The sequence below is a fragment of the Patiria miniata genome, unplaced genomic scaffold (assembly GCF_015706575.1).
Source record: "Patiria miniata isolate m_02_andy unplaced genomic scaffold, ASM1570657v1 HiC_scaffold_5, whole genome shotgun sequence".
Lineage (NCBI taxonomy): Eukaryota > Metazoa > Echinodermata > Asteroidea > Valvatida > Asterinidae > Patiria > Patiria miniata.
Window position 1 is genome coordinate 3,699,840 of NW_024037072.1, and position 101,976 is coordinate 3,801,815.

The 101,976-nt window shown below is 39.2% G+C and overlaps 7 protein-coding genes across 11 annotated transcripts; 4 read left to right on the top strand and 3 right to left on the bottom strand.

The window, feature by feature from the left end:
• The first annotated feature begins 283 nt into the window (after positions 1–283).
• Positions 284–5,443, top strand: LOC119740520. Its single transcript, XM_038215861.1, has 4 exons — positions 284–433; positions 2,058–2,157; positions 3,178–3,264; positions 3,889–5,443. The coding sequence occupies exons 1-4, from the start codon at positions 338–340 to the stop codon at positions 4,110–4,112; spliced, it is 507 nt and encodes a 168-aa protein (XP_038071789.1). The 5' UTR covers positions 284–337; the 3' UTR covers positions 4,113–5,443.
• A 1,286-nt stretch (positions 5,444–6,729) lies between these two features.
• LOC119741787 (rab-like protein 2A) lies at positions 6,730–19,146 on the top strand. The gene is made up of 8 exons (XM_038217683.1): positions 6,730–6,870; positions 13,117–13,146; positions 13,573–13,652; positions 14,887–14,966; positions 16,779–16,890; positions 17,416–17,513; positions 17,848–17,931; positions 18,746–19,146. Exons 1-8 carry the CDS (start codon positions 6,764–6,766, stop codon positions 18,869–18,871), a joined length of 717 nt encoding a protein of 238 aa, XP_038073611.1. The 5' UTR covers positions 6,730–6,763; the 3' UTR covers positions 18,872–19,146.
• A 6,966-nt stretch (positions 19,147–26,112) lies between these two features.
• Positions 26,113–30,778, top strand: LOC119741132 (proteasome subunit beta type-2-like). The gene is made up of 6 exons (XM_038216823.1): positions 26,113–26,284; positions 27,229–27,351; positions 27,636–27,706; positions 28,100–28,262; positions 28,701–28,750; positions 29,301–30,778. Exons 1-6 carry the CDS (start codon positions 26,194–26,196, stop codon positions 29,400–29,402), a joined length of 600 nt encoding a protein of 199 aa, XP_038072751.1. The 5' UTR covers positions 26,113–26,193; the 3' UTR covers positions 29,403–30,778.
• A 259-nt stretch (positions 30,779–31,037) lies between these two features.
• On the top strand, positions 31,038–40,117 carry LOC119741131 (26S proteasome non-ATPase regulatory subunit 13-like). Its single transcript, XM_038216822.1, has 10 exons — positions 31,038–31,202; positions 32,399–32,477; positions 32,596–32,686; positions 33,775–33,905; positions 34,594–34,765; positions 36,104–36,183; positions 37,032–37,157; positions 37,969–38,112; positions 39,187–39,303; positions 39,921–40,117. Exons 1-10 carry the CDS (start codon positions 31,069–31,071, stop codon positions 40,020–40,022), a joined length of 1,176 nt encoding a protein of 391 aa, XP_038072750.1. The 5' UTR covers positions 31,038–31,068; the 3' UTR covers positions 40,023–40,117.
• Positions 40,118–42,379: 2,262 nt separating this feature from the next.
• LOC119741828 (putative neutral sphingomyelinase) lies at positions 42,380–49,478 on the bottom strand. 3 transcript variants are annotated; one of them, XM_038217736.1, is made up of 7 exons: positions 49,271–49,396; positions 48,293–48,389; positions 47,358–47,434; positions 46,718–46,901; positions 45,435–45,665; positions 44,464–44,698; positions 42,380–43,339 (listed from the first exon to the last, which is right to left on the bottom strand). In XM_038217736.1, the coding sequence occupies exons 1-7, from the start codon at positions 49,306–49,308 to the stop codon at positions 42,978–42,980; spliced, it is 1,224 nt and encodes a 407-aa protein (XP_038073664.1). In that variant the 5' UTR covers positions 49,309–49,396; the 3' UTR covers positions 42,380–42,977. The 3 variants fall into 3 exon arrangements, with proteins under 3 accessions (XP_038073664.1, XP_038073666.1, XP_038073665.1); XM_038217738.1 differs by lacking the exons at positions 47,358–47,434; positions 49,271–49,396 and adding an exon at positions 49,461–49,478; XM_038217737.1 differs by lacking the exon at positions 48,293–48,389 and having other exon boundaries at positions 49,271–49,351.
• A 6,992-nt stretch (positions 49,479–56,470) lies between these two features.
• On the bottom strand, positions 56,471–70,758 carry LOC119742177 (G-protein coupled receptor 22-like). 2 transcript variants are annotated; one of them, XM_038218216.1, is made up of 2 exons: positions 70,443–70,758; positions 56,471–58,345 (listed from the first exon to the last, which is right to left on the bottom strand). In XM_038218216.1, exon 2 carries the CDS (start codon positions 58,027–58,029, stop codon positions 56,593–56,595), a length of 1,437 nt encoding a protein of 478 aa, XP_038074144.1. In that variant the 5' UTR covers positions 58,030–58,345; positions 70,443–70,758; the 3' UTR covers positions 56,471–56,592. The 2 variants fall into 2 exon arrangements, with proteins under 2 accessions (XP_038074144.1, XP_038074145.1); XM_038218217.1 differs by lacking the exon at positions 70,443–70,758 and adding an exon at positions 66,502–66,725.
• Positions 70,759–75,513: 4,755 nt separating this feature from the next.
• On the bottom strand, positions 75,514–100,541 carry LOC119740936 (carnitine O-palmitoyltransferase 1, liver isoform-like). Of its 2 annotated transcripts, XM_038216430.1 has the most exons (19): positions 100,450–100,541; positions 97,446–97,631; positions 95,218–95,357; positions 93,884–94,055; positions 93,471–93,572; positions 92,112–92,327; positions 90,100–90,407; positions 89,239–89,319; positions 88,257–88,380; positions 86,312–86,392; positions 83,641–83,667; positions 83,063–83,196; positions 82,430–82,580; positions 81,481–81,645; positions 80,549–80,683; positions 79,198–79,350; positions 78,249–78,362; positions 77,121–77,213; positions 75,514–75,942 (listed from the first exon to the last, which is right to left on the bottom strand). In XM_038216430.1, exons 2-19 carry the CDS (start codon positions 97,584–97,586, stop codon positions 75,877–75,879), a joined length of 2,403 nt encoding a protein of 800 aa, XP_038072358.1. In that variant the 5' UTR covers positions 97,587–97,631; positions 100,450–100,541; the 3' UTR covers positions 75,514–75,876. The 2 variants fall into 2 exon arrangements, with proteins under 2 accessions (XP_038072358.1, XP_038072359.1); XM_038216431.1 differs by lacking the exon at positions 86,312–86,392 and having other exon boundaries at positions 75,783–75,942.
• Positions 100,542–101,976: the final 1,435 nt, after the last annotated feature.

The window sequence follows — 101,976 nt, forward strand, 5'->3', positions numbered from 1 at the left end:
TTTAAATGTTGCGGTAAGTTATTCCAAGCCTGGGCACCCCTGAAGTTAAAAGTTCTTCTTCCATTTTCTGTTCTATGGAGTGGAAGAGCCACATTGCCAACAGTGCTATTCCTAGCTCGATGTTAGTCAACTTCGAAAATACAACTCTAATATAGCTTTAAAAGCTATATTATTTTACGGCTCTAACTGCCGGCCGGTTTGTCGTAACTTACCACTTGACTGGTCATGATGGCAAGCCGAAACCACACAGTGATCCGAGGCGTCACTATTCGGTTGGAATCAAGTGGAATAAGTCGTGCTGCATTTCGATTACATAGAGATTTGTCCATTCTTCATCATGTTGAAATTGGCTCTGTACTCTCTGGTTCTTCTAAGTGGTTCGGCAAACGGAAACTGGGAAGACGGTCGTAATGATTCTTCCCACGAAGGCTTGGTAAGGCCTCTATTTAATTTTTTTTTAAACCACTTCCTCCCCCCCCCTTTTTAATCTCATCATTTTACTTATTGTTTTAAAAGCAAGAACATTTGCATTTACTGTAAACGTGCCTAGCAGAATTAACGAGAGAAAATCCTTGCTCAGTGTGAAGATAGGACTGGTACCAAATGCCCTGTGAAATTATTCCGCCTGAAATGGTATCATTCGGAAGAAAACAATCATTCAAGGCGGTTTAAGAAAATGCCCCCGCTGGCATATATTACGTGATTTAAGTTAGCAAAGGAATCCAGCTATACTAACCCCCAAATTGTGTATAATTTGTCTCTTTCTTTTCAAAAATGTTTAGTATCCACTGAAACTTCAACAAGTTAAGTAGGTGTCATGCCCCCTTCTTAAGATTTTGAGCAATTCTGTTGCTTAAAAGATGCACAAAAAACAAATGTTTTTATATACCTTTATGTTAATCATTACTTGCACAATGCCGTAAAAATTGGTCCTCCAATTATTCTACACAAAACCCCAAGCGTCTGAGGTTTTGTGCACAAACCTTATCAGTCAGCCTATTGGGATTATGGAGCCAAGGGCGGATCCAAAACACAATTTGGGGGGGAGGGGCCAAAAAAAATTTGGTTCCCCAAAAAAGTGTGTCAAAAAAATTACGGCGTGGGGTTCGGGGCCCGTTTAAAGGTAGAGTCCATCATTTGCAGCCATCCGAAAAGTAACTGGCGTAATTATTGTTGAAAAACTAACTTGGTTGAAAGATAGTAAGGAGACTAAACTACCTGTGAAATTATTCTTTCTGGGAAGCTGTCATTTTGAAGTAATCAACGAAAGAAGGCATTTCCAACGGTGATTCTTAAGAAGCACCGTAGGAAAATTTAAATTAGTAGTTCGTTTTGTTATTCAGCGCAGCGCGCACAAGTATTCGAACGACGCACACGCGCGCGCGGTTGTTATAATTCGTCGGATCAGTGCGCGACGTCGCGTATAGTTGCAATTCAAAACAATTCAAAACATGATTCAGCAACTTTTGATTTGAAATTGAGATCTTAGAATGCTGTTTTTCTCGGAATGTACAGCTGAAGCTTAGCTGAAACTTCATCAGGTTAGTTGCTCAGTATCCTTCATTAGATTTTGAACTCTATTGTTGCTTCAAACGAACAAAATGCACAAATTACAAATGATGGACTCTACCTTTAAGGGCCCCGAAATTTGTTTGGATTCTAGATGCTCTGTGGTGCGATCTGAGGCAATTTCTGACCACTTTAACCAATGTTTTTTTGAGGAAAAGATGGTGGTGTACTCATTGCCTGCCTTTATTGCGATGTCACATAAAAAATATAAAAAAGTTGGTTTCGTTTTTTTTTTTGGGGGGGGGGGATGGCCCCCTTTGGCCCCCCCCCCGGATCCGCCCTTATATGGAGCTATAAAATCGACCGGACCAACGTTTACGAGAGTGTGTTCCTAATGTTAAGATCGCAACATAGTTATTTTCGGGACGTTTTCAATCTTTTTTTGTTCAAATAGTTCTTTTGGGGGTTCATGGTTAAATCTAATTGTTTTTAACTGGGTTGACGCGGGGATGTGTTTTTCTTTTCTTTTTATGTTTTGTTCATAACAGGGATTTTATGCGATGAATTTGGAATGTAACGACAAGCAATCAGCGTGCTCAAAATGCTTCAAGGGACGTGTCAGCGAAGGTCCATTCAAAGTCATTGAACGTAAGACAACTATATAATTTGGAATATTATTGTTTCCCCCTTAGCAGCCAAAGCGTATAGTGTAGAGGGTTACACTTCTGTGTTCCGACTGCACACTCCTATTCCTAACCCTAACCCTAACCGGGTCCGGGAGTATTACAATATCTTAATGCGTTTGTTCAACTGGTGTAAATCGAGGACACACGCGTGCAACATCATCGGTGAATCGAGGACAGGAACCAAATCGAGGACGACCTCGATTAGAAAACGTGTACAAAACCAATGAGAGCTGTTGCGAAAAAGTACAAACAAAGGAAAAGGGGAGAGGAACAAAAGAAAATCCTCGATTAACACCATAAACTAACGTATGTATGCGGGTTGTCGGAACATAGGGATGTTGGAACATAGCAGTCCCCGAGTTGAGTGCATTTCTGTTTATAAATATAATCGGCAAGAGGTTGCTGCCACTTCTTTTTCACATAAGTCGTTCAGAAAAAAATACGTCTTAGGCCTATGTCACTTAGGACAAAGATGCATATGCTTTTCAAAAAAAACATTTTTTTCTTCTAACGAATTTTCAATTTGTATGTTTTGTTTTAACGAAAAAATCTACTTTAGTCCGATTTCGGGCATCTGCAACCCTCTGAAAAAGGACTTTTATTTTGCGCACAAAATAGTGAACCGGTCCTGCGAGAGCCGAATTATTATCTGGCAGCCAATAATCGAATTTTGTGAAGAAATACTTAACGTCAGTGGTTTTTATCGTTCGATATCTCATTCAAAAGTGAACAATCCTTTTGAAGGTAAGAAATGGAATTGTAAAAATAAAATTAATTTTTCGAGGTGAAACTCGAAAATAGCATGGGGAACCATTTTTAAGATATTCAACAAAAGATTGGTGGGTCACTTTCCATTCCTGTTTTGGGGATTTTGTTTTGTTTTGTTTCGTGTGCATGCATGGTGCGGGTTTTCCCCACAGACTATTTTTGGACACTTTGTACTGTTATCCTTTAAAATTTATATTTCTCTCTCTTTCTACAGATGTGTTTGAATACACTAAGGATCCTTACAAGATCGAATTGAACACGGAAGTTGTAAATAACGACGTGCAGGCTACTTTCATCCAAGGTAAAAAGTCTCTTCAAAATTGTAACCCCGCGCCAACCCTGCGTCAACCTTTGAGATTGATTTCGCCTCGGATTGAACTCAACCATGCTCCAGGGTTGAGATTTTCAATTCGGGTGGAAACTCTCGTCAGGGTTCAAGACAGAAGTAAACTAGGAGGTTGTAGGAACAACCACACGGTGTTGGGCCATTGATTACCGCAAACTTTGCCTCACACATCAACTGAGCGAAGTAAGCTCGCTTCGCACAAAACAAGTGTGAAACGATGCGGGGTTCAAGTTGAACGCAGGGTTGAAAAATCAATAACTCAACCTGGGCGGCACTGGGTTCGCCCATTTGGGAATGAAGTGACGTCACGATTTAGTAAAGTCGACTCCGATTGGCAGGCGCCCGGCTTGCATATATCTGCATGTTTAGACATATCAAACGTTATACAGAAGACTTGGCTCCGTGGATAACGGGTGATACTAAGCCCAGGGTATATGACCACCGATTTCGTTTCTTTTTCAAATCGATTTTTGTTTTGGACATTGCTTATAATTATTAAAGTTAGTGCATGCTTTTGTTATTACAAGACATTGAGCGACAATGATATATATTTGTTTATTTGTCTTTTGTTTTCTTCAGAGGATCCCTCGGAGAAATTTCATTTTTGCATTGAAATGACCGAGGATAAAGCTGTACCCTCGGGAGGGCTGTATCACGGGAAAGTGAACTTGTGTTTGGAGAACGACTTTTCTGGATTATCGGTCCCGGCTGAGTGCCCCACACCGGTCGCTGCGACCCGAGCCGAGGCTTCCGCGAACGATATGAAACCCATTGGACAACAAGTGCTTTACTGCATGCAGTAATAGAGCCGGAAAGTTGGCCCCGGGTGGCGCGCTTCCGGACCCTTCGAGTAGGAAAATTAGCGTGTAAAAGTCGGAGTTTTCAAAATTATTTTGGGTACATTGATTTCTTAAGAAAATCAACGTCGGAAAAGGCCTTTGTAAAAGTTGTTACTTGCATCTCAATTTATGGAAACTGAAAAATCGCATGACGTGAAAGAGAAATGTCGTGCCACTAAATAGACCTCTCACATCCGAAAATCTATTCGTATATACAAAGATTGAAATTTACGAAATACTTTTGCGGCGGTCATTGGGTAAAAACCGAAACTTAAATAGGAGACTAAAATGTTTTTTGGGGACACACATTTGTTTGTTTAATAAACTTGAAGGACTCATTATCATTCACAAACAAATCTAAAATGATCGTTGATAAGAACTGTATTCAAGCAAGCCCGACTATATCTAAAATCCATCGGATATAGGTAGGTAAATGTTCCCGTTGTTATCATTTTCGTTCTCACGCAAGTACGCGATGTGAAACAAGCGTGATCGAACAAGCAGACCTGGGTACGAAAATCCGGATGTGAAAGGTCGCAAGCAAAATTCGTTTTTACCCATTTCCAACTGATTTCTCATCATTTTTTTCATCAACATGAAGGGTTAACGTTACGGTTAGAAATGTGCCCATAGAAGGGTCGCGGAGGCTAGGGGTCCGGAAGCTCAAAGACAAAATGGTCTACTTTCAGGCTCTGTTTTATTGATTGCTGCAGTCAATTTGGTATTTATTACTTACAATTTTGAGGGGCAACAAGTGTAATTAGGAGTTTACCGATCCAGGGATGAAGTCGAGTCTATTCACAAGTCACAAGAAACAATAACAAATTTAGGAATGAATAACAACAAATGAGTGTCTATGGTCAAAGCGCATTGAATATCTTGTGATTTGAATTTGGACTGCATGACTTGACTTGCAGGGACCTACTTGCAGGGACTTTGTGATGGAGATAGGATAAAGTTTACGTTAGCACCACTTTTGTGAGTTTTACGGAGTGAGGTTCTTAAAAGAACCGAGGAGAAACTCAATATTTCGGACAGTGATACTACGTCCTTCGTCAGGAACTTGACTATACCCCTGAAACTTGTATTTTTTTTCTCAATCACAAATTGTGTATGGGTTTAAATTTTCCACCTCTGTTTTCCTTATGCACGATAATGTCAGTGCCTTTTCGATTATTTATTCTAAAGCACTTGGAATATTAAGTATCCGGATCCCGAAGCTTAATTTCTACGTGATTTAATGATGGTTGTGACTATGCCTGTTTAAATGATTAAAACAAGACCATTCCCCAATACGTTCTCTGTGTTCATAAAAGAGTAATTTCAGGTCATGAATCTTCGCGTCCATTTTTACCATAGGAAATTTCGACCGAATCGGACTTGTAATTTTTCACGGTATATTGTCAGTGTCTGTTGTTGCCAGGTGAAGTATAGTTGCGTCATAATTTTACGTCCAATCTTTCTCAACATTTAATCATCCCTTTTCATTGAATGCTTGATTATATTTTGAAGGCTCACATTGCAGGTTTGAAAATAAACTTAAAGCCCAATAATCATGCGTTGTTTGATATCACAGCTCACATAGACGAATTGATTTACTCTTTACCCTGGCACCGCACACGAAAACAGACACCCGAATGTAAAGCATTGCTAGGCACCAGAGTTTTCCGAATCTAACTTCTAATGTGCAAGATTTCTGTGCGAATGTCCAATAGTACCAAGGGCGGATCCAGAACACAATTTTTTGGGGGGCCAAAAAAAAAATTTGGTCCCCCCAAAAAGTGGGTCTAAAAAATTACGGCGTGGGGTTCGGAGCCCGCTTAAGGGCCCCGAATTTTTTTTTGGATATTAGATGCTCTGTGGTGCGATCTGAGGCAATTTCTGACCATTTTAACCCATGATTTTTTGAGGAAAAGATGGTGATGTACTCATTGCCTGCCTTTATTGCGATGTCACATAAAAAAAAAATTGGTTTCGTTTTTTTTTTTTTTGGGGGGGGGGTGTCATGGCCCCCTTTGCCCCCCCCCCCTCCCCCTGGATCCGCCCTTGAATAGTACCAGGGTGAGCTATCTAGGTAGCAGTGGAGCGTACGCCATGGGAACAAGGTTTTTAATGGAGCTCAGTGTACTTGGCATAGAAGGAACCTTGTATAGTAGAGAAACTGTATAGTAGAAAAACAATATAAGAAATGATACAAATACGAGCGACGTACGTCACGTGTTGTGCGATCAGAAAAAAAGTGTCGATTACATTACCATAAGAATCAGACACGAATTCAGAATAAGCATACCAAGCGAGAAACTATAGTCTTCGGCTTTGCTGCTAGAGTGAAAATCGTCAATCGCTAATTTTTCTCGCATCAAAATGGTGCTGAAAATAAGCAGTAAAACACAGATGTGATAAATTGGCAACATTTTATATGTGCAGAGTTGTTTTCTCCCTTATCGGTCCTAATTATGTCCCGTTTATTTAATTGTAGTTTTGCTTTCCATACATTTTCTATAGCTCGTATCAGTCGTTGGTACCTTTCGTTTTGTGCGATTTTTTAACCTACTCGTGGTTACCAATGAAATTGTCTCCCGGCATGCCTTGCTCACATACTTTGTTTTTCCAAGATGGCGGCGAGCACAAGTGACGCTGTCTTGCCCGAAACGGACGGAAAAACAAATGAAAACACCGTGAAGATTATCTGTCTCGGGGATTCAGCTGTCGGGAAATCAAAGTAAGTGCATTTTGAATGATTTGGCATATGTCGGTTTCAGATAAATCTGTGTTAAAGAGGACAAACCATTATTCTGCGGCAGTTAGTTACGCGACCGTCAAGCGCTTATGTCAAGTGAAGTGTCATTTGAAATGCACACTGTCTGTGACCAGGTCCAGGTGACTCTCTGTCGATGTTGTGCGCTTTCTTGCTATTTGCGCTAACTTAAGAATGAGCGCGTATTCTTAAAAACGAGCGCGCATTCTTAAGAATGAGCACGCAATCTGTAAGATAAGCACTCATTCTTAACATAAATTATAACAATGCTTAAGATTGCGTGGGAATTACTTGCGCAATTTATGAATTTTGCGCAATCTTAGCAAACACTGCATGGCATAATTATGTTTAATCAGGCACTGTCATCAGGTAAACGTATTAGAGGTTAAAGGGGAAATAATCATATATTACGAGAAAAGAAAATGATCTACATGTATGCTTCTGTACCCATTGAAATACGATAATTTGAATTCAATTAAGATAGTGGATATTTTGCCGGAGGTAATGACGGCAAACTAACGTTTACTAAAGGTTTGCCGGCGGCAATCCATATCAACAGTGGGCACTGTACTCTTTAAGATAGGGCTGAATTATAAGATGTATTAAATTCCCACCAAGAGTTGTGTAGCACGTTTGGTGTAGTGGTTAAGCAAAAGCTCTAGTGAGCGGGATGACTCGGGTTCGATCCCGATCCCCGCCACATTTTAAAGTTTTTTTTTCCCATCCCCAAATAAATAAGCATATTCTTCTTTTATTATTTTAAGGCCAAAAAAAAGAATAGTTCTGCTTCCGGTTACCCGACCGACCCTATTTTTAGGCTGCGACCCTAAAAATTTTATCGGCAATTCCAAAAAAAAAAAAAAAAAAAAAGATTGAATAAATAAAAATAAAAACCTTATGTCTTGTCTGTCTTCACAAAATACCTCTCAACAACCCTTTTGCATCAAAAAATGCTTGTATTTATTGTTTTCTTACTTACATTCGCTATTTTTTCAAAAGAAACCTCCGTTATTTTTACAAAATCGCTGCGCGATTCAACTACTTCGCAATTCGATGTCTATAATCACGTGCGTAATAAGCGCAATGCGGCGACGACTGGTTCCCGCCGCGCCGCGCAGGAGCCAATTATGAAAATGCGGTAACTAGTCTGTGCACGGCTATGCAATGTTAGCGCTAGCATGGCTATGCAGGCGCAGGCACGTGCTCTGTCAACTGGTCGGAATCGACATCGTAAAAATGCTGAGAAAGACATCGTAAAAATGCCAAGAAAACACCGATGGAGAAAGAACATTTTTGCAAGTTAATTCACAGATTTGATCTAGCTTGTCTGTGTATGTATTTTCCGTGTTCAAGAGTTCATTTTGAGATCGCACTACTCGTATTTGGAGTGATACAATGCAGCGTGTTTCCTGAAATGTTCGACCCGTTGGCCGCGGGCCACACATGTACAAATGTACATGTACAGTGCATCACACACTTCGGAGTTTTGGCCAGCTCCCGTTCTTGACTAGCGTTGTGCCTATGGTGCGAACGACCTGAATTTCCCACAATTTTTTTTACGAATTATCGAACTTAAATATATTGACAATAATTAAGGTAGGTTTTATTCACTTTTTGTGGCCATTTTGTGTATAGCTTTCGTAGTGCAATAGAAATAGTTCAGGCTAAAACTTCGCATATAATTGAATACCCCATTCAATATGCATAAAAAAAATTGGCAAAAAAAAAAAAATTCCGACCGACCGACCCTATTTTTGAAAGACATGTAATCGGAAGCAGAACTATTTTTTTTTTTGGCCTAACATGTCTCAAACATTTATTGCAGAGTATTACATTTTCTTTTTCAGATTTGTGGCTCTGGAGGATTTTTTTTAAAAGGGAAATAAAGTCCGAAATTATAAAATGGTCTGAATCCCATCTTGTGAATACGAGGTAACAACGATAATTTTGGCATGGAGCCAGACTAAAACTTGTCACCGGAAAATGTTTAAGTAAAAAAAAAAACAGTAACTGCGCATGTTCAGTGCATATCCGGCAAACTAACGTTTACTAAAGGTTTGCCGTCTCCGGCAAAATATCCACTGCCTTCAATTAAACCATTAAACTAGCTGTATTTATTGCTTATTTCTGTCTAGCCCCATAAATGTGGCCAATTTACAGAACTACCTCCGTAAATAAAGGCCACACTTCCACCATATACAAAAACATGTCAAACTTTGTCAAATTTTGATTTTCACATATTTTAGGCTTAGTTTGTAATTTATTTTTGCTTTAGAAGCATACTCACCCTCTTTATAGGCTAATCAGAAAGTGCTGCCTTTTTCAGATGTCTAATTTGTGTGAAATTTCATGTTGAAATTTTGATACGCAAATGTGTGCAAACAAATCTGGAAATTTCACGAAATATAGACATCTGAAAAAGGCAGCACTTTCTGATTAGCCTATAAAGAGGGTGAATTTTTTTTTAAATGTGTGACGTCATCATGATGTCATCAAAAATGCAATTTTTGAAAACACATACAAGGGAAAGTCCAAATGTCATGAAACTTGGTGGAAAGCTAAATAATGGTATTAGTTTACAAAATCTGACTGTCAACATGACGTCATCTGTTGATTTTTTATTATTTTTTTAATATTTGAAAGTTCATTCCGCATCCAAAATTTAACACTTCCTTTCATTGGATTGACTTCAAGCTTAGTTCATACCAATAATACAATGCAAAAATGTGCATCGACAAGTCTTATCAAGATGAGTCATCGTAGGGCATGTGACATCATCATATGCTAAATGCGAAGTGATGTCAACATGACGCCATCAAATTTTTAAAAATATTTCATAGGCCTAACTGTTGGCTATACTAACTCAATATAACTTCCTATGAACTTTGAACATAAAAGAAAAATATAATTTACAAGACTGCACATTGGCAAAAAAGCATAAAGTTGTACAAAAATTATAAGCAGGAGAGGCCCTATGTTCTATTTTAAAACAGACATAGACCTCTATTTTTTTTTTTAGTCATGATTTAACAACCCTGGTTAGGCATAATCAATACATTCACTGATAAATTTGTGTAATTTGTATATTTTTCTGAAGTTTCTTCACTTCATGGTGCATTCTATCCTGTCTAAACTAAATTGATTTTCCTTTTTTCAAATTGTTTAAATATAAAAAAAGTAAAAAAATTGGGTTGGACTTGGTCAGGCTACCTGAAATGCATTGTTACTTTTGCCTCAATTGAAACTGTAACTAAAAACAAACATGTTGTTGTTCAGACACTCTAAAATGCAGGCAATTTCAAATTTGGATGATCAAGTTTGCTCAAAATTAAGGAAAAAGTGACGCATTCGTTGTGCATATGTTCTCTGTATGGGGGTGTCCAAGTGAAACAAAAATTTCCAAGCCAGCCCAAAGTAAAATACACATCGCTTATAGTTACATGTGTACATAGGAAACTTAACATTAAACTATCATGCAATTGATACCATATGGTCAAAATTCTAGAACAACGTTATAACAATAAATACAGTAACTTGAAAAAAGGCCTTGTCATTGCAAACATGTTGATTGTAATAATTTATGCACTGAAAATGCAGTATCTGTACATGTACGTATGTACCAGTTTTTATGTTATTACTTTTATTATCCCTCAGTATGGGAGACATTTCTGCAACTGCATTTTCGAATGGAGTATTAGTGTCAAGTACATTTTTCACTTTGCATGTTGAAACAAAATTTGTAGTGGATGATGAACATAGTCCTTGAATTTGTGCTCACAAAAACAAATAATTTTCATTTTTTTTATGTCACATAATGTGTGATTAAATTAAATTCTGATTTAATTTTGTGGAAATGAAAGGAGAATTTGGCGAGAATTTGAGGTTTAATTTTTGGTTTTGATAATTTGACCGTAAATTCTACAAATACATGTTTAAAAACACTTTTTTTGCAATGTGTACAAAATTGTTCTTTTTTAGTGATGGCATTTTTTATAGATGCTTTGTAAAGTCATTTAAAGTCATTCTTAGCTATTGACGCCCTAAATTAAATCAAGGTATTGTCTTTACACAATTTTACTTTGTCATTGTTTTAAATCAACACATATATGTATCCAGAATTAAAAAGATATTTTATGAAAATCCTGAACGTGACAAGAACACTGACAAATTTCATACAGAGGTCACCCGAATGTCAAGATGAGAAAAAGAGTATAATTGTCATGTTGGTTGAATACGGTATAATTGAGAACTCCTAGAATACAGACAGCCTTGAAACAGCCTGACAAGATGACAACCATTTTCCGTCGGTTTCCTAGCAACCATTGCAGACATTTGAAGTGGGTTGAATTGAATTACGTTAGCCGGTCCTGGATGGAAGACCAATGCAATTGCGGTGATGTATTATTTGATCGTGAAACCTCTATGTGAACAACAATCCTATCGCTAGTAGTGCTGCAGCTGAACCGCCGAACCGAGCTAAAATTCGCCGAACATTGCACTTCTGAACTGAATTGTTTAGGGTTTTTGGCGCAGCGAATTTTCATTTGCACAATCCAAATAATTTCACTTAGGTCTACATGTAATATAGACTTTAACCCTAACCTTGCTGAATCCAACAGGATCTAATACCTGATGGAACCTGTTGGATCGTGCAGTAAACCCCTTGTGTACATTCCTGATGCAAAATGTTGGATTCAGCAGCCAACTGAACCGCATTATAACGCCATGTTTGACTCCATTGCATTCAGCAGACAACTGAAAATAAGGCACAGTGGATTGAACAGGAAACTCTGGTTGGACTCTGTTGGATTTAGCAGGGTAGTCCTGAGGAGTTACTGGGGGATAATATGTTACATGTAGACCTAATATTTTAGGTTGACAGCACAGACTTAAAATGAAAGAGTAATCATGTAGGGCACACACAAAGTACAACAGCAACAAAATCAGTGACTGAGCGACCACGGGTGACGTATACAGTCGATTCTTGTTAGTACAAGCTCTGTTAATACAAAATTCTGGTTATAACAAACATAAAGCCTTGGTCCCGACTGTGCATTTATGTGCACAATGAATGGGACTGATGTTCCTCTTAATACAAAATTCTGAGTTATTAACAAACAATTTGGCTAGGTCCGGCCGAGTTTATAAATAGCGAGACTCAACTGTACATAGCTTTGACAAAAGTCTTTGTCCAGTTTCTTGACACTACTTGGTAAAGTTGGGAACATATTTTTTTAACACAGTTTTATGGTTACAAATTGTTCACGAAGTGAGGGAAAAAAAGACAACAGACAATTTGTGATGGCACTAGAGCTACAAGTACTGTGTTACACCGCTATTCTGCACATGATCATTCAACAAACATTTATGTGTACAGATGTACCATTAACTTGGCTGAAGAAGGAATAATTAATCCCTAACCTCTCCAACTCCATCAAAATCCATCCCCACTTTTTGGTGGAGTTTGGGGGACTTGGTCCTGGAGGCCTGGTTCAAATGACTAACTATTGATGGAGTATGATGGACTTGGGCCTGGAGGCCTAAAGCAAAGCATGCATTGGAAGCAGTGTGATTGATGGATTATGACAGACTTGGTCCAGTACTTACTAAAAGACAGTAGGGAGTTTGGGTTAAGATAAGAAAGTTGCAGTTGAAATTAAAGTTATTGTTTTTAACTGTCTGATAAAATCACAATCAATCTGTAATTCCGTTTTTAAATATATTTCAAAACTCTTGCCATGTGTGTTGTTTTGAATTGAAATGTAATCCCTTGTGCATATACATGTATGTACATATAATTAACATTTTGAGTTGACACGACACACACGCGCGCGTGCCCTCTACAATTCGTTGGATCTGTGTGCGACATCGCGTAGCTGCATTCGGCTCAGTAAGAACATGTCTCGGACGCTGAATTCGGGCCCAATTCAAAACATGATTCAGCAACTTTTGATTTGCAATCGAGATCCTAGAATGTTGTTTTTCTCGAAAAATACAGCTACAGCTGAGTTGAAACTTCATCAGGGTACATGTAATTGTTTATCACCCTTCTTTAGATTTTTATGAACGTTTGTTGCTTCAAACGAACAAAGTGCACAAATTACAAATGATGGACTACCGGTATATACCTTTAACAAAAGTATTTTCAGGTTTTTTTTTTTCTTTTCTCATTTCATTCTCAAATTTATTTTGTTTTCTTTTTCTTTACAGGCTGGTGGAAAGGTTCCTCATGGACGGATAGTATCCTTGAAATTGTTAAGACCAAATTTGTTTTATTAATTTGATGGGTGGATTACCAGTGTAAATAAAATATTCATTTGTGGTTAAAGTACACGCAGGGTAAATTGCACAATGAGTGACTAGCTTATTGGCTTTTAGAGTTGACTGATCTTTTTGTTGCAAGCATTACTCCCTGTAATGCCTGAGCACTCTACGGTTTTATGATTCATCGGGGAATAAATACAACAACATTTAATACAAAAAAGTATGGTTGCTGATTGGCAAGAGTTGAGCTGAAATGTTCTTTTCCTTCTTTGGTATTTCATCTCTCTTTCTTTGTTTAATTCTTTGTGGCAGATTACTTCACGTTATAAATGTAACCATGTCTAGACATATTTACAACCTTTTAGACGTTAGGAAGATCTTTCCTTGACTTTCTTCTTGCAGCAAACCACAGCAGTTATCTACATATGCCCTTACTCTTTTCAGATACAACACGAAGGTCGGAGGTCAGGAGGTCACAGTGGGTAGGTTGTTTAATTTGTTGAGTCGTCGGGTTGTCAAAAAGCCATTGTCAAAAAAGCTGATTTCAAAAACAAGATTTATATAAATTGAAAAAGACTATTTTTTGCCCTTGTTTATTTTTACAAACTCTAAACTTCAAATTAGTTTTTGTGTTCATTTCTTTCAGTATTTGAATTTTCTTTATGCAAGGTTTAGATAGGGGTGGGATTTGTCAGGATTTTGGAATTTTTTTTGTGGGCATTTTTCCTGATTTCAGGATTTTTAAAGGATTTTTCTGATTTCAGGATTTTAAAAAATCCCTTTTGAAATCTGGAATTCCTGAGGTTTTACTGTAAAGGTGTTTTACCCTAAATGTGGTTTACCCAGAAAGGTTTAAAAAGCAACAGATGAAAGTATCAGATGACTTAAGCCACTTTTTGATGCACCAGGTAACAAGGATCTGTGTATTGTAAGGGTTTTAAGGATTCTGTAAAGAGAGTCAACGTTCAAGTACCTTTTCTTGACACGCACACCTGTGGCTCTTCAAATCCCATTAGCAATACACAATAGATAGTTGTTATGTACCTTAATTTACTGAGTCCCATCTGTACGTTCTGAATGCAATGTGATTAGGCTTCTGCTTCTGCTTGAATACTGTACAGGACTGTTGGACTGTCTGGGTAAAGTGGGCAAATGTGGCATGCAAGCTTAACTTTTGAAGTGGGCACAGCTAACTAAATTTCTAATCTTGATGCCATCCAAAGCTGACTTGAAGACATCCAGGTCTAGGCTTAAAGAGTTGGTTTTGTTAATGATGGAGCTGTGGCCCTCCCACTAAGAACTGAGCCCTTTTTTGTGACTTCTTTTCTTATCTTCGTTTGCGGCTTAAACAAAATAAGCGATATGTCACTATACAATTGTATTTGTAGTAAATGCTGGCATGCTGCACACAGAAGTAATGTCTTATTTTGATGCATCTTTGTTTTTTTTTATTTGAGTGTGTATTCCCATGCCAAAATGGGATAATATTAATGCCCTCAATAAAAAAAATTCCCTTTCAGTGACTGACAAAAAAATGTATTATGTACTTAAATAAAACAAGACAAATGGGTTGTCTTTAAATCACATTTTTTGTTTGGTCTTGCAGGCTAGATTATATTAAGATCCACTTTTTCAGCAGATGCCATATTTTATTATGGAAGTATGCTGGATTTAATTAACCCCTTTTTTCTCACTGTCTTTTTGTATAATTGCCAGACTTCTGGGATACTGCAGGACAGGAGAGATTCAGCAGTATGCATCCCTCTTACTACCATCAGGCTCATGCATGCATAATGGTAAGTCTATTTGAATATTTGTAACGATAAATATTCATGGCAGTTTTAAGACCCGCCTTCTTTATCTTTAAGCTCTTTACCCTTTACATTTCATGGGACTCGAGGCTCCTGGAAAATAAACATACAAAGAACGAGTCATGAGGATTCCGGAAGAAAATCACAGCAAAGTGACTAAAGAAAGTCCTGTGAGCAATTCAGTAGTGACTCATGTTACATCGGGGGGGAGGGGGGGGGGTGTTCTACCGTCAACTCTGTGCTTTTATTCTATAAAGTCAGAGCATTGAGGGTAGATTTCCTCACAGAAGATCCCTTGACAAAAAAAGCCAACAAAACAATTTTCTGTTGGTTTGGCAATAAGTTTTATATTGGTAAATTACATTACAAGTAAAGGACGTAGCACAAATGTCAACACCCTGCATTTGAAAGTTTTTTTCATACTGTGCAATGTGCATTGATGAAAAAAAAAATCTTTTTAGTGCCCTTACATCATTAGGGTGTAAAAGTCATAGCTACCATTTCAATTATTCAAAAATAAGCAGTCATAAAATCTCTAGAGATATATATTTCGATAAATCATGTTACGGTAACTTACGCTTAACTATCCTGGTTACAAGTTTAACATAATAGAAACTAAAAAGAAATATATTAAAAACTCTTTCCGCATCAAATATGAACCTTTCTCTCTGCCTTGAAAACAAAAACTCACAATAACAAGGTGCCAAAATGACTTCCTAAAATACACTATACCATATTCTAGCTCACTGCCACATTACTCAAATGAAAGGGTTTTTTTTCCCTTAATTTGATACCACATTTGAGGTTGTTGTACTTGCTGTTTTTAGGATTTTCAAAATTTTCAAAATTTTCAGCCATGTCCACTTATTTTTTAATACATCCGCAGTGATGTGGGCAGCCATATCAGGTTACAAAAGTTTTTCAGAACTATTTTGGGCTCTTGCACTGGTAGTTAATTCCACAGTCCAGGGCCCAATTTCATGGCGCTGCTTAGCACAAAAATTTGCTTAGCACAAAAATAGTCTGGCTTATAAAAGCAGGTAACCAGCCAAAACTCCACGTGATGGTTATTGCTCGTGATCAGTATTCAGCTGTTGTTTGCTTAGCATGAAAATCACATGGAGTTTTGGCTGGTAACCTGCTTTTATAAACCAGACTTTTTTTGTGCTAAGCAAATTTTTGTGCTTAGCAGGGCCGTGAAATTGGCCCCAGGGCAGTTAACGTAAGTGGTGATTATGTTAAGCTGGTAAAGTAGCTGAGCCTATTGAGGTGGAGTCTCAATTTTACAAAAGTCAAAGGTTCACCTTGGAATATAAAAGACCGTGTTTGGCGAACCGTTACTTTTTTCCCTACCTTAATTCTTCATTACTAGATGAGGTTTATTACCCGAGTCATCACTTATGCATCATTGATGATTTTTTTTTTTTTTTATGTGCGTTGTCTTGCAACGCTGACCTGGCCGGCTGGTTTAAATCGAAAAAAGCTTGTGAATAAGCCTTTTTACTAATGACGTCACACTTTGTTTACGTGTGTGCTTTCCTATGGTGCTCAGTGGACCGTGGGCCCCCGCTGGCTCCAAGTGTGACGCCCTTAGTACAGAGGCTTATTCTTCCCACAATTTTCGGATTGCACCAAGTATTTGTATTTGTTCCTAGGCTAGGTACTGTGTAGTTTTATAAGGGCATCATCAATTTATTCTCATGAAATGGTCACAGAGTCCATGAAATAATGTACCTCAGTACGATTTGTATTTTGATACACAGTCAAAACTGTTTGAATTTGTTTGTGTTTTGGAAGGTGTTTGATGTTACAAGGAAGGTGACGTACAAGAATTTACCTCAGTGGTATAAAGAGCTTAGAAGTTACAGACCGGAGATACCTTGTTTATTAGCAGCTAACAAGATAGATGGTGAGTACGGAGAGAGAAAAAGACACAACTTATTAGGCATGTACAGGATGAGTAAAAAAAACCGAAACCTAAATGTCGGGACCATTGTTTTAGTGAAGTTCTGCATGTAGCACTTTCAAAATCTATGAAAGCCCAATTCATAAGCTTTCTTTTAGTACAAGAATCATTCAAACCACTCATGTAATTTTCAAGTTACGGAACTTTAAACACAACCTTCATTTTAAATTTCTGTCCAAGGATCACAAAAAGGTAAGTGTTCTTTCAGCAAAATGAAAACAAATCACGAAGGGATGTGTGTAAACTGGCTTTTTGGCCAAACACAGAGGTGCTTACCACGTTGGAGCTGCAAAGAAATATACGGAGCACAGAAATGTTCTGCTGAGTAGGCTGTTGATTCAACCTGTTAAAGGCATGCTGCTGATGACTGGCACTTAAATAACACGGAGCTACAAAGCAGTATTTCTGGTAATGAGTTTCGTGAAATCAGGCCCTAATATCTCTTGCCTTTTTCGTCTTATCTTGCAGTTGACTACAACATCACCCATAAGAACTTCAACTTTGCCAAGAAGTACAATTTACCCTTTTACTTTGTCTCAGCAGCTGATGGCGCAAATGTAGTCAAGGTAACGAATGCATGCATCTCTCAAAATAAATATCAAATTAAAACAGCATCAGATTACACTAGGGAAATGGGGAGTATGTTCACAATGCAATCTATACTTTAAAAAAATGAATTTATTTACTGAAGTATTTGTAAGAAGTACATTATTGCTCAATTTATTCAATTTATATTCTGTTTTTGTAAAAAAAAAAATTAGATTTTTGTGGTACTGTATACATTACTTTGTTTCAGTAGCCTTTTTTGTTCAATCTTTTCCTAAGTGTCAAGTTTTGTCGTATTATCAGTTTCTGTTTTCCATAACTTTTTAATATTTGAACTCAACATCTTACCCCCAGCTTTTTCGAGAAGCAATCAAATCTGCAGCAGCTTATAAGGCCAACCCCACTGACTTCATGGATGAAGTTATGCAAGAGTTAGAGGTACTTCTTATAATCGACTTTTCACTCATTTTGCAATTTTACCTACGGCAATTGCATGTGCTAGTCAGGAACTGCATGCGTGTGTGCCAGTTAAAGCTTGCATATGGCTGTCATGTGTGAAATTGGTTGGGAATTGGAATTTGTGCGCGCCTGTCAAAGATTGACCGAGCTAATCAAATAATAAGAACATCATATGTGATGCGATCAAGCTAAGTGAGTCGTTTGTCGGGAATTTTTATTTAGAGATACAGGCCAAAATAGGGCCACTTCATCACATCACTTCATCACATCTCTTAGTGTTCCAACTTCCATAATTTTTGAACTAAAGAAGGTACCAGCATGCGGTTTTCACAGCAGTAAGGCTGAGATTGTGCTCTTTTCAAATCTATAATAAAAAAAAAAATTTGACCAGGGTCGACAAACGACTCATGTAGCTTGATGGCATCACATATTGTAATCATTTTACATGTTTTAGAGGTACATGTACCAGTGGATGGCTAGCTCGCCTAGCTGATATTCAAAATTTTTGAAGATGCAAATTTGCATGATTAAAGAATTATCACTGCTCAAATTAATTCAGTCAACAAAATACTTTCTTGATATTGAGGGGATGATCAAATAGTCGGTGTATTTGGCACAGCCCTACATAAAATTTATAAACACCAAATGTTGGCTTTTTATAGTGAGTGGGCATCGTTCACGGAAAATGTAGAAATTCACCACGTAAAAAGAATTTAATGTTTTTCCCCTTTTTGGTACTGTACTGTACAATACAAATTGTGACTGTTTTTCCCTTTTTGTATACACACAATAGAATTTTGACGATCTTAAGTTGTCACCAGACGGCAGCCTTGACTTGGTCAACAACTCAGAGGATAAAGAAAGCGAGAAAGAGACTAGCCCGGCCTCAACACCAGAGGGCGCCCCCGAATCGTCATGACAACAGCCAAACTGTTTAGGCAAGGGGTAATTATTTTACAGTGGGTATTTAAGCGGCACACGGCCAGACAGTTGGATTGGTGTAGCAACTGTAAAATCAGCGGGATGGATAGCCATAATTAATTTGATTCCCAAGGTGACACAGTGTTGCCATGGCAACGGGTCAGAGGTCACAGTTGAGGACTGTGGCACAAGAGGGCATCTCGAGGCTCGACCTTGGATGTTGGATGTAGGGAGACCTGGTACTTGTATATGCAAGCCGAGGCAATATTGTCAGAAAAGTTTAATTCTCCAGAAATTACATTTAAAGGGAAGATACAACATTTGCAAACATCTCAAAATGAAATGATCAAATTATCACAAAATACCTTACTGGATTGTAAGGGAATGACAGTCTAAAACATCCTGTAAAATCGTGGCTTCTGGTGGGCTAACATTTTCAAGAAAAATTGTATTTTTCCAACACTGGTCGGCATGGTCAATGAAATTGATTACACACCCGTGAAGGGGTACAAGCCTGCTAGACTGATTCTCTGAACCTACAATTCCCCCAAAGTCTATAAATTCTCCTTTCATCTTAAGTGGGGTCAGGGAACCAGACTACAAAAAAATGTATGATTTTCTTGGTTTTTCCAGCATCTACAAGCCCAAAACGTGAAACAAGTCATTTTAACAATATTTGCTACTACATACTAATCCTCCAAATCCATTTATTTCTGAAAATTGAAGCAAAAGCAAATGTTGTACATTCCCTTTAAGTGTTCAAAATTTGAATCAGCCACGTGTTAGGCTATAGGACCAGATATTCATGCACTTTTGCTGTACGTGTACAATTTTTGATTTGCCCATTCTCTGCACTTGCGTCAAGTGTAGACACTGTAGTCAATGCACACGTTCACACATACATGTAATGTCTTGTGCACTGCATTGTATTCAAACATTTGATGCACCGTCTTTCGGCCCATTCTGTGTACAAATAATCATTCTAGACATTTGTTCAGCAGCTGTCTACATGTATTTCTTATTGTGTGCAGTGTACAGTTTTGTAAACACTGTCTTGCCCAGAGTGTTAACTATTGCCAATTCTGCGCACTGCACTTTGCCATGCACTCTGTTCCCATTCTATTCGCTGTCAGTCCATTCTGTATGGTATTTCCAGTTATATGCACGGCAGTTGAGCACTCTCTATTTAAAACTTCAAATTTAACTTCAGGTCTGATTCAGTCAAAGGTACTTTACCTGTTATGCGTGGATCCACACATTCAGATTGTGGTATCAACACAAAGTTTCTGATAAATTCCTTAATTACTGAACTTTTTTTGTTCAGACCCATAGTGTATAAAATTACTCTTCTTTGTAGACACAGACATTGCCTGTTGACACACACAGCTATGGAGACGAAGTGTTGGTATTATAAATAATACCAATACGTGATCGTTGACCTAATTAGTGTGATTGTTTTGTCAACACCCTTTCTTGTGTTCCTAGTTTGGTGTACACTTTGATTTCTGCAATTGTTGTTTGGGATTTGTCTTTGTATTTGCCGTGTGTGAAATAAGAAGAATCTGTTTAATAGAAAGCAATCTTGCTCTTTAATGATAAATTCACAGTCCATCATTCTCACAGAACCTAGGGCCAAAAATGTTTGAGCTGCTAATTAGAAAAGATTATTAAGCGCATTCACCAGTTGAGCTAAAAATCAGCGGAGAACCACTGACAAGCAGTGTGAGTAGCATGACATTTTCACTGGTAACCCGTGTGTGCTTAGCAAAACTTTTCCATCCTCAGCACATTCGAGTGCTTAGCAGCGTCAGGAAGTAAACCCATGATTGCCCACATTGTCCATGAAATGTGAAATTGTTGGCTGCCTTGAAAAACAGGTCCACAAAAATTGGATGAAGAACGCAAAATATTGCAAGATTTGTTTGATTTTTTTCTCAAGGCGCTATTTGCCCTTTCACTTAAAAATAAACATGGTCTAGAACTGTCCCATACAGGATATTAATATTTGTTTTCTTGGATGCATATTTGTTGATGCTTTTGGCTCTTGTCTCCGATAGACGGGCAGTAATTTTAACGAGTGAAAGGGGGCCTAAATTTTTCCAAATCAAAAGCATGTTGGCGTATTGCCAAGTGGTTTAATGACCTGCCAAATGTATTATTCTAGTTATGGTCAGATATATAGGTTCACTGTTTTCAGTGTGATGTCTGAATGTCTGAACATTAGAATGGGAGTTTGTAAAGGAATTATTAGTAAATATCTTTAACAAAACAATCTTAACATTGTCATGATCATTTGATGATGCCAAAAGAATCTGTTGCTCAAATATTCTATGCTCAAATTTTGATAAACTATAATTGCTTTATGAGTGCGATTTTGTCCAGAAATCGGTGCCTAAGATTTTATATCTGTAAATAAGAAAATTGTAAGAGAGAGGAACATTTGTTTGCGTGCCCAGAAGTTTGTAAGTAGTCGAGTATTTAAGTTATATATAGACTGTATATTTAAAAGAAGAAAGGAAAAGACGTGCACATATGTAAAACATGTTGATAGTGGAGCAGTGTGTTGACGTGGGTGTGTTTTAACTAAGGGAATACGTTTTCCCAAGTTGCCATCAGTTTTATGCATAATCAGTTTATTACTTGTTTTCGAGTCCCGCCCGAGTTAATTTTTCGTACAATCACTTGGGACAACACTGAGTATACAGTGTTTATAGGATACATCAGTGAAGGGCAAAACCCAATGTTGAGTTTACATCACCCCAACGTAAAAATTCCATCTTATGAATGGCTTTTTTTTATTCGAAGGACAAGAGTAAATTGATTAGTGAAAAGATGTAACTCTGGAGATACATGTAAGTATTTTTTCCCCCTTAATGAACCTAGGGAAAGTGGTTACTTCTGACATTCATATCCATTAATGTCAACACTTTAGTACAGTGTATACATGTTTGTTTTTAATGAACGTGAATACGTGATGCGTGTAGTTCTTTTAGTTGAGATTCGGTTTGGTCAACTCACCTGAGAATGTGAAAGTAAATGTGTGTGTTAGGTTCCTTCAGAATCGGATATTCACCTTGAAACAAATGCCTTATTAGGGTCAATTATCAGTTTGAAAGCGAATGGAAAAAATAATTGAAAACATTGAAAACAGTAAAAATTAAAACCATTTCAGGAGAAGTTGGTTTAAGTTATACAGAGGGGTTAACATAGATGTACAAATTGATAAGCCATCTAATGCCACTGTGTGGAATACATGTAATTTGTTATACTCCATTAATTTGTCTGATGAAAAAGTCTGTACCAAAGTTGTCATCAAGTCAGTCAAAAGTCCCATAAGAAAATCACAAGTTACCAGTATGTAGTCAAGGGCTGTCTCATTTTGGAATAATTTAGCATTCATTTGGTTATTCAAAACTGCACTTGACCGAATATTCGAAACTCGCCGATCCATGCTAGCTGCAGCTGCCTTCCAAGCTGGTCAAAAGTTGAATACAAAGCACGCTGGTTTGAATTTGCATGCGGGGACGGATATTGTGGGCCACTGGAGTGTCATGCAGTAAGTACTGCATAACTGTCCAGGGACTTTACCCAGCTAAAAGAATGGGACCAATAAATAGGTGTTGACCAAAAAGTTACTGTCGACAAAAAAGTGGCGTCTGACATAAAAATGCAACTTTGCAATTAAAATGATACCACAGTTGTGTGTGCCGCCGCATCGTACATATTCTTTTATATTTTTGAGTATTCAAACCAGCAAAAAGCTATTTGAATATTCGGTTGGTGATAGAATTTTGGAATATCCGGTGTATTCGAGACAGGCCTAATCTAGTCCAAAGTCAAGGCACAAAGCTATGCAAAATGAATTGTGATGAAGGCATTCCTTTATTATGTAAATCCCCTGTTACATGTAACCAGACTTGAATAGACTTGTGATTTACTTGTGATGGACTTTACTACAACACTGGTCACTGGTACATAAAGCTTATTTGGAATTGAACACATGAATCTGCATGCATGTAGAAGGTACAAATCACTAATTTAAGGTTCTTGATTGAACTTACCGTACTTACAAAGGAGAAAACAGCATGTAGGATAGCAGAAAACGGCACCATCTCTCATGTCAGAAAAACTGTGTGTGAATAAGAGCAAAGATTTTGAAAGGTTGTAAAAAAAAAAGACAATGTCAATTGTGTGCTTACTTATATTCTAAATGGTAAACATTGCCATTTCTGAACAAAATAATTCCATCGTCATTGACCAGTCTCAATATAATTTCACAAGGGATTTTTATTTTAAGGGAAAACAATTGTAAATGTTTTAGTCATTTTATTGTACCTTATCTTAATACCTTACCTTATCTTAGTCATCTTAATCACCTTATGAAATGTCTGACTGCTGGAAGAGTAACTCTGAATTTGTTTCCATAAATGTCTTCAGAAACCCCTCAAAGCTAAAAGCATTCAGATGTTAGGCGGGCATGCAACTTTTCCTTGGTCAGCTGATTTCCCTTTTATTTAAATTCTCTTGTATTCCATTAAAAACTGTTTCTTGTAAAGCTAGGAGTTTGCTCCCTTTTTCGTGTGAATTCCCAGTTGCGTGCCTGACTGTGGATGATTTGGAAATTCTTTTGGTGCAACTTGTGTCATAATTGTAGTATTGAATTGTCAGTGAAACTCCAGTGTTATATTTGTGGAGGTTAAATTCATTCATTTGTTTATCCAGTTATTCTTGGAGTATTCCTCGCAGTAGTCTGTCTAAGTGCTTCATTGGATGTTTTAGTCATCACTTTCTTGTGGCCACTTCGAAAAGTATGATTGTCCTCATAGAAACATTGTGAATCTGCACTCGATTGATATTAGTACTAAATTTAAATAAGATTTATTAACAGTAAATACTCTTATCTAGTCCCAGTTGTTTTCCTGCCAACTCTTGCTGCATTTGTTTTTGTTTCAAAAACACCTTTTATGCATCCTGTATTGAAGTTAAGGCAGAAAGTAATTTGGAGGTTATACAAAGAGTAGTGTGCCATCTGTGATTAATAGTATCCAAAAAATGTTTTGTTATAGTGGTTTGGTTTAAGTCTATGGTACATGTATGTATTGTACAACACCCAATGTGACCTTTGCAAAGTTTGGTTTAAATGAGGCTATACGTTTTTGTTACGGTTTTTGAGTGGATTCTCGTGTAAAGTCCTTTTCCCATTTATCGTCTTGCCTACCCATGTTGAAATCAAAACGGGTCCACCTCAAGCTGGGCTGGGCCCCATGGAACATGGGTAGTCCAGGCATACTGTTCATAGCATTTTGTTGATAGGTCGGCTATAGGTTTTGGATTTTCTACTTGGGTAGAGCCTCTGAACCCTGGGGCAGATAAGGGTGGGATTTTACCCGTGTAGAAACCGTGTTATATTCTTGCTAGTTTCTGAAATCTCTTTGTTCAACCCAGGTTCAACACAGAGATTTTTGATGATATGAAAGGCTTAGCAAACAAGCAAGGAAAGATGTCTGGATATTTTTGGGGGTACAATTTCTATTAAATTATTAAGGTTACCCACTAATGTAAGAGAGAGTGCAATTGTACATGTATGTATTAAATATTTTGTACTGCATTTGCTTTCAGCCTACTCGTCCGCAATACAACATGAATGTATTTTTGTCCCAAAGGAATATGTTTTTAATTCAACAATTTATCAATGTTGTACTAAGCTAACCTTGAAATCAAATATGCTTATCATAATATTTTAAGTTTTGTTCACAGTTTATTTTCCGTCCAGAGATTAAGTTCAGATTAGTCTGCTTCAGCATTTGCTCTTTTTTTATTGAATTGTTTGTTTGCTATTGTGGGTTTTTAATTTTTAAGAACAATGTGTGTTGGTTCCAAACAATTTGAATGCTAAATTCATCAGTGTGTGCTTGTACAACCAAACATAGATGATGTCACATGGTTTAGATCGGTGTACTCTTTTGACTTTAGACAGAAAGTGGCAGGCAAATATGCAATGTTAAAACAAATCACTCGCTGCTATGCTTTATTTGCATCACCTGATATGCTCGACCAGTAAGGAATGGATTTCTCATTTTGTGTCATTTGTTAATGTTTTGCCTGCCACAGAATGATTAACATCCTAAAGGGGCCTTTTAATTCTAAACAAAAATTTGTAACACATTTTTATTTATTAGTGATGATTCTCTGTTCTGAATTCAATGTGTGTCACTATCAGAGGTCGTTTTTAGGATAGTCTGGCTCTTGGTCTGATTTGAAAATAAGACCAGTATCTGTATATGATTGAGGTAGGGAGCCAGGCTACGAGACAAATCCAAAACCACTTTTTAACATTCTTAAAACCTTGATTTAATAAGTGAAATAAAGTAAAGAAATGTAGACAGTAAAATGTTGTTTCCTTGTATGGCCATATTTTTGTCTGTTGAACTTAGATTTTGCCCTTATTTCTGCCTCTAGATGGGGTAGGGCCTATATGAAATTTGTGACCTAAAAATAATTTACTTGGACTAAACTTTGGTTTGATATTTATGCCCAAGACGGAATCGGGGTGCGTTCTACCTTTATTAAGGAATGAACAACTTATCATGCTTGTGGGTTTTCTCCTTTTTTACACACAAACAGCATTGTATTTTCTAATGACAGCTAAATAACACACATTTAAATGCAGAAGACGAATATGATCTTAGTTTTCCTGAGCTTAATTTCAGAAAGGAAAAAGTGGACAGTGAGATTAAGTCTTATAAAAGTCTGTCTTAGAAAAATGTTTGTAAAAAAAGGGTTAGTTTGCTCAACATAGATTAGGCCTAGTACTAACATCATTGAAAACAAAATAACATCAAATAAAAAACGAAGGAAAAAGTCCGATTCAAAGCGTCTTTAGAAAGATCCTTTTCCGTGCAATGTTTTTTTGTCCCGCCCTATCTTATTTCAAAGCTTGTTTTGTTGATGCCCTATCTTATTTCAAGGCTTGTTTTGTTGATGCGGCGATCTGCCGAAGTTGTCCGTTTTTTTTTTTTTTTTACAAGTTTCGTCTGCTACAGAAAAAAAATCCTTCATAAAATTTCTGCGCGTCTTAATAATTAAAGTCACTGAATAAGCTGAAAGCAAATTTCATGAGGGTAAAATACTTACCATATGGCACCAAAAAGTAAAGCAGAAAATTTGCTCTCTGATGACAAAATTATGAAGAGCGCGCCCGGATTTATCGGCCACGAACTTTGTTCACCGTTTACCGGCCGTTGAGGGCACCAGACAGTAATGATTGTGCTGTTTTTCATGCGATGTTCTAACTTTTCATCGTAAGTTTATCTTAGCAAAATGGAGTTTTTGATCGGCATACAAGGTGATGGATTCGTCTTAGTCGCCTCGGACATGACGGCTGGACGCAGTGTATTTCTTTTCAAGCATGGTGAGAATTTATATTCAGAGAAAACTGTAAAATTCTACAGGTCACGAATTACTTTTTGCAAATAATTTTTACTGACATGATTGTGTATGCGTCTATTTCCGACACCAATTTGTTGTGTGTTATTTGATCAGCATGTTGACATTACCTATTGAACTAGGAGGCTCTAGTCAAGCCCCATAGGTAGGCATATCAACGTCAATGCGAACATACACTCATAATCAATATTAAAGAGACAATGTTCAATGATTGACCGAGAATACAAAATTAAATTAAATCGATTTTGGTGCAGCCTAGCCATGCTAGCCGCTGTATATTTCACCCATACCCAAAGACTACTTCTTGACATAGTTCAATTTGCAAAAAGTATACAGGTTGATTCGATCCTGATGGTGCAAAAAAATATGAAAAAAAAATCCCCTTTCCGTACTGAGCAACCAGGCATGCAACTTTTCCTCGGATCTGCTGATTTCCTCGTTTTTTACTTCTCATGAATGCAATTACAAATTGAAAAATACTGTACTACAAAGTCTTGTGTGGTTTGGAATTTCCTCGTTTTTTTCTAAATTCCCAGTTGCATGCCTGAGCAACATGCAGAAGTTACATGCACATCGGAGATCGGCTGTGTTTGACTTATTGAGCATGGCTCCTGAGTCCTGGCTAGACTTTTTCCCGGCCCCCCCTAAAAATATTGGAGTCAGAAGGACAATGGTATGGAGACAGGGAACCAGACTAGCTCCTGGCTAGCATCACACGGACCAATCACAGCGCGCTTTGATTGGTCGCCTCAAGCGCATCTCAATCACTCGGGGGCCGGGGCAACACTGAGTACACAGTGTTTGTAAAATTCGTCGGTGAAGGGCTACACCGTAATTTACATCACCCTGATGCAAATTCCATCTTATGAATTGTTTTATAATGTTTCCCTTTCCTGATGCCATTTTCAGATCAGGAAAAGATGTACAAAATGAGTGATAAACTGCTAATGCTTTGTGCGGGAGAGTCGGGTGACACAGTGCAGTTTGCAGAGTATATTCAGAAGAACATTCAGCTCTACAAAATGAGAAATGGTAAGAAATAGGAAACAAATTTTACCCAGAGGTAAACACCTTTTTTAAAAATGGTATATTCTTTGTGTTGTTGCATCATCTAAAGTGCAAGCTGATAAAAGGAAAATCTGAGATGTCATTGACATTGACACTGTGATTTTGATGTCATTTGCGTTTTTCTACGCACTTTTCTTTGATTTTTTTGGGGAAAGGTAATTTGTGTTTTGTAATTTTCGTATTTTATATTTGTCATTAAAATGATTTAACTGTTAAACCACTGTTTCTCTTGATTCTACTGTAATTAGGATATGAACTGTCCCCACATGCAGCAGCAAACTTCACAAGGAAAAACCTGGCAGATTTTCTCCGAAGCAGAGTAAGCAAGCATTGTATATCTGTCATTTTATTTAAAAATAAAAAAAATTAAAAATCACAAGACACATCATATGTTTAATACATTTCTAAAACATATGAAGGCTTGGAAATAAGGTTTCATCTATCATTAAGTCAATAATCACCTTTTTGTCATTTTGTGATAATCACATCAACCCATTGTTATAAGAACATAGGCAAAATGAAATATACAAACACAATATAGATCCTGTTGGAGTTTGGTCAATTTTCATTGTTTACATTTTTCCTGTCTCAACAGGCATTGTTTGTTGTCCATTTTGTTAGTTTTTATGTGCGCAAACTGGTTGATCAGTTTCTCTGTATAATCACAAATAACGTAATCACTACAATGTTAACATCTTGATTTGTATCATAGACACCCTATGCAGTCAACATGTTACTGGCAGGCCATGATGACCAAGATGGCCCGGCCCTGTACTTCATGGACTACCTAGCCTCACTTAACAAGGTCCCGTACGGAGCACATGGCTACGGGGCAATGTTCACACTCAGTATCATGGACAGACTCTACAGGAGAGGTAGGGTACCAGACCAGGGTCAGGAATGGGTGGGCCCAGTCAAAAAAATATGGGGGGGGCATCATGGCTTGCCCTTTGTGAATTTGGGGAATTTGTTGTTCGTAGGAGTGAGATATGAAATAAACAGCTGTGCAGTAGGGCCTGCCTAAAACCAAGCAACAAAATTAGTACACAATTTCATGTTGCTGCTTAGAAGAAAGTATTGCTTAACAAAACACGCTTGCTTAGTGCAGTTTCCTGAGATCCAGTCACGAGTAAGGTGCATCTTAAGGTGATGTTTTAGCTGGTACAATGTTTTTGCTTAGTGAGACACAGTGTGGACTTGAACGTACGCATGCTGATTAAACGTGTTTGTATTGAGGCTAGATTTTTGTATACTTTCACTCTACCTTGCATGCAGTGTTAAACATTTGTTTACTTACTTTTTTATTTAAACAGATATTAATCGAGAGGAGGCACTAGACATCCTGAAGAAATGTTTAGCAGAGGTATGTGTAATAGTTTATCTCATTGAAATATACAAATATGTCAGCTTTGAAGCTGACAAGCGTCAAAGCTTTGAAGCTCCCTCTTGGAATTACAAAGCTTTGAAATAGTCTCATTGAAATATGTCCGCTTTGAAGCACTCGGCCTGTTAGATGTGGAATAGGCAGGCATTTCATCTCCAGTCTTCATGTTTTTGGTTTGTTAAAGCTATAAAAAAAATGTAACTGTGGACAGTTATAGTGAGACCTAAGATTTTGAGGAAATAATGTAGTAAGCAGATGCCACTTTTTTGGTTGTGGACAAAGTCTGTCGAGTGCATTTTTAAAGTATTTTCTAACAAATTGGAAATGTTTCTCAGTCCCAGATCCATGTCTTTTCAACATTTTTGCAATGACTGACCTTCATTGAGACATAAAAATGTGATGAAAAAAGGGGCGTCAGGGTACAACACTGTTTCCCATTTTGAACCTGAATAATATACTGTTTGTAGATGTTTGTCCATTGTCACATTGTGAAGTTACTTTATATTTTGCAATTTTCTGCTTTGAATAGGTCCAGAAGCGTTTTTTGATCAATCTGCCCGCATTCCAAGTCAAAGTGGTCGACAAAGACGGAATTCACGATCTACCAGTCATCACAGCCAAGTCGCTTTGAAGAATGCACCTTAATCAGTGGAAATCTAATTCAGTTTTGTTGTCTATGTTAGAATTTATTGCACTGGGTGTCTGTGTTATGGTCTTTGCAGTCCCAGACCCTTTGAAATCCACTGCTAGGTTTTGTAGGATTTTACGAGATTTTGTAGGATTTTACTCCCTAGCATGACTTACTAGGAACCGTACCCATTCTGGCAAATTTCAACACCATATGGGAAACTGCACACACATATTTCTGACTTTGATTCTGGAGGTGTGCCAACCCTATGTGAAAGACTGTCAGTTTAGGGGTACTGTACCCATCCTGACAGATTCCAACAAATGTTGCCATTAGGGCTTGATGGGTTGAGTTCTGTTAGGGTTAAGGAAGGTAGAGCCCAGCCACCTCCCATAGTTTTAAATGGATTTGGATTCCTCTTGAAAGTACAAAGAATAAACTGTGTTGTTTAGCAGAGTTTCAGTCACAATTTTGAGGGAGCAAGGATTAAAACATGTCATGTAGAAAGTGTCAAGTTAATGATAGAGAAATCTGTTCAACATTGCGGTTGCCCCTTGCATGATGCTTGCAAGTGGAAATTGCACTGGGTAGGGGACACATGTATTGTTACCTATGTGAAAAGTCCATTGGTCCATGTGAATGATCCATTGAGTCTTGACCTGAAAGAACAGTTTTTACTCTGCTGCACAGTGCAAGCACATGAACCATATTAATTCACATGCGCTTTGAATTCTACATAAATTTACACCAATTTGAAGACTCCGTGTGTTTGCACATGCCTTTCAAGAACTAGAGTTGGACCATCATGAATCCAAAAGTATGCTTAAATCTGTTAACTTCATTGCTAATAGGACCCCCCCCCCCCCTCAGACAATGACCCCTTGGAATAAATTTTACAAAAAAATAATGGGATAGCATTATATGTGTGGTTTCCATTTAGATAAATGTATGTCCTTGGAGACTCCAAGTCATAAACTCTCAGAGGAAATTTTTATTTCAGATAAAAAAAAAAAAAATAGGAAAAAAAATGTGCTCAAAGTCTCATCTTTTTTTCATTATAAGATTTAAACAGTACAGAGGAAATATTCAAGTCATAACATTTTCAATAAATCAATTCTTGTCTTTCCCTGAACTTTTTAAATGTCACTGTTAACCATTTGAAGGAAGAATATTGCAACTAAAAAGGCACAAGTGTGCATCTATGTCATTTTGCCAATAATTGTAATTATTTTCTTTTTTTAAACTGGAGGCGTTGGTAGTTTTTGTTGCATTTCAAATCTATTGTCTATGTACACCAAAGTGAGAGAAAAAAATGTTACATTGTCTTAAAAATGTGTTTCAGACGAAATAAAGAAGTGACCCTTTCTTTGCATTAACTATATGGGTCTTTGTATACTTTATGATTTGTCCTTTTTCAGGAAAAACATTGAGATTTTATTTGGGTTAAAAATATCCTTTAAAGAGTAGTGATCTTTCTTGGGGCTTAATCCCCCAGAGAAAATACTAAATATTATGTTAATGAAGTATCATCCGCAGGTTCATGTAGTAAATAAATACACGCCTGGAATACTGAGACGAGTTCGAAACAAAGCCGGAGTTTGAGAAAAGCATTCTAAATCTAACAGCGAGTTTAAATAGCGCCCTCAAGAGGTCATTTACCATTGTGTGCATGTGTGCAGATATTTGTGTGAAAGACTCGTCAAAAATGAAGGACGTTTCGGGTTTTCTCACAGAACAGCAGCGAAAAAGCAGCCCAGAAATTTCGGCAGAATGGACGGAAATGGAAGAGATGTATAACAAAAAGTAAGTTTGTAAAAATTGCAGTTCATTTGACCCGGGATCATTGTTTTTCGAAGTAGGTGTTCAAGTGAAGAATGAGTCAGCATTGGCCATTGCCCATTGCATTATTTTGCCCAGTTTTCGGACAACTGATGACAATAGGAAGAACAAAGAAAATAAATACCATACTAGTACTACTACTAGTTATTTGCCAGTTAACACATCAATGTCTACCTCACCTTGTGATTTCAGCTAAGACAAATCCAGAAAGCTCTGGAAATGTGAAGACGTTTTCGGAAAAATGTGTTTTTAGAGCACATATTGGAATTTCGGATGCACACATCAGCTCGGCATACAGCAGATGGTCTTGGCGGCCATTTGTGGCATTGCTTATTGATGTATGCGTCGCGCGTGACGTGATGACATCGACACACGTCACAACCTGAAACCCAATGAAAGTGCAATACGTCATCATTAATGTTTAATTTTTCATGAATATTTAGTTTATTAAATATTAACTTATACTTTAAATACATCAGTATAGTCCCTTCCTGGCAACGATCATTTGACTAGTGTATCGGATAAGGCTGGTGTGATTAAATAACAAGATTGCGGGTTCGAATCCCGGTGGAGTAATTAACTGGTAAATAAAGAGGATTGGAGGAGGGTAGAGAGTGAGAGTTGAGGAGGGAAAATAGATGAAAGAACCATAGAAAGTAACTTTTTGGCGCTTGGAAATGATTTTAAAAAAAGTGACGTACGTGTACGGTAGACTTTCCGAACAAAGATACTTTCAGTATTTTCTGTTTAAAAAAAGATTTAAAGGGCGGTTGTGGAATGTAACACCCTGTATTTAGTTTAATAGAACAATTTTTTTTTTTTTTACTTTTGGTACTCGCCTAACTTTCTGCTTCTGCTGAGCATGCGTGGTACTGCAACATTCTCAGCTATATCATAATGGATGCAAGTTGCAGGCCATGTTGGTGCAGTGTCCAAGTTGGTTTGGTAGACTGTCGCTGATTGGTTGACATGGTTGATGAAAAGTTCTATTTAGAAGCCAATCTCTGATTGGTTAGAATAGCAAGGGGGAGAAGGAGGGATTAAGTAAAATAGTGGGAACAGTAGGAACGACAGTTTAGGAGGATATTGATGGTTGGATGATAGTTTAAATTGGCATTCGTAAAAGGTAAGCCATGTTTGTTATACTTTCTTCTGTGCAGGCTTTGGCACCAGTTGACACTGAAACTTCTCAAGTTCATCAAGGATCCAGCATTCGCTGAAGGAGATGGATTATTACAGGTATTTACAAAGAACCATAATAAACAGAAGGGGGTTGTCCCTCACAGCAGACTTGTCTTTTCTAACATGCTGTCAAAAAGTAGTCATTAATATACAGTTTCTTCTTTTTTCCTTTCAGCTTTATGAGAATTTCTTGAGCGACTTTGAGCATCGGATTAACCCACTGTCTCTGACAGAGATGGCCATTATCATCGTCAAACAGATCAAAGGTAACTAAATCGCCAAAAAAAATTAAATTTCAGAAAAATTACTTTCTGCATTGAATTCCATATCATTGTTTTACGTTCTTCAGTTGGTGAAAGTAGACTGTCAAGCCCAAAAGAACAACCTGTTAGTAGTCCTCTTAGCCTTACCCCTCCTAAATCCTTTTTAGAATCTTCTGGGAGATTTTGGAGGACCCAAGAACTATTACTTCGTAACTTGGAGGTGTGTGCTTTTGTACAATAGGGATACACATGAGTAAAGCTCTTGTTCATTCACTGTTAATGAAATAACATAAATCAAAACTCGCCTCAATGGCTGCTGAATAGAGTACCGAAGTGTGACCTCATTTTGAACCGGGACGTGTAGTGCAAATGGATGGAGTACGCGCACATGTTTAGTTCATGGGCTGAATCACGCGCTAATGTCTTTTACACACACAATTGTGCGCCTGATGTATGCACTTCGTTACTCTATGCAGTTGAACTGTAGGGTTCAATAATCCTTGATAGCTTGTGCTCAATGAATGTGCAATTAGTTTCGTACTACTTGGAGGATTTTTGAGGATTAAAAAAAAAATCCCCCCCCAACAATTTTACTTAACAGCTTCTGAAACTGTTACCTTTTAATGGATATTTAGCCTTACCCATTGTTCAACCCATAGACATATAATAGAACCTAGACACGACATTATCTGCTTTTACTATGTAAATTCTGTGAGCAAAACGAGCTGCGTCATGCAGCCTGGCGCGATACGCGAAATATCGTGTGGCTTCGATTTACGCGCATACTTCATAGTCGTATTCCACGTATTCCATGTTCAAGCCAGCGCCAATGCACTTGTGCGCCACTTAGTTTTTCCCTTGGGCGTACGGGACCAAACAATTTCAAATAACGCGCGCAGTGCATGAGACCACTCACTTGCGTGACGCGTCACACCTGTGGTGAGTGTTAGCGTAATACGCACAGCATTTTGCTCACAGGCGCAATAGCAAATGTCGTGTCTAGGTTTTATTATATGTCTATGGTTCAACCATAGCCACAGTATTCAGTGCTTTGGTGACTGATGTTTAAGTAAAATGTCTGTTTTCCCCAGATTACTCAGAAGCACTGGCTTTCTTGGATAAAATCAAAGACAAAGTCAAGAGCAATGATGAAGCAGTGGTTCTATGCATGACCTGCTCGGCCATGATGAAACTAGGGGTCAATGACCTGGAAGGAACCAAGGTTTGTCTTCCTCTTGTGTCATTTCCACAGTCTTAGTTTGGAAGTCAACACATAAGAGATGGTGGAGTTCTTGCCAGCATCCGTTTAGTAGAGCACCATTGCCCATCGGTAATGGCATGTATGGCGTTAGAGTTATGTGCAGTGGTATGCGAGTTCCATTCACAACAGGGATCATGGTGTTTGTGGTCTTGGGCAAGGCACTTTACTACAATTACGGCTTTCCAAGTATTAATTCATACCTGTTAAGGCGGAGAAAACAAATATTGCGCTGATCTCAAAGTGCTGCATGACTCTGATCTCATGGCCTGATGAACAGGGGTAATAATAAGCACTTTCACGGTAATATGCGCTACTTGTTCATGGGGCAAAAATAACACGCATTGACGAGCACCTACGTCAATCAAAAACTTTTGTGCTTCAAAGTCATCATGCCTTCATTCCAATAAGGGCTCGTCTGCCTAGCAAGGCGTGGTTTTTTGCCTAGTGAACAAGATGGGGCTTATTACCGTGAAATTGCTTATTGTGATGTAAATCAGAAAGATTTTGGATGGCACAGCACATGCGTTATGCCATCCATCACCTTGTTCACGTGGTCCAATGATGGCATCCGTTTGAGGTCGATAGCAGATGACTGGCTGTCTGACCCTCACTTGATTACATACTAAAATGGATCTGGCTCCCTGCACAGGTTTTAGTTGAAGAGGCACAGGAGAAGCTGGACAACCAGGACGGCATCACGACGGTTCACGGCCGCTTCTACAACCTGTCTAGTAATTACTACAAGCTCATGGGAGACTATGCCAAGTACTATCGGGATGCTCTCCGGTTCCTAGGAGTCACCAAGCTGGAAGATATTGGGGGTGAGTTTCCAGGGTATTTGAACTGAACTCTGCTAGATCCGTCCCAATCCACCAGAGCCAAATTTACTGGAGCTGCTAAGAAGAAAATCTTGCTTAGCCAATTTATGTGCTAAGCAGAAATTTTGCTGAGAACCAGTGATGAGCAGTATGCATTGCATGATGTTTTGGCTGGTAACATGTTTCTGCTATTAGCAAACAGTTTCTGGGCTTAACAAGTTTTGTGCCTGACAGCTCTGGGGCCAATTTCATAGAGTTGCTTAAGCAAAAAATTTGCTTAAGCACAAAAACATCTTGCTTAATAAAATCAGGTTACCGGCCAAAACTCCATGCGATTGTTATGCTAAGTAAACAACCGCTAAATACCAGTCACAAGCAATGTACATCGCATGGAGTTTTGGCCGGTAACCTAATTTTACTAAGCAATGTTTTTTCGTGCTTAAGCAAATTTTGTGCTTAAGCAGCTCTATGAAATTGGGCCCAGGTCATGAAATTGGCCACAGGAGGTTTTGGCGCTTATGTTGGATTGAGGAAGGTGGATCCCAGGCTACTATTACTTTACCGGGGGGAGTGATGTACATGTGAAAATGTACATGTGAAAAGAATGTGCCCATGGGTTTTCCGCGCAGGGGAGGATTTGAGAGGATTCACAGTTTATTGCAAAAAATCCAAGGGTTTAACCTTAGTCACTCTGGCGACCGAAACGGCCCGAGCACTCTATGGTTCTATTGATTCTTCAATGGGTAAATACAATGTAATACAATGTAGTACAGGTGCAAATAGATAAAGTATTAAAAAGTCATATATGTTATCTCATCTGTCAAAAAAAAGAATTTTGTTTATGCCAAAAACAAAAGTCTCCGGTTTCTGGTATGCGCGTGCGTCGCCGTAGCCATGCGTGTCGGCAAAATGAAAAAGTTTTTTTTTCAATGAAATATGATGTCTCAAAACCGCCAAACTCACTGGTTTGACTGGAATCCTGCTACTGCACAATTTTAAAATGTTTTTAGATTGGGTTATGGTTGAGAATAAGCTTTATGTGGCCTCTCTGGACTCCCATATATTTGCACTAAGTTTAGTCGGGCACCATTTGCAGTCATCAGCCGACATTTGAAGCAAAAAAAATCAGGTAAAAAAAAAAAATAGCCGCGTCGCCGCACCACTTTTTGGGCAAGCTCCATACCAGAAACTGAAGACTTTTTTTGGGGGGGGCCTTATTGAAGCATTTGTAAAGGACTCGTGATCTTCAGAGATGTGAAAAAAGACTAAAAGCATATAATTTTGTGATGTTATGCCTGTCTTTCCACAATTTATTTAATTCCCTCTGTATTGGCTTTTCAGCGGATGAAAAGAAGGAGCGAGCCTTCAACTTATCACTAGCTGCTCTGCTCGGAGAAGGGATCTACAACTTTGGAGAACTGGTGAGTGTTCAGGGTGGTGCTAAAAGAAGGAAACCCACTTTTGACAGCAATGTTCACCTACTTATTGAGCATCTTTCTCAGAAATTAAATTTATTGGTATTAATATATTGATCTCTATACATGCTTGTCGAAAAATGAATGCAAATGCATATTGTGTCTCTGAGATATGGTAGTTTAAACATTTGAGTGCCAAACCTGTTTGTCCACGGACCAAACCTGTTTGTCCACGGACGGCTTTATTCCATCCGCTTGACTTAGCTCCGGAGCTTGATTTGAAGACAAAAAAAGAACTACACTAGACTTACACGTGGACAACAGTGATTTTGGTGACTTGTATTCAAATTAGCATAATATCACTATTCTTGCGATTTGTTAAAGATTTTTTCATCACGTATGGTTGAAGAGCTACACTTCACTACATTATAAAAAAAATAGTTCAAATAAGTTAAGAAAGTAGGTTAAAATTCCTGCCAAAAGATGGTTTCCTTCTTTTTGCACCACCCTGTAGTCCTAACTTTGTATTATCTGATATCTTGATTGTGCCCAAATGCTTGAACAGCTTGCGTATAATTTGAAGGTGAGGAACACTATGTGCTTGTGTTTGGCTTGATGTTGATATGCTCAGACAGTTTTGGTGTGACAGAAGTGAAATACTTGCGCCAACAATTGGTTGTATTGTGTAATCAAATTTCTGGACAGTGTCTTTCATAAAATTGATCCCGCCCTTAAATATGGAAAGGCTTTGGAGTCAACTTCATTGTCAGTGTTTGACAGTTTAAACAGCCAGTACCAAGCCGATTCACTGGATGACCCCAGGTAGATATGATTGTTGTCCTTTGTCTTTTCAGCTTGCACATCCTATTCTGGAGACCCTTGCCGCATCCGACAAGAAGTGGCTGGTTGATTTGCTCTATGCCTTCAACAGCGGTAACCTGGACCAGTTTGAGTCTACCACGACCGTCTGGAAACAACAGGTGTGATTCAGTTTACCTCCCGTTAGCTCTGGTCAGCAATCATTAAAACTAAGACCTTATCTGAATCTCTTGGCTACAGCTGTCAATAACACGCACACCTATGGAAGCCACTGGCTAGCGGCTGCAGCCACTTCCCATAATAACACACACACCTATGGAAGCCACTGGCTAGCGGCTGCAGCCACTTCCCATAATAACGCGCACACCTATGGAAGCCACTGGCTAGCGGCTGCAGCCACTTCCCATAATAACATGTACACCTATGGAAGCCACTGGCTAGCGGCTGCAGCCACTTCCCATAATAACATGTACACCTATGGAAGCCACTGGCTAGCGGCTGCAGCCACTTCCCATAATAACACGCACACCTATGGAAGCCACTGGCTAGCGGCTGCAGCCACTTTCCACAGACTCTTGTTATATACCTGGCTGTAACCAAGTGATTCGGACAAAGCCTTTGTATTGGAAAAAAAGAACAACTCTTTAATTTTTCATGATCTGAACAGTATGTTGCAGCAGTCCCTGTCACGGAAGTATTGCAGTGTTGAAATTTGTTTAATGTTAATTTCACTTCAGCCTGGAAATTAGATTACACATTTTCCTGAGCATGATACTTTGCCAATTACTTTCTTACTCTGTAATATTTAATCTGTCTTTTTTTGTTTCATTCTGCCCTCCATGTTGACCGCAGCTAGCAGGTGTCTCGTGTTCCTGGACAAGACACTTTGCAAAATACTGAATTTTCTTAGTAAAGACTGGTTCACTCATTAGTGTACCATTTATTATTTTGCCCCGTTTGCCCTCCATACAGCCTGACCTCGCAGTCAGCGAGCTACCATTGAGACAGAAGATCTCCCTCTTGTGTCTGATGGAGATGACCTTCAAGCGACCCGCCGACAATCGCAGTATCTCGTTTGAGGAGATTGCCCGCGAGGCTAAACTGCCACTGAATGAGGTAGGGCAACCATATAATTAGATGTCCTGTTGGGAAATCAATATTCAGTGCAATGTGTGAAATCCTTTAAAACCCTTCAGGTTTATCAAGTGCTACAGAGGGTCACATCACTCTCTCGCTGAGCATGAGAGAATCCACATTCTTTCCCCGAGCTTAAAGGTATAGTCCGTCATTTGTAATTTGTGCATTTTGTTTGTTTGAAGCAACAAAAGTGCTCAAAATCTAAAGAAGGGTGCTGAACAACGAACCTGATGAAGTTTCAGCTCAGCTTCAGCTGTATATTTGGAGAAAAACAACATTCTAGGATCTCAATTTCAAATCAGAAGTTGCTGAATCATGTTTTGAAATGGGCCTGAATTCAGCGTCCAAGACACGTTCTCACTGAGCTGATTGCAGCTGCGCGATGTCGCGCACCGTTCCGATGAATTATAGCAACCACGAGCGCGTGTGCGTCTTGTCAACGCTTGCGCGCGCTTCGCCGAATAAAAAAACGAACTTGATTATAACGGAAATTTCCAACGGTGCTTCTCAAGACGCACCGTTGCAAAGGCCTTCTTTTGCTGATTTCTTCAAAATGACAGCTTGCCAGAAAGAATAATTTCACAGGGAGTTTAGTCCGTGTTAAAGAGTGACCTTAACTCAGGAATGTCATTTGTAAACTTTTGACAAAGCGATGCTCTTTGCTTGATGAAAGTGTTGCTTGAAATGTGTTGCTGAAAAAGATTAAATTGTAGGTCATTATTGTAGGTCATTACTTTCAATATTATATTTCGCAACTTGTTTCTGAGATAAGGTTGGACAGGCAACAGAAACATTTTCACACTATATTTTGCAGGTTAGACTCTAATGCACGTTTATCTTCTTTCTGGAGTGTTTCCCTAGGGCGTTAAAATATGAACTCTATACACGGATTTGTCCAAACAAATGTTCAACTCCCTTAGTGGAGTGAAAAAAGTCAGTCTCTTTTTAGCTGTCCTATTACAGTTAGTCTGAGCAAGCTATTAGCTGGTTATGCATTGTGCCATTTTGTGCAAAGTTGGAAGTGGTTGTAAATGTGTTAATGTTTGTCCACAGGTTGAGATTCTTGTGATGAAAGCGTTGTCCCTCGGCCTAGTGAAGGGATCCATAGATCAAGTGGAGCAGAAAGTGCACATGACATGGGTACAGCCCAGGGTGCTGGATATACAACAGGTATGCAAACATCCACAGAAATACAACTCACCCCAACATGTGCCCACAACAGTTGCTTAATAGCCTTTCACTTTTTGGGCAAGGCCAGTTCGTACTTAGTGCTAATGCTAACAAATTTGTCATGAAACACGTGCACCAATATTTCCTAGAGTTGTGTTCAACTTGATTGTGTTGCAAATTCTTAAGTGTAGCCCTGTTTGTGAGACACACAACATGCGCACATGCTCTTGTTTTACTATACTCCCGAGGACAATGCTTTGTGTTTTCCTTTGTCCCTGTAATATAACACACTCCTATAGACTAAGCACACAAACCTACCACAGAGGACCGTTTTGAACAAAAGACCCAACTACCGAGGACTGAAAGGGTCTGTTGTTCTCCCTTTGTGTGTCTGTCCTTGGGGGTTATGTAGAACAAGTATACGACATGTACATTGACACGCACATTTGATAAAAATGTTCTGTGCCATCTCAAACATTTTAGACTGCGATTCCAAAACTTACTTGTGATCGGTTATTCAAGGATCGTGTGGATCGTGTTATGAGAGTGGTACAGAAAAAAAAAACCAACAGTGGAGTTCTTTGATCCCCTAGGCTAAAGTTTTGTTCTATTTGCAGATTTCCACAATGCAAGATAAACTACAACACTGGTGTAAGGACGTCAAGAACATGCAGATATTACTGGAAGACAAGGCGCATGACATTATTGATAGGATGTAGACATGGTAGATAGCAAGAATCTAGGTTGTTTACTTAGGACAAGATTGTAATGACAGGTGTTTGTAAGTAGGCAATGATGTCTCCCTCCCAACCCCCCCCCCCCCCTTAACCAGTTCATGCTGGGATTATGTTGACAAGAACGGAACGAGGGGCGGGATTGTTTTTCACTTGACCTCAAGCCAGGTGGGTTGAAGCCATCACCCTCGGGCAGCACACTCGTATTTCCGGCCTCGCTCACTGCGAGCGAGGCTGGAAATATGAGTGTGCTGGGAGCGGGTCCCTGACATTTCCAGTCTTGCTCCCTACTTGTTTATCTGTCTATACACGTCATCTGACACAAATTGTTTAAGTCCCAGACTACCCCATCTCTGTCTGGCTTTATGCATTCATCAGGGAATCAATACATTACTACAAGTTCTAATGGTTAACCCCTTCCCCAACAAAAGCTGGTCTCAAATTGTCACTTTTTTACCCATGAAAAATGGAATCTCAAGAAAAATCTGTATTATAGGTGCTTGAAGGTCAAATTCTGGAAAGCAACAAAGGGACTGATTTGTTAAAATGGCAAATACATTTTCAAATGAGCAACTTTTAAGAAGCGGAAGTTTGCACATGCGTTGATATAAATTTCGCTTTATTAAGGGAATTCTTACACAAAGCACACAGTTATACATCTTGGCAATTAAGTCATTTCTGTCAAAATAATTTGAGAAATACATGCATTTCTCCCTTTTTACATAATACATAAAGAGATGGTTTTCATAATTCTCACATCGCCAATTTCGAAACCATTATTAAACACATTATTAATATGGTGTAATTATACGTACTAGGGACTCTCTTGTAAAACAATGGCAAGTGCTATTCACACACAATTTGAGATACATTGTAAAAATGGTCATGATTTCTTAAATTGTTGACAAAAAAAAAAAATTTCAATATATTTAATGCGTTTGACAGGTAAAATAATTTAAGTACATAACAATCTTGACCTTATTAAAAGCATTTATATTGCTGATGGAAAATAATGACCAGTTTAAAATTAATACATTCCTTAAACTCTGTCAACATGCGCAGTAACAGTCAAGTCCAAGGCTAGAAATGTTTTAAAATATTACGAAATCTTTGGTTATGTTAACTTTTGCAAAAGAAAATTGAGATACATAAATAGGCCTAAACGTGTGCTTTTGCTAAGATGTCACTTGAGTATACAAATATATAATGAGTGTTTATGAGTGCAATGGTAAGAATAATGAAATTATTCTTTCCATTGCATGTATGTGAAACATTCATTATTTGTTGTATACAACGCCTGAACAAATCCTCATGATCTGTTGGTAATAATGTGATCGTGCAAAGGGACTTTTATTTCTTGCGAATCTTTTTTCCCCAAATTACTTAAAATGTATACTAAATATCAGAGGACCATTGTTTTAGACAATATTTTCTCGTTTCATTTCAGTTGCACATAAAACTCTACCTGAAAAAGAACCTATTTGCTTTGTGTTCAAGTTATATACCATCATTACGTTTTCAAGTTAAAGTTTTGTTTGTAAAAAAAAAAGCTAATAAATGTTTCATTTGGAAAAAGAACTTGAATATATGTCTCATCAAGTTATTCTGATACTACTGATTACTTAAGCCCTCAATTTAACCAAACTTTAAAGCAGACAACTAGTATAATATTGTGTGCAATTTTAAAAAAATTAGGAACAAGATTGGACTGATTAAAATCAAATATGTTTACAACAAAATTTCTGGCTTAAATTCAATACAATATGCCCAATAGGTCATAGACTTGTTTTAATGCTTTGTTTACATGTGCACTCTTTTATGGTATCGAGCTCCCATAGAAAGCACACACATAAACAAGGCATAACGTCTCAGGTGTATTGACATATCGCCGTTTGCGAGTTAGCCACGCCCTTAGACAACCCTATGGAATTTTTGTATGTTAAGTTTTGTTCGTCTCAGATTTTGCGCTTACCGCGTCCATTTGTATATCATGTAATTGGACAATATTTCAAGCTGTGTTGACGCATGGTTGACGCGATTCTACGATAGGTCAATTGCAAAGTAGGCTCTTCACTTCAACATTCATTCACGAAACTCTAAAAAAAACTTGGATATTAAAAGGCTTCGAAATATACATCAACAGCCCTTCATAACCTGAAAAAGTTCAAATGATGTAACTTAATTTTGTTAAATTCTACTATTTATCTGAAATTCCACATGTTGTTTTGCCCGTGTTTTTATTAATATTTTCTTCCTTCCTTCCTTCCTTAATGTGCAGCCTCATATGTATGAGGATAAATGCACTGTGTGTTGCGCATGGGTCTAAGCAAGAAGTGCACTTTATAATGGGGATGCGTTGAGATTACAAACTTTCAACTTCCAAAACAAATTTTGTATCCGTATATGTATGATTACGACTAATACGTGTTCAAATTTCAGTTTCAACATCACACCACTGCATATATGTACTGCTGCTGAGGAAACCAAATCACAATTTTTTGTCACAAAAATGCTCAAAATTCCCAACACATCGTGAAAGAAATCACTCTTATGAGCTTCCAATTGCAATCCGACCTGTCTGGTACATCATAAAACTAAGAACGTAAAGTTGATATCATTATTAAATTTGTAGAAATTTTGAGTGAATAGACAGAAATTTAAACGTACTGAACCTGTGTCAATGGGCTGTCACGTGTGTCACACTTTTTGTATCACGTACGAGAAGAATGCACAAAGTGATGACGTCACACATAAAATTGATCAGGATACATGATAGGGGTGTGAATTTCAAACCGGATGAAAATCTACTTTGCAATCCCCAGTTATGTAACTCCGTATCTTGTATCTCCGTATCATGGACACAGGCTTAGACAAATAAATTAAAACAAAAATTAAAAGATTCAGCAGCAACATCATTTTGACTTGTATGATTCTATTTTCTCACTTCTTTTTGAGCCGCGATGCCAGACTTCTCGCTTCCAGCATTACATCCCTCTTCCTCCCAATTAACTGATTCAACTCCGTCGTCTTGACTGAAACTCCGATACTCAGCGCCCCCAAGCCCAACACAACCAGTGCCAGTAAGACGACCAGGGCCCCTGAACGAGCATAAATACTGGTACACCAATGGAACGTACCACTCAACCAGAGGGATGTCAGTAGGACAAATAGAAGGAGGGACGTGAGGAGATAGATGGCGCGTTGGCGTTTGATTTTTGGGATGGAGTCATCGAGGTAGGGTAGGATCTCTTGCAGGACGGCAAGGCGGTTCTGTGTGTTGTCTGAAGGTTTTTGAACTTCCCCTGTTGATAAAGGGAGGGGGGATATCATGAAGTTTGTAAATAAATGACTGGTCAATGACTTGAGTTGTAGATAAAATGAGAGGCTCTGGTGTTGAAACTTTTCTATCCTTGAGTAAAGTGTGTTAAACTTGTTTGCCTCGATAAGCCAACTCGCTGTCAGTGGCAGCAAAATAGTGAGTTTTTGGATTTCCACGACAGCCAATAAAAAAAATTGAATGAATGAACAAAACTTAAAGGAAAAATGCTGATCAAAAAAACTTACAAATCAAAAGTTGGTGGAACATAATTTTTTTGGCCTGAGGGGGAAATTTTGATAAACCATATATCTTTTTGATGAAAAAAATTTTGAAGATGTCCTTTCACATGGGTAAACTGCTTAATCAAATTAGCACATGCACCTCTTTTTTAAGATACTAATACACAATGGTGTTCTATGTTTTTTTTTTTTAAAGTGGCATTGAAATGGAAGTAGCATTATCGACAAATGTGGCGAAAATAGGGCTGTCCACTTTGGAATAATTTAGTATTTAGTCACTTGAAACTATGTTTGACCGAATATTTGGATATTCGAAACTGCCAGCTGCAAAAAAAAGTTGCATTAAGAGTGTGCCAGTTCAAATTTTCTTGCAGTTATCGATGTGAGGCAGTGGACTGTTTTGTAGTAAGTATTTAAAAATCTAAAAAGGGCTTTAACCTGCTAAAAGGATGTGAACAATGCACCGGCGTCGACAAAACAGTTACCATCGACAGAAAAGTAGCACCTGACATTAAATCTTCGCAAATTTACCATTACATAACATCACAGTCGTGTGTGTCTGCATATTGTTTTTTTCCTTGAATATTAAAACTGGCAAAAAGCTTTTCAAATATTCAGTTGATGATCTTAGAATCGACTATTCGGTACATACGGGACAGCCCTAGGCACAAATTTTCTGTTTTTTTCACACTATGCCAACTTTTAGACTGAACACTTTTACAGCTCAAGGGCTCTTGGACAGAAGTTATCAGTGCATCTGAACGAAAAACTATTCAAAGTCCGTCATGCTCCAATGTGTGAACTAGCAAATTTTTATCTTCTAACACTGGCTGAAAAAAAAAAAATTTGAAAGAAAAAGTGCACTTACCTTTGACCTTTTTAAGTTCAAAGAGTGCCTCGACCCCGTCATGGTCCGAGTAGCTAATATCAGTTCCTGGGATCCTTTTGAAGGTCAATCTGCTATCCAGGCAGGTGGTATGGCATATCGGTTTGGTACCATACATGACATAGTCAATGCGCATGCCTGGGTGGTGTACATAGTAGCTTGTCTGGGTTTTGGTGTAGCTATTATCTGGTGCTTCTACAGTGCAGCAGGGCTCATCCTACACGGAAAAGAATCATCAATAATTGTCAATGAAAAAGTACCTCCATGGAGAAAACTTCAATCATCTTTTACACAAGCTAAATCAAGAGGAAAATATTTGGAATGACCAGGGGCAAGAAAAGTTACACATGTTTTATGGTTTGGATAAAAAGTACATGCAAGTCTTAAAATTGAACATGGTTGGCTTGAGAAATACAGCTCCTTAGTTTTCTGCAAGGGAAAAACTTATAATGCTCTACTGAAAATTCACCTGCTCTGTTGAACAAAAGAAATTTCATACAAAAAAGTACCGGTACCATTAGAAATTTGTACGCGTACTGGATATGTATGCAAGTTAGAGCATGTCCTATAGTGTGCTATAGACCTATTGCACAAGTACCCTGTCAAGGGTGACCAATGAAGGGATGACAGATGCATTAACCGACTATCGCTGCCATGAGCCTGATGCCCACGCAAAAGTATCTCAGTTGTGTTCACATTCAAAGACAGTCCTGTGAGTGATGTACGCAGGAACTCTTGTGCGGAATAGGTTATAATGTGCTACCTCCTATTCTTGCATAGTGTCAATATTTTGGACTTGATAACTGTTTCAAAGTTGCGTTCCAGGATCGATTTTCCATTGAGTCGACTCTGGGGTCGTTCGGGATGACTGCAGCTGTTGACTTCAAATGTCATGTACATAATTCAAATCTTTGGAATCATTCAAATCTTTGTGACAGCCTTTTGTGAATTACCATGCACTGATTGGGTCGATCCAACCAAGCGTCCCTGAGGTCAGCGTTGACCTTAGCGACCTTTAACCCCAGGGAGAAATCCTCCGTGTTGAAATCGCCGGTCACCACATTCAGGTCGGTGTTGGTTCCTGTGAATCGTACAAACTTGCTCAGTTCGTAGCCCTGCAGGAGACGATGCGTGAAGTGCTCATCCTCTGAGAAGACGTGGGAGGGTGCATACAGGGCATGTTTCTAAACGACAAAAATATAACAATGGTTTTATCAATGGAAAATAATTCTTTGAACAGACCAGTGTAAAAAAATAATAAAGGATTTTGGATTAGGCAAAGAAATTGACAAGATTGGGGTCTCAACCTGTGATGTGTGGAACACTGTACGAGTGCTCTACGAATGGGCTATCTAGCCCTATGTCAACAGTCTCCAAAATGGTCAAATATGATGCGTTGACTTTTTCTTTTAAAGTGGCTTGACCCTGTTGTAACAGGGCCAGATAAATTTAAAGTTTAATTTCTAGTTTCATCTGAATGTTGCCGTGAGCAACTTCAAAATTTGGTATGATTCATAGTTATATGCCAAAGGAGTTTAACTTTTGCTAATGTTTGATAGATTTTCAACGCAGAACAATGCTAGCTTCTGAGGGAGTTACACGTATAGTTGTTGGCAAAAAAAAACAGTTTTGAAGTCGAGTCCATCACAAGTCCATCTTCAATCCATCACAAGTCCTCACAAGTCTATCACAAGTCCTCACAATTCCTCACATGTCCATCGTAATCCTCACAAGTCTATCACAAGTCCATTACTAGTCCTCACAGGTCTATCACACGTCTATCACAAGTCCTCACAATCACTATCACTATCACAAGTCCTCCCATCTTATGAAAGGTCCTCACAAGTCCATCACAAGTCCCTCACAACCATCACAAGTCTATCACATGTTCTCACAAGGCTATCACGAGTCCTCACATGCCCATCACAAGTCCTCACATGCCCATCACAAGTCCTCACAATTCCTCACATGTCCATCACAAGTCCTCACACGTCCATCATAAGTCCTCAAGTCAAGTCACCAGCAATTCCAAAGAACTGTGATAAAAGCATTCTGTTGTTACCCCTAACACTTGTGACTTGACTTGTGAACTGGATTGTGATTGACTCAGGACCGGACTTGTGATGGAATCATGACAACACTGGTACAAAACCAGAACATGTATCTGAAGTTGAGTTAATGCTATTATTTACTTTAATTTGCCTACTTTTTGTACAAAATATTCACAAATACTTACATGAGTTGTATAAACGTTGACAGTGAAATCTTCAAGTTCAATCACACACAGTCCGACTCCCTTCCCTCCGAACCAGTCCCCTTGTAGGATGCGATACGCGTAGCCATTCAGGGAGTAGCTGTGGTACAGTGTATCTACTATGGGCCACTTGGACAAAATGCACATGCCGCTTCCGAGAAAGCCACTGTGATGGACAGGATTCAAAATAGGGTTAATAAGTTTGCATGCGAGTCCTTTAAACTTGCGGACCGAGTCGGAGTACACAGTGCTGCGTTTAACGCCGAACACTGTGTCATAATTTCAAGTCTTAACAATGGTAATAATAATAACAATAATAATAATTTGGGGGCTAATCATCCTTACTCACAGCTGAGAAGCTGAAATGCAAAGGACGCGGCTACAATGAGGTCAAGGTAAAAACATGTTCATAGGCGTCTTAGGTTGCGGCCATACGTCCCAGACCGCGGAGCACAGCCAGAGATCAGAAGTGTTGATTTTTAAGTTTAAGCTGCAAGTCATTTTCTTAACCTCACAAAAACAAATTCAGAGAATTTCTCATAATTTTTCTGGCAACTTTTTTCTTTCTGTTTGTTTGTGGGTAAATATATGGCTGTTGTGGATGATATTTTGGCCTCTTTACCTGTGGAAGTAGTGATGATAGGGCAGGACATCTTTCGCCTTATCACATATACTTTGGTAATCTTTCTCCATCCAAATCTGAACCAAAAAAAGCAGGAAACGCAAATCTATGAATTAAACAGACCAAACCAATGTAAGAAACAAAGAGAATGTATACACACAGATGTCAGTGTACTCCGACATTTTGCCTGAAATCTGAGGCATAAATGAAAAGTATACGCACATGTATGGTGCCAATATGTATAAACCTACAATTTCAAATAAGCTCAAAATAAGGTATTTGCCGTATGACTTGCATTGCACTTTCTAAAAACATTGTGGGCATTACTAAATCATTTTCATTTGCTCGAAAATGATAATCGGTCTTTTTGGGGGGGGGAGGGGTCTCAACATATTTTTGCCATAGAAACTTCAGTTGAGCCAAATGACCAAGAAAATGCACAAAATTGCAGTTTCTAAATACATAGCATGGATTTTTATTGCCAAATCCCAACTTGGCCCAAGTGTCTTTAGGCCAAATAAAAAAAAACATGTTTAGCGTCCAGCTTTTTTGAAAAAAAAAGGAAGCGGAAGGCCCCCCCCCCTTTTTTTTTGCCCTCCAAAATGGCCGTCCGACCGGGCTATTTTCCAAGATGGCTGCCAGTTTTATTTTTAAATGGCCGCCATTGGACTCAGGAAATGACATACCAGCTTTATATGGGCTAGATGCAACAGACAAAGAGGCCAAAATGATGTCACCATTTAAAATTTATCCTTTTTTTGGGTGCAAAAAAAAAAGAAAAAGGAGGCAGCCTCCAAAAAGGAAGCGGGCGGGGACGCTAAACATGTTGTTTTTTTATATTATATTCAAACTGTTTTTCTTCCTCTCAGGTTATCTTCATTAAATGGCTGCCTTCGCTTATCTTCCCATGGAAACTCAAATATTTCATGTCGCACCTCTTGCAATGTGACAATGTCATAGCGCCCTCTAGCAAGCTCATCTCCAAGGTGGCTTATTCGCTTCTCCCGATGACTGCTTAGGTACCACAACCCCCTGGTTAAAAAAAGAAAGAAATTTTAAGGGAATGTACAACATTTGCTTTTTGCTGCAATTTTCAGAAATAAATGGATTCGGAGACTTAGTATGTTATAGCAAATATTGATGAAATGACTTGTTTCACGTTTTAGGCTTGTAGATGCTGGAAAAACAAGAAAACCATTCATGTTCTTGTAGTCTGGTTCCCTGACCCCACTTACGATGAAACAGAGCAATTTATACACTTTGGGGAATTGTAAGGTCAGAGAATCAGTCTAGCAGGCTTGTACCCCTTCACATGTGTGTAATCAATTGCAAAGAAAACGCAGAAAATTATCATCTAATTAGGAAAAATTAGGAGCACTTTTAAAAAAGCCAACCACTGTTGGAAAAACACCATTTTTCTTAAAAATGACAGCACACCCGGAGCCACGATTTTACAGGGTGCTTTAGACCATGGAGGATTCCCTAACCATCTAGTAAGGTATTTCGTGATAATTTGATCATTTCGTTTTGTGATGTTTGCAAATGCTGTATCTTCCCTTTAAATAATTTGCCATACATGCCATAAATTCGGCCTAATGCTGATTAAAGTGGCTTGCATGGCATGCATGGTCATGAGAAAAAATTACATGGAAAATTGAAGTCAACACTGTGCACTTTTTTGCACTACATATTAGTTTAATCATAGAGCAAGGAACAGATGGCTTCATAAACTATGGAGCTATAAAAAAGGTCTTTTTTCGGAAAATTTGTAACTAGCTGTTCCTTGCTCAATCATCATTATCATGGCTAAAGCTAGTCATGCTAGACTCGGTAAAAAAAAACCCTCAAAAATCCCCTGCAAGTTTGTCAAAGACCCCGGGATAACACTCGACTTCACTTATATTCGTTCTTACCAGCAATTCAACGTCACAACACGGATTTGCTTGACCATCTCTCTAATTCTAACTTGCTCCCAGGAAAAAGTGCAAATTAAATCCCAAAGATAAACTCCAAGCGAGATAACCACTTTAATAGGAGGTGTTTGCGCAGTAACCACCAGAACCAGAACCAGAACCAAAACCAAGCCCCACTAAAACGAAACACCTGCCACCTGCTCCTCCTCGGCCTCCTCCGCTGTAAGTTTACAAGTGCGCCCCCTATGCTTCTCAGCTCTCGCTCCTCAGCAAAATGTGAGGGCGCCCCCAATCAGCCCAAATATCGCACTGTGTGTGAAAAATACAACGTCAGTGTTTCGCCATTCAGTGAAAAAAAATCAGTCCAAGTCAAAGAACGATGTATGTGTACCCGTGAAAAAATAGAGAGAGAGAGAGAGCTGAATGATTGTTTACACTTTTATCAAGCTCTGTTTACAATTCGACTAAACGAAAGATGTCACGCTTACCTTCCCCGAAAGCACGACTGCCAAATCATTTTGTACACCCCAAGTTTTGCCGACGGACAGGGGTAACAAGCAGATTCCCGTGTGCTACATTTTATCTCTCTTCTCCGATATGTAACACATTTTACAGTGGAAACTGTGATTGGTGTTTATCTCATACCTAATTCAGAGCACATGGGCGAAGAATTATAGGCCTATCATAATAATGAAAGAAGTACTGTTCCGCTCCGTGCTCTTCAACTAATTCGACTTTTTTTTCCTCTAAACAAAATGACCTTTGAGTGTTTTACCAAAACAAAAAAAAAAGACTTCTTCTCGGTCCCCACATTGTCGATTCTAAAAGGAGGTGCCGGACTCAGTCTGGGCCGCAAATAATTCGAGATAACTATCTGTTCATTGCTAGCAGGTTTTTTTTTTTCAAATAAATCAATTTTCGGGGTGAAATTGACTACGCCTAAGAGCAGGTTTATATCAAGTAACCGACGACATTACTTCTGCCATTAGTAATGCTGCTGTCGCTTGTGGGTTAATTGCTGAAATCAGTGACGCATTTGTGAAATTAACAGCTGACACGACCAAATAATGTCATTATAGTACGACCGTGCGATCGTGGGTAAAACTGAGATAGTGAGTGTATTATCATCGAGGGCAAAATACGTTTTAGGTCGCGTTGAACAAAGAATACGAATCATAATGTGGTCATAAACAGGCCAACGTGCTTCCAGAATGTTGTATCCGCAAAAATCTTGCCAATCTTTTGTAGGGTTTGGTTATTTTGATATCAATAAAAAAAAAACCTGCTTCTATAAAATAAAATAGGTTCTGCATTTTAGCTTTCAAAAATATAATGATTTTTCGTTCATTTTTGCTTCGATTGATTTGAAATGGTTTTATGAAATTTGTTTTAAGCATAACAGAGTCTTGGTTTGACATCAATGCTACTTTGTTTTCTTTAGTTTTGCTTTTTTTTCAGTGTCTGAATATGAAAGTTCGACATCATTATCTTTAAAGGGCCCATGCAATGTAATTTTGTTAATGCAATCCTTGAAAATGCACCTTTGTGTCTCATTTTACCTTATTTTTCAATTTTCGTTTTGCCATTTTTATGGGTAGTTTGGTGCCTTTTTTATGCTAATGCGAATTTCCATAAGTTCATGAGCAAATGTGTCATGTCATTTCAGGCAGAAACCTCAATTTTACAGCTATTTCAGCACAAAACGTTGCCAGAAGTTTGGATATTTTGCTGTTGTAAATTTTCTTTTCTTTTGGTGATTCATTGTTGTGTCAGCGCACGGCTGTAAGCCAATGAGCAAACTTTTCTCACAACATGTTTCCAATGAGCACATTAAGTTGGGTTCACAGTTTGAACAGAAAACCCCTAAACTGAACAGCGTCTTCCTGAAATGGCATCACATTAATAGCGCCTTCAATTTTTTTGGAAAAACATGGAACATTTCAATGTTTAAAGAAGTGCACTTTTCAATTAAATTAATCAAAAAGGAATGTTAAATAATTTTCATACATTTAAAAGGAGTAAAAAGTGGCACAAAATGTGTTCCAAGAAAAATTCATATCAAGAACCCTTTAAATCAGGCATTTTTTTCATCGGCAGCTTTTTCTTTACCTGAACCGGCTTTACAGTGACGCATGTTGTCATTTCCATCAACACCAACAAAGATTTGAATTTACGCCACAAAAGAATCGTACTTTCAATTGTGATTTGCATAATGATTATCGATATCGTAATTGTTTTAGTTCACGGTATTACACAGCACTGGAGCAATCTTCCCGGTTCCGGCCCGGCCCCCACGCAAAGATTATTCGTATAGTGAAAATCGATATATCATTATCACACACCATTTCAATTTTACAACCATGTATGTGGACTTGCCTCTCTGTGTGTAAGTAATTACGATATATTTTTCCTGTCTCCTTGATAATGACATTTGTAGCACGGCAGCCGAGCGAAGCTTTGGTGTGAAAAAAAGGACAAATTATCTTCCCGCCTGCAAGGGCGGATCCAGGGGGGGGGGGCCAAAGGGGGCCATGGCCCCCCCCCCCCCCAAAACGAAACCAATTTTTTTTTTTTTTTATGTGACATCGCAATAAAGGCAGGCAATGAGTACACCACCATCTTTTCCTCAAAAAAACATTGGTTAAAGTGGTCAGAAATTGCCTCAGATCGCACCACAGAGCATCTAGAATCCAAAATTTTTTCGGGGCCCTTAAGCGGGCCCCGAACCCCACGCCGTAATTTTTTTGACCCACTTTTTTGGAGGACCAAATTTTTTTTTGCCCCCCCCCCAAAAATTGTGTTCTGGATCCGCCCTTGCCCGCCTGAAGACTACTAATTTGATAGTTGGGTGATAACAAATGTCACCGCTGACTTTTTGCTGCACGCACCATTGAGTTAAGTAATATTGAATAGTACGCGAATAGCATTCCAACATGTTTGAAAATAGACCGCCTCTATAATTATGAATACAAAAATAAGACTACAAATATTAACAAAAATTGAAGTCGCATATTGATGAACAGTTTCAAATAAAATCTGATATTGCAAGATACATATCTGATATTGCAAGATACACAAGTACGAAGACTTGGCTGAGTAATCATTGGTATTTTTTAACGTTTTTTTTTCTAAAGTGTTCCGTTTTTCGCAGGACAATACCAAGAGTGTTGAATCATATGACGCCAAACGATGGTGGATGAGGCGGAGATCTTTTGTCCTTGTGAAATATACATGCATTGAAAAAAAAAATCTGTCCAGCCATTCTTGTGAACAGAGGTTGGGTTCGAAACTCAAATAGGAGTTAACTTGGAACAGGTGAACCTGGCGTCTTGTGAACACCTTTGCGTTTTAACGCTTTCAAAACACAACACTACGCAGTGTGCATCCAGGCACGTTGTTTCCCTGAATGCGTTTTAACGCTTTCAGAACATAACACTTCGTAGTGAGAATTCAAGCACGTTGTTTTCCTGTTGCGTTTTGACGTATTGAAGACATAACACTACGCAGTGTGAAGCCAAGAACGTTGTTTTCCTGAATTCGTTTTAGACGCATTCAGGAAATAACACTTCGTAGTGGTTTTCCTGTGGACTTTTTTTCTTCGTTTACCTCCAAATGCGAAAATGAAACCCCACATATTACAAAAATGTCAATATCTTTTCACAAGTAAAATTCACATCCAAATCCAATGAATAATTCCCCTCCCCCATAATTTTGTGTCTCGGTCACTTAACACCGTAGTGGGTGGGCAAGTTGTGCATGCCTTTTATGATACAAGCATGGAATTTGGCACACAGTCAGAGTATGACTTAAGAAAGATATTTGGCGATAGGGTCATTGGAGATTTGTCCTTTGAAAAAATATAGGTAGAATAACAAGCAGTTTTCAAAATGGCCGCCTTTGCTTGTTATACCTCTATATTTTTTTGTCAAAGGACAAATCTGCGATGGACCTACAGCCAAAGATCTTTCTCATGACACAGACATATTCTGACTGTGTGCCAAATTCCATGCTTGTATCATCAAATTAAAGGCACCATCCCATCACCTATCTGCCGTACCATACGACTATACTTCATCAAGCAACTGTATCCGAAGTCACCGTTTTTTTTAGGTATAAATAAAAACGTTATTACGCTTTTTAACTTCACAAGTCTGGTATCCATGCCAAACATTCTGACAATTCTGCCGAATTTAAGAGATATCAGGTGACCGTCAGCTCATCTCACATCGGTTATATTATATAATCACATGGTCACGTCAAAAAATAATAGTACACTTTTAAAAATCAATTCAAAGTAAAAAAGCAAAGTATAAATAGACGTCATTGTGAGAACAAAGAATGCTGTACACCTTTCGGCCTTAAAGACTGATTTTATTTTAGAACTCAAAAGCTATATTGCATAACGACACAAAACAAATATAATTTTGAACACACACCTTGCTTCGTCAGTTTGAACGTTCTTTGATTATAAAATCATACTTGCTTCTTACCAATGCCTCATCGCATAATGACTGCTCTGCAGAAGATGTGGCTCACCAAATTAATGTGTAAAATGTATGCTAGGTCATAGTCTTTTTACTTAAATAGTGGAAAATCATGTATTCTAACTCCTTTAAATCGAACCTCGGATTTTTTTATTTACACATTAAGACTCGAGAATTCCAGGCGTGGGTCGACTGATGACGTCATCATCCAGGGTATTTAACGGTTTATATTTACAGTAACCGCTTAAAATGTTATTCAAAACGGAAAATTATTTACATACAACGATAACATTGTGGAAATGTAAACTGTTTTCACCAATAGACACACGGAAATGCATTTTCATTACCCTAGACGATGACGTCATCAATCTCAATCAATATATTATCTCTCTCGTCTGTTTTGTGCCGAATCGGCAAAGTAAACATAACCTTATTACAAATTATTCATAACTAGCCATTCACATAATTCATGCTATTCGCTATTTGAAGCCAACTTGACCAATATAATATTGATGAATGTAGGCCTATTGTGTGTATTATTTCATAAGGTGTATTATTTCTTTTTAAAGCAGTTTTTTGCGGAATAATTGAAACGACTCAACAATTCATCGAATAATAAGTGGTTATTATTTACCCGTTTCAGGTTTTATTTTGTTTCGTTATTTCGTTTTTTTGTGTTTTTTTTACCCTGTTTTGCTTTTAATTGTACTCGCTTTTTAAGAAAGATCCCCAAATCCATAACATCATCTGAATTCCAAGGCACGTCCGCTGAGCCACAAGTGGTCTGGCCTGCCTTTTACGATGGCTATTTAGCCATTAAATCGCGCCAGGTTGCCATGCCAACGCGCAATCCAAACACAATCGAAGCCGTGCCGGAGTAATTTTTGATGCAAAGTGGGACTGAGGCATTGTCGTATTTCTCTGGAGAAACTGACCTTGTCTTGATCTGAATACACACGCTTCTTCGATATTCATCAAGAGAGGCCTGCTTTTTCCCCATGAATGTTTACAAACGCATGTCAGTCGATCCATACCAATTTCTCCATAAAATGTATGGACTGTTCCAAGTCGAGCAGCGAAGAACAGGTATTTACACTGTCACATCCAAAATCAGGGGGCAAAAGTGCCGGTGACATTTTCAGTAATTAACTTCAAATTGTTGGAATGTAACAAAAACAGGTTCTTGTTTTGTTCAGATGTAAGAGGAGTTTAAAGACATCGATTTAAAGGTAATGACGCCATTTGCAAGAAAAGTATTTAAGCCGACTCAAGGAACAACAACACAATAAATTTGAAGCAGGTTATTACTCAACTAACCTGTCGAAATTGCAGCTCACTACAGATATACTTTTTCAGAAAACTGTGAAAATGCATCTTCATTTTTTTCTCGACGCTTGAAGCCCTCCCTTACAACATATCCATTAATACGTTTTGACTCGCACCCTGTTGGGGTATGATCCCCACTTTGTCGCAAGGGAAAATATTTCTCATTCATGGAAATGCAACCGATCGCAAACTAAACTAAATTCTGTAAAATCGCGATGGTTTGGTCCTAACCATCGCGAGGAAATGATGGTAAATTCCTCTTTTCTCGAAAATGACAGCAGGCGCAATGATTTCAAAGGATAAACGTGATCCTATAATTTTCAATCAATCGGGATATTTCATATTTTGCCAGTTGGAATTTTTGCAAATGCATGTTGTCCGTTACCTTTAAAGTGATGACCTTTCAGTTGTTATGATCTTTATTTCATCGATTACTTTTGATACTCCATTCTGTCCTCAATTTTCATGTCAAATTTCTTTCACTCTCAACATGTTGTCATGATATTCCCCTAAACAAACTATTAAAGGTACTAAAAAAACACCCAAATTGCTAGCTCAGTTACACTGAGGCACAGCTCATGCGTACATATCATTTGCGACTTATTCCTAGTGATTTTGATGGAGCGGGTACAAAATACGCTGTTACCTTTCCAGGAGGGGCCGGTGCAAAGTGATTTGACAAGAAGCCGTAATTAATAGAATCTTTGGTCCGACTTGCAATACATAAATGACACATGTGAGCCTGGAACTTTAAAAAATGCCAACATAAAGTCAAAAAATATATCTTCAGGCACAATACAAATTTTACATCCTTTGCCGTGCATTATTTTTGAGGATTGGTGGCTACCGCGGTAGTTTTATGACTAAACTAATTTATACATGTATACATAATACAGTGCGTCTAACAAAAATGTAGCAGTCAAACAATTTGTTTTTTTGCGAAAACTAACTCGTTTCGTTTTGTAAAAAAAAACATTACCATGACATGATAGAGTGTTCCTTCACCCTTGACAGGATTTTTGTTCTGTGTGATTTTGACCTTTTGTTAAAAATAAAAGGCATTCGCATACCTTCTTAGATGCCTTTCATTAGATACCAGATAATCTGAAAAGTGGCCCAACTTGGAAGTCAAGTCCTTTCATTGTAGTTGTATCTCTGGACTAGGGTGTCCAAATGAGATGGGATAAAGAACATTGCTGCAAAAAGAGAGTGCTATTTTTAATATTTATGGATTGACTGCTACATTTTCATTGACACGCGCTGTACAGGGCTTTTAAACATGCGATGGAAGCGGCTAAAGCCACACCCTTTGACAAGTTCGACATGATAATGGGATACAGCTGGCCGTAGCCGGCCAAGTATAATTCGGAGGCGATCTATGTCCATCTATGTCCATCTGTCAGCTAGAGATTCAGTTAGCCGATGAGCATCAATAATGTTGAATTACACAAAATCCATTTGGCGCGTATCTTGTCACTTTCAGCTTTCACTCAGCAAAATTGCTCCAACAACTCACTCCACATGTGGTAGAACGTTTTCAGTGAATTTGAATGCTGAACTTGTTGGGTCTTTGAGAGCCGACGGGCTGATGACGTAGGTAGCACACGGGTTTACGATTGGTTGCTTGCTATCGACGTCATCACCTTCCAGTAACACGATGTTCTCCCCGTTTTGCCTGTGTTCTCCCTCCCCCACCTGGGCGTGCACGTTCGCCTTGGTAGAAGTCTGTGGTGGGTTGGAGTTCCTTTCCTCCACCGTGTTGACTATGAGGTTCCTTGCCGACTGTCTCTTACCGATGGTTCCCAGCATGGGGCGTGGGTTCTCCTCCTGGCTCGGCGTAGTGTGCGCCGTGCCTGCCCCGTGCCTGGCCGCCCATCTCGCTATCCAACTGTTGAAAAAAGCCCGCCGAAAGTTCCTTCTCATGAAGACGTAAAGGATGGGATGCATCAAGGTAGTGGTGTAGCCGAGGGCAACTAACCATCGCTCTAATATATCTAAGGTTATCTCACCACTACTAGCGTAACCCCTAGCCACAATTACGATGCTGATTATCGCGTGAGGTCCCCAGCAAGTGATGAAAGTCAAAATAATGATGGTAGTTGTCCTAGAGACTCTCTTCTCCGGGTCTCTGTGATTGTTAGCAGCCGCTATCACCTTCTTGTTGCTGTCCACTTTCATATTTACGGTTGCTTTGACCAAAGCAGAGTGGATCGTCTTCACGCGAGTGATTCTGATGATTCCATAATACGCGTAGGTCATGACGAAAGTCGCAACAAAAAATATGGGAATGTAGTACAGCTCGTAAAGATGATTGTCCCTGGAACTGAAGAACCAGTAAAAACAGTGATGCTGCTCGGACTCGAATCTCTGTTGAACTTCGTCGAACTTGTCCAAATCTAGCCCGAAGAGCGGAGAGCAGAATCCGAGTAACGAGAGGACCCAGGTGATCGGCAGGATCCAACGAACGTTCCTCATGTTGAATTTCCTCACCAGAGGGTGTGAGATCTTGTCGTAGCGGTCCAGGGAGATGACGACGACATTGACAGCGGAGGCGACACTGGCGAAGGACACCGTGGCCTCGTGGAAGAAACAGAACAGCGGGATGCTTGGGTTGGAGAGGACAGCCACTAGAGTGGATGGAATGGAGACTAGGCAGATGATGATGTCCACAACATTCATGTTGATGATGAAGACATCGCTGACGGAGCGGATGAACTTTTTGTTGACGTGGTAGCTAAAGAGAACAGCTATGTTGCTCAGGACACCTGCAAGCATCTCTATGACCAACACAACCGAAAGGATGACGACGTATGGTATAGGATACACGTAGGAGGAGGTGTCGGAAATAAGGGTAGAGTCATTCATACCCATGTCGCTGTCATTGGTGGCAGCGGTGGGATACGCCATACTGGAGCTGTTGTTGGTGAGCGATGGGCCCATGTTCTCCATATCAGTTGTTACTCAAGATACCATACATTCCACTAGGATGGCAAACACAATCAGAAATGTATTGATTTGCATTCCCTTTCCAGCAGAATCTCTACATAGTAGCTGAACAGAAATGGATTGACAAACCTACACTGTGTCATTTCCAAGTAGTTGTTCGCAATATGATTACTCGGGAACAATCGTTGTCAACGGTCATAAGAGATGCGTCCCATATTTGTTCATGGTCCTCAGCATGTGTGCCGAGATGATTCCAGGTTCATACTAGAACTGCGCAGTGAGGTAGATTGTCCACATGTGCAGATTCGGTAATCTCCATCTGCAAATATAATACGGAAAGAATGAGAAGCTAATATAAATCCCCGTGCGTGTGCATACAAACACTCAAGAGACATTAAAGGGCCGACGGTTACGAGAGGATGCTGAATCGAGACCGGTTTCAATCATTTCAGACAAAATCATCCGTTCCGCTCTCGACATCCACGCCCGGACAGCCGTTATCCCGTATAAACGTGGTAAAATGATCAATTTGCAATGCCGAGGCGAAATTACAAAACTGCGCACAGTATAGGTATTCCATTTCAAATACGCGACTGCGTCTGCACTTAGCCTAAGTAGATGGACTCTGCCCTTTGTCCTTTTTGTTCGTTCAAAAATAATTACGGAATTCATCTTGTCGCCACAGGAAATGAAACCGATTTGTCCAAATGAATACCGTGCATAATAAAGCGTGGACGATTATGAATGCAACAAATGGCGCGCGACGTGTACAGTGCATGCCGGTTCTCTGTTTACTCGGTATGTATGAGTAAACGAAAGCGGGGCTTGCGAAATAATTTATGCAAACGAGTACCATGGTTACCTGATGAATAGTGTCAGTGATGGCACCTTTGGGGATAGTTACGAAAATTGCAACTGTCAGGAAGCGAAGTTCTGCACATCGCGGCGGCACTGCTAATTTGACAACCACCGCGATCTTTTGTATCCTCATCATCCGTCCAGAAGACAACGGAAATTCATCTCGAAATCGATCCTCGCTGAACCTACTATCAGGAATATTGGAAATAGCCTGGCCAAAGAATACCGGCGAGTATCTACAAGGGAGTGACGCCGGCTGTGTGACTCGCACAAGCTATGGGATCAGTGGAGTGTTGGTGCAAATAATAAGATTATATAAATTTATCATATGTTTTGTCCGGGAGTTGACAGTCGTAAGTGGGCAGAGGGGACGCGCGGCCGGAGATAGACCCGGCATCATTAACTCGCCTACCCTCCGGCAATCTGGTTGTCTCGCTGATTGCAATTTCACGGGGATCCGCGAGGTTGGCCCCCAAAACAAGACGAAGTAGAGAGAAAGGATAAGATAGTAAGGATTCACTGACGTGCATGAGGAATTATTATGGAAGGTGTATATGGACAATTTGATTCAAACGAAGTCAATTTGACCGGTTTCCCCGAGCTAGGCAGTGCTGACGCAAAAGTCAGAGGAACAAGTTGACTCTAGGTAACGAAATAATGAAATTTGCCAGAGGGCTCGGATTTAAGTGGATCCGAAACCCCCATCAAACAATTTACATTCAAAGTTCCAAGCACAAAGAATCAAGAACAAGTTATCCACAGTCGGCGATCAGACCTCAGCATGTAACCTCATCTTGCAGTTGTTTGCAAAATCAAAGCCCTTTTCAGAGGGTTGTATAAAATCGGAGAAAGGGTACAGAGAACACAATCTACAAGTCACCTTTCTACAACTGTCTATAAATGTACATCATAGCCTAAACTAACACCAGACACAAAACGGGCCCGAACAAGCCATCAATAAAGAAAGGCGGCAACACATACAAAACTAACAGAAAATGCACCCAAAAAAAAATGAAAGGCGGCTTCTATATTTCAAACAATAGCTCCACAATATTCTTCACAAGGAGTATCCTGCTGGTTTTCAAAATGTCTCAATTACTCGGAACAAAAAAATTGGCTTTTTCGTTTTCAATTTCGTTCAACTGCAAGAGGATGGTCGTGTACATAATTTATATAACAGTGTATTTGGCATCGTCATGGCAACCGGGCGTATAATGGTCCCACTGATAATATCAGTAATTGTTACTGCCGCCCCATAGCGCACCGACAGTACACCAAAAATATCGAAATAAATAACTAAGACCTAAATGCATGAAGCCTGATATATTGCCGGCATACATAAAAAACGAACCTAAAACCACTCGGTGTGGGATTTTTCCTTGAAAAGCCCATTCCCGCATTCTGAATAAATATTCAGTCAGGGAAAGAACACATACCGGTAAGTTTGGGTGTAAACTCAAATATTCAAAAATGTACTTCCTGAAATAATGTTCATCCAAAATTATTACCCAAGTGATGTTGGCTCTAAGTACCGGTATTGTTCTCCATAAAGAGAAATTGACAACCGTATTTAAAGATAATCATAAAATTATGCATCTTCATAGGGAACAGAAATGAGAAAACCAATGCTGAAACCTCCCAAGAGTTTGAGTCACATTCCGTACGCTCGTTTGTCTGTTCTCTCTTAACTCTTACTGATAAGGTTTAGCCCACGTTCGAATGGCTTTTTTTCGGCTGTGACTTCAATTTTTTGACATCAATGTGCCACTGCGAATAGCCATAGCTGGATAAAAAAGCCACGTAGGACATAACCTCATTTATACACTGAACATTACTACATACCGTACCTATTAATACATGTATGCCATACGTCCTTTCTCTATGTATACACCGAATAGTTCAACAAAGGCACAATATTCATGCATATTGTAATGGCTTTTTGAGAGGGAGAAAATCACTCCCGTATAATCAGATTTTTCTAGTTTTCTACAATTTTGGTCCAGTTCCGTGCTTTGTCCCCGAGAACACAGCCTTGTTAATTTAATTTACGCGCTGGAGAACTGAAAGGTACCAGAAGGTCATGATTATTCCCGAGCCTACAGCACTGTCACAACGTCAACATTGAGAGTCAAGTAGCTATCTATTTTTTTTTTCAAAAAGATCGTGACCGACTGCTCCAACGCACCAAAGTTGGCAGATAGATTCGTATAGCCCCCACTAAGATAATATATTACACGCCGGCTATTTACGATTTATGCAAAGTACGCACCCTTTCAAAACGAATTTAAGGTGTCACCCCCTGCTAAATACAGGGTGAGTAAAAAAAAAAAAAGCGGAACCAAGAGCCCCCATAATATATTTCATATTAAAAAAAAAAATTTAGAACCAAAAATAATAATGACTGGAAAGGCAATTTCATAAGCTAATTTTAGATGAAAACATTACTGAAATTGCTCAATCTGTTCAAAGAATATCACCATTTAAACGCAATGACCCTAAAACCTGTTTCGACCAAAAAAAAGCAATTTATATGTGTATTCTGACTGTTTGGAACAACAAAGAAAATGACACAGAAAACTTGTTTCAACAACTGTCAACAACTGTGGTACACAATATCTTTATTTACAACCCTGGTTAGGCAAACAATATGATCTATAAAATCCTCTTCTTTTTTTTAAAAGACGGGCCTTCAAAAGGACTTTGTTGAATATTTTAACTTTTAAACTGAGGTTTTATCGCTGGTGATGTTTGAAGACAATTGTGACGACGATTCTTGAAATCGCATTTTTGGACGAAAGAGGTTTTAGGGTCATTGTGTTTAAATGGTAATATTCTTTGAACGGATTGAGTAATGTCACATTTTTTTCATCTGAAAGTAACTTATGAAATTGGCTTTCCGGTCATTATTACTACTTGGTGCTACATGTTTTTTTTTAATTTGAAATATAATTTAGGGGGTTTGGGTTCCGCTTTTTTTTACTCACCCTGTATCTTCTCTAGTAGGGCTATGATAACTATCTGCCAAGTTTGGTGCTTTTTGACCAGTCACGATTCCGACCATATGCCACCTGACTATGATACTTAGAACACGGGTGAACCTCCCATGACCCAACGTGCAAGACTGTCAGGATTGCTTCACATTCACTTTTTTAAAATTTATTTTAACTATAATCAGATATGCTTTACGAAAGGCAAAGTTTATTCCAGATGAAAAGATTCGACATAGTCTAATTTCCAGTAGTTTATATTAAAGATATCACCAAACGCTCGGGATGACAATGGGCAGTGTATCATAATGTTAATGTCTGAAATGAGCCGAGCACATGGAAAAACGTCTATAGTACCTATATGAATACGAAGGTTTTTTTTTAAATTCTCGTTACACTGCAACGTATACTATTTTGTTTGAAACATCTGATACTTAAAATAGTGTCTGATTATGACCACTGTTCATCCAAGTCGTTTAACTGAAGCATGTTGCAAAATGCAGTCATCTCCAAAAGTACTCTTGATTTACAAGCAACTTGGGCCCTATAAAAGTTGCGCTGTAAAATTTCACAGGGCAAATTCGGCAGGGTGCCGAACGACGTCGGGAACGTATTCTAGTTACTCATTACACGCACTAAAGAGTCGTTGGGAACGTACTCATTATACTAAACGTACGGTTAGATCATTTCTGTTCAGTTTCATGTCACTTAGGGCCTACTTCCTTGACGTATTTAGGACTGCATACAACATTGCAGCAGGCATAAAGCTAAGCGTGAATCGAAATGATCGATAAGCCTCGTTCCTTCATTCAAAAATGCAAAATCCTTGTCAAAATTGCATGTTGGGCATTTGCTCTCGATTGCGATAATTTGGATGTCGTCATTGTCACCGAACGTAGCCTTGGCACACATGACAAGCCTGCTGGCCCAATTTTACTGAAATTCTGACGTCGGAAGGGCAGTGGCGCTTCAAAACACTTCAGCCGGGGCGAACACGAGCTGCCGATCTGAAATATAATCCCAAATTGCAGTGCGGAGATTATTTGCAGAGAAAAACACTTAGACCTGTGCTAGCTGTCCAGAAACTGGTAACCAATTTTACATGCAACGTACATGTAAGGGTATATTCGGTAGGCCTATAGCCCAACATTCGATTAACATTTTAACCTGTATACGATTTACGTCAGGCCGAGTTGAGCCGGACTTCCAGAGCTGTAAAATTCGTCATGCCAGCATGTCCCCGTCGGCAAATGTGTTTGTTTGTTTGTTTGTTGGGGTTGTTTGTTTGTTTGTTTGTTTGTTTGGGTTTTTTTTGCATCTCTGTAAAGTCATTGACTATAATACACTGCAAAAACTGCAGTGTTAAATTTACACCATTGGTATCTATATAGGACCATCTGGTGTTAAATTTTACTGGTGTTGTCCTATATAGATACCGAATGGTGTTAAATGAACACTACAGTTTTTGCAGTGTACGCATGCGTGGAACATATCACGTGAACGAATAAATATGTCACCTGATTCGGAATAAATTCATATAAGTGAGCTTATATATATTTCATGACTTGTGTGGTTTCCCTATAGCATGCTGTGTTAAATCGCTTACAAGAGAATTTTCTTTCCTAAATTGTGTTTAATCAAGTCGTGATGATCGGTAAAATATATTGTTTACTCTTTTCTTCTAATTCGTGGTTCTGGAGGATTTTTTTTAAACGGAAGTTAAGTCCAAGAAACATTCCGTTACCAACTGACGCATGCGCATTGCGGTCACTGACTATACATGTACTTGGTTTCAGAAAATGTAATTGCCCCCCTCCCCCCCCCCCCCCCCACGCGGCCTCATAACTATGACCAATTGCGGAAATCAACAATTTGCATTTTTGTTTGTACCCATATTGGTCGAAAGAGATTTGAGTGGCACGCTAAGGGACTCCATGGAGCGCATACCAAAGAAGTTACGGTTGCATCACTATCATTCGGTCTATAGCAAAGAGGGTTTGCTTGCTCACAAAATGGCCAAGCTCAGATGGCGGTGTTTTGTGTTCCTTTATGTTATTCGTTCACAAAATTACTGGACTTACAAATATTCCCCCCCCAAAAAAGATTTGTGCGACGACAAAAAGTCATTGAAAGAATAATCATACAGAAAAAAGTCTGTGGAAGTACGCATGTGACTTTCCAAATTAGTGCAGACCTCGGAAACATATACAGGCAATGACAATTAATACCTAGTTCTGAAGATCATGGTTAAAAGTACCACTATTATATAATAGTTCCTGCATGTGCTGAACACCAGGTTAACTTTTACGGCTATATTATCACTTGCAATTTTAAAGTGATTTACCCCCTCCCGTACGAAGTAAGAATATCTCTCAATATAGCCACCAATTTTCAGTAAATATTCGAAATAACATGCACTTTTTTGTCTTCAAATAATAGTTATCATCTTTATGTAATTAGCTCCAGGTTGACTCCCCCGAACGTTGGTTCATGAATACGTGTGCATCTAATGAGCATCGATTTTTTTTTCTCTGTGTTACTCATTAACGAGTCTTTGTCGTCTGTCTCTGCTATAGGTGGTATCATCCTTTGACTAAGAACAAAATGGCAGTGCGTAGGTTTTGTTTGGTGCAGGTGTTAATTAACTCCAAAGGGGGTGCCAATCAATAGGCCTACTGGAAAACCAATGTTATAGCCATAAAGGTTTTTCTGGCGCTGTGGGGGAGATTCCATCAGTAAACATTTTGTTGTCTAAGCTTTTGTTTTGGCTGCAGAGTAATTCATGGTTTTAATAATTTCCTCGTCTAAATGTCAGACGGGCATATAGGTTTTCGCAGGGCGGATATGAAAACTGAAGAAGCGTGCAATTATTGTACGTACATTGTATTTCTTTATCCATAATCATCCGAAACTCAACATTTTCTTTAGCTCTTGCCGATCAGTTTTTTTAGTCGAGAGTTTTAGGCGTATCTGAAAGGGGAGCAATTAGTGCACGCCCCATCTCCCCGGTCGAGGTATGTGCCCCATTAGGCCTTATTCACGAGTCGGCCATATTGGATTGAGAGTGAGGTAAAATCTTCATTTTTGGAACTTGTGTAGAGAAATGAAAGCAATGACGTTACAAATTAATACAGTCTGCTCTGATGAATTATTTAAAATAAGTGATTAAACATACTCTTATGTTTTTAAGCCACATTTAAAAAAAAAATGAAAGTGCGGCTATAGTGAATAAATAGTCTGGCACCATCCCATTCAACAGTTCACAAGTTATGAAATACATTCAGGGAACACGGCACAAATGGCCAACTTGTGCATAAGGCCCATGCCGCCCCTCTTATAGAATTTAGGGAACTGCAAATGACCCTTTTATTGTCTGAACGCGTTGAGTGCAGTGCCCTCCTCTAGAAAATGAGGGTCCTACGTGCCCCCTGCAATTATTTCGTTCGACAAATAGTCAGGTTTGCATGTCGAAGTTGTGACAAACATTTTTTCCATTTTAAAAAAAATCATAATATCACCTCCAACAAAAGTCAAGAGGGTTTTCTGATTCCATTGACTTCCTGAGGAAGAAAACGTACGTGACCGGCGCACCTCCAGCTCCGCGCGTTGAATAAACTGCAAAAAGGCGTGAAAAACATAACGTCACTAGTGACGCCACCAGTTATGTCCCAAAGGTGTTTCACATGGGGTGAACGGTCTACCTTGCGTGTGGTTACTATAATAACTGGCTACTCGGTAGGGTACTGAACTCTTCAAAAAAAAACTTTTCTTTACCCCGGCAACTCAAGTTATTGCTATTGCCGATAGAAGAATAACGAATGTCTGAACCCTACGGAAATTCTAAGAAAGGAACTCTATGGGGAAATATATGTAACTGCATCCATCGTAAAAAAAAGACAGTGTTTTGACCGCCTCCTGTTGATCTTATTCTTATCTTGTGGAGGTTTTGAATTTGTTGAAATTTTGAGGGAAAAAAATGAATTGGATTTGTCCTACATATATTGCTTACAATTCGGCTGGTTAGTTCAAGTACACGCACACGCTACTCTCCGCGTTTTAAAGAAAATTTTACGCTGAGTAATGTGACGTTTACGGCAAAAGAAATACGTGATCAAACACAAACAAACAAATAAACAATTCAAAACAACAAAACAAAAAGAAACAATCCTGGTTCCAAAAGATGCTCAAAGTATAACTTCGTTCTACAAATTTGGGGTCCACATTTCCCTGCCCCTGCCTACACTAGTCTGACAGTTATATATGATTTTATAATTCTGGAAGCACTCGTTCAGGCTGTCCGATCTCCAAGACTGATAAGGAATAGCGAACTGACAACTTCCAACAAATACATAATCGTTTGAAGACATTCTTTAGATACCTGAAAGGCAAAATTCAGAGGTAACGGGGACAGGTAAAATGTCAAACTGTGGACTCTAATTTTAAAGAATAATCCACAAAGATTGTCTAACAGCCAGGTACATTACAACTAAAACCATTCCCAATTAACTACATTCTGAAGGGAAAAATACAGTCCCTATCAATTGAGAGTCAAAATATTATCCAGCTGATGACTACTTCACAATTAAATTCACGCACCATTTCTTCCAGTCAATCAAGCAAGTGTACTTACCTACTCTGACAGCCCTATCGCGACATTATGATGTACGTGTTCTTTACAGCCTTACTTCCAAATAACAACTGCATGCATTGGCTCGCTATACTACAACCAACGAACTGACGCGCGCGCAGTCTCCAATTTCTCCACCCAAGACGTAGCAGGAGATGATGACGATGATGACAAAGTTTCCTCATCCATCGCCGCCTGGGAGCCAGTGTCAACAGACAGTTGGAATGCTGAGCAAACAAAAGACTGCACCGGGCCAACCAGACAGTAATCAGTCAAAAGCCTTGGGCTAAATGAGATGATTTGAAACAAACTAATAACATCAATCCAAGACGATCGTGTCATAATGACTGGCTCAGCCATCGGGCTGACGGGCGTGTATAATGAAGCAAAGCGTGTACAGTTGTACGTGTACCAGACCCAATTTCACTGAGCTCTACATGGTTATCAGCAAAAACGTGCCCGTGTGCATACCTATATGAACCTGCACCTTAAGAGACCCGTACATTAGTGTTTTATGGGCATCTAAGACATTTTGGTGACCAATGCACACGTACCGTCATTGTCATTCTTTGTATAAATTCCGGGCGAAAGGTATTTTATATATATTTTACTCTAATGTAAATTTCAATATTCATTAACAAAAACTGTGATAATAATTATGAGGTAGAAGCTTAGGCCAAAAAAAAGGCTCCGGTTTCTGGTATGGAGCTTGCCCAAAAAGTGGTGCGGCGACGCTGCTTTTTTTTTTTTTTACCTGACTTTTTTGCTTCAAATGTCGGCTGATGACTGCAAATGGTGCCCGACTAAACTTAGTGCAAATATATGGGAGTCCAGAGAGGCCACATAAAGCTTATTCTCGATCATAACCCCATCTAAAGACACGTTAAAATTGTGCAGCAGCAGGATTCCAGTCAAACCAGTGAGTTTTTCATTGGAAAAAAAAACTTTTTCATTTTGCCGACACGCATGGCTACGGCCGGCGACGCGCGCGCATACCAGAAACCGGAGACTTTTTTTTTTTGCCTTAAGAGTATTACAGCAGTTTTCAGAATAACATTTTAGCAAATTTCACGTTTTTGTTTCAGTACATGATATAGGTTTTGAGGTTTTTGTCAACAGAAATTCGTGAAATTTTAGCTCCATGTTTCGAGTTCGACTTAAAAGTTTCTTGTGCTTTGGGGTTCGAGATCTTATCTACATAAAATGCAAAGTATGGTTTCTCTGAATGACTGTTAGCTGCATGTGCCGGAGTACGTGGATAACACGGAAATTGTCTGGTTTTCGTGAATTTATACCAGCCTTCAGAAAGCTCCGAAGAAGAATGTGTCTTTGGGTATGAAGGCGTTGATTAGCACAACTGTGCCCGATAGGGGGCGTTTCGGGTACCATATTTCACAGCAAGAAGGCCTAATTGGGCCGTATCGAAATCTCTTGTCTATGGCTATGTTCCAGGTACTTGTCCGTTGCAACCTACGACCGACGACAGACGTAGCTGTAGCTCTGGATTTCCGTTTCGACCGCGACAACCTATGAAGAAGTTCTCGTTGTAATGTACATGTACATCTGTTGAGAAACAAACATGGTTCATAGAAAAGTCTGTGCCCTTTGTTGGCATCCAATACTTAAAAGATCGCACGAGGGTTTTAAAAAAGAAAGTGGTAAACAGCACTTCATTACATAATTCAATTTTGGACGCACGTGCACGATGGAATTTCGCCGCACGAAATTCAGTAAAGGAAAATTGTCTCCATTCTCGAACAGACAATGTCGAGCGTACCTCTCCCTACGGAACGTGATCTGACAGAGGAAAGACCTCTCCTTGACAAGACGCTCGGATCGTGGAATTGCAGAGTGCTGATTGAAATTTCCCAGGGTCATAGGGAATCTCTCTGACTGATGTAACTAATTTGAAGAATTAAGGCCGCATCACGAGAGTGCGAAGTGAATTTCACGTTCAGAAAAATGATCGCCGGCGTTGTAAATGTCCCCAACTTTTGTTATTTTCCCAGAGCTTATGTTTACCCGACGTTAGTCGAACCTTTCAAATATGATTTCACTTTGGTTGTCGAAAGCCACCTGGCTGAAACTGCTGATGAAGTTGATAAAAATGGTGTTGATAATTCTGTCACTTTTGTTTATCTCTTCGCTGATTACGACAATTGTTTTTATGATGCATTGCTAATGAGTCACAGCCTTTTAGAAAGGAGCAAACAAATTGTCTTACCAAAAAAAATATGACTATCTATCTGTAATTTTGTTGCTAGACAACTATTGTTTTGTTAATCATTCACAAACGACAAGTGAACATGGAAAAAGACTTAAACAGGAGGATCAATTTCTCACTCAATGGTAACCTCAATACATCCCTTAGCTTCAGGCGAAGTACTTGAACCGTCTGGAAGGACGACAAACAATCTCTTCGATACTTAAACAAAATTACGCACAACACGGTGCATTTTGTAATGCCTTGCATTATAAGGAGATTGTCTACAGTAATGCAATCGCAATTATCTTATCGTGAAGTACTGTGTATACTCCGTGCTTTGTTTATAATCCTTTGTCTTACGGAGGCTGATGCGTATGGATCCCTCTCATGAGCGAAACCCAAGCATCTTATAACATCCCGCATTATACTATTTATAAACCTTATATAATACATATATAATTATAATAGCAAACGATAAGAAGGAACAAATCGCAAATCTTGGGGGAAAAACCACTGCGCAATGCCAAGTTGTATGGGGGGGGGGAGTGCGTAATGTAATGCACATGAGATGCATTGAATGCTTGTTATTGAAATTGTTGGTACGTAGTTCAGACAATTTTTGCTAATCTGGTGTTATTAAAAGGCACGTAGGAATATTGGTAAAAACGGGTAAAAGAACCTACCCATTTAATGAGAAAAATCTTACTTGAATTAAGGATAGGGATGGCACCTTGAAAATACCCTATGAAATTATTCCGCCTGAAATGGTATCGTTCGGAAGAAAACAATAATTGAAGATGGTTTTAAAAAAAGTGTGCCGGCGGGCACACTTTCTTGTACGTGATTTTGCAGCGGAATCCCGTTACGAGACCCCAAAACATGTGCAAATATTTTCTGTTTTCTCAAAATGTATAGTTTACATTTTCACAGGCTTATTGTAAATGCAGCATACGAGCAATGTTGTTGCTTCAAACGAAAACAATTAAATGCACAAAAGCAACTGATCTTATTTAAATTCAAAAGAAGAATCATACAGACAGATTTAAATCGCGATTTATATTCTTTCCATAACTGGCTAACTCCAAACCATGCAAGCGTATTATTGATATCAAATAAGTGATCAAATTAACATAGAATGCACCGAGCAGGTATGCAATCCTCACGCTTCGATTTCGAAATGCAATTTATCAGTCAGTGTCAAAATTATCAAGTAAAGGACGATCTCGAAACTAGATAAAACACAAAGAACTACCGCCACGGGATATTGGAAATTTCAAGAGAACTTTATCAAATTAAGCTTTAACTGTGTGAAACCACGAGAGCGCGACTTTAATGTCGGTTCACTATACCACGAAAATGACTGGCGGTAATTATTCACTTAAATAAATAAAAGGATGGTAAAATCAATTTTATTTTCCACAGTTCCTATTCTCAATGTCAAGGTACTGCGAGCACAGTTCGTTGATGTTATCAAAGTCCCCGTGACATTGGTACACTGTGATTAAATTAAAGAATTATTTTACTTTTTTTTTCTCAAAAACTTGGTCTCAGAATATTACTTATATTAGAAATGAAACAAATCCTGCTATGCACAGCTGAGCCAACGCAGAATTCTCGAAATGTTTGAAATTCAGTGTTTTCGCCTTGAATGTCTGTTCTTGCCTAGAGCTATTTTGAAGGTTCGCCAACTCTTCAAACAAAACGAGAAATTGAATATTCAATTATTTTCCCATCTTACCTCCGCACTGCTCAGATCGTCTCAAATTCCTTGCGCTCCTGCCTCCATCATCTGCCGACTGTTCTTGTTCAATGAAACTCAAACACAAGAGTGAATAACCGTCGGTGCTGTTTAACTCATTTCCGCTATTGCTGTGTTAATGGATGTGTTGTTGTTTCTCCAATGGTGTCTTTTAAAATAATTTGGCCAACGTTGTCACAGGTGTTTTTCCTAGGCTATGCAGCACAAGCCGTACGATGCCAACCTTAATTTCCAGAAAACTAAATTTCTAGCGTTCATTGATTATGTAGTCACGATGGCGTCTAGTCACACGAGAAAAAAAAAACGGGCGTGGAAAGCGACTGCACTCAGAGAACGGCAAGATGCATTGCACTCTATGCGTTTCGGTCAAGCTACCGACTCGATTGGAAAGTGCAGTAAACCGTGCACGCTGACAAAATAGCCTGGTTAATTTGACATTGTAAAACTGGCAGGTGCTATTTTATGTGGGCGTCTTTTAGTCAACCAAAACTTTACCTATTTGTGCATTTAATTCGTTGTTATCAAACGTCAAACCATGTAGGGCTCCACTCATCCCTTAAAAACTGAAGAATGAAATAATCAAAGTTGGCAGGTAACCTTGGAAACGGTTTAAATATCACGCAGTAATTACTGCGAAACCCGACCGCGTCTCGATATCCGATGCAAGTCTTGCGTCATGATAATGATGGAAAATTACCATTCGGTCGTATTAAAGGGAAAATACAACATTTGCAAACATTAAAAAATAAAACTACCAAATCATTTTGAAATACCTGGCTGGACTGTTAGTGAATGACAGTGTAAAGCATCCTGTAAAATCATGGCACCTGGTATACTGTCATTTTCAAGAAAAGTGGTATTTTTGTATCAATTCCAACGCTGGTCGGCCGACCAGCGTTGGAAAAAACTGGCTTTTTTTCAAATACTGGCCCCAATTGACCATCGCACTTGTTTGCAATCGATTACACACCTATGAACGGGTACAAGCCAGCTAGACTGGTTCCCTGACCTTACAATTCCCCAATGTATGTAAACTGCCCTGTTTCTTCTTATATGGAGTCAGGGAACCAGACTACAGGAAAATGATTGTTTTTCTTGGTTTTTATAGTATTTTCGAACCCAAAACCTCAAAAAAGTCAGTGTAACTATATTTGCTATATATTCCCAACCCCCCAATTCCATCCATTTCTGAAAATTACAGCAAAAGCAAATGATGTATATTCCCTTTAAGTCCCCCAGTTATCACAATATACCAGGTGCGTGTTGTTCATTAGGAACTCAACCCGCGACCACACCACTGCAGAGGACATTTTTAATACAGGATTGACCAAAATTATTAGCCCGTTAATTTTCATTTTAAACTATAGACACCACGCGAGGTTCCACTCTACAAATTAGGTTGTCCTTGTGCGCCTTTTTTGTGCCTGGAATAATTATTTCAGTTTTAAAAAAAAATAGGAAAGAAAATTTAGATCGTGTCTGCCAAGGGATCGATAGTTGGTAAACAAATTCAGAACGAAACAGTTCGCAAATGAAACACGTACTTTTTAATGCATGTCATTTTAATGCAGCTGGGTAGTAGACTCGATTCAAGTCAGTACAGAGGCATTTTTAAATTCTCCACGAGCATTACATTTTAAGACTAATTCTTGCGACAAATAAACTATTTTTTATGCAGATACATCCTTAGCTAAGTGCATTTTTGTCAATCAACTTCGTTGGGTTATTCCATAAATTTGGGGTCCACATTTTCTCCCTGTCCCTGTTACATCTTTTTGATGCACTCCTTAATGCAGTCATCCCCCAAGAGTGATTTTGAATAGCAAACTAACTACCAAACAAATACAAAATCGTTTGAAGTCATTCTTAATAATGATACTTGAATGGCAAATCACAAAGTACCAAGGTAACAAGGACAGGAAAATTGTCATTTTTGGACGCTAAATTCATAGAATGCCCCAGTTATCAATCATTGCATTACATCAACCCTTTATCTCAAAATATTGGGGGTGGACACCAAATCGACCCTTTTTTATGAAGTCCAGTATCAAGACAATATGGATTCCATAACCTTGTATATTTCATAAACATTTTTCAAGATTTTTTTCCCCTAAATGAAGAGAAATTGAACATCTTCTTTTTTCATGCACTTCTTTGTTCCTTTCCATAAAAAAACCCACGAAACCTTTTTTTAAGAGAGGGGGGGGGGGACTACTTTAACACGAAACCACCTGTCTTTTTAGGGAGAACAAAATAAATACAACTACTTTGTTCCTTTAAGGCATCGTTATGTCATTGATTTATTGCCTTATTCAAACCAAAATGTCGGTTTCACATGTGCATTATATAATCATATCCACTGCAAAATTTCTCCATAACCAAAGGTAAAATAGAATTTATGTCGCCGTTTGATGAAACTAAGCTACACACCATTGTAAAACTTATTAGGCCTAATGACAAATAATTACATACCGTCTTTATTCTAGAATTTTCAGGAAAACACCTAGTCTTAAAGTAACACGAATATACATGCAGCCCAAAATAAATCATAAAGTAAATGCATTAGATGTTAATTAACAATTACGATCTTATAATAGAATGTTATAAATCCTAGCCAGAAATACTACCAATTCACCCTGGTTTCTATTTTCCTTGAACACATTACCTGATGTCAAGCTCCTCTTTTACTACTTAAGCTACAAATTTAACGATTGTTCCCCCCCCCCCCCAAAAAAAGCTTGCATTGTTTGGCACCGAAAGACGTAATCTAAGCAAACCTGAAGTGTGAACAAGAAACTCAAATTTAATAGCATGCATCTGTTTGTGAAAACATAATTAACACAATGAACTTAGTGTAAATGACTGCAAAAATCACACGATGGTCGACATACGCTCATATCACTGCTGCCGATATTTTGGGAATAAATTGCAGAATTTTCAGATAACCCTGACAGTTACTGCCAATTCAAATTGATGTTATTTGATGTTGTATCCCAATAATTACAGCTTCCTCCAAAATAAAAACAGCATTGTTCCTTTATATATTTCAATACACAAACTCTACAGAAAAAAAATACAAACCAAACCTATTTTGGCAAACAAAACATGTTTGTGGATACAAATTCCATCATCTCCAGACATTCATTTCTCCCTAAATGTACACCATTCTTTCCTTAATCCAACTACTTAATTAAACCCCTAAATGACACAACCCAATAAAATCTACTATTACAGAAAAAATGCAGGATGTTGACAGACAGAAAGACTGAAAGGAGTCTACATAGAAAGGCCATTTTTAAACCTTGGCTTTAACTTCCGCTGTGGCCCCGGTACCACTCTTCTTTGAATGCTTGTGGACTGATTTGAAAAATGCATGCTCAAAAACCAGCATTCACATTTTGCAGGTGCACCCAAGATGAACATGTGGTCCATTCCATGTCTTTTCCTTGACTTTTCCAGGGACAAAATTAAGGGCTTTCCAAGACCATTTCAAGTGTTGTTTGTGGTATCTTAGGAGCCTTGTACAGAGCATTTTGAAAAAGGTTATCTGCCTACGACTTTGACAACCATAAAACAGAAGTGACCAAGCCTGAACCAGAGCATCCTACAGCAAGGGGATTTAAGCCAGGAAGCCAGAGCCGCAAGCACAAACCGAGATTTAGAAAATGGCAGAAAACAGCTGATGTAATTACGGCAGAAATATAATTATTCTCTTAATTCTCATTTGGCTCACAGCAAATACACAAATCATATCAAACAAAATACAGAACCAGAGTTAGTACATTTAAGATCCAGAAGAAGCATGTTTAAGGGAAACAAAAAATAATAATAATTATAACAAAAAGTGCTCAAGTGCTAAGTGCTTCCTTCAACCTGAGACAGACAAAATATTTCAAACAACTTTTAGCCTAACTCTAGCTGGCAAGCTTTAAAAAAAATACTTAACACAACATAAGAACTGCAATTGTGAAGTGTTGATAATGTGCCCATAAAACATGTACACTGTTTGCTGCTAGTTAGTGATATAACTTTAAAACGTGGAAAGCAAAAAAAGGACCAAAACAAATTGGGTAAAAACTGCAACCTTATCTGATAAATATGAACACAGAATAAAAGTTAGGCCACATGCAGGCAATTCGGTACAAAATATGTTTGCATTGTTTCACAAAAACTGGGGTTTCATATTTGCTCCGGATATTTTACTTTAGTATGCAACTACTGACCTTGATATCAATATTTTTTTTTCGAAAATGAGCAACTGAAATGCCACAGGTGAAAAGAAAATGTAGTTACATTATTTGCATTGCTTGCTTTTGTCATAGATTGTGCATTGTTTCATGTTGGATAAAAATCTATAACTTTGTAATACCACTATGTCTATGCTTACTTGATAAACGACGTTAAATACCATCAATATATCTTTTGGTTTTGAAACACTATGTGAATAAAATGGAATATTTTATATGCTGTATTTTTCCATATTTAGATAGTTGGCTCGTTTGCTTTCCAAGACAAGCCTCAACAAATATTCAACAGACTGGAAAATGGCTTTCGTTATCATGTTTGACTACCTTTAATAAGGGCATCCTGAACTGGGTCATTATACTTTATGCTCCGACCCAGAAAACGTAAAAAGGAACGATGACCCTAGTGCATTTACGTATTTTTGTCTCCTTTCCTATAATGATAATGATTGATTATACCATTTATGTGAACGGAACAACTAAAGTGTATTTACACAGCTGATGTGTTTTGTGTCGGGACTGGAAATATGTTTGTGAAACGCTTTTGATGCAGATGTTCAATACCAACATCACTATTTAACCTAAAATAAGGCCAAAAAAATATATATTTCTGCATCCGGTTTCCCTACCCACCCTATTCTGACAGCCCCTACCTTAATTTTTTTATGGGAAAACTGAGGAAAAAAAACACCCAAAACCATTGATTTCTACCTTTTACCCTTGACTACACGCAGACGCCTCCATATGATTGTACACAAAAATAATTGGCAAAAAAAAAAAAATTCCCTACCTACCTACTCTATTTTCGAATGCCATGTAATCGGAAGCAGAAATATATATTTTTTTTGGCCTAAGACAGCTGGTGATCACATTTTTAAGAAAATTAACCGAAAACCCTCAAGATGAATTGATAATTACAGGCAACTAAGAATTGTTTTGACTGAATTACTGAAATGCAAAAAAAGAAGAGACTTTGCCCGTTAAAACCTACAAAGACTCTACCTTGGGTGGTTCAAAACAAACTTTCATGTACATGTGTTTTAACAACTGGCTGTAAAATTAACAGCACCCAAATAAATAAAACTTATCGGTAAAAAAAAAAAAAAATGAAGTTGAATACCAGTGTATCTATCGGATTTGTTGAGGCTTGTCGGAGACGTTGCTGATGTTTACTGGAAGAGCGCAAGGATGTCGTTGTTGGCTTTTGCGATGCCCTTGGCAAATCGCCAGGAGTCCTGCGGAAATAATCAAGAATCAGTGATGCAAACATATCAGACAAAATGTATTATGTTGGATTTTCAATCGTTTGGAATGGGAACAAAATTTCAAAAATACTTTGATCTGTTTTAAGCCACTACATTAACTCGAGCAAAGTCCTTATGTAAATGACATTGTCCATTTGCCCCTTTCTCATAACATATTTACCCTTTTAACCCTAACCCCCTATTGGTTCCTCAGGACTACCCTGCTAAATCCAACAGAGTCCAACCGGAGTTTCATGCTCAATCCACTGTGCCTTATTTTCAGTTGCCTACTAAATCCAACAGATTTCAACAGGAATATATGCAATGCCTTTACTGCTCAATCCAACAGGCTCCATCGGGTATGTCAAATAGTTGGATCTTGTTGGATTCAGCAGGGTTAGGGTTTCCAACAAAGAAGTTTTCAACATATGGCCTTAAGATTCTAGCATCACTTGTTTTAACAAGAGAGCTTCTCAGATTTTGTCCCCCCGTTCCCATGCGGTTTCTAATGAAAATATGAAAAAATGAAATTCCGTGACTTTTCCCAGGACAAAATTAGGACTTTCCATGACCAATTCCTATGCCGTTTTGGCATATTGGGAGCCTATTTACAATACACTGGCCAATTGGCACTCTGAGGCAAAGGCTACCACTCCCTTTCTGCCTCCTGGTTTGACACAAGACCACTGAGCACCACAAAAGCATCACAATAGTACATCAAAGATATGCAACAAGCAAAGAGTAAACTGGCAAAGACTACCACAGCCAAACATTACGCGTCATCTCGTATGGGTTCTGCAGGATTCCACGACTGTTACATCACTTTTTACTAGGAATATCAACTTTCCTTGATTATTAACAAATTCCATGATTTTTTCTATGATTTCCATGATAACTTTCAATTCCAGGTCTTTTCTTAGACTGTGGGAACCCTGTCAAGTCTTGCAAGACGGATAGAAAGGTACAATGACATTACATGTACAGTTGAACATTATCATTCATCACTTTGTCAAAACATGAACACACATGTTCGTTCAAAGTTTTGTACTGCAGGATGCTTAGTAGAAGCATTTGAAACTCTGACAGCCCAAATTTATTGTTCTTCTTTTTCACCAGAGCAGTTTTTGTACCTAATTTCACCCTCTTGAGGTCCCTGACTGGGTACGTACCGTGTTGCCCGAGGACTTGTTACCGGAGACGTGATAAAAGATGACGTCCTCACCAGCGATGATGTATGACACACCATAGCCATCATGGGCCACCTGCGTTGAATGAAATTCAGCAATAAAGTTACAGTGATCATATAATAAGGGAGAGTAAACATTGCTCGACATCCGTAAACGAAATCTCTGAATAACTATGTTCGAAGCTCTAGACTTTTTCATTAGTGACAGGGGATGATCAATGACAATGGTGAACGGACAATAACAAAGTAATGCCTCTAGAACAGTTCATTTTAATAGCTTGTAAGTTGATATGAGACAGAACGACTCTTGAATGTCTTGAGAGAATGTCACTACTACTCCAGACATTGCCCATCCTAACCGTTAAAAGGATGCTGTTTTTGAGATAAGAATTTCATTAACAGGGGTGAAATTGGGAGACAATGAAAAATCCATGAAATAATCGGCAGAGGGTTTGCGGGGCATAGAGGGCGCCAGAGCAATGTAGGGTCTACAGTATATGTTTGTTTTTGCCTAAAGGCATCCCTCATAATACCCATTTCTTTTATTCTACATAAAAGTTTTATAGGTATTATAACTTTATCATAAAGCCACCTCAGTAATTCCATGTTTCAAGATGGATTCTTTAAAAATCCTGAAATCAGGAAAAATCCTGACCAAAAATCCCGAAATCTGAAAAATCCTCACAAATTTCACCCCTGCTCTTATCAGAACTAAAACTACTTAGCGAAACTTGATAATAAGCAGGAAAAGTTCTTTTCAGAACTAAATATCTACTGAGCAGTAGTTATTACCACATGGTGTTACCGCAAACTGAAACGCTACTGATACTCCACCATGCAAAGCCTAAAATCTTAAATCTCACCCCTGCATTAAAAAAACTACAAAAAAACTACAAGGTCCAATCTGGTCCGAGGATTTTTCCCCCACAAATTTCTCTGAAGCTAATTATAAATTGCCTCCACTATCAAGCTGCTGAGCTGACAAGGCTGTTCAGCAAAAACAGAACCACACAGGAAGAATGCACACAACCACACCATGCTTCACAGACACTTCTGTTCTAAGGAGTTCTGTGTGAACTTTGGCCCTTGAAGTCAAAGGTCAATGACTCACCGGGCCAAAGCCTCCACCGGCAGAGATGAACTCTGGATGCTTGCTGATGTCGAGCTTGTTCATCTGCTGATGTGGTGTCTGGCTTGTGGATAGACGCCATGGTTCGCTCAGCACCTACAAACCAGCGACAAGTTGTTATAGTTTTAGTCAAAATTCTCCCTTTTCTTTTCAACTTCTTTAATGCTACACTTTTTGTAGCTGGACCAAAATCAACTTTATGGCTATCCCACAATTTATTGGTGAGCATGTCCTAGGGGCTAAAGTTTGCAAATCATGATCAAACGGTCGTGGGTTTGAATTCACTTGCTACTGGAGTGCTGTGTCCTTGGGCAAGCCACTTTACCTGTATTTGCATGTCCATTTGTGATGGAAATGCACCTCATCACTAGGAGAAAAGAATGATTTTTCGTTCATGCCAAGAAACCAGGAGGTAAATACTAGCCTGATGAGCTATATTGGCTCATCCAGACTTTACTTGTAATGCATTATTAGCTCAAGTACTTTCAAGCAACCTTTGCAAAAATTTAAAAAAATTTAAAAATCTGGCAGACTAAGGGCCAGTTCATACTCAGCGTGAAAGTGAACGCAAACACGCATTTGTGACTTCACACATCAAGTTTCCGCACTACAAATTTACCAAGAGTTGAACCCATTCCAACTCGGGCAAATTTGCCCAATTGGCTTCACATTTGACTTAACAGATGAATTGTGTTCCAATTGGACACTCTTTTTTAACAGCACGTTGATCCAAGATCGAATGCAGGCAAATATTCCAATATGGGAACACCTGGTATTCACAGTTAGCGCAGGTGGTGTTCCAAGAGGAACACACCAAATTTCCCAGTGTTGAATAAAACTAACAACTAAGCACAGGTTTTACAATTATCGATGATATCCCGAATGGCCCAGCTTTTTTTTTTGTAGCAACAAGACATAAACGCTATTTTACCTTCTGCAAGAATGGAGACTCCTCATTCAGGTACTTGGAGACAACATAGAGGCAGAAGAGATGACGATCGATACCCATGCCGCACATGGCGTCACGGTAACCAGTCACATGGGTTTCACATGCCTTGCGGAAGGCAGCAAGACGCTGCTCCCTCTGCAGAATAAGAAATGCAACTTTCTTAGTAAAACTGAGTTGCAATAAGCCTCTGCACTGATGACGTCCCACTTTGTTTACATATGCAGGGGTGTGAGTGACCCCTGATAAAAAATAGCTGAAAACAGCTGAAAAAGGTGTAAAAAAGCTGAACTTTGAAAATCTCCTATACTTTTGTACACAGCAAGTGAGGGAAAAAAAGCTGAAATCCAAAACAAAAAAAGCTAAAATCAGCTTTAAAGCTGAGATTTCACACCCCTAATATGGTTTCTCATGGGAATCTGGTGGGGACGCCGGTTTTGTAGCCACATAGAAAAGCGCACAAGTAAAACAAAGTTTGATTTCATCAGTACAGAGGCTTATTGACAAAATGTTTTTATTGCTACTGGCAATAATAATAAAGGAACATATTAAACTTGCTTGATTTGTTTTTGCTTTCTTGATGTATAGTTTATAATCTGAACAAAAAAACCCAATTTTTTGCAACGATATTACATTTTCTGCAAAGCTTGCTTAATATAAAAAAGCATCTCAAGTCTTTGGAATATCCGAAGTTTGAACCTTGATAGTCCAAGATCCACTTTCCGAAGAAAAGACAAGAAACACCATAGAACTTCTTTAAATTTTTAACAATTCTTCAGAGAGGATGAGGAGTTGGTTCAATTTTGCGAAAAGTGGAATAGTATCGTGTAAAATATTTCAATCTTTAGACCTGACCAAATAGCAACATAAAAAACTGGGTAAACCAGGTTCAATTTTTTGTATGTTGAGCTTAGAAGAGATTTTCTCAGCAATAGCAGGTTAAAGTCATATTGTAATGCAGTACAACTGTTTGGCACTCTATTTGTGATGCAATCAAGCTAAATGAGTCGTTTGTCGGGAATTCTTATTTGGAGATACAGGTCAAAGGAGGGCCACTTCATCACATCACTTCATTGCATCTCTTGGTGTTCCAACTTCCATAATTTTTTAACTAAAGATGGTATCAGCATGTGGTTTTCACAGCAGTAATGCTGAGATTGTGCTCTTTTCAAATCTGTAATAAAAAATGTTTTGACCAGGGTCGACAAACGACTCATGTAGCTTGATCGCATCACATTTATTCTGCTAATCTCGTTTTTCACTGATCACATAACTTGACACATCAATACTTTCTGCTTTGTCGTTTGACATTAAGAACAAAGATGGCAGTACTCACGGTTGTTGAGGGGTCTTCCATGCACCTGACAAAGTCACATGAGCTGATGGTACAGGGTCGCACAGTCTCAGTTCGGCCATCTCTGAACAGACGGGTCATGGACGCCTCGTAGGTCAAGTTGAACTTGCCGGCATCCTGTGTCAAGAAATATTTAGGTAAATCTTGAAAAAGTCATGAAAATAGCACTTTGAGTTGCTGAATAAATGCCAATTATATCAAAGTAGTCATTTTTTCATCCTGTATAGACCGTGCAAGAAAGGAAGCATTAGCAATAAAAAGCGTACACTATCAAAAGAGCTGAAGTGGCAGAACATACCACAAGTGCACACTGAATAGTGCATGTGTGGTGCAAAGTGCCCTAATTATCAGTCCGAATATGCCCAAACTTGAAGCGTCATAACAAAGGTGCTGGATGCACGGCAGTAATAGTGTTCCGTGTTCATCGTCTCTCTCTTTTCACCACCGCAAAGGTACATTTGCAAGGAGACCATGATTATGACCGCTAATGGTGACACTCACCATTAAAATTGTAATGAAGTGAGCAAAACGCTATTCAGATGCAGCAGCAGCAGCAGAAGCAACAACAGCAGCAGAAACGCAGTCGCACTAAAAGCATTGACAACAGCAACAGCCGCCGCTCAGACTGTAGCGACAGCAACAGCAGAAACTCCAGTAGTACTGCATCCCGAATAACAGCAGCAGCAGCAATAGTGCCAAGAACAACATTAACTGCAGCAGCAACAGCAGCAACAGCAGCAACAGCAAGATTTACTTTAGACTGGACTGTTCATGGACTTGATTACAACCTGGTAGCACCAACAGGGATAGCAGCACAAGGGGCAGCAGCGACAAGGGTGGCTGCAAAATCACCAAGAGCAACAGTGACATCAGCAGCAGCGGCAGCGGCAGCAGCAACTGCAGCACAAACTCACCCTGAAGTAGGCCAGCTGCATGCCCATCTGAATGAAGGCATCGGGGCTGACTTTGCACTTCTTCATAGCCCCCTTGCCAAACTGGTTGTGCACAAGCAGGTGGAAATCCAGATCATCGGAGATCTTCTTGGCGGTCTGTAGACTGGTCTCAATCACTGCAGTGACCTAAAATTATAGTTCCAAATCAGGCAGAATCACAAATTGAGGTTGAAACAGAAACAGAGCCATTTCACACACGGGAAGGGTTTCACAATTTCTAATTTTAACATTGTTTATTACACAAATAATTTTTGGATTTGAAAATGTTTTGCAAAATGATTGAAACTGAGCATATTTGCAAAGGCCACACAATCCCTCAGAGAAGCTTTGTCATTGCATTATCAAGCAAAGTACTGACTTTGAAAATCTCATTATAGAAATGAAACTTATTTTCAACATGCACACAGATACAGTGGAATGCCGCTATAACGAACACAGCGGGATCCACAGAAATTGTTTGTAGTAGCGATCGTTCGGTATAGCGAGTTTAAGCTGCCAGTGCTCCGGTACTCACTTTTCAATACAAGCGCCCTTCAGAACTTCACCCTGCACGCCCTGTGCATGTAGTTACTGAAGGACGACTTTGAACACGTGCCGACTATTGAATTATGTAATAACCTGTATTGTTATATTGAAATTTGATTGGTTGACTGTTCACAGGACCAGTATGAGACCTGATGGATTCCGCGAAGTACATAATTGTCACTTCATGTACCCCAGGTGCTTCACTGATCCTTCTCAAAGTTGATAAATTATTTTCAACAGCATTCTTTTGCTCAAGATAGAATAGACTCTAGGCGTAAGGTAGGTATCCCACCCCAGTGTGTGTGTGTACATGCATGCCAATGTGAACCTGGGCACATGACATGCACACAGGCAAAATAGCTGGAACAAAAAGGCAAATTTTTACCTCTTCTGACAGCTCGAACTTGAGGCGCAAGGGTGGTGCATACGTGGCCTTGACCTCCCCCTTACAGGAACCATCATCGTTGTATCCAATATCCATGATGTCTTCACCAAAGGCGTACTCAAAGAGATGAGCCATGACAGGGGCGTCCGCACTGAATATGGGAAAGACCAGTCAATTCTACTTCTTATGTGCTTATCTGCTTGAGTGCTAAACATTTCGTGTTTGAGACCTTGGGCCAATTTCATAGAGCTGCTTAAGCACAAAATTTGCTTAAGCACAAAAACGTCTTGCTTAATAAAATCAGGTTACCGGCCAAAACTCCATGCGATTGTTATGCTAAGTAAACAACAGCTAAATACCAGTCACAAGCAATGTACATCACATGGAGTTTTGGCCGGTAACCTAATTTTACTAAGCAATGTTTTTTCGTGCTTAAGCAAATTTTCTGCTTAAGCAGCTCTATGAAATTGGGCCCTTGTGTACAGGACTTGATCTTAAGCAGTGTACTTGAGTGCTAAGATGGAAGTACTAAGATACTAAAGTACTAAAAAAACAAGTTGCTGTTAAAATATACAAGTGGAAATTCAAGCTTCAAAGTCAATCATGGCAACTCGGATCGTCTAATCCACCTACAGTGAGTGCTCAGCGTTGACGCCCATGCGTCCGTTCTTGAAGATGACAAGGTTGAAGCACTTGTCAAACCAGCGATTGTGTCCGTTGCCGGCTAGCAGGGAGTGGCTGAACCTATCCAGCATGCGATTCTGGTTCTAGAAACAGAGAAACACACCGCTCTCGTCACTCATTTACATAAAATTAGAATTCTTGTTGGAAACTTCTGACCTACCATACACAACGGTTTTTGGTACTTTAAACTACTTTAAATTTCTTAAAGGTGCATACCTCATGCTCTTCATAAAAAATTCCTTTTTTTTTTGACTAACAAATTTTCAGTTCCATGTTTTCCAATGGAAGTGTTGACATAATACTGTTTAATATGGACAAAATAACATGCAAAAGATGTTTCAATGTTTGGGTTACCCAGGGGCTGCCTGTCGGCATGACGTTCGGGGGTACATGGTCTATACCATTTCACTTTTACATTTTGAAATTGAAAAAATCGGAAATGAAAAGTCTGATTAGAAACCTCCAACAAAAAGCACTTTTTGCTTAATAAATGAAATGATTTTTTTTCCTCCAAAACATTCACTTACCCAGTTATCTTTGACAGGCGTGGGAAACTGCAGAGAAGGATAAGCAACGAAAATAAGAAACAAAAGTTAACATAACCTTAGAATAGGGTATCAAAGTGTTTCAAATGGAACATTCAATCAATATTTGACAGGAAGAATGCTTTTTCAAAAATGCTACAGAGATGCAATATATTTTTCACCAGACTTGAACATTATCTTTAACCACTCTGCGCCGGGATTATTTTGACATTGACCGGACCGAGGGGCAGCATTTTTTTCATGAACCTCGATGCCAGATGGGTTCAGGCTGTCATCTGCAGGTAGCACACCCTGATATTTCCGGCCTCGCTCACTGCGTGTTTATCCGTCATCTGTTCGGAATACCGCAAAACCTTTGCGTGTATACACGTCATCCGACGTGTACTAGTTAAATGAGAAAAGCTTACAAGTTTTTTTTCTAGGAAGTAGGAAAAACAGCTGCTTGACACTGGTGTCGACCCCGGCAAGCTCAGTGGTTGAGTGGTAAGACGTCTGCACTAGTCAGCAGGAGGTTGTGGGTTTGAGTCCCACCCGAGAGATTTTTTTCTGCATTCTGCCATAAGAGACATTGTGGGAGATGCACGTTGCTTGGCAAATTTAGCAAGTAGAACCAGATTTGATATAAATGAAAAGATGCCTTTATTTCTGCACTATCATGACCATGTATGACCTCTGGGCTTCAGTTGCACCCAGATTTGTGAAGCCCACCTTTTATGTTCAACCAACCAGCCTGCCAACTAGCAAGCAACCCAACTCGCAAGCATGCCAAGTAGCTAGCCAGCCAACTTGCCAGCCAGCAAACTAGCTGGCCAGCCAAATACCAAGTAAGCCAACTAATTACCAGCTGGCAACTGGACAACTAGCCAGCCAGCCAACTAGCCAGCCAGTCAATTAGTAAACCAGCCAACTAGTAAGTAAGCCAGCTGCTAACTAGGCGGCCAACTAACTCGCTTTAGCAAGCAAAGTATCAAACAAGCCAACTAGTCAGCCAGCCAACTAATCAACCAAATAGACAGCAAACCAACTAGCCAGTCAGCCAACTATCCAGCCAACCAGCTAGCAAGCAAGCCAACAAGCCAGCAAGCCAACAAGCAAGCAAGCCAAATAGGTAGCAAGCCAAATAACCAGCCCGCCAACTAGCAAGTAAACGAACTGGCAAGCAAGCCAACTGACCAGCCGGCGAACAAGCAGGCAAACCCACTAGCAAGCACGCCAACTTACCAGCCGGCCAACTAGCCAACTTGTCAGCCTGCCAACTAGCCAGACAGCCAAACCAGCGTGCCAACCGTCTTGCAAGCATGCCAACTAGCAAGCATGCCAACTAGCAAGCACGCCAACTAGCAAGCACGCCAACTAGCAAGCACGCCAACTAGCAAGCAAGCAAACCAACTAGCCAGCCAGCCAACTACCCTGCCAACCAACCAGCAAGCAAGCCAACAAGCCCGCAAGCCAACAGGCAAGCAAACCAAATCGATAGCAAGCCAACTAGCCAGACAGCCAACTAGCAAGTAAACCAACTAGCAAGCAAGCCAACTAGCCAGCCAGCAAACAAGCAACCAAGCCAACTAACCAGCCATCCAACTAGCCAACTGGCCAGCCAGCCAACTAGCCAGCCAGCCAACTGGATGAGCCTTTGGCCAGCCAGGCAAACAAGACACAGCAAAGCTATCTAGGAACATAATCAACTGGACAGATGAATTGTTACATAAACCAACCCACTAAGTTTCAGATGGCAGCTACAAACTGACACACTTAGTTTCATAAATTCATTGAAATCAATAAATACACCAATACATGTACATGTATAATGAAAAAGTATTCTATCTACTGGATAAAGGGCTACGATATAAACAGGTCTTCAACTTTTATCATTTCCATTCTAAGCCCCTTAAAGAGATTAAGAAAGGAATAAGATCAGCCAATACCATTAGTCCCCACGAAGTGGAGGATTTTTCAGGATACAGAAGATTCCTTGCAAAAATGCCTAAAATTTGGGTTTGATGAGGAATCAAAGTTTTAAACAGGTAGGTTGTGTTTTTATAAATAGCCAACCAGAAAACTATGAAGGAATTTTAGTTTTTATTAGGGTCAATCAAGCCCCGTGTTAGCTTTAGATAGCTTTTAGAGGTTAAGACTAGCAATCAGCCAAAGAAATCAAGAAGAAAATGTTAAAAGAGAATCCAGTTTAAAATCAAGCCATGCCGTACGAAATCATGCTTTTCAAGAGGATACAATAGGCAAATTAAATACAAAAATCAGACCCGATTGTGAAAGTCATGTTTCTGTTGGTTATTTTTCAGGTCACATGAAAGCACATGCATTATTAGCCATTTCTAATTTTTTCGAAAGTTTTGAATTGCTGGTACTGAATGTTAATATGGAGTTTGGTAAATGACATGACATCAAGGTATGTGTTAAAAATGGAAATTTGACAGATTTCCCTAAAAAAAATACCCACAATACTGAAATTGAAATTGCCAGATTTCAGGTGTGTTCCCCGTTTCATCAAAAGCAACATAATCAAGCTCAAATTGGGGGAGAAAGTGAAGCAAGTACCTTTTTACCATTTGGAAAGCTCATCTCGCTCTGTGAGTTTACAATCAACACATGCACAAAACTCTGTGGACAGTACTACCGGTCTTCCACACATTACCTGGTTGTCAGTGGACTCTTGGGGTCGCCCTTTATACCATGGCGGCAGTTTTTGATTGGCCAGTATCCCCTTCAGTGGTTCCTAGTGTGATGGCATTCGTTCGGTCATTGGCAGTGGTTAGGTGGGAAAAGGAGCAAGGAAAGATAGGCCAAAGTGTGAACAGAAAAAGGACAGATGGATGAAAAACAAGACAAATGATTTCTTCAAGTTTGCATTCGTGAACTGAGGAGAAAAAAAAGAGCACAAACGAAAAACAAAGACACACCACACCATGCATTTTGACGACGACAAACAAGACAAGAGTAATGTTATGAAGATGGACTGAATGTTAATCTCCTGCAGTTCTGTCATAGAATCCTGGGGTGCCAGTCTACCAAAGAATTTTTTTTTTTTTTTATTCCACCAAACTTCTTCCCTGTAGCTCACTTAACATAAGAAGTACTGAAGTTTGAAGGGGAACATGGGTTATCAACTTGACTTGAAAATAATTAACTTGGAAAGAAAACCCTTTAAAGTCAAGTTTAAAGGGAATCTCTATTATGTTGTTAAAAAAATGTACTATTATCTGTATTAAATCAGTTTGAATCAGGCAAAGATAAAATGCTTAGGATTAAGGCAAGAGTTGTAGATACAGGCAAGTGGGATATGAACCTAGGTCGTAAGACCAGCATTTTTAATTTGTTGGATTACGAAAACGCCGACTCTGAATTTGACAATTTTAGAAAAAAATCAAATGACAAAAATTTGGTTATTTTATTCCCGATGCGGGATTGTTCATATCTGAAGAAAACAATTGTAATCTATTCCCACCCCCCGACACAGTGTTTTAAGTAAATTGAAACAAAAAAAGACTTACTTTTTGTTTCTACTTTGTTTAAGACAAAAGCACAGCGTAGCCCATATCGCTGACGTCCCTGGTATCCGACCCAATCGCATACACGCAGAAGTTCTCAGCAAATTTTGGTTTTATTTTTATTCCGTCCTCCGACCCTGCCAAAGTTCATGCTATGTTTGTAATCCAACAAATAAAATGCTGGCCTACGGGTGGTGGTACAAAACTCATTACCTCCCAATATGGATGTCAGTTATGAAGGAAAAAGAAAATAATTGTTATTATGCACTAAAATCCTATAGCATAATCATAATTAGGAATTTATTTTAGGGTCTTCATCCTGTGCGAACTGTTCTGTTTGTTTTTTGTTCGCTTGTTCAATTTTTTTGGAAGGGGGGTTATTACAACTGTATTATTTGTGACTTCTCAACAACAAAAAAAACTTATAATCCTTTATGGGTTCAGCTTTAGACCAATCTTACCATTGGCGCAATGTGGTACAACTGGCAATCAGAGGAAAATTAAACATTTTTTGACAAGTTTATGAAGGTTATGATATGGAACATTTGCTGTTAAGAACAGCAATATGATAGGAACTGGATGCTGTTAGATATGAACATGGTGATTTGAAAATTAAAACCACATTTCCACTTCTTTTTTTTTTGGTAGCGCTACCTGCATGCAGTGCTTCCAGCCTTGCACATTGCCAGGTGCCACAATCAGCTTACCATTTTGAAAAATAATGCAAATCATTCACATTATCGCAAACATAGCGAGCAATTCTAATGCTTGTTTTTGTGAACATGTACTCTAATTTTTGGAAATGGTTTCTATACTTTATTTTCTAAACTAAATTGAGCATGAAGCATTGACACTAATCCTAATACATCAACTCTCCTAGAAAAAAAAATGCAGTTTTTTTTAAGTTTGAAAAAAAAAGATGAAAGCCGTCACAAGTTTAATGCATGAGTTCAAAGGTCATCTCCAACATCATGTCAAAGGTCGTGAACTTTCAGCCCTGAGAAGGATAAACTGGTCCAACAACCAGAAGTTGTTACGAAACACAAGTGCACCAGAGGTCAAATGTCAAGGGTCATCGTTAAGGTCACTCACAACATCATAATCTTGTGCTTCGTCGTCGAGGACAACAATGAAGGCCGCCATCTCGATGGCTCTGAGGGAGATCTTGTTGACGCCTCGGGTGAAGAACCGCTGTCGAGCCAGAGCCCAGGGAATCCTAGCCAAAGAACACAAACATTTGAATGTGACACGTTGCTATCCTTACTATAATTCCAGGAATCTCTGTCTGTCTGTCTGTCTGTACGTCGATTATCTCCAAATCCAGGGACATATTTGCCTGAAATCTGAGCTATCAAGGAAAAGCATATATGGGCTCTGTGCGCAAACAAGAGAGGTTGCTCTTTTCCTCTTTCGAGAGTCCCATGGACGAGACACACCATGTGAGTGTACTGGTTTCGAAAGTGTATAGTTCTAAATACGCACAACTAAGTTTATTGTGAATGTGCGCAAAGCCATAGCGTCTCTGCGTGAGCGTCACTAGGACGTCGCCGAAGGTCTCTCCCAGATGTCTCCCCCAACGAAGCCCATACACATGTATGGTGCCACAATGTTGTTTACAAGTTCAAAAGCCCATAATCAGGTAAATGCAGGAGGATTTACATCCCTGTTTATCTTTCTATTTTTTTCTGAAAAAAAATTGATTCATACTCTGCACAAAAGCAAATGAGAATGCAAATAACGTGTGACATCATGGAAACTAAAGTATGCATATTGTCAGTTCATTACGTTCAACATATTTTCACTCGGGCCAATTTTGTTGCGAACGTTTCGTGACATGGAATTGACATCAAAGTACTGCACGCAGTATGAAAAGGCCCTTAGTCTGCCGAGATCCACCACTCTCCGGTAAACAAATGGAACTGTAACAAAAACTGGGACAGTAAGCCATACACTAAGTAATAGCGACTAAGTTTTAAAGTCCCGTTTCCATCAAATGGGTCCAAAACCCCTCCGAATGGATTTTGACGTATTTGGGTTGTTCGGCTCAAGGATGAAATGACTAACTAATCGTTACCTGTCCCCGGCAGTGAGGGCAGGCAGATGCTCCTCTCCATCCACTGGTTCGCTGGGGTCATCAATTATCCACTGGAACTGCCTATAAGGTCAAAGGGCAACAAAAGGGGACTTCAGCATGTAGGAAAATATTAAGGCTGGTTTTATGGCTGATTCCATGTTTGGGTCATGTTCATTTATATGCAGCATTTTTCCTTTGACTGCCTGTTACCTGGCCTCGCCCAGCATTGACATGACTTGCTATATCTCGACTTTCAGGTCTCGTGTCATGAGAAGGTCCCACATATTTTTACATGGATAGAGAGCTGCATAGTGTGGCTACATTCTCCAACAGGTTTGAAGTCCGCAAACTAAATATAATTAAGTACAAGAATTTGCTAAGCACAGAAAACAGTTGGTTAGCAAAAAGAGGTTACCAGCCAAAATGTCATGAATGGTTGTTGCTTGTGACCGGTTCTCACCTTTTTCCATGCTTATATAATAAGCCAGTTCGGTATTTCAACTGCGCATACACACAAAAATATCAGTCACGGGTCTTTTGGGATAATCTAACGCTCATCCAAAGGCGCATGAACGCCCAAGGAGACATTCGCACCATGCTTGCATGTTAATTATAATCAGGATGGGCATGTGTAACATCGCATAACATCGCGTCAGCGATTTTATCCCAAATGACCTTTGACCTGGACTACTTCATCGAGAAACCAAACTGGCTTTTTAGCTCAGCAATAATTATTTCTGCTTAGCGACACCATGAAATTGGGCCTTGATCAGGGCATCAGAGAGCTACAGACTTTTCAGTGAGGGGTTGAGTCATCTTCCCGACTCAATAAATTGTAATAAATTTAAAAAAAAAACCTACTTCTGAAGTTCAGCAGGGTTCAGCATGGTTGCGTTCACCTGGAAGACCAGTTTGTAGAAGCGTCCTCTACAGATGACGACGATGTGCTTGCTGTCTTTGTGGTGGACCAGCGTATCGGACTCGAGTCCCGGGATGCGCGTGGTGTTGAACAGCCGCTCATACTGGTAGGAGCAGAGCGGGACCATGCCTTGCATGATGAGCGGTTTGAGCGTCTCACGTTCGATCTCACGGCGGAAACGCAGGAGGCTGAGGGTGAAGTTGGCTGCGCGAGCTGCCTGGATGTATGTGGGCGCCATGGCAATGGAATCCTGTGGAATTTCAGAGGGGTAAGAAAACTGAAACGTTTCAAATCACGAACTTGAGATGAACTATTTTTGAATGTAGAAAAGCGACATTCGGTGGAGTTTTCAAAGCTCCTGCTTTGTGCTAAAAAGAATGTTTAAATCTTGACTTTGGCTTGCAATTTTAAATGCACCTATTAACCCTAATCCTCCAGAATATGTTGGTTAGAAACACTGCTTAACGCAGAAACATGCAACACTTGTCAAAATGACAAGCCTGTTCAATGTGGCAAGATCCATCAGATCAAAAACTCAGGGCCAAACTGCCACAGGGTCTGCGGTCACCAAGTGAAGCAGGATGCAACTGTGGTATTGTTCAATAGGACTAGCTCTCATTTTTTCAGAATTGGCCGTTTATGCACTGGTGATGATGGCTCAATGCAGCAAGGTCTCACGGACATTTACACCAGATACACTGTGTAGCATTTCGCATGGTTAGCGCTAAAGAAGCAGAGTCCACATCCAATGGACATGTGTGTTACTGGCGGCCATAGCTAAGTGATTCAGATGTGGCCTAACGTGTCTGTAAGCATGTCTTTGCAATTGTTTTTTTCTAACAAGCTTTTGGAAAGACCTGGCAATGCACACGTAATATTAAATCAGTTGAGGTAAAACCCTTATTTATCTGCTGAATAAGCTTGCCAATTGTGACGTGTACATCTTGCGGTTGCACAATATGTCATTCATTTACAAAGATTAGTTAAGTATTCAGTAAAATGACTTTATAATGGTTAAAGCTACTTTGTGAACAAACAAAAAACTATCTGTAAAGGTGTAATTTCCGGTGCATGCTTTGGTGAAATAGCTGCAGCCGAATCTACAATACACAGCAAAGTAGACTACGGACTGTGTGCAGAAGTACCCCCTCAACGGTCACAAAGGGAGAGTTGGGGAGACCACTGGGAGGGACATTCGAACTCATAGCCGATGACGCCGGACGCTTACATTAAAGGTATAGTCCATCATTTGTAATTTGTGCATTTTGTTCGTTTGAAGCAACAAAAGTGCTCAAGATCTAAAGAAGGGTGCTGAACAACTAACCTGATGAAGTTTCAGCTCAGCTTTAGCTGTTTGGAGAAACACAACATTCTAGGTTCTCGATTCAAATCAAAAGTTCCTGAATCATGTTTTGAATTGGGCCTGAATTCAGCGTCCGAGACACGTTCTCACTGAGCCGATTGCAGCTACGCGATGTTGCGCACTGATCCGGCGAATTATAGCAACCATGCATGCGCGCCTGTGCGTCGTGCCAATGCGAACTACTAATTTGAATTTCCTACGGTGCTTCTTAAGAAGCACCGTTGGAAAGGCCTTCTTTCGTTGATTACTTCAAAATGACAGCTTGCCAGAAAGAATAATTTCACAGGGAGTTTAGTCTCCTTACTATCTTTCAACCAAGTATGTTTTTCAACAATAATTACGACAGTTACTTTTTGCATAGCTGCAAATGATGGACTCTGGCTTTAAGACGCTACGGGTGTGTGCACATTCAGAAAAAAATCACTTGTGCTTACTTCGCAAACCAGAACGCGCATCCGATGTGCAGTCCAACTAGGGCTTTCAAAATGGTCACAAAACACTATCTATTGCTGGTTTACGGAGTAAATAGCCAAGAACGTGATGCAGGGACTGACAACGAATTTCTTGCGAGAATTCTAGCTGTACACTCACCATTCCGTAGTAGTTGCTGTTGACCATGATCGGATCCCGCCCCCGCAGGTACACATACTCCTCCCACCAATCACTCACATAGTTGGTGGACCACCACCATTTCAGTTTGAGGTATCGCTGTAGGCGTGGCCCGAGCCCCACCTCAAAGTCCTTGACGAGAAGCTCCATGCGTTCAAACTCTTCGTCGTTAAGGAACCCACGCACGGACAGCAGATACTGCAAAACGTCACACCAAACAAATGCTACCATTGGGTCAAAAACTTCTAACATCTGCTGAAGACGGACATTGAGTTTATACCAAGCCGGTGGAGTGTGAAATATTGACTCTTTGAAATACAGACTCCTAGACTGTACTGGGCATGCCTAAGTGAAGATAATTAGGACAGTGAAAGGTCATGTGTGAGGGATAGAATCCGTATAAAAAGGTAAAAGAAACCAAATTTCATATGACACCGGTTCTTTTTGTATAACCACAACTCACAATAATACAGATTTGAGTGCATGTCACCCTCTTATTCTAACCAATTCGAATTCAAAATCTTTTCAGGACTGTGTATATGGCTGAAAATAGCGCACCCTTAAGTAACAGTAAATTTCTTGTATTTTAGATTATATGCAAATTGCCAGATTTAAAGTGAAAAACAATAAGATTTGGTAGAGCACTAGTACAGTGTTTTGGGGGTTGCAGGTTCGAATTCAAATCCTGTTAAATTTGTTTTTCAATCTTATGCTGACTGAAAAATAACCTAGTTAAGGCCCAAAAAAAAAAAAAATCGATCTCTGGTCAGCGCGCGCGTCGATTTTAACCATGCGCGTCAACCTTTATTTTCTTAAAATTGTCCGCGGTAGCTACAACAGCGCCCTCTATTGCCGCACCTCCTCAAATTTGTGTACCAAGGAATGGGGAAATTGCACCAGGGCAAATCATGGAGGGCACAAAGGCAAATTATGGAGGACACCAATGTATATGAGGACACAAAAAAGCAAAAAAATAGTACCCACCTTGTCTGTACAGTCCAAGCTTAAAAAAAAAGCAGCAAAAAAACACCCCCAAAAAACGTGTCGCCGCATCAATTCTGGAACTTTGGTCTGACCAGAGACCGACTATTTTTTTTTTTTTGGCCTAATTATTTCCTTTTGTGGTTTAGTTGATGAAATTAATTTTTGAGAGCCAAAAAAAGGTTAGGACAGTAATTTTTTGTCAATGTGTCAAAACTTTTTTTTTCAATATGTCAAAACAATATTGCAGATATGACAAATTTTAACCTTTGTCGACTTTGTGTGACTTTCTAACAATTAATTTTTTTCACTTACAAGCTGGAATTCAACAAATCTGAGAGACAGTAAAATCTGACTTACCCTTCTCATTGTGTCTTGAAGTGGCGGCAGAGGCAAATTGGGCAGCGCATTCTGATAGCTGAACAGACGAGGTTTACTGGTAACGAAGCACCTCAACAGCATCTGATAAAACAACGGACAAAACTTCAAATGCCAAACACACTAACTCTAGAAGGGAACAAATCTTCTGAACTGAGATATCACTTGCGTCTTAAGAAGCACCGTTGGAAAGGCCTTCTTTCGTTGATTACTTCAAAATGACAGCTTGCCAGAAAAAATAATTTTAATAGGGAGTTTAGTCCTATTACTATCTTTCAACCAAGTATGTTTTTCAACAATATTTACGCCAGTTACTTTTCGGATAGCTGCAAATGATGGACTATAGCTTTAAGTCACTGGAGGGCAAAACCATCAAAGAAGCAAGCACTACTTACCCCCCATATCTTGGTCTTGAGAGAAATTTTGCCCCGCCCCTCATACATGAACCCCTTGTAGGAGAGCAGTCGCTTCAAGATGAACCGTAGCGTGAAGATGATGCCCAGCCACAGCAGTGTGGCAAAGATGACAGTGGACAGATAGATGGTTGGGGCCGGCCCAAGATAGTTCCTGTAAAGAAAGGACATCAATATCGGTCGGCGACAAATGAAAAAGAAAGTTATTTGAAGTCTTTAAAACTCAGGAAAAACAAGTATCGCGGGATCCACATAAATTGTTTGTAATAGCGATCGTTCGGTATAGTGATTTTAAGCCGATACCAGCTTGTGGTTTTCATACATTAGTGGTGCCCTCTTTTGAACGTTGTTACCCTGGCATTACTGAAAAACGACTTTGAACACGTGCGACTATTGAATCATGAAATTACAGTTTTGAGCTTACACGGGTGGAATTCCCTTCTATTTCTTTGAGGAAATAATAGCCATTTATCACTGTTCTGTTGACATTTTCTAACAACAATGTTGGGTATAAGATTTGAGGCTTTGCATTGTGGGGTATTGGTATTGTTTCGGTTTTGCGGTAACACCATGTGGTAATAACTACTGCTTAGAAGATATTAGTTCTGAGAAGAACTTGTCCTGCTTATTATCAACTTGCTAAGTAGTTTTTTGTTCTGTTTAGAACAGTCCTGCTGTAAGTTCTAAAAGAACTTGTCTTTGGTCTCTTTGGAATGTTGGGTATGTTTTGAACACAAAATTGAGAGCCAAGGATGATGTTCAGTATAGCCAAATGTTCGGTAAAGCGGTGTTTGATACAGTGACGTTCCACTATATTTGAAATTTGGTATTGTAATCATGCTTAAATTTGAACCCCCTACCCCCAAAAAGCTCTAGAGGCAATTTCTATTTGAATTAGTTAATCTACATGTAGCTGATTAGGCAACAAAAGACCTTTTGTTCTAGCTCATACAATCTTCTACATTTTGCAGGGTGCCAGTGGAAACCCTCAGGGTTGCCAGCACTTTTATGAAAACAAAATTCACTAAGTTTCTTTTCCGGATATCTCTCTAGGAAATTTCCATAGTTTCATTAGAAATATTTTCACTTTAACAAGATTGCTGGGAAGTCAAGAGGTGGTGTAGCACAGCCAATTGTTATTGTCTGGAGAGGTGTGTAATATTCACACTGCATAAACACTAAAAAGCCACCATAGCCAGTCAGTCGCAAGACGCATATATGCCAAACTGGCGATAAATCTTTCCCTTCTGGGTCACTTTGAAACCCTAATCCTAAAGGTGTAAGGGTTAACGTATCAATGTGATGGAGTGACTTACACTGGTAAGACGTTCTCCTTGAGTTTATCAATCATTCCCATGGATGGATCCAGGCGGGCCAGGGAGCACGCTGTGACTGCTGTCACTACGGCTAACCAACTCAGTGGGCTGGCAGGATAGGTGGTGTTCACCATGCCATTCTGCGGTAAAAATATGAAAATTATGACAAATAATGGGCAATACAGCAGCCAAATTAGTCGTTAGAGTTCCTCAAACATGATGCCAGGGATGTATTGGACTCTGATATTTTTGCCTGAAATTTGAGGTATAGAGGAAAAGTACACACACATGTATGTTGCCAATGTGTTATTTACAATTTGGAAAAAGCCTTAACATAAGTTCAAGAAATAAGTTCAAGAAATATTCTTGTCTGAACAGAGAGCTAGATAATCAGTTCCAAATCTGGTAAGTATTTTTTACACAATTCTCTTGTTTTTTTATGTCATATTTCTGTGTCATTTTTATATGCGAAAGATCCTGTTGCGATTGAAATTGAAACATCAAGCCCTGTAACTTTTGTGTTTCGTATTTGTATTCAAGGTCAATCCATTCTGAACCACTTTACTCCAGTTGTTTTCATTTTCATTGTTTTTTTAATTTCCAATTTTTTTTATACTAATTTCCTGATTGGCTCGCTTATTATTTCCCGAATGAAGAGGAAATGAATCAAAGTGAAAGAATATTACAAAGAATGCACGTTAAAATGACCTCCGATGATGCTGCTTCCTGAATCATGATTCATTTTTGTAAAAATGGCGACCGTGATGTAAATGGTCGCTAATTTGTTAGTGTTTTGATGCCAGAGAGATGCATGGTAAAATAACTTTCTGTTTCTTTGAATCAATAAAGGAATAGTGTTTTGATACTGCAGCCTCCAAGAGATTAGTCTGAGCCACACGACACACGTCTGATATAATATCCTAGAATGCAAATTTTATATGACCCTACACGCCAGTAAATTAACTTATTGCGGCAGAATCGCGTCAATGCAGCTTGTGAAATATTGTCCAATTACATGATACAAATGGACGCGGTACGTGCAAAATCTGAGACAAACAAAACTTGACGTACACAATTCCATAGGGTTGTCTAAGAGGCTTGGCTAACTCGCAAATGGCAATAGGTCAATTGGAGTCAAAAGTTAGAAATTGTGACACCACTTCGATCAGAACAACAAGGCGCCCGCTGAATGGTCAGTATCTTGAGGTCAAGATGCAGTCTTGTTTTGCATAATTAATTGCCAAATCTGTTCGCATATCATAGACCCTTGCTGTGCAAGGGGATACTCCGTGGACTATCAAGAGATGTGATTAAGATCAAAATGGTGATGTTTCTCTTCAAGATACATATTCTTGTTATTATGAGAATTCCTAATGCACTCAAGAGTATTGTAAAAGTTTTATCCATATTTTATACTATTTTGAAGATTTGATATTTTTAATCGAAATTCAGCCTTTTGGCTGCGAAGTTTTAAAATTTTAATAAACCAATAATAATAAAAAAAAAAATTTTCGAAAATGACTTTTTTTTAAAAATGTGAATGACAATTTATACAAAGAAAACAAAATCAGCATCGTTTTACTTTTTTTTAATTATAATAAACCCTCGTTTTTTTGGTTACACCTCTATGTTCCAACACCCCTATGTTCCGACTGCACATATTCCTATTCCTAACCCTAACCCTAACCGGGAGTAACACAATCTAGGTTGTCGGAACATGGGGGTGTCGGAACATAGAGCAGTCACCGTTTTTTTGCAATCTAGTTTTCCCCCCCCCCCAGTCTTCATCTCTGAAATGCCCAGCATTTCTTACATAAATACTGGTCCACTTTTTTTTACATGCATAATGCACTTTATTATTGTTTTTGAGATAATGCAGACATATAACTAAAAAGGCACTATTTGATTTGGGTAAATTTGGGTAAATACAAACTTCTAAAATTGGTCCCAGTGACTGGGTTTGTACTGGAGGTTCATGTTGTCAATGGACCGATCCAATCACAGCCGTGATTTATGTCCGACGTGCGTGCACAAACGTCCGACATGAGTGCACGCGCATATGATGCGCGCGGCAGGAAAATGCAGTGTGGCATTGGAGAGGGGCACGTGTTAATTTGCCCACGTGCGCAGTGGGCGGGGCTTACTGGATCGGTCCATTTCAGAGATGTTTGACATCTCTCTAAAAAATACTGTACATATTAGAAACTACAATGCATTGAAACAAGTACCTGGAAACGCCTGAATTTCTTCACCCATGATCGTCTGCCGCTCTCAAAGACTGCTTTCAGCGCTTCATGGTTGATGTCAAAGTCGATGCCTTCATGGGTGACCGTGAACTGGAATGCCACGGCAGCATGGGCTTCAGCCATCTCGGGGGTACCTGGGGGGCACCACGCAACCTGGGATATTCAACTCTAAAGTGGAAAGACAGAAGCATCTTACGTCAATCAAATCCTACTGAACTGAGACAAATTTGATGCATTTCCTGAACGTCCTTTTGATGCAAATTTGCTAGAAAACCTTTCTGGACTTTTAAAATCCAACAACATTCCCAATTATTTCCCCATAATTTTACCTCAGTGATGGCTGAAGGAAATTGGTAGGAGACCTCTTCTCACAGTAGAATTCAGATCATTTTTCAAAAGTATATTTAGCCAGCCCAACCAGTTTTTGAAAACTAATGAATTATATCCAAAACGTGTTTCCAAATTCAAATGTCTGAATGAAGTGTATGGTGTATGTGGTCGGTCATCTGGTCATTGCATTAAATGGCAAAAATGTAGTGGAATGAATCCGGCGACCAGAATTAGATACTTTTACAGCTGTGGTGTCACGCTCACATGCATGCTGCATGCGTTCTTAGACTCTAGAGACAAGGCGCACGCGCATTTTGGTATTCCTATTGGTCGAAGGAGCCTGGAGTGTACGTGTACTACCTTAGTACGACACGCACAAGCCTGGTGCCACCGGATTTGTTTACATGTACTCGATTGATAGACCCAGATCAAATTTCACAGAAATACTGAAAAAAAAACATTTTACCTGCTATAAACAGAACCATGAGTCAGGATACAAATATTGCATTTGTAAAATAGATCCCACTACAGAAAAATAACTTTGATGTTGGCCTGATGCAACTGCAGAAATCTTCAAGTGTACACGTACTATTCGTACGAAATCTTCTATTTTATTAACAACTGGACCACCAAAGTGGTATCGGGATCTTATTTCTGGGAAAGAATGTTGCAACCTGGCGCCACTATTTTCTTCAAATATCATCTCAACAAAGGTCAGTCAATGCAAAAATGTTGACGAGACATGAATCTGGAACTGAGAAACATTTCCAATTTTGTTAGGAAATAATTGGGTACAACTATAGAATACAGGGCCACTCCATTCCATATCCGCGCATCCATGGCTGCGTGGATGCGCAGTCGGTTTTCTATAGCGCCCTCTTTTGATTAAAATTCACTTCATGCCCACTCCGCATCCGCGCATCCAGGCATCCAATAAAGCGCCCTCTATTGATGTAACTTAACTTCATGCCACCCGTGCATTTCTATAGCGCCTTCTATTGATTGAAACTTACTTCATGCCCACTCCGCATCCGCGCATCCAGGCATCCAATAAAGGGCACTCTATTGATGAAAATTAACTTTATGCCACCCGCGCATTTCTATAGCGCCCTTTATTGATTAAAACTTACTTCATGCCCACTCCGCATCCGCGCATCCGCGCATCCAGGCATCCAATAAAGCGCCCTCTATTGATGTAACTTAACTTCATGCCACCCGCGCATTTCTATAGCGCCTTCTATTGATTGAAACTTACTTCATGCCCACTCCGCATCCGCGCATCCGCGCATCCAGGCATCCAATAACGCGCCCTCTATTGATGAAAATTAACTTTATGCCACCCGCGCATTTCTATAGCGCCCTCTATTGATTAAAACTTACTTCATGCCCACTCCGCATCCGCGCATCCAGGCATCAAATAACGCGCCCTCTATAGATGAAAATTTACTTCATGCAACCCGCGCATTTCTATAGCGCCCTCTATTGATTAAAACTTACTTCATGCCCACTCCGCATCCGCGCATCCAGGCATCCAATAACGCACCCTCTATTGATGAAAATTTACTTCATGCCCACCCCGCATCCGCGCATCCGCGCATCCACGCATCCAAGACAGGGTAGGTTGGGGTTGGTTTTAGATAGGGAAATAAAGTAGTGGGTCTATAGGGTAAATACAGTAAGAGGTCCTGGGGTAAATAAAGCGCCCTCTTTTGATGACTTCATGCTCATCCACCCCGCATCCGCACATCCGCGCATCCGCACATCCACGCATCCAAGACATCCCAAGCCGTCTCACTCGGTGTATACTACGTACTTGTCATTCATTCACTCTCTATACTATAGCGCCCTCAATTGATCACAATTTACTTCATGCTCATTCACTCTTTAACGCCCTCTAGTTTGTTTATACATCTACGTTCATACCGTATACATGTTGTATACCCACGTACGTACGCGTTAACATGGGAGAAGTCTCATATACACCAATGTTGCTTCGTTCTTAGAAGAGTGCCCAACGCAACGTCAACGACCCCACTCCTCACATCGCATCCAACTACCAAAAAAACCCTTTTCCGGCGTGGCCCTGCATTCTATAGTTGCTCCAATAATCGAATTTGAAGTGGCGTCTGGATACTAACATTCTTTTCATTTTGGAACTGGGACAGTTGGCCAACTGTCTTGGGACTGTCCCAGTTCCAAAATGGACTGCCATTTGACTGCCGCCCCTAGCCTAGGGGAGTGTGTTCACCATGCGCATGTACATGTACATTCACAACATGATTGATACCATTTACCACACACAAATAAACTCTAACAAACATGGCCTGAGTGAGGCTGTAATGTAAACAATCATTTAAGCGGACCTAGTGGTAGTACCGGTATAGGACGAAAACGGATTTCGGATCTAATTAAAAGCGATCAAGCGTGACCATGCAAAGCAACGCAAACAAATTGTTGACATGTTCTGCATGCATACACGAACACATGCACATATCGTGACTGCATGATCAACGTGAACTCTTCCTAAAACACAAAGCCTAAATACAATATTCCAGCAGAATGTAATAATGTTCATATTTCAGCACTCTAAGAAATTGATCATTGTTATCATCAAATGTAAAAATGCGGAGAAATCATGATTTAATCTTTGCCTTACCGTGTTATTTTGCGACACTTCTGTACAGGTTCCCAATCGACGATTACAAATAATATGCACACTGTATGTATCATGCATGCATGGCGCGCCGGGCGCGCGCCGTACCCGGTGTTGCGTAGCTTCGATTATGACGTATGGCATATACCATTTATTGAATAGGGAGATTCTCTTTCGTGTATGGTTTTCCACCGATGATATTCTTTTTGTTTGCCCGTATATTTCGTTTTAGACAGCTCAATATGGAATAGAAAGAGAGATAAAGATACAAGTAACACCAAAGGAAACATTGATTATCAAGTAATTACTTGATTTACATGGTCAATTTGAAAATGTTTCTTTAAATTATTGGCGAGGGTCCAAGATTGGGTTTGAAGAATCTACCTACTCGAAGGTAGTTTGGCCTTCGTATAAAACGCCCATTTTTACACCCTTTTTATATTACATCATTTTCTAATTTTCATCAACAAGAGACAGTTTTTGAAACTAAGTCAAGTTGAGTTCCGTGATTCTCCTGGAAAAGGAAATTGGGTCATAATGAGAAAGATGTTCAAGTGCAAGCTGAAGCCTTGATATGGAACGCAAGGTTTTTCCCTTCTTTTTTTCAGAAGGGTATAACGTAAGGCAGGATGTGAGTGAGTTAGGGTATTCTAGGGACAACCCTGCAGAGGAAATACAGAGGACGTGTGGCGCCGGGTCTGCTCTGCAGGGTTGTACGTACCAAAAAAAAGCCGAAAAAAACTTAGTCTCCGGTTTCTGGTATGCGCGCGCGTCGCCGTAGCCATTCGCGTCGGCAAAATGAAAAAGTTTTTTTTTCAATACAAGATGATGTCTCAAAACCGCCAAACTCACTGGTTTGACTGGAATCCTGCTGCTGCACAGTTTTAACGTGTTTTTAGATGGGGTTATGATCGAGAATAAGCTTTATGTGGCCTCTCTGGACTCCCATATATTTCCACTAAGTTTAGTCGGGAACCATTTGCAGTCATCAGCCGACATTTGAAGCAAAAAAAAACAGGTAAAAAAAAAAGCCGCGTCGCCGCACCACTTTTTGGGGCAAGCTCCATACCAGAAACCGGAGACTTTATTTTGGCCTAACCGACCATGTATCACCGTTGCGTTTAACGCAAATTAACCACAGGAGGCGCAGGACAACCCAACTTTGGCCTTTTCAATTTCAAGGACACCCTTTCTTGATCCTAAAAAGAGTAATTGGTGCAAAACGCGCCGATAAGTCAGTCATCGACAAAAAGTGTCTACTACCAAGTTATATTTTTGTATGCATTTTTAACTATCACTTTATAATTGAGGCTAAGAACAAGTTGAGGGAGAGAAATTAGATTGATGACGTCACCAGACCGGAAGTTACAATGTGACGTGACATTAAAGGTCATTTTAAAGCTATTATCTGCGGAACTATTGGCCTGGATCACTCCGCAACTTTCTGCTGCACATCTATGTCTTATCATGCACTTCTTTATTCCTCCATGCTATAACATGACATAAAAATACATAACAAAATGCCGAGAC

Coding starts and splice junctions, on each gene's coding strand:
- LOC119740520 (XM_038215861.1), top strand. CDS start 338: ATGTTGAAATTGGCTCTGTACTCTCTGGTTCTTCTAAGTGGTTCGGCA. Junction 434..2,057: donor ATTCTTCCCACGAAGGCTTG/GTAAGGCCTCTA, acceptor TGTTCATAACAG/GGATTTTATGCGATGAATTT. Junction 3,265..3,888: donor GCAGGCTACTTTCATCCAAG/GTAAAAAGTCTC, acceptor TGTTTTCTTCAG/AGGATCCCTCGGAGAAATTT.
- LOC119741787 (XM_038217683.1), top strand. CDS start 6,764: ATGGCGGCGAGCACAAGTGACGCTGTCTTGCCCGAAACGGACGGAAAA. Junction 16,891..17,415: donor AGCAGCTAACAAGATAGATG/GTGAGTACGGAG, acceptor CTTATCTTGCAG/TTGACTACAACATCACCCAT. Junction 17,514..17,847: donor ATGGCGCAAATGTAGTCAAG/GTAACGAATGCA, acceptor TCTTACCCCCAG/CTTTTTCGAGAAGCAATCAA.
- LOC119741132 (XM_038216823.1), top strand. CDS start 26,194: ATGGAGTTTTTGATCGGCATACAAGGTGATGGATTCGTCTTAGTCGCC. Junction 26,285..27,228: donor TGTATTTCTTTTCAAGCATG/GTGAGAATTTAT, acceptor TGCCATTTTCAG/ATCAGGAAAAGATGTACAAA. Junction 27,352..27,635: donor GCTCTACAAAATGAGAAATG/GTAAGAAATAGG, acceptor TACTGTAATTAG/GATATGAACTGTCCCCACAT.
- LOC119741131 (XM_038216822.1), top strand. CDS start 31,069: ATGTGTGCAGATATTTGTGTGAAAGACTCGTCAAAAATGAAGGACGTT. Junction 34,766..36,103: donor CAAGCTGGAAGATATTGGGG/GTGAGTTTCCAG, acceptor TTGGCTTTTCAG/CGGATGAAAAGAAGGAGCGA. Junction 36,184..37,031: donor TCTACAACTTTGGAGAACTG/GTGAGTGTTCAG, acceptor TTGTCTTTTCAG/CTTGCACATCCTATTCTGGA.
- LOC119741828 (XM_038217736.1), bottom strand. CDS start 49,308: ATGGTCAAGCAAATCCGTGTTGTGACGTTGAATTGCTG. Junction 47,435..48,292: donor ACATTGTCACATTGCAAGAG/GTGCGACATGAA, acceptor TTTTTGGTTCAG/ATTTGGATGGAGAAAGATTA. Junction 44,699..45,434: donor ATCGACCCAATCAGTGCATG/GTAATTCACAAA, acceptor TTTTCCGTGTAG/GATGAGCCCTGCTGCACTGT.
- LOC119742177 (XM_038218216.1), bottom strand. CDS start 58,029: ATGGAGAACATGGGCCCATCGCTCACCAACAACAGCTCCAGTATGGCG.
- LOC119740936 (XM_038216430.1), bottom strand. CDS start 97,586: ATGGCTGAAGCCCATGCTGCCGTGGCATTCCAGTTCACGGTCACCCAT. Junction 95,358..97,445: donor AGAAATTCAGGCGTTTCCAG/GTACTTGTTTCA, acceptor TTTTTACCGCAG/AATGGCATGGTGAACACCAC. Junction 83,668..86,311: donor AAGAGTCCACTGACAACCAG/GTAATGTGTGGA, acceptor CCTTCTCTGCAG/TTTCCCACGCCTGTCAAAGA.